General features: G+C 35.5%; 2 protein-coding genes and 1 non-coding gene across 9 annotated transcripts in view; 1 reads left to right on the top strand and 2 right to left on the bottom strand.

Annotated features, from left to right (window-relative positions):
- GRIA2 (glutamate ionotropic receptor AMPA type subunit 2) overlaps window positions 1–444 on the bottom strand; it is a 140,309-nt gene extending 139,865 nt beyond the window's left edge. For 2 of the 5 annotated variants that reach the window (XM_055276233.2, XM_055276236.2), the window contains exon 1: window positions 1–444. This exon is cut by the window's left edge and continues 60 nt beyond it. In XM_055276233.2, the coding sequence (XP_055132208.1) occupies window positions 1–28 (28 nt within the window). In that variant the 5' untranslated portion in view covers window positions 29–444. The other 3 variants (XM_055276231.2, XM_063638323.1, XM_063638322.1) reach the window with 3 other exon arrangements.
- An 18,884-nt stretch (window positions 445–19,328) lies between these two features.
- LOC129481516 (U6 spliceosomal RNA) lies at window positions 19,329–19,435 on the top strand. Its single transcript, XR_008657481.1, has one exon. It is a non-coding gene; the product is annotated as a U6 spliceosomal RNA (small nuclear RNA).
- A 23,634-nt stretch (window positions 19,436–43,069) lies between these two features.
- GLRB (glycine receptor beta) lies at window positions 43,070–135,588 on the bottom strand. Of its 3 annotated transcripts, none has more exons than XM_055276237.2 (10): window positions 135,440–135,588; window positions 133,594–133,744; window positions 93,002–93,108; window positions 91,286–91,353; window positions 73,656–73,885; window positions 73,468–73,550; window positions 71,404–71,544; window positions 66,448–66,600; window positions 56,772–57,064; window positions 43,070–44,728 (listed from the first exon to the last, which is right to left on the bottom strand). In XM_055276237.2, exons 2-10 carry the CDS (start codon window positions 133,713–133,715, stop codon window positions 44,432–44,434), a joined length of 1,494 nt encoding a protein of 497 aa, XP_055132212.1. In that variant the 5' UTR covers window positions 133,716–133,744; window positions 135,440–135,588; the 3' UTR covers window positions 43,070–44,431. The 3 variants fall into 3 exon arrangements, with proteins under 3 accessions (XP_055132212.1, XP_055132213.1, XP_055132215.1); XM_055276238.2 differs by lacking the exon at window positions 135,440–135,588 and adding an exon at window positions 135,179–135,335; XM_055276240.2 differs by lacking the exon at window positions 56,772–57,064.
- Between the last annotated feature and the right edge of the window lie 8,591 nt (window positions 135,589–144,179).

Here is a 144,179-nt window from a genome sequence, read left to right as displayed (position 1 = left end):
GGACAGAAATATGCATAATCTTTTGCATTTCCAAGAAAAGTAGAGCATCCACAATATACCCCTTTTTTTTTTTCCTTTTCCTCCTCTTCCTTCTTTGGCTGTTTTCCTCTGCAAATTAGATCCTCTGCATTTTGAGACAGCAATTTAGCACCAAGCTGCTAAAACCTGAAGTGGAGGCAGAAGAATCCCTATTTCCCAGGTCCTGCTGGTGGCTGCTGATGCCCTGCGCCCTGTCCCCGCTCCAGAAGTCCGGAGGACTGGCTGAATGCAGTTTTCAGCGGAGCTGCCGCTGTGGTCCCAGTGTCTCGGAATATTCAGCACCCTCCCATGCACTCACACACACTCACCCTCTCTCGCGCTCTCTTCTCCCTCTCTCCTCTCTCACGCGCGCGCGCACACACATACACACACATACACACACGCACACACACAGGCAAGTCACAGAGAGGGGCAGGCAGTCCCGGGCGCGCGTGCGCGACTCGCGGCAGGCGGCGGGCGCGCGCGCCGCCTCCCCCGCACGGCGCCAGGCACCCCGCACCGCCGTGGACGCGTCGCGTGCGCGGCGCTGAGAAAGCACAGCTTGGGGCCCGTAGCCGCTGTCCCTCCGCGAGACCTCCGGTCTCTGGGGCTGTCGCGCCCACCGCGCGCCTCGGCCTTTCAGCACCGAGGACAGCGTCTCGCTCCCCGCCCGGAGCTACCTTCGTGCAGCTGTTGCAGCTGCTGCAGAGATGCTCCAACCTGGACCAAATGCAGCAAAGCTGATTTCCGGCTGCTGTGTAGAAGCCGAATTGCTAATTGTTGGCGGCGAAGCGTCCTCTCACCAGGCCCTGCTGTCTTACGTTACAAATAATTTTGATTTTTGTCTTCCATCTCCTGTGAAAACCCATTTAGCAATACAGAAGCCCTGTCATCCACCTCACCTGACCCAGCGGAAAGCAAACAAGCAAGCAAAGCACCATGGAGGAAATATTCCAAAATTGTGCACTTGGGCTTCATGGAATGTAGCCAGGATCTGGGGAGAACCCTAAGTTCTATCTTTAAATACTTAAGCCGCACATGAGATCAAGATAGAATCTTTTAAATATTTTGCATGAAAATCCCATCTTTAGAGTATATTCCATTGGGCTGTGATGCTGACTCGCCTAGTTACAGAGCGCATGGGTCTTTCTCGCAGCTTTCATTGCAATCCCTCCCGTTGTAGAGTCATGTAGACTTGGTTTCCTAGAAGCCCTTGCTTTATGCAGATTGAAAGCAACAGACTCTGGTTTAAGGAAAGTGATTAGAAGATGAAGCTAGTGTAGAAACGCCAGAGGTGCAGATTCTTTACCAGAGACTTACTTAGAAATCTGTTTCCCCATCGCGTTTTGGCCCTGGGTTTCGAAAAATCACTGCCTAAAGAAACTAAGCCACCTCGCTCTACTGAACACGCGGGCCACTGGGAAAGAAAGATGAAGTTAAATATTAAAAGTTTGAAGGAAGAGAATTGATGGCGAGATGGATGACTGGAGTTCCCCGTGTGAAATTTTTGTTCTTCATGGTGCTTTTTCCAAGCCCATTCCTGGGAACCTGCTCTGATAATTCCCTCTCAGGACTCAGAAAAGCCTCACCAAGTTGCATGTCTTTAGTGGTTTAAACAAATAAAGAAAGATTGAGAACAAGGAACTGTTTCCAGGAAGAGCGAGATTGGAGCTTACAGTACTAAAAAGAGAACTGCTAGTATTCCAAAATGCCATGAGTCTATCAGGCTGCCTTCTTGTGCTTGCAGCTTCACTGCTGACTGGATTATCTTATGCTTGCGTCTTAATCACATTGGCCTCAATTTCCCCATTTTAAAAATGATGATGAGCAAAGTGGCTTCTATGGCTCTTGGATCCTATATCACTGTCATTTCAAATTATAACATTTCCCTCTTTTTGATGTAGTCCTAAACCATGAAGTGAGAATAGCTGTAATCTATTATTAAGCTTATAAACTATAGGCTAAAATATCTCTTAATTTTATCCCTTAGAATTTTATTAGTATGTTATAAGTACTCCACACTGTATATAAAGTAGGTCTTCTAAATAAAAATGCATTTAACCTTAAAAACTTGAATAATAAAAATAGTATATAAAATTAATTAAAATTACAATAAATCGATAAAAAATAAAAAATGAGATAAGTTACATATACATTCAAAATTGCAACATAAAGTATAAATAAATCATACATATTTAATCATTATTTGTGATGTAAGGCATAAAAAATGATTGGAAATTATTCCCTACTTAAAATTTTTAATGTAAAAGCACTAATAACAGAACAGAGCAAAATTTAAAATACCTCTGTAGTTCTTTTCTTTTTCTCGATTCACTTGTTTCCACAGGAAAACTTTAATTTCACAGAAGGTAACTTAGAATTAAAGAGAGCGAGGACAGAGAGAGAGGAAGCTTGAATATGAAAAAAATGTGATGTTTAAAATGTGAGTTCAGGTGAATTGAATTTTAAAAAATAAGAATGTTTTCAAACTATTTTCATCTTAACCTATTTCAAAGTCAAGGGCAGATATGAACTCAAAATTGACTGAGTTACATTGTATAAAAAACAAATGCTGTAAAAATAAGAATTTGCTGAATCATATAGTAACTAATATGTAAGAGCTCAAGAAAAATATTACTGTCTAGTGGCCAATTACAATTTATACATAAGATAGAAATAAAAATCTTAGCAAGCATTACTTGTAATTCAACTGCTATTCTACGTATCTATGTTCACAAGGTAGTTATGTATAGACCTTTCACATATTTGGAAACTTACTTCCTATATCAGCATAATTTTATTAATATTATCACTCATGAGACTTTTTCAAATTTCTTATAGTGTTTTAATAGCATGTACGTTTCAAGCACAGAATCCTGTCAATATAAGGGTAGTAAATTTAAATTGACTACAGTAAAAGGTTATTTATACAAACACATGGAAAAATACTGGAATTTATTTTTTGAATGCACACAGCTCTATTTTTTCATGTAGCAACTTCCTATTTCAAGAATATGTATTTCAAGTTGATCACTAATCAATTTTGAAAACTTCAAACTACTAGATCTACAGTTGACTAGAATAGTGTGCTACAAGAAAGAGTTTGCTATTTTCTGCCCTCTGCTGTTCAATTTTGGCAATTATGTAAAACTTTATTGCTTCCGCTGCAAGAATTGTAAGTCCCAGTAAAAAATTAAAGAAATAAAAAATGTGATCCACCATATCATTTGTTAGTCTAGTTAGGTGGTTGGTTAGCAGTTTTGAAATCACTGGCAGAGCAAACTTTTAGCTGACTTTATTATCAAAATTAAGCTATAAATGTCAGTGCTACAGTTCCTACTGAAGTAGTTTGACCAAAGTGGAGTTCACTCCTTGCCTTCTTACTGATTCTCTGGGACTGTTAAAATGTAGGACATCTGAAAGACTAATACGCAATGCAGCATTCGTAAAAAAATGAGTGTCCCCCTACTTTCAGCAGAAGATGGCAAAGGATAGCAGTTCTTGCAGAAGAAACCCATGTTTCAAACATAAGATTCTATTGGCTGATACAGAGCAAAAGAAACAAACAAAGAAGGAAACATGAGGACCGTAATTACTCAGGGCTATAAATAAAAAAGGGATATTCACTCTGGGGAGTTTTCGTTCTTTAAGATAAAGAATAATGATATGAAAATAATTATTCAGATTAATATAAATTTATTATACCTTTTTGTAACAAAATTTTAAATCATTGACTCAATAAGATAAAGTTTGTGACCCTACAATGTATAGCTAAAGCTAAGCTTTTGTAAGATTTTTAAAAATAAATTTAAAATCAAGTTCATAATGGAAAAATAATTATGGTTTTCATTTTTGATTGTTTAAGGGCTTTGATTATATTATTTTAAATTAATGTTATCCCTATAGACAGCCATTCTATACCAGAAATATTTATTGGAAAATATAGAGTTTCAGTTTATTCATTCATTCAAAAAATATATTAAGGGGCCACTATGTTTCAAATACTGTACTTGATAGGGTGGATAAAATGGTAAACGCAACAGATGCCTTTCTCATGAAGTTCCCAGAATTTAAGTAAGTAAATAATGAAGATCATGTGATGAGAGAAATAAGAAATGGGAAAGGTAGACAAATTATTAAGGCAATATTATGACAGCAATAAAAAATCTATAATGCTCATTATATCTTGGAGGTCAGGACAGAAAAGGGTCTTCAAAGACTGAGACCTAAACTGAGTCAAGTAAGGGTTAGCTAGGTGGAGGGTTAGAATTAACAGTGGAGAACACTTCATGGAAATACAATGACTTCAGCAAAAGCATGTGTGAGGACCATGAATTACAAGGAATTCGATGTTTCTAGAAAGGGAAGTGTCAAAAAAAGGAGCAGCAGAAACACACAAGACAATAACAAAAACTATGTATTTATCCCATAGGATAAGAGAACCATTTTGAGGCTTACATCTTAAGATCTGCATTTTTAATGGAACATTTTTGAGGCTATTTGAAAATGTATTTAAAGGGAAACATATTGAATGTAGGGAGACCAGTTAGAAGGCCGTATTCCTGGTGAGAGTAATGAGAGTAAGGATTTAAGGAGTAATAGTACAGGTAGGAAGAAAAGTTTGGTTTTAGGAAATATTTAGGATAAAAACTTAGTAAAACTTGTTAGTGGACTTGTATGTAATGAAGGTAAAGGAGATGGAAAAACAAAGCCAACTTCCAGGGTACTAGGCTGAGTGCCCAAGAGGTTGGTTTTACCAAGGCTTGAAGAAAACACTAGAAAGAAGACGTGCAGGCAAAGTGATGAGTTCAGCTTTAGACATGTTGAGTTTACAGGGTCAGTGGGCTGTATCCACTTATCCATTGTGCTAGCACTTAACTCTGATTCTAAAATTCAGGGAAGAAGCCTCATGTGGAAGTTAATTTTGAGACTCATCAGACTACAGTGTTTCTCATGATGGTTACCATTTCTTGAAAAAGTTAGTTAAAGAAAAAAAAATCCAAGCAAAACAATTAAAAAAAGAAGACACATGCCACCTTTAAAATCCAGCTTTGATTTAATATGGATAAATGTATAATCATTTTCCACTTTCTTAAAGTAGGACCAAGGCCATTACCTTGAGCATGGATCTACCAAATCATTTCCCCTTTTGGTTTCTTTAAAGTAAAGTGAGAACTTAAGAATAGTGTGAAGCGATCAGAATGCTAAATCCTGTTCAGTTTTGAGGATTTTTCTTAACTATTTTACAATGGTCTTCCTCACACATAATAGAGTATTTTTGTCTCTTTGTATTACTGATCCTTTCCAGAACATTTGACATACTTTTCAACCATTCTCTGTTCACAGGTTATCAATTTACATAGTATTTTAATTAAATTATGTAATTTAACTGCCATACATTTTTTGTTTTGTTTTTTAATAAATACATTTGACTCTCACTTAAGGAGTAAAAACAGAAATTACACAGGCTGCTCATCAAAGTATTCAGCAGGCTTCCATTTGTGTTTTTCGTAACATGCAAAAGCAAAGAATAAGAGGGGAAGTAAACAAATAAATAGCATAAAACGTGGCTGTCATATTTTCTATCTCTGTAGATGATTACAAGACTTAAATTGTTAATCACCAGGGAGCTACATCAGCAAGATGGTGGAATTAGACACACTGATTCAACAATAATTTACAGACCAATTTCTTTTTTGAAACATTCAAAAACTAGTAGACAGGCTCCTGCACTCGATGAGAGCATGAAATGAATGACACTGAAACCAACAGGAAAATTCCAGACACCCTCTCACTATACTCCTCACACCTAGCACAGCAACCTATGACCAAGACGAAACCCTCAGCTTTCAGTTTTTCCCAGGATGGGAAAGAGTTAGATTTCACATACAATGCTCCAACTTTTCTGAATGCAACCCAAGAGACTGGCTTCTGTCTTAAAGTCCTCACAGGATCTGGCATATGCTAGATTCCTGGAACAAGCACGGCAGTCTGAACTAGCAACACAGGCACTCAACACAATTCATCCTCCCAGCTCAGCATAGAGTAAGTGGGTGGAAAACCCCAGTTCCCAGATTCTACCTGAGGGGAAAAAGAGTTCCCTCCCTCCTGTACCGAAAATGAGAATTCAACATTCCAGCTTCTCCAGGTGCTATCCAAAGGAATGGTTTCTGTCTCACCTATCTCAGAGCACAGATGGGACCCAGGAGATTCTAGATGCCTTGGGGCTGCGCAAGAACAGTGACAGCAGTTTGGACTAACAAGAAGGATTTAAATGTCCACAGTATCTCTGGCCAGGCTGATTGGTGGAGATTTTCTCCCATTCAAGGCCAATCAGTGAAGACTGTAAGACATGGCAATTTTTTGTAATGCGTAAATACCAACATAAAGTGTCAAGGAAAATGAAGACACAGGCAAACGTGATACAAACAAAAGAACAAAGTAAAACTCTAGAAAATTAGCCCTAATGAAATGGAGATATATGAATTACTTTACAGAGCATTAAATACAGCTATTTTTAAAATGCTTAACAAGCTCCGGAGAACAATACATGATCAAAATGAGAATTTTAACAAAAAGATAGAACATTTAAAAGGAACTGAGTGTTATTTATGCCTGAGATGCAAGACATGTTCAATTATTGAAAATCAATTAATATGATACACCATATTAACAGAATGAAGGATAAAAATTACATGATCATTTCAACAGATGCAGAAAAGAATTTGACAAAATTTTATAAAAATGCTTTTGTGATTATAACTCTCAACAGACTAGGAATAGAGAGATATTACTTTAACATAATAAAATCCATATATAAAAAGTCCATGCCTAACATCGTACCCAATGGTTACAAAACTGGAAGCTTTTACACTAAAGTAAGATACAAGGCAAGGATGTCTACTCTCAAAACCTCTACTTAACATAGTACTGGAAGTCCTAATCATTGTAATTAGGCAAAAATAAAAGGCATCCACACAGGAAAGAAAAAAAAGTAAAATTATCTCCCTTTGCAGATGACATTGTCTTCTTCGTACAGAACCCAAAGGAGTCAACAACAACAACAAAAAACACCTGTAACAACTAATAAAAGAATTCATTAATGCTGCAAATTATCAAATCAACATACAACAATCAGTTGAGTTTTTATATACTAACAGTGAACAATCTGGAAAACAAATTAGAAAAACAATCCAATTTACAATAACTTCAAAAAATAAAATAGGAATAAACTAATGAGGTAAAAACTTATAGACTGACAACCATAAACATTGATGAAAGAAATTAAAGAAGACACAAACAAATGGAAAGATGTCTTTGTTGATGGATTAGAAAACTTAATATTGTTAAAGTGTCCATACCACCCAAAGGAATATACAAATCCAATGAAAACCTTATCAATATCCCAATGATATTTATAATACAAACAAAAAAAATCCTAAAGCTTTTACAGAAACACAAAGACATTAAGTAGCCAAAGCAATCATAAGAAAAAAGAACAAAGCTGGAAGGCTCACACTACCTGACTTCAGAACATATTACAAGCTACAATAATTAAAACAGCACAGTCCTAGCATAAAGGCAGACACATAAATCAATGGAACCGAATTGAGATCCCAGAAATAAATACACCAATATACAGTCAACTGATCAACAAGTGTACCAAAAATACACAGTGGGAAAAGAACAGTTTCTTTGACATCATTGGGAAAACTGGATATCCACATGCAAAAGAATTAAATTGGACCCTTATCTTACACTATACAGAAAAATCAACCCAAAATGCAATAAAAATTTAAATGTAAGACCCAAAATTGTAAAACTCCTAGAAGAAAACCTAGGGGGAAAACTCCATGACATTGGTCTTAGCAATGATTTCATGAATATGACACCAAAAGCACAGGCAACAAGAGCAAAAATAGACTAGTGGGAATACATCAAACTAAATACCTTCTTTACAGCAAAGGAAACACTCAGTAGAGTAAAAAAAGCAACTTATAGAATGACAGAAAATATTGCAAACTATATATTTGATAAAGGGCTAATTTCCAAAATATGAAAACAAAATCTACAACTCAGTATTCAAAAAAGGAATAACTCGATTAAAAAATAGGCTATGGACTTGAATAAACATTTCTCCAAAGAAGACATACAAATGGCTAACAGGTATACCAAAAGATCTTTAATGTCACTAATAATCAAGGAAATGCACATCAATATGGGAATATCAGCTCACAACTGTTAAAATGGCTATTATAGGCTATTATATATTTTTTAAAAGGATGAATATTAATGAGGATGTAGGCAAACAGGAACTTTTGCACACCATTGGTGGGAATGCTAAATGGTGCAGCCACAATGCAAAACAATATATTGCTTTCTCAAAAAATTAAAAATACAACTGTCATATAATCCAGAAATTTTACTTCTGGGTATATAACCAAAAAATAAAAATCAGAAATTCAAAGAGATAATTAGCACTCCCATGTTCATTGCAGCACTATTCACAATAGCCAAGATGTGAAAGCAACCATCGATATATGAATAGATAAAGAAAATGCAGTACATAAACATAATGGAATAGTATTCAGCCTTTAAAAAGAATGAAATCCTGCCATTTACAACAAAGTAGATGAATGTTGAGGATGTTAAGTCAAGAATCCAGTCACAGAAAGACAAACACTGAATGATTCACTTATATGAGGTGTCTAAAATAGTCAGACTTGTAGAAGCAGAGAGTAGAGTGATGGTTTGCAGAGGCCAGACGGTAGGAAGAATGAAGAGTTGTTGTAGAATAGGTATAAAGTTTCAGTTAGGCATGACAAATTATAGATCATCTGTACAGCATTGCACCTATAGTTAACAATAATAAGTTGTGTACTTGAAATATTAAGGAGGTATCTCTCATGTTGTGTTCTTATCACAATGAAATTTAAATAATAAAAAATGGTATCACAGCCACTTTCACTAAATACTCCTTCCATATCTTCATTAATTTTGTCAACACATCTTAGTTAGACAGAATTCTTTAGTTGATGTGTATAGTCCAAACCCTCATTCCTGCAGGATCCAAGTTCTTGATGTTTGTATTTTTATTGTGTTTCTAGAGATGTTTTGTTTTGTTTTGTTTTTTTAACTGATTACTGGGCAAAGGAATACTAAGAGGCATGCTACTGAATAGTGAACTTCTCAGGTTCCAAATGTAGTCTTCATCTCTTCTATTATATAGACCATCTTTCCCCTCATAGTATCATTTACCTAGGCAATAGAGAGAAACTTATTTCAGTTGTTCATTGAGCATCAAAAGGAGCCCGATATGGATAAGGGACAGATAGCTTTCAATTCATCTAGAACATAGCCATTTTTCTGGTGGAAACATCCTTCCTTTATCACCAAATCAACCATAACCAAGATTCTAGGGTCATGAGGCAAAAATTATTTAAGTACACTCTTGAATGTAACAGTGAGTGGGGTCACTTTCCCTAGTTCCAAAACTGTTTACATTCTCATTAGGAAAGGCTGCATCATTTACTGACACAATTATTGAAAGCATATCTTTAATACTTTATGATAGTGTCCCATCCTTTTAGAGTGTTCTCTCTAAGCTAGTATCAACACTGAGCCACCAGCAGGCTCTTCCACCACTCTATCAAGCCCATTACTTTAGAGTGATGGAGTATGTAGCTTGATGAGTGATTTTCTGGGGCATGAATCCATTACTATAGTCCCTTTGCCCTAAAATGTGTTTCTTGGTAGGAAGCAACATTGCAAGGGATTCCATGGTAATGAATTCTGAAAGTCCATTAATCCATTAGTAGTAGTACCAGTTGAAGTACTGAGTATAGGAAAGGCAAATCCACATCTAGAATATGTGTCTACTCTGTGACAACAAAACACTTCCCCTCTCTGATGATCCTCTCCAATGTGACCATGTCATTAATTATTTTCCATCAGAAAATTGTCAGTCATGACTGCTGGCAAATTGGCAAACCAGCAATGGCCCTAGGTAGTTTAGTCTTAACAAGAGAAGAATCTGCTGTTGACCTCAGACATAACTTCCATCCCTGCTGCCGCCAAAGCCGTTTTGCATGTGGACTTACAAAGAGAACAACTGTGGCTGGGCAATGAGTTTGCCTGACATCCACAGGATAGGCCATCTTATTCATGATTAAGATTCTCTTCCAAAATGATTGTCCCTCCGATGGATATCTGTGAAGGACATAAGTGTCTTCACTCTCTATGTGCATCCATATACTTCTGTCTCACATCTCCTTGCCACAAATGTTCAATTCTGTTCTTTCCAGCTCTTGGCAGCTGACCAACCCATTAGCCATTGTCCATATATTTCCTGATTTAGGCAATTTCTCACTTCATATAAAGTTGAAAAACATGATATGCCATCTAATATAGTTTACCAATGTCTTTCACGGCCACTCCAGGGTGAGGTTTTCTGTAGCAGCCATCCACTTCCAGCTGGTGCTCATACAACATACATAACCATTCCTAAACCAAGCCTGCCCTTCCCCCAACTTTGCCAACTAACAGATAATAATAGGGAACAACCCAAGGGGCCATAATGTACCTTAAAGGAGAGGTAGCAAGGCTGTAGGAAAAGGTACAATGGAAGTCTGAGCTACTGTCTTATACAATTTGTGTCTTCTAGATGTGCTAAAGCCAACATCTGTATATTCTATTTCTATTTTACAATGGTATATTGATGATCATGCCAAATGTAAGGGTAAAATGGACCAGATATGCCCATTTATTCAGGATGGGAAGATCAGGTTGCAGTTATGTGGTGTCCTCCGGACAGAAGCTCAAGTATATACCAGGACCCAGTGGCAAGCCAGATGCCAGCAGAGGGGAGGTCTGACTTCAAGCACTGGGCATCTGTATTGGGACTTTCTTCTTGCAGTGTGACATAGGCTCTCCATTAGCATCTCTGTGTGCCCCAGTTGCCTCCAATACAATTGTGTCTACTGAACCTCAAGACTCAAGTGTCAGCTTGCACCGTAGCCTGAACCTGCTGCTACATTTTATTTTTCTCAGTTCATCTATCTGCCCTACAGATTTTTCCTAATAAATGTATCAGAGTGAGAGGTGAAGCTGGCTGGGCTTCTGGGTCTGGTAGGGACTTGGAGAACTTTTCTGTCTAGCTAAAGGATTGTAAATGCACCAATCAGCACTCTGTGTCTAGCTAAAGGTTTGTAAATGCACCAATCAGCACTCTCAAAACGGACAAATCAGCACTCTGTAAAATGGACCAATCAGCACTCTATAAAATGGACCAATCAGCTCTCTGTAAAATGGACCAATCAGCAGGATGTTGGTGGGGCCAAAAAGGGAATCAAAGCAGGCCACCTGCGCCAACAGTGGCAACCCACACGGGTCCCCTTGCACGGTGTGGAAGCTTTGTTCTTTTGCACTTCACAATAAATCTTGCTGCTGCTCACTCTTTGGGTCCGTGCCACCTTTATGAGCTGTAACACTCACCATGAAGGTCTGCAGCTTCATTCTTGAAGCCAGCAAGACCACTAACCCACTGGGAGGAATGAACAACTCTGGACAAGAGGAACAAACAACCCCAGACGTGCGGCCTTTAAGAATTGTAACACTTAACCGCGAAGGTCAGCAGCTTCACTCCTGAAGCCAGCAAGACCACAAACCCACCAGGAGGAATGAACAACTCCAGACGCGTCAGCTTTAAGAGCTGTAACACTCACCGCGAGGGTCCGAGGCTTCATTCTTGAAGTCAGCAAGACCAAGAACCCACCAATTCTGGACACAAGAGCAGCATGCCCAAATGTGGTACACATTGCCTGCATAATCCAAAGAAGCCTACCAAGCATTGTGATGGGTGGTGTAAGGTACTAGCCTCAGATTACTGGGCACTTAAAAAATTTCACCTGTGAAGCAGACCTCTAACTTCTGAGGGATTTCTCTTCCACTGCAATCACACATATTTTTACTAATACATCTGAGAAACTTGTTATTTTTTGCTCACCAGGTACAATTAACATGGTTTCTTCAATATAATGTATTAATTGAATTGCTATAGAGACCATCACATCCAGAACAATCTTTGTACCTCTCTTGACAGAGTGGGATAGAGCTTTTATTATCAACCTAGAGACAATAAGAGATGTTGGGATGGGAAAGAATTCACTTTGTCTTGAGAAGCAACTGTCCCATATGTAATCAGGTTTTTTCTTCTTTCTCCCTCAGATAAGAGATTATTCTCTAAGAGAATTAAAAGATTTGTTTCTGCTTAGACAGAAATATGGGGGCATTTGGAGTTTTAAGACCCCCAGCTTCATCTATGTCTAAATAAATGTCTTTATGTGTCAGGATTTCAGTCCTTGCCACCAATACCACTATCTTAGAGATGTGTGGTAGAGCATTTAATTGGCACTGGAAACTCTGTTTACTTAAAAAGAAAATTTAGATTTCCCACAAGTTATAAATTTCCCTCTACTATAGAAGAGGAGGGACTCATTCAAAACTTCAAGGAATCTTTCTTCTTCTCCCATACATATCCCTAATTGCATGCTCACAGGTTTTAATTTCTCATATTCCCTGTGTTTGTTCTCTAGGACCAGAAAAAGCAGCTGAATAGATGCAATATCTAAAATCACTACTATATTCATAACAACTAAGTGAAACCTGATTTCCCTGAAGTCCATCTTCATCCTATGCTATCATCAGTAAAAATGAATGCTGGCAATCATGACACCTTCATCTGTCATAAATTTTCCATGTCTCACCCCCTCTTTTTGTAAGGAGCATGTCTTTTGCTTCTCAAATACATGAGCAACCTAATTCTTCTGAATTCCACTGTGAGGTTCTATTTTGTATGGTCTGTTGCAGTACCAATTGCTCTGTGTCTGGGTCCCCACAGAAAACAAAAACAGATGGCATATACAAACAGGCTGATCCAATATTACTTACAATGTACGTGTGAGTGAGGGAAATCATAAAAGTTGGTTGAATAGGCCGGGCACGGTGGCTCACGCTTGTAATCCCAGCACTTTGGGAGGCCGAGGCGGGCGGATCACGAGGTCAGGAGATCCAGACCACGGTGAAACCCCGTCTCTACTAAAAATACAAAAAAATTAGCCAGGCGTGGTGGCGGGTGCCTGTAGTCCCAGCTACTCGGAGAGGCTGAGGCAGGAGAATGGCCTGAACCCCAGAGGCGGAGCTTGCAGTGAGCCGAGATTGCGCCACTGCACTCCAGCCTGGGCGACAGAGCGAGACTCCGTCTCAAGCAAAAAAAAAAAAAAAAAAGTTGGTTGAATAATTCAAGGTTACTAGCAAGGGAGCTGTTGACATCCTTAGGCTGAGGAAGGAGTTCAGTCACTGAATACAGGAGAGAGTCATGTAGAGAAGGTCACCTGGAAAGATGCAGTGACCTTTGGCGAAAGCATTCATATCACCTGCGCTCACCTATCAGGAAGGGAGCCAGAGGGGGAAATATTCTGACCTCACTCTGCTTTCTCCTTTCTTCAGGCTCCTTGTTGGTGTAAGACAACTGAAAGGCAGAGTGAAGGAAGCCTAATGATATAGTTTATACAGGTCAGCCACCTGGGGCAAAAAGCAGGGTGGAGAAGGGCAGAGAATGAATTTGAAGAGGAAGTACAAATATGCCAGTACATATAGGCCATTCTTTCTTAAGCTTAATCAAGATTCAGATAAATGTTACAATAAGAGAGGCACTGCTAGGCAAAGACACTGAAAGTTGAGATGCATAACAGATATAGGAGGGGGAAGATGTTGCTTTCATTGTCAATTGGTTAGTGGGTACACTGCTTGGTAGATGGTTTGTTTTTAAGGGAAAAGAAGGACGGTATGCTATCTGGGCTCCACTGGGGTTCCAATCCACTGATTAACACTTTAGAAAGAAAGATAATGGAGGAGATGATTTTCTAGAATTTCTGTGAGAGAGAATGGCACAACTTGTGCCATATTAGATACTCGCCACCCCCTACTGCTCTGCCCCAAATTTGCTTGGATCATGATATGACTATATTATGGACACGTTATAAAGTACATAGATGTTCTCACATACGGCGTTTGTATCAGGAGGTGGGAAGGTTCTGCCATAGAATGGCTTCAGAAGTGTCAGACATCGATGAGGGGATGAGAACAGAAGAATAGTGGAGGAAACCTTTGGGAACATATGTGAGACAATTTCAGAGACACACAGAAGTGTGAAAATGAATTTTGGAAGGGCTAATGTATTTTGCAGAAGGTGTCAAGAGCTAGTAAAATTTTAAATATTATTTTTTAAATGACACATTTTGAAACCACAGACTATGAAGACCTGGGGGAATACAGTTTGTACTGGTGAGATCGATTTTTAGAGAATTGGTTACCTTTCCTACTTAACCCAGACTAGACGTTTCTCTGATTTTCTGAATTCATTTTCTATGATGTAACTTTGTTGATAGAAATGAAGTAGCCAGAAAGCCCAAGAATCTGCCATTGTTTCCAACATAGACCAATAAGAAGCATAAAAAATTTACTCTCTAGTGATATTTTTTCTGGAATATTGCAAAGAAAATTTATTTAAAAATTTTAGGCCAGGCATGGTGATTCACGACTGTAATCCCAGCACTTTGGGAGGCCAAGGTGGGTGGATCATGAGGCCAAGAGGTCCAGACTATCCTGACCAATATGGTGAAACCCCATCTCTACTAAAAATACAAAAATTATCTGTGCGTGGTGGTACATGCCTGTAGTCCCAGCTGCTCGGGAGGCTGAGGCAGGAGAATCACTTGAACCCGGGAGGCGGTGGTTGCAGTGAGCCGAAATCGTGCCACTGAGCTCCAGCCTGGCAACAGAGCAAGACTCTGTCTCAAAATAAATAAATAAATAAGTAAAAAATAAAAATAAAAAAATAATAGGGCAATTATCTTTAAGAGTTTATAAAATACCCAACCCAAACTAAACAATATTAAAGACAGAATAGCCTAAATTTAGAAAGAAATATTACATTAAAAACCATAATTGTTAACATAATTAAACAAGTAAATGTACAGTTATGCACCAGATAATGATGTTTCTGTTGACAATAGACCACATATAAAATTGTGATTCCATAAAATTATAATGGAACTGAAAAATCCCTATTACCTAGTAAGATTGTAGCCATAATATTGTAACATAATGCATTACCCACGTGTCTGTGGTAATGCTGATGTAAACAAACCTACTATGCTGCTGGTTTTATAAAAGTATAGCACATACAATTATGTATAGTACATCATACTGAATAATAATACACAACTATGTTACTGATTTATGTACTTACTATGCTATACTTTTTATTATTTTAGATTGTACTCCTTATTTTTTTTTTAAGTTAACTGTAAAATGCTTCAGGCAAGTCTTTCAAGAAATATTCCAGAAGAAGACGTTGTTACAGGAGATGACAGTTCCATGTGTGTTATTGTCCCTGAAGACCTTCCCTCGGGACAAGATGTAGAGACTGAAGAGAGTGATACTGATGATTCTGTTTCTGTTGTAGGCCTAGGCTAATGTGTGTATTTGTGTCTTTTTCTTAAACTTTTAACAACGACAACAACAAAAAAGTTTAAAAAGCAAAAAAGTAAAAACAATTTTAAAAATAGAAAAAAGCTTATAGAAGAATATTCAAAAAGAAAACATTTTTTAAAAGATGTACAATGTGTTTGTATTTTAAGCCAAGTGTTATTACAAGAGTCAAAAAGTTTTTCAAAGTTAAAAGTTTAAAAATAAAAAAGAAACAATACACTAAGAATAATTTATTATTGAAGAAAATAATATTTTAGAAATTTAGTAAGCAGTGTTTATAAAGTCTATAGTCATATGCAGTCATATCGTAGGCTTTTATATTCACTCACCCAGTGAATGTAAACTGGCTCACCCAGAGCAACCTCCAGTCCTGAAGCTCCATTCATGGGAAGTGCCCCTATACACCACTTTAATCTTTTATATTATATTTCTATGATATACCTTTTCTATGTTTAGGTATGTTTAGATACACAAATACCATTGCATTACAATTGCCTACAGTATTCAGTGCAGTAATATGCCGTACAGGTCCCTCACACACCGGCTGGCCAAGCAGCCACTTCCTGGTGCGACGGTCAGTAGCGGGAAGATGGCGGAGGTCGTCCGTGGGCAAAGAAAAGCGCCCGCCGGCAGCAGCGGCTCCTCTGGCTGCCCCTGTCCCGCATCCGGGTCATCATAAAGAGCTTCCCGCGGTGTCCAGCATCAACTAGGAGGCGCTGGTGCTCACGGCCAAGGCCGTGGAACTCTGTTCAATATCTAGCCCCCTTTTCATAAAGACATGGCAGTGGAAAGGAAAAGAAAACACTGACTTACAGCAATTTAGCAAATACTGCAGAGGAATCAGAAACTTTTCAGTTTCTTGAAGATATATCGCCAAAGAAGATTTTAGCTAGTAAATACCTGAAAATACTTAAAGAGGAAAGAGGGAAAAAGATGAGGAGAATGACAATGATAATGAAAGTGACCATGACCAAGTTGAATCCTAAACGAAAAAAATGCTTTAAAAACCAACCTGGCGAAGGAGGACTGCCCTGGACTCGCTCCACTGCCGCCAAGTAAACACAACACTGTGCCCCTTTAATGGCGCCCCTTCACCTCTTCACAGACTTCCAGTCGGTGATATTCTTTCCAGGACAAGATTGAGGTCCTCATGCACCTGCGCCACAAACAGCCAGAGGGAAAGTGACCCAAACAGCAGCCCCCCTCTTTGACAGGTCCGTCTACATCTCAGGCACCAAGAAAGCAGCGGATACCGGCAGCCATTGCCGGCTGATCTGCTGTAGCACCAAACTGCAAGGACAACTTCCTTTCTCTTTCTTTTTTTTTTTTTTTTTGAGACGGAGTCTCGCCCTGTCGCCCAGGTTGGAGTACAGTGGCACGATCTCGGCTCACTGCAACCTCCGCCTCCTGGGTTCAAGCAGTTCTCCTGCTTCAGCCTCCCGAGTAGCTGGGATTATGGGCGCGTGCCATCCTGCCTGTCTAATTTTTGTATTTTTAGTAAAGAAGGGGTGTCACCATGTTGGCCAGGCTAGTCTCGAACTCCTGACCTCGTGATCTGCCCATCTGCCCACCTCGGCTTTCCAAAGTGCTGGGATTACAGGGGTGAGCCACTGCGTCCGGCCACAAGGGCAATTTTAACTTTTAAATTTACAATAGATTTTGAAGAGTTTCTACAGATCAGTTATGTACATTCGTATATGTAAATTTTGGAATCAGTTCTCATAAACAGCTTGATTCAATTTTAGCTAAATAAATAGTTTATAAGTAGTATGTTACATTTGAATTTTTGTCTTTTAAGAAAAGTTGACTTTGTTCAAATATTATTTTTCTACTGTAAAGAAATACAGTTTTCTATTAAAAATCTGTACGTATATTTACAGTAAGATGCTTTATAGAACTAGTTTTAGAGCCCTCTATGGATCTAAGGCGTTGCTTACTGCCTGCAAATTTTGTGAAATTTAAAAATAAGCATTCTAACACTTTTATTCCCATAGAAAAATTGCAATTATCAAATCAAATACAAAAATAAGTCTTACCACTGTTATAAGCATATTGTTCTAAAAAAAAAAAAAAAAAAACACATTTTGAAACTTTTTTTATTGAAGATCTCTCTCTTACTGTTCTTTGCTTTAAATCCGTGGTACTTGTTTTTACTGTCTGTAAGAGAAAAATGGCCAGGCGCAGTGGCTCATGTCTATAATCCCAGCACCCTGGGAGTCCGAGGTGGGTGGATAACCTGAGGTCAGGAGTTCGAGACCAGCCTGACCAACAAGGTGAAACCCCATCTCTACTAAAAATACAAAAGATTAACCAGTCATGGTGGCGGGTGCCTGTAATCCCAGCTATTCAGGAGGCTGAGGCAGGAGAATTGTTTGAACCCGGGAGGCGGAGGTAGCAGTGAGCCACGATCACACCAATACACTCCACCCTGGGCAACAACAGCAAAAACTTCGTCTCAAAAAACAAAAAGATAAAACCTATTATAAGACTTTTTTTTTCCACATAGGGTAAATGTTTGGTTCCTCTCTCACTCTTTTTCTTTTTTAAGAAAAGGTTTATAATTTACATTCAGTAAAATCATCCTTTTTAGTGTCTAGTGTGTGAATTTTGACAAATGCATAGTTTTGTAACCAGTCGATAGGCAGGACAGATCCATCACCCCAAACATTCCCCTCTGCCCCCTTGTATTCAGTCTTTTCTGCTCCCTGGCAATCCCTGATGTTTTCTGTTCCTTTTATTTATTAACATTTATTTTAATATAAAATATTTTAAAATCAAAAATTATATATGCTGTACAGATTTCGTAGACTAACAGCCAGAAACTATACCACATGGCCTAGGTGTGTAGTAGGCTATAACATCTAGGTTTGTGTAAGCATACTCCAGGATGTTTGCACAATGAGGACATCACCATTAATGACACATTTCTCAGCATGTAGCTTCATTGTTAAGCGACACGTGACTATAATACTTGGATAAAATTATGCTAATGCCTGTGATATTTGGTCAAATGAGATTCCCTCATATACTGAATTTTTATTTGTATTGCTCTGTTACATTTTCATTCATTCCACAAATATTTATTGAATACCTATGTGCTGTGAAGAGAGAAACTAATGTTAATATGATAGTTTGCCTTCACAGAGTTCATGTTCTAGTGAGAGAGACAGACAATTGCATTGAAGGGCTGAAGTTGCGTATAAAGTTACTTCTGTTCTAAAGATAAGAGGCATGATTCAAATAACACAGAAAACGAATTCCCCTTTCCACTGAGTCTTATGGAAGAGCAAAATAAGGAAGATGTCAATCGCAGAGCCTTCACCAGGTTTGAGCTGCTGAAGGACAGCACTCACCTTGGCTAATCTGTTATTTAATAGAGCACTTCAGGGAGTCTTTAGAAGTACAAAGGTGGATCTTAGCTAAAAAGAGGCAGAAAGAGCTAAATTATACTTAACTGTTTTTTTAATAAAAGGAGGAGACTGGAATTTGGAGAAGACATCCAGTACAAGCGGCCTAGAAAACAGAGAAGCAAAGAAACACCTCATAGCAGGAGGCTAGATCTCACAGAGAAGGTGGTCAGAAATTCCCAGGAAGGAGGACATAAACTACCTATTTTAAAAATGGCGGTCTGATATTCGAAGTTGTATTGCTAGGACATAGCCCCGTTCCTTGTCTAAACCTTCAGTGTAACTTTGCTTTGTAGGTTGAGTTCCACTTCAACCTACAGCCTTGCTCCTGCAAGAAAAGCAGTTACTACCGTGCTCGCTTCAACAGCACATATACTAAAACTGGAACCATACAGAGAAGATTAGCATGGCCCCTGCTCAAGGCTGACATGCAGATTCCTGAAGCATTCTATATTTTTGTGGGAATTGAGCAACGAGATCACTTGGTCACAGGGCGGGGAACATCACACACCAGGGCCTGTTGCGGGGTTGGGGGCTGGGGGAGGCATAGCGTTAGGAGAAATACCTAATGTAAATGATGAGTTGATGGGTGCAGCAAACCAACATGGCACATGTATATCTATGTATCAAACCTGCACGTTGTGCACATGTACCCTAGAACTTAAAGTATAATTTAAAAAAAAAGAAAGAAAAAGAAAGAAAGCAATTACTACCTAGATTTTGGATATTTGGGGCAATGCCTACAACCTGTCACACATTTTAGTAAATCTGTTTTCAAAGGGAAAATAAATAACGGTATAACTATTGGAGAGTGAAGCCTGAGGAAAAAGTTAGTCATTTTTATTATGACAATACAGAAGTTTTTATACTTGGATAAGGCAGGAAGGAATAAATGTTTCCTTTTCTAAAGAGAATAATTTGGTTGCTAAGTCTGTGAAGTTTTATGCAAATAACAAGAGAAATTGCAGCTCCAATTGCCTTAACAGTAACATAAATGTATTGACTGATATAACTAGAATTCCAGAGTTATAGCAGAATTTGGCTGATCCAATTCACCCCAATCACTCTGATTTTTTAAAATAAGTGTTAGTGTAAGGTTAAGATTAATTCCTCTTACAGTTGTAGCAACTGGTGTTTACACCAATTGGAGAGAAAGCACTCCGGCTACAGTATCCCAACTACATGTCCTAAGGTATATCTAGCTGGTTTGCGTAGTTTACACGGCCAGTACTAACCCAATACTTACAACAGGGGAAAAGAAATGCAGTGATTATATCCGGGACCTACCACTACAGCTATGAGTTAGTGAAATGTGTCAATATTGTTTTAAAATGAGGAGGAAGAAGAGAGGGATACTAAACAGAAAAACAAGTATGTCCATTAGAGTAGATAAATATGGAGGGTGGAGATAAGGCTAAACCTAATGAAGAAGAAATTCTATGACTTCATACAGAGACACATTTTCTCTAGACTGAGAAGACTTTAAATGGATTTGATCACTTATGTATCATTTGCTATGAATATATATTTATTTATATTTATTTTTAAAAAATGTAGGTCTGATATTCAAGGTTGTATTACTAGAACATAGCCCTCTCCCTTGTTCAAACCTTCAGTGTAACTTTGCTATGTAGACTGAATATAGCATTCATAGCAAATTATATCGAGTGATCAAATTCATTGAAAGGCTTCTCAGTCTCATTTCAAAGGTGTTCCTTGCACATTGTATAAACTCTGTGAACTCACAACCCGGGAGAATTTCAAGGTCATAAAAGTAGTTTGAGGCCCAAATAAACCCTGAACTATACAGAATGTCTTCTTTTTTCCAGCAGTTTTATAACGTCATAAATATTTTTGTGTCTGATACTGCTAATGAATTCCATAAAAGAATTTTATCCCACAAACATCATTGTTTAGCATTCTCCTTTTGGCAACAGTAATTAGGTTTTTTTATGTGACTATGCTAAAATATATCATAATTAAATAGCTATTTTTTAAAAAATCAGAATGAGCAAAATTTTATCATATTATCACAAAATGACCACAAAGTTAGTTATTGTTGTCCTATTGGTTTTTGTTTGCCTACTTTTTTCAGAACTTAAATAGCAGTGTACTGACTGGTATGTTACCAATAAAACATTCTTGCACTTTATATCATGTATGAGGAATGTGTTAAAGTTGCAACCAGAAGATATTTTTCAGATGGTAACATTAAAGCTAAAATTCTAGTTAGAGTACCTTATACTGCATGCAAGGATCAAAGCTACTTACAGAAATAAAGAAAAGAAACCTGAAATAAGTCTCACCAACTACCCAAGGTTTTGAAAAATTAATTATAAATGTATACAATCTTACAACTCATCATTAATTTTAGAACAATACCCCTGTCTGACTATACACACAAGTCTAATTCAGGTGCACTATAAACACTGCTTTCCACTGGAATGCATTACAGAACATATTTTTAGTGACAAGAAGTCCTGGTACCATTAGTGGTTAGATAATTTATAGATACAAATAATATGTTTTGATCCTGCTCTTATAAAGAATTTTAAAGAACGAGAACTATTTTCCATCTCACATTGAACTCTTTTGAAATGTTTTGCTGGGCTTTGAGTCCTAGAGGCAGAAGGATTCCCTTTTTCTAGGGTCAGATATAAGAGGCTTTGAATTAAATTGTCATAAATGGAAGGGTGTGGTTCTGAAGTTAATAGAATATTAAGACTAAAAGAGCTTCAACTTCTGGGAAATTTCTTGGAGGTGAAGAATAGAGATGGGTGTTTTGTTTCCTTTGGTTTTGATTTTTTCTTTTTCCTTGAGAGTAGTGGGGGATGTGGTTCTTCATAACACATGGAGAAATATGGACTTGAGAGCCACTGGAACCTAAGACGGGGTGGCACGTGGATGCTTGGGGAGATGGAGAATGCCAACAACCATGGTACGGTTAGGCTTCTGCTCATTTTTCTCATGGAAGGATTGAGCTGTCACATCTGAATAATCACATGGTTCAGAAAATGAGCATCTTGTCAACAACTTGATGCATTGCAGAATGTAGTTCTTCTTCCCGTATTTCAGGCATTACAAAGTTCTCTAGTTTGTTGTGTGACCCTAAGAAGGAGAATGATCTCTCAAAATATAACCAAATTGAATTTCTGTCCACCCTGGGAAAGTGAGGCATAGAACTGGTCAGATTTAACTTCAATTAGCAAAATAAGGGTACTGTGACCTTCCTTACAATTGAGGGTGGAAATCATATTCTCTATTTATTATTATACTTTAGATCAGTATTACAATCCAGCTGACACCAATAATGAAAATTCCCCTTCAGTTGGCATATTTCAAAACGCTAAAATAATTTCCTTCTTTAAATTCCAAATAGTAAAGACAGAGAACAAAACATTACTTAGTCAAAATGCTTCTGTAAAAACACTAAAGACTTCTTTAATGTAGAAATAAATGAGAGGAAAAAATGTTATTAGGATGAAAACAATCCTGGACTCAAGCAAAGGCAACCTTTAGAACACCTGGCTTTTGTCCCGGTGCAATGGTTCACACCTATAATCCAAGCACTTTGAGAGGCCCAGCTGGGTGGATCACCTGAGGCCAGGAGTTCGAGGCCGGCCTGGCCAACATGGTGAAAACCCATTTCTACTAAAACTACAAAAATTAGCCAGGCTGGAACCTGGGAGCAGAGGTTGCAGTGAGCGGAGAGCGTGCCACTGCACTCCAGCTTGAGCGACAGAGCCAGACTCTGTCTCAAAAACAAAAAACAAAAAACAAACAAAACAAAACAAAACAAACAAACAAAAAGAAAACACCTGGCTTTTAAGCAATCTTTAGAGTTAATGAAAAAGCAAATAGATAGGGAGTTAATGAAAGGCCAAAGAGATAGGGATAGTACTAAAATGTCCAAACTTCTTAAACAGCATTTTCTGCAAATGCAGACATAGTTTAAAAAACAGTTATACTACCTATTTTCCAGTCATGATCCAGGCAAGGCACGAGGAGAAGGCCAAGATTAGCTGGAATAACATTTATGCAGCTCAGTTTCTCCATAGATAAGCAAAAGAATTTGGGTCTGAAGGAGCTACTCACATCACAGGGCATCCCACCTCTGGCATTCTTTAAATGGTATTTTCCATTTACTATCTATTTACGTTTGACCACTGAAATTTTAAAGCGGCTTTTCAAATTCAGTATGTTTTAAAATTATTGTACAGGGGAGGAGTCTAAGGAATATGAACAGCAAATCTTGATCATCAGTCTTGAAACTGTCTAGAAGAATGTTGGACAAGAAGATCTCCAATTTTTATGCCTCATAGTAGAGCCAAAATCGCATTATTCAGATAAGTTATGTGTTCACATAAGTGAGTATAATTGTGTTATATATGGGAGTAATAATAATTTCCTCTATTTATCCTTATAATATATAAAGGAAAACATATTGCATGCTGAAAGTTCTGGAATATTGTCTCTGATGAGTACCTACTCTATGCCACACACTAGGTGTTTTAAAAATTCACCTCATTTTATCTTCATGGCAACCCTCTTAGATGTAACATTGTTTTATAGAGTAACAAACTGAGTCCTGATATTTTAAGCAACTCTGAGCTAGTAGGTGATAGACGAGGATATAAAAGTAAATTGCATTTAACTCCTGAAACCATATGTGATCCACTGTTCTAGAATAAAAATGCATAATAAAATCATAGTAATGAGAAAGAAGATGTGATCTTCAATTTCTGACTCACATGTGCCATCTGCCTTGCAGATCATCCCTCATATAGGCCTCTTTCTATTCTTTGATTCGTTGTTCAATTGTTCATCACGTAGTTATTGAATTCCTCCTATTAGCAAGGCAAGGGACTGTTGGAGATACAGTGTTAAACAAGTCAGACTGTGATCCTTGTTCTTATGAAACTATTATTTAATATTTTTTACATTATAACTAGAGACATCAACAATAAGTTAATTTATAACCTAACAAAATAGTTACAGACTGTGATAAGAAACAAGAACAATTAAACAGAGACATGACGACAAAAAGGGAAGGAGAACTGTCCTTTAAAGAATCGTTGTCAGAGAAACCAATTTGAAGCTGTTATCTTTTCTGGGAACAGAAGGAAAAAAACCCACATCTTTTAATACACTTACTTTCAGACTCCAGCAAGAGACACACTTCAAGTAAACCCATGACTATTCCAAGAGAACTCCAATAAGATTCATACAACAAAATATTATGCTCTTAGTCTCTGACTACATAACTGGAGCATTCCTTTAAAACTAATTACTGGGGAATAAAATGTCGGTATATACTCACTTATAAGTAAGAATATAGCATAGATTTAATCTGATTTATACATGAAATTCTCTAGATCACTAACAGTGGGAGACTGAGTGATTAAAAGTGCTATCACTATTTGTTGTTATTGTTTTTATATTGAGGTTTAGAAGTTAAAACATTCAAGGATGATCTGTAACTTTTGGAGAACATTGTAGAGAACTCTGAAGCCATGTGTGAGCTCAGCAGGAACAGTGCCAGCATATGTGCAATGCACCTAACAAGGGGCAGCAGTGGGAGTGGGGGAAGCCTGATAGCGAAATGCCATCTATTTGCCATTTCTCTTCTAACACATAAAAGTTACTCAGAAAGATGACAGGAATTGGAGATTACTAACCAGGTATCTTAAGTCAGACTCTCCTAGAAGCAGAACCTGAGCCAAAGATTCAAATGCAAATGATTTATAAAATACCTCTGGGAGAAACCAGTTAAGGAGTGACAGAAGCCAGCTAGGGAAGGGGAGTGAGCCTAGGAAGGGTGTTACGTCAGGGGAAGTCCCTGATTCAACCTGATCCCTGTGGAGCATAAGGTGAAGCTTCCTTGCTCAAAACAGTTAGACTTACTGGGGACCAGGATGGTCCTCTGAAAGTCCCAAGGTTGAAAATGGGAGGATACGGAGACTCTCAGTGAAGGAAACCAAGGTATGGATGAAACTACAAACTGGAAATAGGGGCTGGACAGATTCTTCTGTGGCCTCGTCTTTAACTACGTGCATAACTGGAATAGATATTACGTGTGAATGAGAAACAGGTATGTTTTTCACAAGGGGTATAAACTAAACCTACCTTTGGCCCAATTTAAATTGGCCATAGTAAATGGGAACTTTGGAATTGCTTGAGCTCTCCCCAGTAGAAAACATTAAGCAATATAAAAATCCAGAAGGGCAATGAGATATCACTGTTCTGATTAAGGAAATGAGAGAAGTGATTCCCACTAAATCTTCTTTTATTAATCCTGTCTAGATAGTATACTAGGCAGACAGTTCCTGAAGGTTAACAGTAGACAATTTAGAATTACATATAGCGGGCCAGGCGCGGTGGCTCACGCCTGTAATCCCAGCACTTTGGGAGGCCGAGGTGGGCAGATCACGAGGTCAGGAGATCGAGACCATCCTGACTAACACGGTGAAACCCCGTCTCTACTAAAAATACAAAAAATTAGCCGGGCGAGATGGTGGGCGCCTGTAGTCCCAGCTACTCGGGAGGCTGAGGCAGGAGAATGGCGTGAACCCCGGGGGGCGGAGCCTGCAGTGAGCTGAGATCTCCCCACTGCACTCCAGCCTGGGCGACAGGGAGACTCTGTCTCAAAAAAAAAAAAAAAAAAAAAAAGGATTACATATAGTGAACTCTTTGATTCATTCAGTATACCTGATATGCCAAGGCTATGCAGGAAGTACAACAGAAAAAGGGAGGCTCATATGCTCCCATGTACCTGATCAAAACCTAATTTTCCAGTCTCAATTTTGAAGTCCAGCCAGAATAGTTTGCATTCTCCTGGAACAGAGTATACACTTTCAGTTTTGCTGTAGGAGTATTTTAATTTACCAGCACAATACAATAGTGTAATGAAGGATCTGAAAACCTTCACAAATAAGTTAAACTCCTAAACTAAACTCCTAAACTATAATTGTTTCCTCAAATGGGAAATCTCAGGAGAAACGAAGGGCTAAACCAATAGAGGCTAGCTGATGAATTCAGATTTAGCCTGGTCTGTGGAATTTCTGGGGATTTCTAAAACCACAAGAAATCAGTTATTATTTCTCACAGATCCTGCCAATAAACAAGAAGCTCAATGATTAGCAGGACTATCTGGGTTTTAGCAAAATCAACCTCATCTAATAATCCTGTTGGCTCCTAATCACAAAATCACCAGAAAGAAATCTAAATTGGAATTTCCCTCTGAGCAGAAACGATTAAAAGAGTTACAGAGAGTGGTGTGACAAGCGGCCCTACTGAGCCCTGAAGACCTAACTGCTCAAATTACATTAGAAATGTCTGTAACTAGAACATTCACAGACTGGACACTTTAGAAAATTTGAATACATCTATCCAACAAAGGTTTCTTAGGTTCTGGATCTGAGAGCAGCCAAAGACAGCTGTTAATTCTAGTCTACTTGAAAGATAATTGTTGCTTTGTTATTGGATGTTAATCAAAATGTCACCCACCACAAAAGGGGTCAGACAAATCTAAGTCCAGAAATATCAATTAGGACTTAGGTGATGTCACAGACGTATTCTAACAGAGAAAGAGCTGTACAGCAAAGATTACTCCTAAAATGGAAGTGGTATATTTAAGAACAGCAAGAAGACAAGGAGTGGGTGAGAGAGTTCAATGGGGTATATCACATGTACATGAATAGAGATTGTTTCACTGCACATAGACCTTGTGACCTCAGAGGAACTCCTTGCTTCCAATGCTATGTAGGTTGAACGTTATACTCTCCCAACTGAGGAAAAGTGGGCTTTCTGGTCACTTAGTAGGAGTTCCCAACCGTAGAGCCATATTGCTATTTGGAAAGCAGCCACAATATGTCCAGTGGGTGGTAAAACTTTGACGAAAGAAAGGAAGGGCAAGTTCACACAGGGAAAATTGCTGAGAGCGGTTAATTAAAGTGGAAGAGGAATTAGGCTCAGACCCTCTAAAGAGTGTTTGCATATTTATAGACTTGAGCCGTAGCCAAAGGGCTTGCTATATGATCAGGCAAATGGGCTGTAGATGACTGCATGATAAAAAAAAAATACTACATATAGAGCATTCGGACTTGGAGTTCTCCATAGGAATTCAGAGGAAGAATTAAACTGGTTCATATAGATGCCCACCAAAAAAATACGGTTGTCAGATAAGAAAGGGATTGGAAAATAAAGGTAGATGCCTAGTTAGCTCATGAGTTCATAAATAAGTGGGCGTGTGTGTGTTCAGGACATGTATTCACAGCCTGAGAGATGTCATGTACCTGTCTTCTAGGACCTGATGAAACGGCTAATGAGATAAAAACTGCCTACTGTCGATAGGAATGGAATCAATAACTGCAAAGTTGATTACACTGGACTTCAACCAATAGCCCCAAGAGCATAAACAGGTTTAACTGGGACTGGCACAGATTTAATTCTAGGCTTTTCTTATTCTACATTAAAAACAGCCTTAGAGAAAACAACTAAAATTTTGGAACAGCAAATTTTCTACCATTTCAGACCACCTGGATATATCTTTTGAAAAAAATGTATGTACTTTACTGCTACCGATAACCAAAAATGGGAAGGAAATATAATAGTATATGGACTTACAACATTTTAAAATTTTCATTGGAATAGGCAATTTGAATATTTATTATTCAATATAGGCAATGGGGACATCTTGAACAAATGGCTTGGATGTTTAAATGATTTGATCCTCACATTGACTGTGAAAAGAAGTAAGGCAAGGACTCTACTGGAGAGACTTCTCGGATCAAGAGGTGGGAGTGTGTGAGGTGGTGAAGAATTAGGGCTGGCTATGAATGTATTATCATTACCAAATGGCAGCAACAATGCTGTCATTCTTTATCTGTCATATTCTGCAAGATCTGCTTACAGATAGGGTAAATGGGGAAATTAGCAAGGCTGCTACTATGTCCAGCTCCATATGTGAATAGCACATTTGGGTCAGCAAGTCCACCAGGAAGCACAATAAATGAAAACAAGGGAAAATAATAGTAAGCGGAATAGGAACTCATAAGCGATTCACAATCCCAGAAAGGGATGCAACCGTAATATTTCCACAGGAGTAACTAAAAACAAGAGAATAATATCTTACCAAATGCTCTCATATCTGGCACTGACGAATGACTGATTTTTGTGGGCAGTGGGGAGACCCTGAACTTACCTTCTCTAGAGAAGTAGAACTGAATGCTTGTTGATACATGAGCTCTGCCTAACAACTCCACCAGTACAATACGGGAAAAAGAGCATCCTGAATGCTCAAAATACCTGTAGGCTACTCCAACTATTATTCCGTTTATTGTGTTTAGACTATAAGAGCATGAATAATTGTATAATTACTCTAATGAAACTCCATACCTCTCAACAACGATGACAAAGAACTGATACCATCACCCAGGAAAGACTTTTAATGATAATGGAATTTGATATATATAAATTTAGTTCTAGAAGAAGTGATTGAGGGCTAGGGTAAGTTATGCTGAGATGTTACAGGATTGTTGGCTCTTATTGTTCTCTAATGGTCCAGTTCTGTGAATAAAAAAGGACACTGTCGTTGCCATGATGCAGTTAGTTAGGACTGAAGAGATAAATAAACAATACGGTACACTATGACCCTTGAAATCAGGCTCTATGAAAATCTGTACTCTAATATATGGGAAATGGTTATGTCCACATACCAGATAGAATCCACAATTTACAGAAAAAAGGCCTCTAAATACCACCCCAGTTGCTCTGAGTGTATGCACTATATAAAACATGGTTTCTGTTAGGAATGAATGGAGACTGATACTGTCATTTTACTGATGGCTAGTGTGCCATATATCCCTTTTATTTATCTGCCACAGCGCTGCAGATAATACAGTATGTGTAGGTCTACAGGTAGAATTAAGTATTTAATGATGACCTCCAGGATGAGAGAAACATTTGAGAGGCAAATTCAAAAGCCCAAGTGATATAAAAATTTTATAACAGGTTTGCTAGAAAAATAATCATAAGTTTACCCTTAAAACATTTGAAATGCCTTCACCAACATGTGCTTTTTAAAAAGTTTAAATAACTCCTGATGCTGGAGTTAAGACTGAGTTAAAAAAAAAAAAAAAAACTCAAAGAATCTTGAAAGGATATGGTTACAGTTAGCATGCTTTATAGAGAAAATTCCTCCTACACACTAAATCGTTCAGCTTCTGGTTGTTAAGGGGCTTAGGAGCTTTATTATTTAATATAACATAGTCCATAAAATTAAAAAAGAAAAATTATAAAAAAGTTCCTGATAAGTATGCATCAAAGAGATGTCAAATGAGGTCAGAAGGTGGACTGGGAAGGAAAAGGTTAGTGGCAGGCCTACAGTAGATTACATCCCTTTATTGTGAATGTGCAGAAAAAAAAAAGAGATGAAATCTTCCGGTAAACATGCTAGTGGAAAACTTCCTGGCAAACACATTAGCAGCAAGTGTCCTTATCTTTAGAATGTTGTTAGGAGGGTATACCTAGTCTGTCTAGAATTAATTATCGTAAACAAACATGAAGTATATGAATTTCATGGCTCCCTGGAAAATACAATGTAAGCCATGCAACTGTTATAATACAAAAGGAAGAGGTTTCATGACCAAATAAGCTTCCTTCTGGTAAGTTATAAGATGATATACTTCATTTAGAGGTCTGATATATAAAAGTGAGTCCACTGTGCATCCTAATGCATCAAGAAAGAAATACCATTGGCAGTCCTGAACCTCTGCTTCTGTGTGTTTTGTAATGATTGGTATCATGGAAATTATTACCAAAGATTGATACTGGGTAATTTTTAAAGTGAAGAGATTAAGAAGATTGTAGGAGTTTCAGAAAGAGAGGATGGATAAAATGATGGTGAGGTTATAATTTTAAATGCAATAACTAAAAATTTCCCCCGATCTAAGAAAGACAAAATCCTTCAGATTAAAAAATCTACAGAGTGTTGACATGGACTGACTAAAATAAATATATCTAATCAAAGTTTAGCCTATCATGTAAAAAGATTTTCCTAAAAGCTACTGAGAGAAAAGGCAGATTGCCTACACAAAAATAAGACCTAGATTGGTATCATACATTTCATCTGAAACAAGAAGGAAAATAACTTTAAAATACTATGCTCGGTTAAACAGTCATTTAAGAGAGAAACAGAGACATTTCCAGATGTGCATGAACTCACAAAGTTTACCACAGTACCTAGTGCCCTGCTAAACAAAACAACTTCTAAGCTGGAGAAATAAGTCAAGAGAAAGAAGTAAAAGGCATCCAAATTGGAAAGGAAGAAGTTAAATTGTCCCTGTTTGTAGATGTCATCTCTAATATAGAAAACCCTAAAGACTACACCAAAAACTGTTAAAACTAACAAACAAATTTACTGAATTTGCAGGATACAAAATTGACATGCAAGTATCAATAGTATTTCTATACACTAACAAGCAGTGATCTAAAAAAGAAATCAAGAAAACATCTCATTAATTCTAACTATCAAAAATTAAAAATAAAATAAAATATTTAGAAATATATTCAGCCAAGGAGGTGAAAGACTTGTATAGTGAAAACTATAAAACATTGATGAAAGTAATTGAAGAAGATACAAATAAATGGAAAAAATATCCTGCATTCACAAATTAGATGAATTAATATTGTTAAAATGTCCATACAAGCCAAAACTATTTACAGGTTCAATACAATCCTTATCAAAATTCCAATGACATTTTTCACAGAAATAGAAAAGATAATTCTAAATGGAACTACAAAAGATCCTGAATAACCAAAGCAATCTTGAGCAAAAAGAACAAAGCTGGAGGCATCACGCTACCTGATTTCAAAATATACCACAAAGCTATCAATCAAAACTTCATGGTACTACATAAAACAGACACAGAGACCAATGAGAAACAACAGAGATCCCAGAAATAAACCCACACATTATGGTAAATTGACTTTTTACAACAATGCCAAGGTCACACATGATAGAGAAAGGACAGTCTCTTCAATAAGTGGTGTTGGGAAAACTGGGCATCCAAAATTGAACCGTTATTTCACATCATATTTAAAAAACTGAAAATTCATTCAAAACTTAAATGTAAGAACTGAAACTATAAAACTACTAGAAGAAAACATAGGAGAATAACTCTAGAACAGTGAATTGGCAAATAATTTTTTAGATATTACCTCCAAAACACAAGAAACAAAAGTGAAAATAGACAAATGGAAGTATATTAAATGAAAAACCTTTGCACAGCAAAAGAAACCATCAACAAGGTGAGGAAAAAGTTAGTAGCAAGCTTACAGTAGATTATTTCCCTTTATGGTGAATGTGCAGGAAAAAAAGGAGATCAAATAAGATCAAAGGAGACATCTGCAGAAATAGAAAGCATACTTACAATATATCTGATAAGTGATAAAGATCCAAAATATAAGAAACTCAATAGCAAGAAAAAAAAACCCAATTAAAAAATGGGCACAGGGTCCGAAAAGAAAATATTCAATTCAAAAGAAAATATACAAATGGCCAAAGGTATGCAACAAATGCTCAACATCACTAATCAGAGAAATACAAACTAAAACCTCAATCAGATATCATCTCATGTCTGCTAGAATGGCTATTATCACAGAGATGAAATATAACAAATGCTGGTGAAGATGTGGAAGAAAGAGAACCTTTGTTCACTATTGGTGGGAATATAAATTAGTACAGTCATTGTGTATAGCAGTCTCATTATAATGTGTCATGGCAAAGTCCTTTTTGTGTTGTATTTTCTTCAGGATCTCCTAGGCTCCTTTATCTGAATATCTATTTCTCTTGCTTGACTTGAAAAGGTTTCAGCCAAGCATGGTGGCTCATGCCTGCAATCCCAGCACTTAGAGAGGCTGAGGAGGGCAGATCACCTGAGGTCAGGAGTTTGAGACCAGCTGGCCAACATGGTGAAGCCCCATCTCTACTAAAAATACAAAAATTAGCCAGGTGTGGTGGTAAACACCTGTAGTCCCCGCTACTGGGGGGCTGAGGCAGGAGAATCACTTGAACCAGGGAGACGGAGGTTGCAGTGAGCCAACATTGCACCACTGCACTCCAGACTGGGTGACAGAGCAAGACTCTATCTCAAAAAAAAAAAAAAAAAAAAAAAAAAAAAAGAAATGGGGAGGGGCTTCATCTATTATTTCATTAAATACATTTTCTAAACCTTTTGTTCTCACTTCACCTTCTGGGACATCAGAAATTTGAACATTTGGTTGCATTTTGGCGTCCTCTATGTCACAGAGGCTTTGCTTATTCTCTTTTTATTATTTTTTCCTTATTTTTGTCTTTCTGGGTTACTTCAAAAGATCTGTCTTCGAGGTCTGATTTTCTTTCTTCTCCTTGATCTAGTCTATTATTCAAACATTCAAATATATTTTATATTTCATTCCATAAATTCTTTAGTTCCAGAATTTCCTGAATTGTTTTCCTCATTGGTTTTGTTTTTGTTTTCAAAATTCTCTTGTATCTCACTGAGCTTCTTTTTTTTTTTTTTTTTTTTTTTTTTTTTTGAGACAGAGTCTTGCTCTGTCGCCCGGGCTAGAGTGCAGTGGCGCAATCTCGGCTCACTGCAAGCTCCGCCTCCCGGGTTCACGCCATTCTCCTGCCTCAGCCTCCGAGTAGCTGGGACTACAGGCGCCCGCCACCACGCCCGGCTAATTTTTTGTATTTTTTAGTAGAGACGGGGTTTCACCGTGGTCTCGATCTCCTGACCTCGTGATCCGCACTGAGCTTCTTTAGTATCAAAATTTTGAATTTTTTTTAAGATTTCATGAATTTCTTTTTGATTGGAATCTGTTGCCAAGAAATTGTTGTGTTTCTTTGGGGGTGTCATATTGCTTTTCTTCTTTGTGTTTCTTGTGTCCTTACATTGATATCGACACATTTAGTATAAACATTGCTTCTTCCAATTTTTTGAATTTGCTTTTGTAAGGAGGAACTTTTTACTGAAGATGTTCCTATGGTGTTGGTTGAGCAGGGCACTTTGGATAGTATCATCTCTGTATGATTTCTTTGACTATAAACAGCATCAGTTTTGTCTGTGATTTTTTTTTTTTTTGGTGGCTTAGGGGGCAGTTGTTAGTGGAGACTGTGGTGAAGTTTTTTGGGGGACTGAGAGGCTGGGTGGGCCTGTCTTCAGTCCCCAGTGATGGCAGTGGTGGGCTGAAGGTGCCTGTTCTTGTGCCCTGGGGTGGTGTATGCTGGCACCAGTGTTAACATGTCCAAGCAGACTAATTCTTGGACCTTCCGGTGGCTTGCACAGGTACTGGGAATGGTAGCAGTGGCCACATCAAGGGAAACCACCAATAGAGTGAGGAGACAAATTACGAATGGGAAAAAATATTCACAAACACTGTATCTGATAAGTGATTAATATCCAAAATATATAAGAAACTTAATAACAAGAACACAACCCAATTTAAAATATGGGTGCAGGACCTGAACAGATATTTCTCAAAAGAAGGCATAGAAATAGCCAAATATATGCAAATACCACTGGCTATAGTATGCAGGGGCCAAGCTGCTGGTGGAAGGCTCAGGTGGAGGTGGCAGCAGCTGCAACGTGACAATGTTACTGGGAAGGCTGGGTTTGCTTTCTTTAGGATCAACCTTAGGTAGGCAGTGGGGGAGGGTGGGACATGGGCTTCACTTGCGCCTTAGCCCACAGCAGTCTGCAGCCCTGGCAGTTGCAGGCAGTGAAATTGGTCCTCAGGATGCATGAAAATACAAGATCACCTCTCTTCATGGAGGACTGGGTTTGCTGCCTGTGGCTCCCCCCCTCAGCCTTGGTTGCAGAGCTGGATGCAGTCCACTGTAGTCTGGGCTTTTAAAATAGTGCCATGCTACTGAGGATTTGGGGTTTGTGAGATCCAATGTGAGCTCTGGCTCTGGAGCAATGCCTTCAGGCAGTTTCTGGGAAGCTCTCTGTGTTAGACTCAAGGCCCCATGATTGTCCAAGGTCAAGGAGCTCTCCTGTGGCTAGGATTGTAGAAGTCCAAGGCAAGGTGAGAATGTAGACCTCTGGGAGTCTCTCACTCACCCTTTCCTCGCATTGGGGAGCCTCTCCTGGCTGCCAGTCCTGGCCTATGAGGCTGCCTGGCTTCCCTCTTCTTCCGTGCTTTGGGGTTTCCTGACATCTCTCTGTTGAATTCCAGTGTTCTTTCTTGGATGATCTAAGTATGATTGTCTACTCACTATTCTGGTTCTTCTTCGTGGAGGAGGCAGGTAGAAAATACCTCTATACGGCCATCTCGAAGCCCCTTCCAGGTCCTTTTTTCTTAATTTTTTTTTAAATTGCTGTTGTATGTGTCCTTTAATAGAGGGATTCTACTTGTAATTACTACACAAAATCACTCAGACATAAATACTGGGAAATAGACACAAAGCTGTTTATTGAAGCTTTGTTTAAAATAATGAAAAATGTTTGAACAAGGTAAAGATTCTTAATTAAACAAAATGATACATGCATATGAGAGAATAGAGTACATATTTATGTGACTAGTTGTAAGAACACTTTGTGAGTAATACATATAGTTTATCATTTATGTAAATTTAAAAACGCTAATATTTGTATATATTTTTCCTTTCAAATATTTTAGTTTTTTAAAAATACAAGCAAACTAATAATCATGGATGACTCTAGGTGTGATTGCAGAGGACCAAGATAAATGATTGCAAGTGATCACAACTTCAGATATACCTAAGACAATGTATATATTTTCAATTACTTATTGAAAAAAATAAAGTTTAAATTAAATATAACAAAAAGTTAAAGTGATTTGATTCTCAGTGTTGAAATACGGGTAATTCTTATCTTTACAATTTTTCTTATTCCACTCTCACCTCTTCCTAGCTCTCTTTTTTTCTCTTTCATACACACAGGCACTTACACAGAATGTTTAAAAGTTTAATAAAAAGGTAGATCAATCATCAAAAGAAAGGAGTTTGCATAAGTAGAGAAATAACCTGGGAACATTATTAGGTAGCAGGAAAAATGTGAGTTTAAGACCCATATCCCACATGTTGTGAGAGAAAATAAACAGGGACTGCTTGAAATAGACACAGTTTAATATCTATTTCATAGTTCGATATCTAACTTGAACAGTTCTCTGGGAATTCTGATTAAGCACAGGCCAGGCAAAGGAAGGAATGGAATACATAAAGCTTAGGAATGTGGAGCTTTATTCTGACATAGGCATTCCAGAGGAAAACATACAGATAGATGGGAACTAGAGGAGAACTGGGCCGCAAACGTGGAAAAAGAGTTGGGATTTGGGCTGTAATCAAAGGTGACAACTCATGAATATTTGCCAAGATAGGACAACCTAACAAGACAGGATATTCTGCATGTCCCCAAGCCTCCTGGAGAACAGGAGTAACATGGCCTATGTGGAAGGAATTAGACATTAGCCTGAATTTTGTATAAATCTAGAAGAACTAGACTAGGTGAGTAGGGAGACAACAGGGTATGCTTCCTTCCAGAACCATTTGGCACGTAGTAAACAGGATTTTTTCTTGATGTATGAAATGAACGAGGATGTGGGGGAGGGTGTAGGTCATTTTATGAGGTGGGGAAGAATGAGCCTGGGATACATACAAGAATGAGAGTGTTTTTAAATGCATAAACACACAAATAAATAAATGGAACAATCTGTGGAGACTAAGTTTTTTTTTCTCTGTGGGCCATCTGGTTCATATCAATTAGCACACTCTTATTTTATTTGATCTTTAACTAGGCATTCTCTCAAACAGCTCCTAATGTAACCTTAATGTGAAACTGTTCCATACATACATTAAATAGATACCCTGCAAGTCTTCAAAAAGGGCAAAAATATAGTATGTCTTAGTTGCAAATAGAATACTAATCAATGATGTTGTACTATGTGTGTATACACATATATATAATATACGAATATATACACACATGAACATATATGTTCACCTGCACCATTCTAATCTAACTTGTTATTTTGTAGGTAGAATACACACCAAAGCAGGCAAATAAATGTTTCTAAATATATGTTAAAAACATACTCACTGACTTATCCCTAAAATTTAAGAGGTTAACATACTTTAGGTCAAATTTCAATGACATTTTCTATAGAACAGGTAAAATGATCTCCTGGTTAATTTTTGATACTGTTTACCTAAAGTAATTAAATTACACCTAACGTGTGTGAGTCTGTGTGTGTGTGTGTGTGTGTGTGTGTGTGTTTCTGTGACAGGGTCTTGCTCTGCCTCCCAGCCTCAAATGATCCTCTTGCCTCAGCCTCCTGAGTAACTGGGACCACAGATGTGCACCACCACACACAGCTAATTTTCAAAATTATTTGTAGAGATGGGAGTCTCCCTATGTTGCCCAGGATGGTCTCAAACTCCTAGACTCAAGCCATCCTCCAGCCTCCCAAAGTGTAGCAAATATATTTTTAATGAAATCCTTCATTAGCAATTCTTCCATATCTTTTGGGATCTGTCTCAGTTTTGATTAATTGTCTTATACAGGACATCTCAAACCTTCCCTTTCCCTTTGGTTAAAAAATGAAGTTTCGCTTTCATTAAAAAAAAATCGGTGGCTTCAGGAGGCCTTGTAAAGACCCTAAATATTCTAGTAATGGGACAAAGTTTTGCAGTATTTTCAAACTACTCATTCTTTTTCTATTCTAGAAGTTATGATGCCCTCTTCCCATGTCTCCGCTATCAAAATGTATCTGTGGTTGAAACTTCCTAATTTAGTAGTTTAATTTTACTTTAGTGTCTATTCAGCATTATACTTGTAAAGTGTTTAACAACTCTTTCTTCAATAAATAGATAAATATTGTGGCTATAATATAAAATATATTGCCTTAAGGAGAATTAAACATGATTCTATCAGTTAGACTTTAACCTCATTCATTTTAAGTATGAGTTCAGAATGTAACACATTATCATTTACACTAAACGGTGTTAATTGGATAGTTTGATTAATTGGGAATACCATTAAGTTTAGTAGTTAATCAAACTTCAAAGAATTAGAATACAATAAAGTATATTAACACCTCAATTCTGTTTAATATAACAAAATATTCCCACTATGTTTTAGAAACAAAGTCACAATCATGGAGTTTTTAGGCTACTTATTATGAGCATCATTTTTTATTAGTATCGTATATGCATGAATTAATAAGAGATTAAGCTCCATTTTTATTGCATGTTTAACATATCTAGGACATTTTTCTTCTTTTTATTCTTTCTTTCAAAAGTTCAGAAGTATTCTCATTTTTATTTTTCTAACATGTAAAATATGTCCCTTGAATATGTGGATTCTGAATTTCTAGAATTATTATATTGCATTACCCACATTGCATTACTCACATTTAATTGTAGACTCTAAGTACATATTTCAATGGCTCCTTTACTCAACCAAGAATATCTTAATAGGTGTTTTCTAGTTCCTTCTACTGTACCCATCTTTAAGTTATTTTATATTCTAAATTGATATCAATGATTATGCATGCTAAAATGCCTTATGAGTAGAGGTAATATGCATCTGTTGTCAAAATGTCAGTGTGTTTTATAGCCTAACACTCATTATTTTAATAAAGAAATTTGGAAAAAAAAAGAAATGTCATTAGCAGCAGATTTGGTGCTAGAAATTATAGTAGCAGTAAGTGGTAAAACTAGATAATAACTATAATTTTTTGCACACTTACGTACTAGGAATTCTGTTGTACACTTTACATATGATAATATATTAAATTCTCACAATCATGTGATAAGGTAGTCATCATAAACGTGTATTTCATAAGTGAGGAAACTCACAGATCTTAAATAATTTGCCGAGGTTTATAAAATTAGTGAGACTCTAGCCTAGGCTGTTTCCAAGTCCTTGCTTGAATCACTATAAAAGACTCACACATTGTAATCAATTATTTTTATATTACATTAATAATGTATTATTATCAATAATTGTTTATATTATTCCCTCTTTAAAAACAGGGTAACTGAAGATGAGAAATATTCTTTGACAAAGTTTGCGAGGAGGTTTAAATGGCAAACCTCAAACTGTAGCTCGGGTACGATCACTTCCAATCCAAGGGTCTTTCTACTGCCTTCTCCTGCCTCCTTACATGTTTACTTAGCTTAGATCAGTAGTTTATTTTGCAATGGTGCATGTTTCACAAATATTTCTTAGAAAATTTCACATATTTGGATATTTAAATTAATTCATCTAAAAATTTGAAAGCTTCTAAGATGCCAGTGGACAGAGTGGAGCCTAGTTATTTTTGAAAGAAAGAGCTTTTGAGCATGCAAATGAATGAACCAGAAAACTGCAGCTGTGTTTAGAAAGAGGTTTTATAATAGTCCAAGGCAGAATTTATTAGGTATTCCCTCTTAATGAGTTCCATATAATATTCTCTCAGTTAATAAATTAAAGAGCATCTTTGTAGCTGACGAGCCTGCAGATTCTAACTTAGACTTATGAAAAATGCTGGAGATTCTTACTAAAGCAAGCAGATATGATGCTGCCACTGTATGCCAAATTCACGTTCCTTAGAACATGAATTTCCAGGAGCTGTACAATGTGAGGTTGTAGTCTTCAAATAGAAGCAGATAAGTATTTACTATTGTTAAATGCCATTTTCCTTCTGCCACATTTTCAACTCTAACACTTAAAACGACATCCCATGGGAACATCCAATAAACTGAGCTGAGCTTTTCAAGGGCTAAAATCTTTTGCTTCTTTATCTTGTTTACCATTTCACAAAAAGGGGTTTCTGTTATGTGTCATCAATGGGATAGGGTGAGGCAATGCTAATTGACTAATAAAATCTCTATTCAGTGAGGTAATTGCCAAAGGACCCGTAGTTTGATTGCAATTCTTGCTAAACCATAGGGGTTCTACCCTGCTTTTGGCCACATCTCTGTCAATGATATTAATTGAACTGCAATTGCTTCAGGCTGCAAATTGGGATTTACTGAAAATTGTTTCACGTTATAGGATTAAGATCAGATGTGGGTTTTAGTTAAGAAACAAACATTAGCTAAAGTGCATTACCTCATCAGCTAAGGAAAACTTGCTTTGCTGCTCATTATTTTCTCAACAATGTTAACTAGGAAATAAAATTCAAATAACACTTAAGATTTTTCATTTGCAATGTTTCTGCATTTTACAGTTTGTATTTTTATTTACATTTAGTAAATTTTTAGCTTCAAAATCCTATGATGGATTGTAAAATTGCCTTTGGCCATATTACAGTATTTTTATTCTTTTTTTAAAACAGGTTTTGTTCTTTTAGACAAATGACTTTGTTTCTTCTTTTGTTCTTAAAATAATATGTATTATATTCTGATTTGCATTATAGCAATTTGTATATTTAGTGTATCTTCCTTCTCACATGATTCACTCTATATCATTTAAAAGCAGAAGCCAGGTTTTATTCATCTTTTCAGTTTTTAGCTAACACACACCTTTAATATATGAAGTAGCCAATAAATATTAACTAGTTTACAGTTTTCTTGTTTAGTATTCACTTAGACGATTTAGAAAGAACTGCTTTGGGTATGATATGTGAGAGTTGAGACATTTGGAGTGATATGTTTGGAACACAGAAAATCCAAAGGGAACAGAATTCATAAACTTTCTCATTGTTCTTGTTAATTAAGGACACATTAAAATGATGTAAATGCATATATATCTGTATACATACATAGAAAGAATGCAAAGGTTATCAACGTATAAAATATCAAGTTTAGGCATATATGGTACATACAGATAGTATAACCCATTTTGATTATGGCATCCATATTTTCCATTAATATTAATCACAAGAAAGTCTCCAAGCATTACTCCAGTGATGTGGCTGATGCTTTGAAAGAACTTGACCCTAATCTCTTAAATGGCTAAGATTAGCTTTACCAAAAAATGGGAGTGAATGCTAAATTATTAATACATTGCACAAACATATGCAATTATTTAAAAATAATTTGAATAAATCTGCTATTGTAAAGCAAGGTAATAATATTCTATCGAGTAAGCATTGAGTAAAGGCTATAAAGTATTTGAAACTATTTCTCATTTTAGGCTTGATATTTTAAAATTTTATACCTATTTATATAAATGGAAATTTTCAGTAGTATAAATAATAACTAAGTTGCTTTTAAAGAAGCTTAATTTGAGCACTGCAGATGTAATGGAAAATATTTTCACTTCATTTTTCACTAGAGATGAAACCATAAGATTTTAAAAAATCACATATTTTCACTCGTATGTTGTAGCTAAAATAGTGGATGTCATGAAGATAGAGTAGATTGCTGGTTACCAGAAGCCAGGAAAGGTAGCAGGGAGGAGTGGATGCAGAGAGGTTAATTAATGGGAACACACATACAGTTAGAAGAAATAAGACCTGGTATTTAATAGATCAATAGGGTGTCTAGAGTTAACATTAATCTATTTTACATTTCAAAATAGCTGAAAGAGAACAATTCTAGTGTTCTTAGCATAAAGAAAAGATAAATATTTAAGGTGATGAATATCCTAATTACCCTGAACTGATTTTATGCAAAGGTATCAAATTATCACATGTGCCCTCAAAATATGTACATCTATTATGTGTCAATAAAAAAGTAAAAATATCTAATGTTGAATAAATACATATTAGTTAAAATAATTATTTGAAGACATTTAACAACCAAGCCTGGTCCACTTGAAAGAAATCGTGAAACATAAAATTAACCACTTACTTCAAAGAAAAGGAACTGGCTGAACTTAGTACTCCAATCACTACTAAATGTGATATAAAACAGTCAAAATCAGTTTGAGTAGAGTTTAGGATACGAGAAGAGTAGTAGTGTGAGAAATATCTGCAAAGATAAGCTAAACATTTAATAGGGATAATTTCATATGAGAGAGGATTTTTTACTTAGTTCATGTGACAGAAGACACTAAAGATGTTTGAGCAGAATGCCACAATCACAGCTCTATTTTACAGAAATTAACATCAGAAAATTAAACATGATCCTGGAATGAACCCTGAACAACAGCCAAAATAGTGGAACAATTGGGAACTTTGAATTAATTCTGTAGATTCTAGCAATTTATCAATGTTAATTTCCTGATATTGATATCTTGTTCTACTATGGTTATGAAAGAAAATGTTCTTGTATTTTAGGAAACACTAATGTGTAGAGGTAAAGAAACATCATATCTGCAATTTTAACATTTCAAAATAAAATATCTCATGCACACACGGTAGAGGGAGAAAAAAAAAAGCAAGTATGAGAAAGTATTTACATTTGGGGAATTTAGGTGAAGAGTAAACAGACATTCTTCATAAGGTTTTTTTCAATATTTTTGAAAGTCTGAGACAATGTCAAAAAAGATTATTCAAAAAAGAAAAGTAATGTATCCATAAGTTTAGACTAAGAGATTACTACTGTGGGAATTTGGGCATATCATGGTGAGAAGCTACTTAAGCAGCTTTTTAGAGAGAAAATGACAGTCTATCAGAATTTAACAGATACTTATCTTTCAATTTAGCAACTCTACTTTCGACATTAGCCTCATGGAAATATATGTATTTGTGCACAAAGATATTTATTGCAACTCTATTTTGTATTTGGAGGAAAAACAAACTAAGTTTTTACTTAAAAAGAAATTAAATTAAGACACATTCATCCTATATAATAATAGCAGAAGCCCAGTTTATGAACACCTAATATATCCCAGATGAGGACCTGGAAAAAACTCCAAATGTTAAATTTTAAAAATTGCAAAACCCTACATAAGGTAAAATCCCATTTAGGTAATATCTTATTATGTTACATTATCTTTTATATTTAAAAATTAGATAGATGTTGAAAATGCCTAGAATGAGTTCTGAATAGATACAAAACAATGATGACCTCTGGGGAAGAGACAGAATAGTTTGAAGGAAAAAGGTTATGGACAGCAACTTTAAATACTGACTCTAAATACATGTTTGTTTTATAATATTCAACATATTTAGTTATTACCTATGCAACTAAAAAATAAAAATTATGAAGTTAGTTCAAAAATAGAGTTATACTAGAGTGAGACTGTAGACTGCTGAAAGAGTCTGATTACATAGAATGAGAAAATGAATTAGGAGGGTGCCAGCCGGAATGGAGAGGAGGTGATAGGTATAAGAGGGAGAATTTACAGGACTTGATACTTAAAGGGACAGACTGTGTGAGAAAGGAAGATGAATTTAACATGGGCAACTGGATTAGCAATGGCTTTAACAGAAATCAAAAATGAGACAACCTGATTTTTGAGATGATAATTTTTACTTTAAAGACACTGAATTTGAGGTATCCGCAGATACTCCAGGTAGATATACTGCAAATCTCCTAGAAATATATAATACTGAAAGTACACAGATCAGAACTACTCTGGAGTTCTGTGACTAAATCTTTGAGAAGAATTATAAAACACTGTCAGCGACACTCATTGTACTTCTTTGTTATGGTCTTTTTCTGGTGTTCCATTTGTAGTTACACACACACACTTAATCCTGGGATAGCGATTCATATATACTTGGGTATTAAAATTGGTCTTAAGAGGCTACAATATTATATTACAGAAAAGTAATTCATTTATACTATTTTCCACAAATAAATTTCTATATAATGAGATACGTCTTCAATATGGTACATCTTCCACTTAAAACTCTATATCTAGATCAAATTCCCTAATATGAATGAAACTTGCCAAAATAAAGGAACCAGATTATAACCAAATATAATTATTACAAGTAAACATTTTAAGTGATTTAAATCCTATTCATTTTTTTTTTTCTTACCACAGTTCCATTAAAATGCTCTTGCCCTGGGTCCTAGAAGATATTAAGTCCATCAACAGGGTTACCTGTAGCACTGTAAAATTATTCGGATGTCACCTTTACAACTAGAGGGTGCTGAAGGTCTACAAAGGATTCGATTATATCCCATTAAAAATAATATAATCAGTGAGAATCTTTTAAAAATGCAAGGCTTCAATAAATTGAATAGCACTGAATTACATATGGCAATTTGCATAAACAATACTTTATTATCAAATTTGCCATACAAACTGGTAGCTGCAACAAAACTCTCCAAATAATGTAAACATACTTCTTTAGTCTTATGTTTATCTATGTGAATTACTGATAGTTTTATTTCAGAATGGCAGAAAGACAAAGGTGCACTGGATGTGATATTAAGAAACGGTGGTCTCATAAAATGAGACTTAGTGCTTACTTTTGGGTTGGAACAAGTTCAAAGTAAGTAAATCTCAGTTGTCTAGACTTTTAAAAAGAAAGAAAATACAAGCAGAAGTGAAGTCTAATACAAACAAAGCTATTATTTACTTAATCTCTAAATATTTTGTAACTAACCCCAAAATATTCAAATAAAAAAAAATTCAGAAAACACGTTTAATTTTACTTAAAATATGCAAGCATTTTAATAAAATAAAAAAGTTAAAATCTTTTAATAATTATGGATTTCTTTTTCAACTTATTACTTCCCCTTGGTTTCCTAAAAATGATGTAAAATCACGTATCTATTACTGCATTCCAATTTAAAATATGTATGACTCATTTTAAGGCACAATGTTTTGTGTAATATGTGCCAACAAATGAAATCCATGAAAACACATTTAGGTTTTAAGGTGGATTTAATAGAATTTTGTTTATCCTAAATATTTCATCAATAAGGTATCTTTAATTTTTTATTTTGTCAGAATTCAGTATACAGTTACATAAATATAGGTTTCCCTTTGTTTAAAAATGCTTACTGTGTATTACTATCTGATATCTTGACAACACAAGCACACTTTAAAATGAGCTGATTTTACAAATTAATATTTTTTGAACTTTATTTCTCCACAGAGCCTGTATAATTATAACTGATATATTTCTACTTACAAAGTTTAAACAATATGTAATACAACCTTTGTAAATCTGTGATAATACCATCTAAAATTTTACAAGAATAAGATGGCTTTCTTTGAAAGTTACAAGGAAGGAAATCGGAAATACTGCATACATTAGAATGGTGACCATAGCAGGATTCAGCGTGCATATCATTTTATTATCAGAATTATCTGTAGTATTTGCAGTTTACACTAACGGAAGAGAATTGTATGGATTATATTATGTAGTATGCTTGTCCTTCATTTGTTACTAAGCAATATGTTCACTATACATATATACATCGTTATTAGAGCACAGACATTACATGATCATGCTGCCATTCAAAATTAAGGTGCCACAGTTTTATTACAATCAAATGGCATCCAAAATGCAACGTTGCTATGAAAATTCAAAAGTTCTCACAGATTGGCATTTATGAATGGAGTAAGTCACAATGAAATAGAATTTTATTTTGTACAAATGGAAAACATTTATCATAAATATATAGACCAATATATAACATTGAAGAACAAGAAGCAGAAAGGAAACAATGCTCTTGCGTAAAGATCAATTCGCTTTGCTGCTGTTGGAATAACAGGTTTCGCAGGGGGAGGCTTCTTGTTGTTCTTAGCCTGAGATTTCCCAAGCCCATTGTTAACTTCAATGGGTTTTCCATAACAGTCATAATTGGATAATTCAAAATCTCTTGGTAAGCTTCCAACAATGCTGAAGTCATTAGATCTCAGATCAGACTTAGAAGTACAAACTTTTTTGCATCTGGTCTCACCAACCTAAGAATAAATATTGAAGATAATGTATTTAGAATTTTTCTACTTACAAAACACATCTCTTCAAAGGATATTTTTAAAATTGCTAGTTTCTACAAGAAATACTTGCTTATGTCACAAAGAACTAACAGAGAGAATGGTTATCTGATTAAACTATCAGATTGCCTGAGCATTTAGGGCTCTAAAATGTTGCCTACATAATAAGGCTTATGTCATGGAATGAACTTTTGATTGGTTATTTCATGCTAAGGATTCAAAGCTCAGATTGATTTTAGGTGCTACCAGGCTTGTGAAAGTTCTCAGTTGTAAGACTAATAAATAAACATCCATCCTTGCTCCCATATTTAACCACGACAGAGACAATATTCTACAATATATGGATTATAAAAATGTTCTGGTGTTACTAGCCTTTGACTTCCCTATAGATCCTATTTCCAAGTAGAGTGGTTTATAAATGCTAAGGAATTTATCCCTCCAATGAGACAGACTCTCTCTAAGCCACATTCACAAACAAGGACTAAAAAATGGTCACAATTACCATGAACCAAATATTTACTAGTGATAGGCATTCCCAACATGTTGGCTGAACTTAACCAAACACGCTCAGAAAATACAAAGGAATTATGTATTCTTCAGATAGACCATATGCTACAGAGATTATTATTCAGTCACTAATTTCTGAATTATTAAATTTGAATAAATTCCCAATGATATACAAAATAATTACAGTTACAACATGGGTTTGAACTGCAAAGGTCCACTTATACATGGGCTTTTTTTCAATAAATACAGTTGCCCCTTTGTATCTGTAGGTTCTGATTCTACATCCAAATGCAGATCAAAAATACAGTGTTTACAAAATCCATGGATATAGAGGGTCAACTTTTTGTACCCACAGGTTCCACAGGGCAGACTGCAGGGACTTGAGTATGCACAGATTTTGATATCTGCACGGGATACTGGAACCAATTCCCCGCAGATACAAAAGGACAATTATATTTTATGCTGAACTCTCTCTAGTAATCAAAATGCTCTTAGATTAGAGGAGTAGGCTAACACCAATGTTTGAGAATAGCACTTACATATTACAGAAGTCCACAAAAAGGTTAGCTTTTGGCTAGATTGCTTCATTTTCTCACTGTTCTTACCACTGAGTTTTGCTATTCACCTTCAGAATCTTCACTATTGACATTTACTCAATTTTTATTGAACATGGAAACCATTTAATTGTATATTATTAGTATATCACAGTTACTCTAGTAACTGCTTTATTAATATAATTAATACATTGACTAATTCTATAGATTCTATTTACATTTACTAAATTATAGCTAGGTTAAAAACACTATACCTCACACAATAAATAAAACAAATCTTTCCTCAACAGTACTTTAGGTACCAGGAGACTATCCTTTACCTGAATACACATATATTTATATATATATATTTCCTAGACAAGAGCCAGATGGCAGTGTTCAAAGGTGGATAGCAAAAATGCCCAAGAGAAACTGACTGACAAAGCAAGTTAAATGTAATTATACATCCTTCTGTGATTATACATTTAAATTATTTCCATTTATTTTCCAATTATAAGCATATATTGATGTTATATTTCTTAAGCTAGCATACAAATGTTGGCTTTGTTATTATATACTTTATGCCATATATATATATATTTATAAAATGCCAGTGGGTAAGAAACTTTTAAAAAGATATTTATGTAAATATGTTTGCAGAAAAATACACAAAAAATATTGATGAGGAATGGGGATTGAGGAACTAGAAGTTCACCTTTCTATACATTTGATAGTTGAAAAAAAAGATGTAAATCACAACATATTGACTTATTTAGAAATTGTTCATTATAAAATAGCCCAAATGGAAACAGTCCTATCCTGGTTCAACAGGACTTTAATTGAGGTAGTTTTTAATAGCATGATTTTTTACTCTAGACAGTTTCATTATCATACTACCTGATTTTTGTTACCAGTAATTTTCAGAAGTGACAGAAGTTGATGAAAGCAAATGAGACACATATTCATAAGGAACAATTGAGAAATTATTAATTGTAGGTTAATATAACCAAATTCGCTTTTAAGAATGTGTGTCAAGAAGTAGGTCAATGTGAAAAAAGAGGATTCTTGTCCCCACCCCCTCACTCCACTTCTTTAATATGCAGTTACAATTTACCAATTGTGAGAGCTCAACTGAGCGTGAAAGAGCAGTGCCTATATCTGCATGGCATCAAGAAGTACGGAGAGGCTTTAGTCCCTATCAGTTTATACTGTGTATCTAGCAAAATGACAAAAAAAAATAGGAACTGGTTGATATGGTTTGGATATTTGTCTCCTCCAAATTTCATGTTGAAATGTGACTCCCAGTGTTGGAGGTGGGGCCTAGTGGGAGGTGTTTGAGTCATAGGGCCAGATCCCTCATGACTGGCTTGGTGTCCTCCCTGTGGTAATGAATGAGTTGTCCCTCTGTTAGTTCAAGTGAAATCTGACTGTTAAAAAGAGCCTAGCACCTGTCCTCCCTCTCACTCCCGCTCTTGCCATCTGACATGCCGGCTTTCCTGCACCTTCCACCATAATTGTAACCTTCTGAGGCCCTCACTGGAAGCAGATTCTGATGCCATGCTTCTAGTACAGCTTGCAGAACCACAAGCCAAATAAACCCATTTTCTTATAAATTATACAGCCTCAGGTATTTCCTTTATAACAGCACAAAATGGACCATACACAAGTCGAAAGAGTGAGAAAGAGAAAAAGCAGCAACTACAATCTAAACTCTTTAAATATGACTTCAGGAAATGCACACACACACATAAACATATACAAATATATATCTATTTTTTGCCCCATTTATCTAAATTGAATTTTTAAAAGACTACTTTCATCAATTTGTCCACCACCTCACCTCCAACAGTACTTGTACAGGCATGCATGCATGCACACACACACAGACTTGCACACTCACATCTGCCCTATTATTGTTCCAGACAGAACATCAGACAGAAGACCACATTTAATCTTCAGTTTTCCAGTGCAGTTTGAGGAATGTGTGAGTCTCCGCATGTATCAGTGAACTTTTGCAAAGAGTAACTCACTATCTTGATTGGAATAGAAGTGGAGAACAGACTCTACATATCAAATCTACTCATTATGCTTTTGAAGCTACTTATCATAACAAAGGAGTACTCTAGATTCTGCCTATAGACTTAATGGCTTAAAACCAAGTATATTTAGAATATACTGTAGAAATGCATTTGCTATAAATCATATTTTTATATCATTTTAGGTGTGGTTTTAGTATCTGTAAATAACTAAACAAATGGCCAAATTTATATAATATTATAACCTAGGCCACAAATAAATATTTTCAATTTTCTAATCTATTTTATTTATATAACCATATAAATTCTGCCAGCAATTTAAATAATGTTAGGATTTGATCCAGTTTATTCAAACTATAGATATAGAATATTATGTTTATTCACAGAGATTACTTATATACTGCATAAAGTTACTTGCTTTATGTCAGTAAGTCAATAATTTTTTCAGTGTTGAAGCCATAACATTACAAAGCATTCCAAAAAAGCTGCAAATTGGTTATATTAAGTTTCTAGCCATTTAAGTCTTTAAAACGTCTCTTGGAGATATATTTGAAGATTCTTGTATTCAAGAATAAGTAGAGGTGCACATGTGGGGTGGACGGAACCTCTACTACAGAAGTAATTTTTAATGATAATAACATAACTGAATAAAGAACAAGATTAGGTTCCCTAATGAGAAGTACTCAGGGCTTCTTAAATAGGTCATGGTTCATTAAGTAGTTGGCTAGTCTCCTTGCCCCATTCATCACAGATTTTACACAAAGAAAATTTTCTTTTACACCTTATTATCATATCAAATATGTACATGAAAGTACAAAAGAGTTTACACTATAAATACTATTTTAAACAGTTATAACATCACATGAAAAGAGATGAAATAAACTGCTTATAAACAAGACATTAACCCTACTTAACACACATTCTTAAAAGCAAATTTGGCTATATTAACCTACAATTAATAATTTTTCAGTTGTTCCTTATTACAAATATATGTCTCATTTACTTTCATCATATAAACTTCTGTCACTTCTGAAAATTATTGGTAACAAAAATGAGGTAGTGTGATAATGAAACTGTCAAGGATAAAAAATGATGCTATTAAAAACTTTCTAATGCCTCCAACTTTAGCTTCTAAGATTTTCTTTGTGGTTCTTTTAAGTTTCATTCCACACAAATTTAAAAGCAAATAACTTTATGCAGTATTTCTTGACCAGAATAATTAGGCATGATTTCATGTCAATAATGGTATCCTCTACAGACAACAAAATATTTTCAGAGGGAATAATTTGTATATATTTTGCTAAATTTAAGTCCATTAAATCGTTAACATTAAAAGATCTCCTTTACATATAAACAGCAGCTTTTATTTTCCAATTTATATAAAATTGTATGCATAGGTACTATTTTCTTTGTCTTTTACTCATAAAACCATTGTGTATGGCACATACTAGTGTTAGAAGTAGGGTGACATTAACAGTAGGTTCTTAACTGCTTTGTTGAATAAAATTGACACTCTAACATCACAATTAAAAGAACTAGAGAAGCAAGAGCAGACACATTCAAAAGCTAGCAGAAGGCAAGACATAACTAAGATCAGAGCAGAACTGAAGGAGATAGAGGCACAAAAAACCCTTCAAAAATCAATGAAGCTAGGTGCTGGTTTTTTGAAAAGATCAACAAAATTGATAGACCACTAGCAAGATTAATAAAGAAGAAAAGAGAGAAGAATCAAACAGATGCAATAAAAAGTGATAAAGGGTATATTACCACCGATCCCACAGAAATACAAACTACCATCAGAGAATACTGTAAACACCTCTACACAAATAAACTAGAAAATCTAGAAGAAATGGATAAATTCCTGGACACATACACCCTCCCAAGACTAAACCAGGAAGAAGTTGAATCCCTGAATAGACCAACAGCAGATTCTGAAATTGAGGCAATAATTAATAGCCTACCAACCAAAAAAAGTCCAGGACCAGATGGATTCACAGTCAAATTCTACCAGAGGTACAAAGAAGAGTTGATACCATTCCTTTTGAAACTATTCCAATCAATAGAAAAAGAGGGAATCCTCCCTAATTCATTTAATGAGGCCAACATCATCCTGCTACCAAAGCCTGGCAGAGAGACAACAAAAAAAGAGAATTTTAGATGAATATCCCTGATGAACATCGATGCAAAAATCCTCAATAAAATACTGGCAAACTGAATCCAGCAGCACATCAAAAAGCTTATCCACCACGATCATGTTGGCCTAATCCCTGGGATGCAAGGCTGGTTCAACATATGCAAATCAATACATGTAATCCATCATATAAACAGAACCAGAGACAAAAACCAGATGATTATCTCAATAGATGCAGAAAAGGCCTTCGACAAAATTCAACAGCCCTTCATGCTAAAAACTCTCAATAAATTAGGTATTGATGGGACATATCTCAAAATAATAAGAGCTATTTATGACAAACCCACAGCCCAATATCATACTGAATGGGCAAAAACTGGAAGCATTCCCTCTGAAAACTGGCACAAGACAGGGATGCCCTCTCTCACCACTCCTATTCAACATAGTGTTGGAAGTTCTGGTCAGGCCAATCAAGCAGGAGAAAGAAATAAAGGGTATTCAATTAGGAAAAGAGGAAGTCAAGTTGTCCCTGTTTGCAGATGACATGATTGTATATTTAGAAAACTCCATTGTCTCAGCCCAAAATCTCCTTAAGCTGATAAACAACTTCAGCAAAGTCTCAGGATACAAAATCAATGTGCAAAAATCACAAGCATTCCTATACACCAATAACAGAAAAACAGAGAGCCAAATCATGAGTGAACTCCCATTCACAATTGCTTCAAAGAGAATAAAATACCTAGGAATCCAACTTACAAGGGATGTGAAGGACCTCTTCAAGGAGAACTATGAACCACTGCTCAACGAAATAAAAGAGGACACAAACAAATGGAAGAACATTCCATGCTCATGGATAGGAAGAATCAATATCATGAAAATGGCTATATTGCCCAAAGTAATTTATAGATTCAATGCCATCCCCATCAAGCTACCGATGACTTTCTTCACAGAATTGGAAAAAACTACTTTAAAGTTCATATGGAACCAAAAAAGAGCCTGCATTGCCAAGACAATCCTAAGCCAAAAGAACAAAGCTGGAGGCATCACACTACCTGACTTCAAACTCTACTACAAGGCTACAGTAACCAAAACAGCATGGTACTGGTACCAAAACAGAGATATAGACCAATGGAACAGAATAGAGCCCTCGGAAATAATACCACACATCTATAACCATCTGATTTTTGACAAACCTGACAAAAACAAGAAATAAGGAAAGGAATCTCTATTTAATAAATGGTGCTGGGAAAACTGGCTAGTCACATGTAGAAAGCTGAAACTGGATCCCTTCCTTACACCTTATACAAAAATTAATTCAAGATGGATTAAAGACTTAAATGTTAGATCTAAAATCATAAAAACTCTAGAAGAAAATCTAGGCAATACCATTCAGGACATAGGCATGGGCAAGGACTTCATGACTAAAACACCAAAAGCAATGTCAACAAAAGCCAAAATTGACAAATGGGATCTAATTAAACTAAAGAGCTTCTGCACAGGAAAAGAAACCACCATCAGAGTGAACAGGCAACCTACAGAATGGGAGAAAATTTTTACAATCTACCCATCGGACAAAGGGCTAATATCCAGGATCTACAAAGAACTTAAACAAATATACAAGAAAAAAAAAAACATCAAAAAGTGGGCAAAGGATATGAACAGATACTTCTCAAAAGGAGACATTTATGCAGCCAACAGACACATGAAAAAATGCTCATCATAACTGGTCATCAGAGAAATGCAAATGAAAACCACAATGAGATATCATTTCACCCAATTAGAATGGTGATCATTAAAGTCAGGAAACAACAGGTGCTGGAGAGGATGTGGAGAAATAGGAGTGCTTTTACACTGTTGGTGGGACTGTAACTACTTCAACCATTTTGGAAGACAGTGTGGTGATTCCTCAAGGATCTAGAACTAGAAATACCATTTGACCCAGCCATCTCATTACTGGGCATATATCTAAAGGATTATAAATCATGCTGCTATAAAGACACATGCACACATATGTTTATTTTGGCACTATTCACACTAGCAAAGACTTGGAACCAACCCATATGTCCATCAATGATAGACTGGATTAAGAAAATGTGGCACACATACACCATGGAATACTATGCAGCCATAAAAAAGGATTAGTTCATGTCCTATGTAGGGACACGGATGAAGCTAGAAACAATCATTCTGAGCAAACTATCGCAAGGACAGAACACCAAACACTGCATGTTCTCACTCATAGGTGGGAAATGAACTATGAGATCACTTGGACACAGGGTAGGGAACATCACACACCAGGGCCTGTCATGGGGTGGGGGGAACAGGGAGGGATAGCATTAGGAGATATACCTAATGTAAATGACGAGTTAATGGGTGCAGCACACCAACATGGCACATATATACATATGTAACAAACCTGCATGTTGTGCACATGTACCCTAGAATTTAAAGTGTAATAATTAAAAAAAAATAAGGCTGTGATGAGGCAGCCCGATCCACACTGAAGTATAGTGTCAAGTGGTGATTGAGGACTTCCATCACTGTAGATCAGTAACAAGGCCCTGATTCCCTGCCATAGTGTCTGTGGAAACTATGTAGGGAGTATGGACTTAAACCTACACCCAGCAGTAACAAGAGGCTCTCTTCCACGCTGAGGTGATGTCACAGGAGGCCATGGAGGGTCAGGACTTTCACCAACACCAATTGGTCACGAAGGCAACCCCTGCTGCTGTGTTGGTAGAGACAACACGGGGAACTGGTGACCCCCAATCCCACCCAGCAGTACCAAGAGCTCTACCCTGACGAAGTGGGAAACCTGGACTTGTACCTCTGCTTGGAAGTAATGAAGCAGCACTCATCCTTCCCCTGACAGAACAGAGCCAGAGAAAGCAAGTTAAAACAGAAGGCTTAAACACGATTCGGAGTCTCATAATATAATATCAAAATGTCCAAGTTTCAACACAAAATCACTCATCATACAAAAAACTGGGAAAGATCTCAAACTGTATAACAAAAGATCTCAAACTGTACAACAACAATCTGAGAATTCTGAGAAATCTGAGAAAGATATTACAACATTCATGATAAAAATTATTCAGTGGCCAATTATGAACATGATTGGAACAAATGAAAAAAATACACACATACCAAATGGAAAATGTAAAACTCATAGATTAGATCAACAGGAAAATGTAAAGGGCAGAGGAAAAATATCAGTGTACTGGGAGATTACAGAAGACATTGTCCAAGAAGTCCCAGCCAGGGCAACCAGGTAAGAGAAAGAAATAAAGGGCGTCCGAATTAGAAAAGAGGAAGTCAGATTATTGCTGTTCAACAATGATGTGACCGTGTACCTAGAAAGCCCTAGAGACTCCTCCAAAAGACTCCTAGATTTGATAAACGAATTCAGTAAAGTCTACAAAATCAATGTACAAAAGTTACAAAATCAATGTACACAAATCAGTAGTACTGCTATACACCAACAATGACCAAGCTGAGAATCAAATTAAGAACCCAATTTCTCTTACAAAGCAGCAAAAAAAATTAAAATAACCTTACACAAACAAATGGAAACACATCCCATACTCATGGATTGGAATAATCAATATTGTGAAAATGACCATACTGCCCAAAGCAATCTATAGATTCAATGTAATTCTTATCAAAATACCAACATATTTTTCACAGAATTAGAGAAAACAATCCTAAAACTCATACGGAACTAAAAAGGAGCCTGAATAGCCAAAGCAATCATAAGCAAAAATAATAAATGTCCAAGTTTCACATTTTATACAAGGGACTTGAGCATTAGCAGACCTTGGTATCTGATAAGAGTCCTAAAACCAGTCTCCTACAGTACCCAGGGACAATTGTATCACAAATCTAGCATTTGTGTTATCGGAGTCTTGAAAAGAGAAGAGAGAGGGCAAGGCAGGAAAAGTACACAAATAAATAATAGCTGAAAACTCCAAATTTGGCAAGAAACATACACCTACATTTTCAACAAACTGAGAGAAATCCCAAACAAGATCAACTCAAAGAAATCCACACAGAGACATGTCATAATTAAACTTCTGATCACTACTTGACCAAAAGACCAAACAATTTTTTTGAAAGCGTGCAGAGACAAGTGACACTTTACCTACAGGGGAAAAACAATTAGAACAACTAGTTTTCATCAGAAGCCATGGAGGCCAGAAGGAAGTGAACACAATACATTTTAGGTGCTAAAAGAAATACATATAGAATTGTAACCTCACAATCCTACATCTAGAGAAAATATCCTTCAACAATGAAGGAGAAATCAAGACATTCTCAGATAAAGGGAAAGTAAAAAAAATGTGTCACCTGCAGACCTATCCAAAAATGGGTAAAGGAAATTCCCCAAAAGGCGCGGTGGCTCATGCCTGTATTCCCAGTACTTTTGGGAAGCTGAAGCAGGTGGATCACTTGAGGCCAGGAATTTGAGACCAGTCTGGCCAACATGAGGAAACCCTGTCTCTACTAAAAATATAAAATTTAGCCAGGTGTGGTGTGGCACAAACATGTGGTCCCAACTATTTGGGAGGCTTAGGTGGGAGGATTGCTTGAATCCGGGAGGTGGAGGTTGCATGAGCTGAGATCACGCCACTGCACCCCAGCCTGGGCGACAGAGTGAGTCTCTGCCTCAAAAACAAAAAACAAGGAAATTCTCTAAACAGAAAATAATAAAAGAGATATAACCTTGGAATAGATGAAGATGAAAGAAAAACATAGCAAAAATATACAATAACATTTTCTTCTCCTTGAGTTTTCTAAATTATATTTGATGGTGATGGAAAAACTATAATGTGGCTCTAAATGTATGCAGAAGTATTTAAGACAATTGTAAACATCAGCTTAAGGGATGAAAGAGAGGTAACGTTCTTAAACATCACAAAAACTAGCAAAATAATGACACTAGTAGATCGTGATGCTTGTCCAGACCAACCATTAAAGAAGTTAAACAAAGAGATACACTTAAAAACAACACAGAAAGCGCAAAATGAAATTCTAAAAAAATGTTCAAGTAACCCACATTAAAAAAGGAAAAAGAGGGCCAGGTGCAGTGGCTCACGCCTGTAATCCCAGCACTTTGGGAGGCCAAGGTAGGCGGATCACCTGAGGTCAGGAGTTCAAGACCAACCTGACCAACATGGAGAAACCCCATCTCTACTGAAAATACAAAATTAGCCAGACATGGTGGCGGGGACCTGTAATCCCAGCTACTCAGGCAGGAGAATCGTTTGAACCTGATAGGCAGATGTTGCGGTGAGCCGAGATCACGCCATTGCACTCCAGTCTGGGCAACAAGAGTGCACTCCAGCCTGGGTAACAAGAGTGAAACTCCATCTCAAAAAAAAAAAGAAAAAAGGAAAAAGAAGATAGAGAAACAAAAACCAAAATAAACGAAACAAAGAAAAATAAAACATAGAGTAAAGCCTTACTATATCAATAATTACATTAAATGGAAGTGATCTAAATATACCAATTCAAACATAAGAGAATGGCAGAGCAGTTTAAATACCAAACACCAACTATATGTTGTCTACAAGAAACTCACTTCAAATATAATGATATAGAAATATTGGATGTAGAAGTATGAAAAAGATATATTAAGGACATCTTTAAGGCCAAGATAGTGCTGGATTAATGCAAATTTTATCCTTATTCTTCATGAAAGGCATAAAGGAGTTCTAAGGCTTCGAGAAGCCTCCCTGAAGGTTTCAGCTAAGTATTTGCAGAGGATCTTGGCTTTAGGTTCAGAAAATGAGTATAAATGACTTAAACAGTTTTTTAAAGGCCACAGGCAGCACCATATAAGCATGGTTCCTTTGCTTCTGCATCTAAGAACCACATGCGGTATACTAGTCTAGCATTCTAGGTAAGGGGACTAGTGGTGATTAACAAACGGAGAGAGTAATTGTGGGACCAGAGGAAAAGCATGGAAGGTAAGATTTTCAAGGTTGTAGGATGGAATGGATCTATTGGTCTTCTGTGGAATTACTGCTCTTAGCTCAATGGAAATGGTCTTCTGGTTGACTGGTCCACCCATCCAGAGGGCATCAATGAGGGGCACATTGGGGTAAATGGACAGCTAACCTCAATCCTTTACACAGCCCGGCATGTTGAGATTTACCATTACCCACTATTCTTAGACCCATAATCAATTGACAAGGCAGGGTTATGGGGTAAAATCTTAAATATTCCTTCTCCTGCTGCTCACTGCTGGGCGGGACAGATTCCTAACTGCGGGCATCATTTCCCTGAGCCAGACATCCAATATACAAGTAGCCTGCCTGACATGCTCCATGTGAAGCTCTCTAACGTAATGGGGAATGGTGGGTGATTTAATCATGAGCATGGGCTTCTCCAAGCCTTTTTATGTAAGGCCGATGATCAGTGATGCCCCACAGTCCTCGGGCCTTTCATTAAGATACATTGAATGAGAAACAATAGGAAGGTCTGTGCTCCATCCAGCAAGGTCTCCATATTCAATGGTGACCATCAAAGCACAGTTGAATCCTTAAACTCAGTGCAAAGTCCTCAAAAAATTTAATAAGGCATTACTTTTTTCCTTAGGTGTATTTGACCTAAACGTTCTGAATGTTTTCTAAAAAGCACGTTTCCCATAAACTGTGTTGTGCTCAGTTTATTTTCATCTGTGAGAGAAAAACAAGCAAATGCTAATTTCCTCAAAACTTGTCTCATACACAAAGGTGTCTCTCTCTTGACACTATGAAGAGGTTGGGGGAAATGATTTCATGGGGTAATTTTGTCCTTACCTGCAAAGTGCTAATATGAACAGGAGTCCCTGTTCCATTTACAGTATTCTTTTTAGCCGCATTTCCACCTTTTCGATCTGCTTGCTCAGCCTTAGTAATTCTGGCTTTTTCTGCTTCAACCCTTTTGGGGTTGTTCAGCATCACCTGGACAACTGCATACTCCACCAGGGAAGCAAACCCAAAGAGAAGGCAAGCAATGAGCCAAACATCAAGAGCCTTCACATAGGAAACTTTGGGAAGCTCAGCGGCAAGGGTTGTGCATTCAGAGGCCAAGCTGAGGACTGAGAAGATACCTACAGAAACAGAAAGAGGAATGAAAGTTGCTTTTTATCCCTATGAGATGTTTTGCGGTCGTTACTCTTTGACTAAATCCGTCTTCCAATGACCCATGAACAATTTGTCAGGTCCCCTTAAAGCTCAAAGACTAGAAGAAATAATAGGTACATGCCTTTTATGTAAGGATTATTGACTATGGCTGAGGATTTTGTAAATACTTAGGATTTTAAAAAATAAATAGAAATTTAAACCAGAGTATAAAAATATAATTTGGACCTGTTTTCAATATTAAAGATGGCTAAAACTATTGTATAGTATCTCTGAGGAAGCCACAGAGCTCTCTTATTAGACAGATTATGTATGTTATTTTTCAGCTTTGTTTGAGAAAGATTTCAGTTATACAGCTGAGTTTTGTCCCCATGAGCAACTAAATCAGAGCAAGAACAGAACATAAAAAGCAATGTTTTCATAAGGTTCATAATAAAAAAAAACTAATAGAAAAGACATAGTAGGAAATATTCCTGTTTAGAGAGAACATACGATTCCAGATTTCCAAAGAAAGGAATAAAGGTCTGCTCCATGTAATGGTAACCCTTCAATGAAAGCTAACACATTGTATACTAATTTAAGTCAAGCAATTGTCAGTCTCCAAAGAAGAATTGCAATAATTTATTGCTCTCTTTCTCTTCCCAATTGCCACTCTCCCTCCCATTCCTCTCTCTTTTTCCTTTCCTTCGTATTTTCAAGAGAGAAGATGATGAAATATATTTTATAGTTATAACCTATTGGCATGGGCTACCAGGAACATGCTGAGTCAGAAAAGGAACCTCATTCAATGTCAAGGGAGACTCACTTTACTTGAAGTAGAAAACAGATCTGACTTGGCTCTGTGAGTCCATCTCACATACTGGGTTGAGTATAATTTTTTCTTCTTAGATTTGGCCACTTATGAGAATTAATGTATATATCACCATAATAATTAAACGTCTACTTGGCTCTCTTTTCCCTTCCCATGAAATTATAAGCACTATATCAGTATTAATAATCAGTTAAACATTGAAAAATATATCAATTGCATCATTTCAGAAGCTTCTGAAAAGTGTCTTTTGCATTCAAGAACCTAAGATACTCTCTATTAGAAAGAAACGCGTTAAGCAAATATAACTTCTGCGGAGGAAAACAATATTCAATATATAACAACTTGATAAGCTCCTAGTTTACTTTTACTATAATTATCCTTGGCCCTAAGGAAAACTAAGAACTACTTAATAGAACTCTATTTTAAAAGTTAATGTAGGTCTTAATGTTTTCTAGCCTGGAAGTGGAAAGTAACATAAAAATCCAAGACCTTATCAATTACTGCCCTAAACTACAGTTGATTATAGCCATGGGAATTAACTTAGCAAACTGTCATTCTAACTTAATTTTTCTATTCTTTGTCAAATTTTGTGAGTCAAATTACCAATCAAAAACAAGCCTAACTTATTTCCTTGAGATAAACTATTTTGACACTATCCTGTTTCCATAGCATTTCATGCTGATTAATAATCTAGAAGATATTAAATTTTAGTAAGCTTAGCTGTGTACCTGAATATTTATCCTGCTAGATTAGAAACTTTATGATGAAATAGAGAATAATTTCAGATTATTGAATGCCTTCAGAGTTCTGTAGTGGCTTTTTATACCATATTTGGTAGAGAATATTCAGAAATTTGGAATTAAGGAAAGAGAAATTACACTATCTAAAGAATATTTAAGTAGCATTACTTTGGTGTGGATATACAAAACAGACTGAGAAAGAAAATTAGTAGTTGGGGAAACAAAGTGTAAGGAAATGAAGGCCTAGGTTATGATAGGACAGACGTGAAAAAAAGTTAAAAATTAGAGAAAACATTTGAAAAGAGTTACTGATTCAAGTAAGAAGGAAAAAATTGAGACAAAGTTATGAACAGGATGACTGGAAGAGTTTCCATAAAAAGATGGGGAGGGGGCCTACAGAAAAGAAGATGACTTTGTCAGGAAAACCTTGAAAGATTAGATAAAGGCCAAGAACAAAGAACTGATGATCATGACACAGCAAAGTGCACCTGGGAATTTGAAAGAACTTTTTGAAAAGATTAGCCAGTATCATTCAGATAGATGTCTGAAAAGAGAGAGGACTTTGTGAGGTAAAGATGCTTTGGTGTCAGAGAATGGGGACTGATTGAAGAAATAGATGAAAGGATTGTCTTTAAAAGGTGTGACAGAATATTTATAGATTTTGGAGGGAAAAGGGGAGTATTCATAATTCCACACATTCAGTTAGAAACAATGGTAGTGAATTGAAGACTTTTATCATACCAGATATAAGAAGGAAAGCTGAAGAAGTTAGGAAGAAGAATGTGAACACACACTATGTGCCTTATCTTTGGAAAATCGTATTATAATAGAAAACACCTATTAACATTTTCTATCCAAAAATAAGAAATCTGAGCAAATAGTGCTACTTTGTAAAAATATTTTAGCATTATCATAATATAGCCTTCAAATGGGATTACTTCATTGTTAAATGATACATAGTGAAATTATCTAAATTTTAATAAATTGCAAACAGAAAGAAATATAAAGCCATCACCCATAAAGTGTGGATTTTGGTCAGGCACGGTGGCTCATGCCTGTAATCCTAGCACTCTGGGAGGCCGAGATTGGTGGATCACCTTAGGTCAGGAGTTCGAGGCCAGCCTAAACAATATGGTGAAACCTCATCTCTACTAAATATACAAAAAACAAATTAGCTGGGTTTGGTGGCACATGCCTGTAATCTCAGCTACACTGGATGCTGAGGCAGGAGAATCGCTTGAACCCGGGAGGCAAAGTTTGCAGTGAGCTGAGATCGTGCCACGCACTCCAGCCTGGGCAATAGAGCGAGACGCCATCTCAAAAAAAAAAAAAAATGATTTTTATAGTGTTAATATTATGTTCTTAATAAATTACTCCGATGCTCCTCTTTAATAAAATCTCGGACTCTTTGGTAAAATATTTCTAAAACACGTTTAAATTATATAGACCTTATTTGTCAGACTATTTCCTCCAAAATCAAACCCGGATTTCGAATCAGGGAAAATGTCATGAAATTGTTACTAACTCTTACAAATAGATGTAGAGTCTTCATCTATGAAAAGTTAAAGCCAACAAAAGATATAAACTAAATTATTAATAAATAAGCTATATAAGGAGGTTGAATTGAGCAAAATCTTCCATAAACAAGTCAGGGTTGAAGTTATTTAGCTCATCAACATGGAGACAGAATTGTATAATGATAAAATCATCTCAGTTTTTCAAGATATATACAGTAACCTCTATGATTGTCTATGGAATGTCCACAGATTTCTTGTCCAGCCAATCACAGAGGAAGAATCTGCAAAATGATTCCCTAACAGCATATATACTAGGAATGTATTGGTGAAAAGAGAAAAATTGAAAACTAGAAAAAGGAAAGAGAAGAAAAAATAAGGAAAGAAAAGAGAGGAAGAAAGAAAGGAAAAGAAAAGAAATGGAAGGCAGAGACAGCATGGCATTTGCTATTAATAACCAATGCCATGAATCAACAGAGCAGGTCAAGGAGCAATTGCAAGTGCACATATGCCAACTCCTGTCTCAACTCCAAATAATTTATCTCATAGTGTGATAATCACCAAATTTGTACATTTGAAATTGTTGTTAATAAATGAAAATTCATTTAAAAGTACTACTATTAATAAATTATATTAGCATATTATCATTTCATAATTTTTAGTTAAAGAATACTAAAAGGAAAGGGAACTTTGACCCAAATTATTAATCTTTTTGTATTTATAACTGAAAGTTATTTGTTAAAAAAAATGTATTCCCTTTAGCAGAAACTAAAGTATTTTATGTAACAGAAAAAGATATAGTATAGTTTACTTAGTTAAGAGTATTACAAAACGTTACTTCAATAGTTCTGTGAATAGTTACTTCCATACTTGGAGAAATAGCTTAAGACAAAAGTCATTACCTAAAATTCTCCAGGGAATCTTTGATGTTTGTTAACAATGGGGAAAGTTAATCACAAAAAGCCTGGGTGAAAAACAAAAGTAGAATACAAAACTAATTTTTTAAAAAAGCAAAATGAATCTAGGGCAATTTAAAGTAATCACTTTATGCTCTATGCTGTCTGCTAACTTTTAGAAAATAAAAACTACAGGCCATAACAGAAGAGACTGGTAAACTTATTTATTTAATCCTTTGGGAGAATGTAGGGGAAAAAGAGTAGAGTAAGGAAATATATGCAGAATCAAAACAGCTATATTAACTGGATATCCTGAAATTTAGTCTGAGTCAGTATTATTTCCTTTTCTTTTTAGATAAAATTATAATTTAGGATCTAATAACAGGCCTTCCGAATACCTGCAGTGTAATTCCATAATTATAATTGGAGATCTTAACATCTCTCACCAATAACAATAACTACCCAAAAGAGATAAAAGATTTCAACAGAACTACTAACAGAACTACTAACCAACTTGACTGTAATGATACTTACAGGACACAACAACAAACAATGACTAATACACGCTGCACGTGCACATGGTGTTTACCAGGAGGCATGTGCTAGAATGGGCTGTTTAAAAAAAGTCTCAACACACATAAAAGAATTGAAATCCGTGAGTATATTCTCTGACAAAAATGGAATTAAGTTAGAAAGCAATCATATTCAGGTACCCAGAAAAACTCTAAATACATTTCTAAAGAATCCATGGGCCAAAGAAGAAATCATGAGATAAGTTATGAAATATTGCAACTGAAAGATGAAAATACAATATACCAAAATTTGTGCACTGAAGTTAAAGCAATGCTTACAGAGAAATTTACAACTGTAAATGTTCATGTTAGAAAAGAAGAAAGATCTAAAACCAATTGTCTGAGTCCTACTTTCAGCAATTACAAAGAGATCGAATTAAATGCCAAATAAATAGAAAGGAAATAATAAACATAGCTAAAAATCAATAAAAAGGAAAACAAACAAATAGAGAAAATTAATGAGATAAAAGCAGGTGCTTTGAAAATATCGATAAAATAAAAAGTCCTGTAGCTTGAGTGATCAAGAAAATAAACAGAAAATTCACTATTTAATAATATCAGGAATGAAAGATGGAACATTACTACTACAGCCTGACATTAAAAGGAAAAGGGAGTACTACGAACACTTTTTGTTCTAGTAATTCACAACTCATCTAACATCTAGAAATCAATTGGCATAATTCACCAAATAAGAGGAAGTAGCCCACACAACTGTTTAAATATCTACCCATCTACCTCCCTTTGTGTCCATATACTCTGCCTTCTCTTCTGATACTATGGACCAGGGATCAGTAAACTATGACCTGTAGGCCAATCTGACCCATCTATATTATAAATAAAGTTTTGTTAGAACACATCCATACTTGTTCAGTTATATATTGTCTATGGCTGCTTTACTATAGAACATATAAGAGCAGAGTTTAATGGAGTGACAGAAACTATATGGCCCACAAACCTCAAATGTCTACTCTCTGGCCTTTTATAGGAGTTTGCTTACCTTTGGGGCAAATGTATCTTGTTCCTAGCAAAGGGCAATATCTCCATTTCTTGGATCTCATCCCCTCTTCCTTTCTCAAGGTCACTGCTCCTGCACTTTTTCCATCTCTCAATTTTTCCTTCACTACTGGTTGTCCTTCATCAAAAACAAACTAAACATACTATGAATTCATCTACCTTTAAAAAATGAAAAACACTTTCTTGACTTTTATTCTTACCCTGGCTATTTTCTTATTCTTTTTCTTTTTATAGCTAACAACCTCCAATGAGTTATTTATATTAAATATCTCCAATTCCCCCTCATCTTCTTTCCTGAAGCCAGTCCAATCAGGCTTTCTTCTCCTCACTTCAAAGAAACTGTCCATGGACACCAATGACCTCCCCAGCTCCTTTAATCTAATGGTAACATTTAGCTCTAAAAGTCATTGATCCATGAACAGTTGGTTGATCACTTTCTTGACCTAGAAATACTTTGTCCACTTGACTTTTAGGAAACCGCATCATACTGGTTATTCCTCATTTTCTCAGTCCCTCTTAGATTTCTTTACTTACACTCATTCCTCAGTGATTCCAACCACAGATTGAAAACCAACTATATTTTGACAAAGTTTAAATTCCTACTCCAGTTCTGAAATTTCCAATTAAACCCAGACTTGCATATCCAACTGCCTATCTGATATCTCCACCTAACTGACACTGGAGCATTAACAAGTCTAAAGCAAAGCTCCTGGCCTGCCCATCTTCTCAAACCCACTGTATTTACTTGCACCTTTGCCCAGCTTGGCCAATGTCAATTTCATGTTTCTAGTTTTTCATCCAAAATAATCTTGAAGTCAACCCTGATTCTACTTTCTTTAATCTCACATTCAACATACCTACAAATACCTTTTATCTCAACCTTCAGTACCATCCATCATCTAATTTTTTTTGGGGGGGGAGGTGGGGGATGGAGTCTCACTGTTGCCCAGGCTGAAGTGCAGTGGTGCAATCTCAGCTCACTGCAACCTCTGAGTCCTCGGTTCAAGCAATTCTAGGTCCTCAGCCTCCTGAGTAGCTGGGTTTATAGGCGTCCGCCACTATGCCTGGCTAATTTTTTGTATTTTTAGTAGAGACGGGGTTTTACCATTTTGGCAAGGCTGGTCTCCAACTCCTGACCTCAGGTGATTCACCCACCTTTGCCTCCCAAAGTGCTGGGATTACAGGAGTGAGCCACTGCTCTCGGCCCCATCATCAAATATTTATCAGCACCTGCACTACTACACACTAGCCCAAACCATGGTTATTTACCTGAATTATTGCAATTGCCTCCTAACCACTTTCCTTGCTTCTGCTCTTGCCCCAGGTCATTCTGTTCTCAAAGTAAGCAAAGAGATCTGGTTAAAATTTAAGTCAGATCATGTGTAAAAGCCTTTAACGACTTTGTATTTCACGCTGAATAAAAACTAAAATTGGCCTGGTACAGTGGCTCACACCTGTAATCCCAGCACTTTGGGAGGTCAAGGCAGGCGGATCACGAGGTCAGGAGTTCGAGATCAGCCTGGCTGACATGGCGAAACCCCGTCTCTACTAAAAATACAAAAATTAGCTGGGCGTGGTGGTCAGTGCCTGTAATCCCAGCTACTTGGGAGGCTGAGGCAGGAGAATCACTTGAACCCGGGAGGTGGAGGCTGCAGTGAGCCAAGATCACACCATTGCACTCCAGCCTGGACAACAGAGTGAGACTGTCAAAAAAAGAAAAAAAAAAAAAGCTCAAAATCATCAGGATTTTTTAGCAGATGCTACATAGTCCACCCCTTATCGCTGTTATCTTTCTGACCTCCTTTCCCACTACTCTCCCTTTGACTTGTTCTGCTCCAGACACAATGGCCTCCTTGTTCCCCCAATGTCCAAGCATGCTCCTGCCTCAGGAATGCAGCCCAGATGATCACTGCCTGGGCCACTCTGTCCTAGAAATGACTCATTTCTTCACCTCCTTCATGTCTCTGTCTGGTATCACCCTCTCACTGAGGCCTTTCTAACAAGCAGTTTGCTACCTCCAAACTTGCTATCTTACATCACTATCTTACATATGATATATTATATTTATATGGTGTCTGTTTCTTCCCAATAACATATATATTCATTGAAGCTAAGAAGTGTTTTAATGCATTTTATTAACTATTTATTAGCTATTTATTTTGTTAACAACATCCCCATCTTTTTGAATAGTACCTAACACATAACACAAAACAAATATTTGCTGAAGGAATCAAAATATGTAGAACTGCTTTGCAAACTGTAAAGCAATATAAAATGTAGCTCATTATTAACTCCTGAATGTGTAATATAGGCTTTCACTCATTTTCTTAATACTCCCTGGAGCTTCTTGGGTATTTTTATCATTCCTATTGATATTTCAGCACAGTTATTTTTAAAGAAGTTAAATCTGTTGTTCAACTTGTCACAGCTAGTAAATCCAGAACTGGCTTTCAAACCCAGGTTAACTCTAGGGACTGACTTTCAGCCATTGAACACTTCTCCACATAACAGGTCTCCTGGATATTAAGTCACAGCTCAGGGACCTGGTATCAGAAGTCCTGCAATGAATGGAGATGAAACATTCTTAAAGGATATGTCAGAAATTGAGATGTCTCCAAAGTAGTCTTGGAAGCCTGACATTTATATCACTGCATGAACATAAGAAACTTCTAATAAATAACAACAAAAATTATTCGAGAGAAATATATATTTTTGACACATCTAAGAATTTAAATTCAGGTTTTTTTGTTATTTTCCCAGTAAATATAATACATATAATTATACATAGTTTTTATCCAGGATAAAATTTCCCATATTTTTGGTTATAGATTTGGTCTGTGTGATTTCTATTAGATGTAAAAAAAAACAAATTTCTTCTACAGATGACATTGCCATTTTCATGGCTTCTTTCCTAGTTTCCCACTCTTTAAAATCTGTATTTCATTTAATTTCTCCAGTAAGTCAGGAGAGAGATTTGCACAAGGCCTTTTTGATGGAAGAAAATTTAAATGTAGCAACTATGTACTCACTGAGGAGGTCAGACATATCACAGTCTTACCTGTGTGAGTTCCAGGTGATATTCAGAAAACACACAGACACACAGTAATAAAAAATTTTGAAACACTCCAACCAATCAAAATTTGTTGACACAATGTACATATTTTGAAGTTTATTCACTTTATCCATAGGAAGGGCTCTTGCTTATTTCCTTAAGCATAGGCTTTTTAGCCATTATACAGACACGATTTTCAAAAGACTGGCTGGTGGTATTTCTATGTCACAAAGCATTAAAAATAAACTGGAGAGCAATGGCCCTCAAGGGACAGCCAACCAGCCCTGATATAGCACACCATAACCAATGGTTGGGAAAATGATGGCTACATAATTTTTCATAATTTTTAAAAAGCAAATTATATTACTATTTCCTAAGAGTATGTGATAATACATACTATTTTTCAGAAAGACTTCCTTCGAAATAGTTATTCAATTTTAAGTTTGGCACTACTGAAGGTTTTAGACATAGTTATCTGTGAAAATCACTTATAAATAATTATTTCATGACAGAAAAATAGATTAACTGCTTATAATACTCCAAGGACATGAAAAGAGAAACTTAGCTTAATTATAGAGTGCATAAACATTGAGAAAATCTAGTTCAATATCAAGTTTTGAAGAAAGTCTTTAAACAGTGAAATTGGTTGCTAACAATTCTAAAACTCATTGTTTCAAAGTAGGTGATTATATGGTAAGTTAGATAAAGATATAATCTGTTCCTGATGTGACAAAAAAGCATGGAACACCTTACCCAGGGGCACTCTGGCAGCACTCGCGTCCGGGTTGATCCAGAAGGAAAGCCAGGAGAGAACCACAATGAGCAGGGTTGGGGCATAGACCCCCATCATGTAAAAGCCGACCTGCCTCCTCAGGGTGAAGATGACTTCCACGCATGTGTAGTAGCCTTTCAGAAGCAAACACATTCAAGGCATGAGGTTTTCACCCCCACAGAATCACAAACCTCAATGACAGACCTGGAAATGGTAAGTCACTTCTATTTGAGGCAATTTCACAGAGTAAACGCCTCAAAAAGAAGTTTTTCTTTGCAGATATATAATTTATGTGACCTGAAAGGGTGACATTATGGAACCAGTTTCGGCTGACCTTTCGCAACTTCATTACGACATTGAGAAATAGATCCCACATGCTGCTCCACTGTGTCAGTGTCTAGCCTTTTAGGTCATTGTTCAGAGAATTGGCAATAGAGTTGAACTTTTCCTTACCCGTGGGTCCTCTCAGGGCAATGATCTAAAGGAGTCATACAGGCAGTAGTAAATCAAAGTAGAACAAATCTTAAAAAGAAACACTCTGGGACTACACATTATCAGTATAATTTTTCAGCCATATGTACCACTTCTTATCTAGGATGGATGGCAGTCTACACTGACTCTCATATATAGATAAACCTTAAAAATTAAGAAAGTATTGAAAGTAAACATTAGCAAGTATAAGAAATCAGTGTTTTCAATCCATATACATAAAAGATGTACATGGTGCTAACATCAGATATTCCTCTCAATTCTTTGCCCATTTCTACTGCAGGCTCTCAAAGGTACTCCAGCTGAAGGAAAGAACTTTCATTTTCACATGCCAAGACAAATGCAGAAATTGTTTTACAATCTAATTCTAGAGTGGCCATGACATCAACTAGTCCCCCAAATTAATCACCAATTATAGGCAGCCTCACAATAGCCTTTGCTGCCTTGAGAAAGAAAATAATAACACGAATATGCTCACAGTACTGCATTCAAATAGAAAAGTTATTTCCAGATGTTTGAGATTATTTCTTAAATGTTTGGTCTTTTCAGTTAGCTATTTAAATATAATATCTAATGCCAAAAGTGCTTAATTTAGATAAGGATGTCATTTGCCATTTTACAAATGTAAGATTATGCATAAATAGCAAAATAAAATATCTATAATCATTTTCTGTTTAAACTCTCATTTTTTAAATGGTGAAACAAATTAATGAACAATAAATAAATGAAACAATTATGGGGGAAAGAATAATGTTACTTTTTCCTATTTTATAGTTTAAAAATAATATTTACCTGATCTTCCTAATTGGGAAGAATATACATATATCTAACACAAGAATAATCTACATATTTATTCATTAATAGCACCTACAGCAGTACTTGCACAGAATAGGACCTTAATGTGAAATAAAAGAATGGTTATTTATATCCTCAACAAATAGATTAGAAATCTTTTCTTTTCCCAATGTGATTTAGAATCATTGCCACCTCTGAGAGGTTACACAGACAGTAGAGCTAATATGTAACAAAAATAATTGCTTTTGACTGAAGCAAATTCTATTCATGCCAAATGCTTACATATTCTATTAAAGACGAGAAATGCAAGTGTTTCTTTTTTACAATTGAATTTCATTAAAATTAGACAATATATCAAGTCATTCACAGGTTTTAAAAGGATGTAAAAAAATAACAATGAAAAATCTCCCTTTCTTTTCTTTTCCCACCTTTTGCCTTAACTCCCTGCCTGGACAAAAAGAACATATGTTTCTAACTAACAATCACGTGCAATATTGCAAAAACAGAATCTTTCATAAGTACAATTGCTACAATTAAGAAGGCTCAAAATATTTCCTAAAACTGATTCTGAAGTACATGACTTTGTAGTAGTATCACTAAGTCAAATTAGTTTTCTATTCACCTAGTTCATATAAAATGTTTCTCAACAAATTATATATTTTTAGGTAGTCTCAGTTGTCACAAATATTATAACGATTTACTACAAAGTAGCACAGTTTAAAATAAAATTTTCCATTCCATCCCATTATGTTTAAATGATAGCCCATTAACATGGGTCCTGCGATTTGAAGCAAGTTTCCATCGTGTCCCTTTTATGAAGGTACCCACTAGGGGAGCTTCACAAGACTTGGATGCATTTAGCAGTAAAATACATGCTTGGATATTATAGTGATTTGCTCCATAAAATTTTATGAGAAACATTTCTTCATCTTTTTTTGATCTTTTCCTAGTATTGTTACATTTATGAGAGGCAGGTGGGCAGCTAATTGATATAAATGTTCATTGGGCAAATTCAATTTACTTTCTATTTCCTGTGAAGTTTTATTCCATTATTCACACAGGCTTCCAATTTGAGTATTTTTGTATACTTGCTTTCCCACATATTTCTCCACTTTTCTTATTTCTATAATCATAAAAAAGCATAATTTTAATAAAGTTGAAGCTGCATTATTATTTCTATACAAATTAAATATTGGCTATCATTTTTATGTATTGCTCATATATATATTTACACTTTCCCATTTTTCTATGCTGTTAACTATTGCATGTACTTTCAATGTCTTATTTTTCTAACTAGATTTCTAATTATCCAAACATTAAAATATATTTTACTTATATTCAGATGATAATTCATAAAAGTACTGATCAAGTCCCTGAAACATACTAAGTGCCAAAAAATATTGTTAGGCACAAGTTGTTTTGTTGTTGTTTTCTGTAGCTAATGAGATTTCAGTGAATTATTTATGACTCAAAAAATTCCACAAAAAAAGCTTATAACCCTTGAGTAATCCCCCAAATTCTGTCTACCATAGCACACCTTCTAATTTTATTCTAAGAACTAAAATGAATTATATTTTACTTTGTTCACTTGTTTACCACATTGAAATATGGCTCTCTAAAGGGCAGGGAACTTTCTTTTATTCACTACTGAGTCCACAGATATTTTTCTTTAAGTAGAGCTTAAAAGTGAAAAAATGAACACTCCTAGGACTTTCAAAGCTATTATATAATCATATGCTATTACATAAAATTACAAATAAAATTGCTAGCGTCATTTTCATCTCTAAGAAATTTAAAATTCCAATAGAGTCTCCTTCAAATTTCTCAAAACAATTTAGACACTGTTCTTTTTGAAATGTTAAGCATATAATCTGGATGTGGGTAACAATTTTCAAACTATAATAGGACTCCACAGGTATTAATCGTATAACAGTATCAGACTCCTCTCCCACAGCATCACTGTAACTGTCTGACCTTGGGCAAGTGTCTATGTCATTATCCTAATGTGTACAATGAGGATAATAAAAGTACTTAATTCATAGAATTGTTGGGATGATTAAGTTAAATAATTCCTGCAAAGAACTAAAAACAATGCCTAGTATAGCAAGAGATCAAAAACCTATCTACTAAGTACTCGTTCTTATACCACAGTCTCAAAAATCTCTAAAAACTATAATCTTCTTAATTTGACGTACAAATGGAAGATGGAATACTACTCTTGGTCCCATGGCTGACAGTAATTTGCCTGGCGACATTTAATCAGTAATAAGTCACCAGTAATAAGTAATTTAATAAGTAATGTATTCACTCTGCTCTTCAGTTATTTTATGTGTTAAATAAAAGAGCTGCCTCAGAATTATCAGTTAGATCACTTCCATATCTAACTATCTATGACTTCTTCATTGAATACTTTGATGGTCAAATTTTTAATAGCTTTGCATTTTTTACTTTTAAAAACCTCGATAATTATTTAGCAATATATTTGACTATTATCTCTGTTTTCCTAATGTACTATAAGCTTTAAGAAGAAGGAATGCTTACATATTAAAGTTGTATCATTTGCTAATGTATTTTGAAGTCAACAATAGATGTTTAACTGTATCCCCAAGCTGCCTAGTATTGTCTTTATCACAACACTGTAAATATGTAATGTTTTAAATTATATGTTGCCTTGATGATGTCATGAGGATAGCATTCTAGCTCATTCTGTCAGCATTCTACAAACATCTGATCTCTCTCAGTTTTGCACAATTATACTATATACATTTTATTATTTCAAGTCAACATGCATTTTGCAATAAAGCTTTAATTATATCTATTTCTGAATATTTTTGTTATGATTTACTTCCAAATGCAGAATTAGAATTGTGCAATAACTTACATGTTGAACTGATTATTATTACTAATAATCAAAATTGAATAATCTTTATATTGCTAAGTGAAATAACACTATATTCAATATCTAAAACCCTCACTAACCTAGAACTACTAGCAGAAAATAAAAGGTTGAACACTAATCATATTATGACAGTATTGAGTAGTGAGTACTGTACTTTCTGCAAAAGCTCCATGCAACTTAATGAATGAGGTTAATTTGTTTTCCTTTTCATAACTGGCTGTTCTGTGACCTAGGTCAAGAAGACTGTACAGGGAATATTTACTGATGTCCAGTTATTTCACATTCTTATTGCTTCCTGCATAGCATAAGGATCAATGTTTTTTAAAATTAAGAATATGGGCCAACCACCATCTAAAAACTACCCAAAAGACAATGGGTGAACATATATAGATTATTTTGTTTATATCTAAAATGTTCAGTCCCAAATGGAATCCTGCCAGAAGTAGAATTTCTTGACAACATCTGAAAACCACTACCTGAGAGAGTTTTCATTACTAACATAAACAATTAAAAACCTCTCACCATGAGAATTACATGAAGAAAAATCAAGCATGTCTATCTAATAATTAAAAGTTCAAAAAACTTTAGTGAATACAATTCTGTGAAAGACTTAAACATATGAATGTAAAGATAAATTATTTGCTAATTTAATTTTAAGTTTTAGCCAATTATTTTCTACTCTCCCCTTGGCTATGTATTAATTAAAATGTATCTTTGAAATACAACTTCGTTTTATTTAAAGACTATTACTTACCAGTGCCTTTATAGTATTTTGTACAGTTACCATATTCAATATCTTCCTTTTTGATATCAAATTGAGGCAAGGCAATTTTTTCTAATTGCACAGGATCTCCTGACTGCCAGATAAATCGTAAATCATCAGTTGTGTAACCAACTATAAACAAAAATAAATAAATGTTAGTTTAAAATATAATTTATAATGCTTTTTAAATATTTTCATAATCCAAATCTTAAACATAGCAAAGGAAAGAAAATAAGACCTTCTTATATGAAATTGTAATTTAAAATGTAAAGAGGTAAAACCCATGGTCACTAATGGAAGTACTAGTACAAGAGTTAAAGATATTCATCTTAAAGAAAGAACAAGTTTAAATAATAAGCATACTGCACAGATTTAAAATCCTAGGGCATCATATACAATAACTTATTTCTGTATGTCAGAATTATTTTTTAATGGTCATCAATAAAAAGGTAATAACTAAGTGATGCAAGCTTTCTGAATGTATACATTTACAATCATGTAATATGCTCCCTGGGATTGTTAAAAGAAATGTAATCATTGAAACATCTAAATTTTTTTTAAGAAATTGGCCTAGTGCGGTGGCTCACACCTGTAATCCCAGCACTTTGGGAGGTCAAGGCGGGTGGATCACGAGGTCAGGAGTTCGAGACCAGCCTGGCCAATATGGTGAAACCCCATCTCTACTAAAAATACAAAAATAAATTAGCCAAGCACGGTGGTGGACGCTTGTAATCTCAGCTACTCGGGAGGTTGAGGCAGGAGAAATCGCTTGAATCCGCAAGGTGGAGGTTGCAGTGAGCCAAGATCGCACCACTGTAGTCTAGCCTGGGTGACAGAGCAAGACTCTGTTTTAAAAAATAATAATAATAATCATTATGATCACTGCAAAATTCCCTAAAGGAGTTGCATCACCATAGAAGGCCAATAAAATAATCCCTCAAAGGGACATAATTACAGCATCATTTCAGCATCCTGAAGCACACACATTTTGGGCTTAGGTATGTGGCTACAATTTAAGGAATTTTACAGCATACACTAATCTACTATCGAACTCAAAAGTGTATATATTTTTGAAAGTAATACTTTAGTGCATCCAGTAATGGGATCAAAATGTAAATGCACTGTTGGAAGTTTTCTACAAGTACATCTTGACATGCAGGCACTCATATAAAATACATACAAAAACATAGACATGTGCAAACATATAAACACATACACGGGCAAAATCTCATTTTATAGTTAGAAAGAAATAAATACTGCTCAAATTTAGGATCCATTTCAGTACATTATTTAAAAAACAACCACAAAGTAACTTTAGACATATAACCTAGAATACATATGCAAGATATTTTGCCAGGTAATTATTCTTTACTCTCTGAAGAAATAGACGACCTTATTATAAGATGATCCATGTATTCAGGCTAAACATTCCTTGCATTTGTGTGTTTTTTTTTTTTTGAGGTTTATGTCCTACTTTTATTTTCAAAAGATAAGCATCATGGGAAATTAATTAGTACATTTTATAGATAAATAATAATTTCAATTAATACACCTAGGGTACCTTTTAATAACTGAAAAATATATGATCAAATAAACATTAAAAATACAATTTTGTAAAAAAATCGTTTACATTTCTTTACGTTCATAGAGAATGAATGCTTAGTTGGATTTACAGAACATTTTTCAATGTTTTCCAAATTTTCTGCTAAGAAAATCTGGTTTTAACATCAGAAATGCTATTGAAATTAGGACGTCATTTTCTCTTTTACCTTGCCTGTATTACTAACTCAAATAACAATGGCAATTGGAATGTTAGAAGTATACACCTACATCAATGAACTGAAATAAGGCTAGTACAAAAATGATTTATCTTAATACAAGTTAATATAGTATTAATAAAAGAGTAACTATAATTTCCCTAAATAAATTATTTTAATGACTATTTATAATCAAAGCACTAGTTTCACCACTGTTATCTAACATGTCAGTAGAATGTATTACCCAGACATTTTAAACACTTTATTTTCATAATCAATTATGTTCTCATTTACGTACAGCTCTCCAGTTGCATCTTGCAACGTTGTGTATCCATGGGAAACAACGTCAAGTCCAATGGGCATGAAAGAGTAATAGATAACCTGGAAGTAGAAATGGGTCTTAGAAATAATTTAATATACTTCTCTGTCATCCATTGATTTTAGAAGGAAAATATAAATGCACAAATATTAAATATAAAAGAGTACCTCATGCTGACAAGGACATCTCCATCACGAAAAATAAAGAGAAGGATGTTTTCCTGGGTTACATCATGAAAATTGGCACTTTTTTCATTTGCAAAAAATAAATCAGGTTTCCATAAACACTTGTACATCGTTGGATCCACTGTCAGTGCATCTGAACTCCTAAAATCACTGGGGAGCTTCAGCCTGGGGTCATTCCATTTTTGTCTCAGGAAGATGTTAACTCTATAGTCCTAAAGAAAAAGTACATGCGTGCACATGTGTATGTTTATTGCTTTTTTTTTTTTTTTTTGAGACAGAGTCTCGCTGTCGCCCAGGCTGGAGTGCAATGGCGCGATCTCGGCTCACTGCAGGCTCCGCCCCCCGGGGTTCACGCCATTCTCCTGCCTCAGCCTCCCGAGTAGCTGGGACTACAGGCGCCCGCCACCTCGCCCGGCTAATTTTCTGTATTTTTAGTAGAGACGGGGTTTCACTGTGTTAGCCAGGATGGTCTCGATCTCCTGACCTCGTGATCCGCCCGCCTCGGCCTCCCAAAGTGCTGGGATTACAGGCGTGAGCCACCGCGCCCGGCCGTTTATTGCTATTTTAAAGAACTTATTCGGCCCCAAAACAAAAAGGGTTACAATGATTAGTGGCACAAATATTTTTGTTCTTCCAACATCAACCAAGATCACAACAACTGTGTCACTAAAGGAGAGCTCCATTAGCTTTATAAAGACACTTGTCTCTACGTAATTACTCTCTGCAGACATTCTGTAGCACTTGCTAGCTCAAACATCAGAATATAACCTTGTTGATAATTCCTTTACCTTTATACAAACACCAATTATTACAGTTGATTAGATGGTAGCACCATAAAAGCCTGAGAATCACTAAGTATTACTATCATTCTTCCCCAAAACTTTTTGTCCAAGTATATACATATCTTAAAATTAAAATTCATAATGAAATTTAGATTATTACTTAATATCTGATGATTATTGTGACACCTACAAAAATTAATTCAAGAATGTCCAAGACTAAAACTTATCTATTTCATGGAGTGAAGGCTTTCAACAGACACAATGTGGCAAACGTTTTTATCCATTGCAGGAAGACACGCATGGCCCTCTACTTTAGAGGGAACGCACATTAGTTTCAAGCATTTTCTAATAAAATATGAATTATACTACCTTAGCCAAAGCATGTGGCTGATAGCCACTTAACATCATTTTGAACACTCAATGTAATTCATTTCAAATTATTTGCTGAAAATGTTCCTTGAAATACACAGACTGAAAATTATTCTATTACGTTCTGTATTAGTCTGTTCTCATGCTACCAATAAAGACATACCTAAGAATGGGTAATTTATAAAGGAAAGGGGTTTAGTTGACTCACAGTTCAAATGGCATGGGAGGCTTCACAGTCATGACAGAAGGTGAAGGAGGAGCAAAGGCATGATTTACACGGTGGCAGGCAAGACAGCACGTACAGGGGAACTCTCCTTTATAAAACCATGAGATCTCATGAGGCTTATTCACTATCATAAGAAAAATAGGGAAATAACTTCCCCTCATAATTCAATTATCTCCCACCAGGTCCCTCCCACAACATGTGAGAATTATGGGAGCTACAATTCAAGATGCCATTTGGGTGGGGACATGCCCAAACCATATCACCACCTTTAGGTGATGTATTTTATCAAGGTAAATCACCAAAACCCTAAAACTTTGAATTGCTATATTTAAAATATGCATTCATAATATTATGATAAAATATTATGTCCTTAATTTGATATTAAGTTTCAGTATAAGAAATAACCAGATGCAGCTGTGTATGTATATTTTACATACTTGTTGTTAAAGCTATGACCCTTTATTGTAATCAATGACCCTTATATCAAAATACACAGGATGAATTCCTTATTTAATTTTTAAGTTGTTAGAAATATATTACTATCATACCATTATATAGGTATTTACCATGTGCTAAGTAAAAATCACATTTAATCTCAGAGTTTACACTATCAAAATGCTCTCCTGATGCTTTTATATGCTTTATATGACTGGAAAAAAAGACTTAATTGTGTTTTTCTTTTAGTCTTGTAGCTGGGAAGCTAAACATTAACTCTACTACCAATTGCATTAACAATTTATCTCTCATATCCTGGTGCAATTATCATTGTATGTCTCTTACACATTCAGTTCTTTCTCAATTACTACATTGTAGTTTTCTTATCATATACCTCAACTCTTTCTGAAACAGGGATGGATAGAAAATAAAATAACAGTTGAGATATTGTCTTATTCTTGACAAGAGAATTTCAGTATTATTTGGGTGTAGCTGCCAAGAAACATTGCCAATGTGGCTTCCAGAGTTAGAATGCTTTATTTCAGCCTAATATTAGTTTATCTCCTTTTGATAGAATATTACATAAATGTATAGGGATATAAGTATTAAAACCTTATAGGTATTCTTTATTTACTTTAGATTTTTATTTTTATTTTTGAGACAGGGTCTTGCTCTGTTGCCTAGGTTGGAGTGCAGTGAAACTATCACAGCTCACTGCAGCCTCAATCTCCTGGGTAATTAAAAAAAAATTGTATACAGATGATATCACATTATGTTGGCCAGGCTGGTCTCGAAAGCCCGGGCTCAAGCAAACTTCCCTCCTTGGTCTCACAAAGTACTAGGATTATAGACATGAGCCACCATACTCAGCCACTTATTGGTATTCTTTATCCAGACCAAAACAAATATCTTTGGGAATGTATGCTGATTGGCTGCTCAGTAATTAATTTCTAAAGATTTTATATCACTATTTTATAATAATATTCATGGTATTATCTGACAGAAATTAAAGAAATGCTAGTATTTAAGTTCAACATGTTTTGCATAATTAAAAAAGAAGTCATTCTATATTTTTGGGGTGAAAGTTCATAAATTAAGCCTGTATCATACAATATTCCCCTTAAAATTTCCATACATGAACACATGTTTTGGAAGCATAATTCCATGTTCTACCTATTTTCAAAATGGTATGGTTAACTAATCTAAAATTATATACAAAAAATAGCTTTGTTTTTAAATTTCTTTTTTTTTTTTTTTTTTTTTTTTACTGCAGAACATTAATTATTTTAATATACATTTCTTACAACCATGAGCATCAGTCAGGAATCTAGTTTTTACTCTCCCCGAATTATAGAATCAAATCAAATGTTTCTTAAAATATGTAAAGAATCAATAAGGTTGAGCAATCATATGGTGAAGTCATAGTTGTCAGACGTGGGCTGTAAGGCTGTGAACCTAGATGATGGTGCATCCATGACAGTAGACACAGCCAGAGGAAGCTTAGGCAGGAAGGGACAGCGGCTATGGTAGAGAAGTCCTGTAGAAACTTTCTATGATTAATACAAGACAGGTTTTGCATTATAAGACAAGATATTCTGTGAAATTGTAGGGCTGACAGCTGTCTTCCACAAAGCTATGAAGAAAGTAAATGTAGAAGTACAGATGAAACACTGGAAATCTAAGCAGTTCTGGGCCACGGAGCCAGTGGCTTGACAGCAGGACTTGAGAACCTATTTTGAATGATGTATGGAATGATTTGAAATGTTGAAGGTTTAACAGATTTGTAACTGGTTTATCTAAGTTGTGTTTTTTTTTTTATTTTCTAATAATTTCTTTGTTTATAAAATTTCAATGAAAGAGTTTTAGTTAAATATAGTTGGAATTGAGAAATGTAATCTTAGGTAGAACCAATCATACATCTGTTTAGTATATTAAGTTCCAGTAGTATCAACAGACAGCAGGCACCCTGAGTGTTAATGTTACTCTAACTAGGGACCCTGTTTAAACTGGCACCTGCAAAGATGGTCTTATGACTCTACCTGTAAGCACAATTACTGGGTTTATTTGTTAAGGCAATATTCGGAAATGTTATCAACTAAGAACAAGCCTTCAAAGTAAAAAGTAAAGTAAATCATTTTCTTGAGCTGTCTTATTTTAAGCTTGATTGTAAATCAGTATAACTGCAAAAGATAAACTCATGTTTAAGTTTATAGTAAAAAAAATTTGGAATCCTACCAAACAGCATTTAAAAAATTCCTAATTGTTTTGAGTGTGAAGTCCACATTAAGTACGTTTTGCTATTTTTTTTTTTTTTTTTTTTATTATATTTTAGGGTTTTAGGGTACATGTGCACAATGTGCAGGTTTGTTACGTATGTATCCATGTGCCATGTTGATTTCCTGCACCCATTAACTCGTCATTTAGCATTAGGTGTATCTCCTAATGCTGTCCCTCCCCCCTCCCCCCACCCCACAACAGTCCCCGGAGCGTGATGTTCCCCTTCCTGTGTCCATGAGTTCTCATTGTTCAATTCCCACCTATGAGTGAGAACATGCGGTGTTTGGTTTTTTGTCCTTGCGATAGTTTACTGAGAATGATGTTTTCCAGTTTCATCCATGTCCCTACAAAGGACACGAACTCATCATTTTTTATGGCTGCATAGTATTCCATGGTGTATATGTGCCACATTTTCTTAATCCAGTCTATCGTTGTTGGACATTTGGGTTGGTTCCAACTCTTTGCTATTGTGAATAGTGCCGCAATAAACATACGTGTGCATGTGTCTTTATAGCAGCATGATTTATAGTCCTTTGGGTATATACCCAGTAATGGGATGGCTGGGTCAAATGGTATTTCTAGTTCTAGATCCCTGAGGAATCGCCACACTGACTTCCACAATGGTTGAACTAGTTTACAGTCCCACCAACAGTGTAAAAGTGTTCCTATTTCTCCACATCCTCTCCAGCACCTGTTGTTTCCTGATTTTTTAATGATGGCCATTCTAACTGGTGTGAGATGGTATCTCACTGTGGTTTTGATTTGCATTTCTCTGATGGCCAGTGATGAGGAGCATTTCTTCATGTGTTTTTTGGCTGCATAAATGTCTTCTTTTGAGAAGTGTCTGTTCATGTCCTCTGCCCACTTTTTGATGGGGTTGTTTGTTTTTTTCTTGTAAATTTGTTTGAGTTCATTGTAGATTCTGGATATTAGCCCTTTGTCAGATGAGTAGGTTGCAAAAATTTTCTCCCATTGTGTAGGTTGCCTGTTCACTCTGATGATAGTTTCTTTTGCTGTGCAGAAGCTCTTTAGTTTAATGAGATCCCATTTGTCGATTCTGGCTTTTGTTGCCATTGCTTTTGGTGTTTTAGACATGAAGTCCTTGCCCACACCTATGTCCTGAATGGTATTACCTAGGTTTTCTTGTAGGATTTTAATGGTTTTAGGTCTAACATATAAGTCTTTAATCCATCTTGAATTAATTTTTGTATAAGGTGTAAGGAAGGGATCCAGTTGCAGCTTTCTACATATGGCTAGCCAGTTTTCCCAGCACCATTTATTAAATAGGGAATCCTTTCCCCATTTCTTGTTTTTGTCAGGTTTGTCAAAGATCAGATAGTTGTAGCTATGCGGCATCATTTCTGAGGGCTCTGTTCTGTTCCATTGATCTATGTCTCTGTTGTGGTACCAGTACCATGCTGTTTTGGTTACTGTAGCCTTGTAGTATAGTTTAAAGTCTTTAAATTTCTATAGGAATTTTAATAGTGTTTCTCCATGGGAAGTTTGCTATCCTAAATCCTTCTTGAAATCTTATGAATGTTTCTACACAACCCAAGAATACATTTGTGTTTTTTATCAGTACATTAAGTCCAAGCATTTTAATCAGCAGAAAGCTGTGTAGGATAGAGAAGAGCCCTACATAGCCTTGACAAAATAACAACCAACTATGAAAAAATTAGAAATGATGTAAGAACACTTTATTTATAGTCAACCTCCATTTTTAGTCTTTATACCTTCATAAATAACTTTTTAAAAATTTATAATAACGTAATTTATAAAGGCTGGTATAATGGAAACAGCACGGGCTTGGAAAGGTAAAAGGGCTGATTAAGAGTTCACCTCTAAGTCTTAAAAGTTTGGCCCTGAGCAAGTTTCTTAGCCCTTCGAAACTCAGTTTCTTAATATAGTGTGTGTGTGTGTGTGTGTGTATATATGATATATAGGATATATATAGAGGATATATGTATAGGATATATACATAGGATTATATATGGAGGATATATATAGGATATATATAGAGGATACATATATAGGATAGATAGATATGTATAGGATATATATATATATAGAGAGAGGATATATATAGATATCCTAATGTGAGGATTAAATAAAATACTCAGTGTAAAGGATTAACATATAACCTGCTATATAAATAAACAGGTTTCCTTTATTTTCTTCCCATTTTGCATCCTTGGGAATCCAGCTACAGATTAGATCACAGACTTTCAGAGAACATTTATTTAAATTCCATCTAAATCCCTAGGTAAATGAAATCATTCATTCAAAAATTATTTATTAATGATATATTCATTTTCATGGTCTGGTTAGCAAGGATAAAGCTGTGAGCTCCCCTTGCTTTTAAAAAAATAACCATAAGGGACATTGAACATCAGTCAAACATAACTTGAAAAAGGCTATGTAAACATAAAACAAAAACCAGTTCACAATGCACATCTAATTTTGACTCCGAAGATCGGTTTCAGCTAACTAATGAATTGATACCTATGCTTAGACCTGTAGTTAGAGAAATCTGGGTCTAAATTCTGTGCTAAATAATTTGCTATATGGGTTTAAGTCAAGTTATTTAACTTCTCTGAGCCTCAAATTCCTTGTCAGTAAAATTAGTCCACAGTTACTCTAAGAGTTAAAGGAAATACTCTACCGAAAGCATGAAACCTGGCCCCAAGTGAGTACTCACAAAAGTTTATTACTTTTATTATATGTATTATTAACATTATTATCATTATGTCTATTATCACCATTTTGAATATGCAGACATTACTATTGACAGCATTCCTTTTCTATTATTGTAAAGATGTTACCTAGAAGTTTTAGTTGGCTGCTAAACATTATTAAAGCTAACATTTTACTAATTCTTCAAAAGCTTTTAGAAGGCATTTTTATATGTACTAAACATCAAGCACTACATTAGGTGCTAGCCATACAGAGATCAACACAAAATGGTACTAGAAAACAAATCTGAGATTTTCAGACTATTATTCGGATTTCACTGACTAGAGATATATGAAGTAACATGGCAAACTTGTTGTGTGGACTACTTGTTACTATGGTCCAGATTAAATTCAGTGATTAAAGAGGCTCATTTAAAAACTGGTTTTGCTGGACTATGTTAAACAATCATTCCTTCCTTTATTTGTTCATTAATTCAACAGTTATTCATTAATAAAGACTTCCCATGTTCAAAGGTCTGAGCTATCTGGGAGGGATAAGAACATGGGGTCCATATCCTCAGGAAGTGATGATTGAACAAGTCATGAAACAATTGGTAAAGACCTTAAGGGATGTAAGAACAAAGCAATACTTGTTGAGAGAATAAATGATCACGTCAGACACCAGGGATCAGGAAAGGCTGTAGAACTTAAATCTGGTGAGGTTCCCAAAGAGTAAAAACTTTGACAGGTGGTGGGTGACACATGGGAAAAGCAGAATAAAGACAGAGGCAAAAAGACACCACTTCTTAATCAGTTTCATCAACAATACAATATAATCAATCATAGTAAGAATGATTAAATATCAAGATAGAGAAAATGGCCCAAACAATTCAGGGGCCAAGCAAGAGACAGTGGAAAGGTAGGAGTTAAAATCAAGGCCGAGATATATACCAAGAACTCTTGAAACTCAACCACAGAAAACAAACAACTCAATTAAAAAATGTCCAAAAGACCTGAACGGATACTACCCCAAAGAATATATACAGATGGCAAATAAGTGTATGAAAAGATGTTCAACATCCTATGACATCAGGGAAATGCAAATTAAAACAACAATCAGATACCACTACACACCTGTTTGAATGGCCATAATCCAGAACACTGACAATAACGAACGCAAGGATGTGGAAAAACTGGAAAAAACTCATTCATTATTGATAAAAATTAAAAACTGTTCAGCCACTTTGGAGACAGTGGTTTCTTACAAAACAAAACATACTTTTACCATATGATCCAGCAATCACACTCCTAGGTATTCGCCCAAAGGAGCTGAAAACATGTCAGCACAAAACCCTTCACTTGGATGTTTATTGTAGCTTTATTCATAATTGATGAAAATGTCATTCGGTAGATGAATGGGTAAGTAAACTGTGTTACATTCAGACAATGGAATATTATTTAGTGTTAAAAAGAACTGAACAATCAAGCCATGAAAAGATATGGTGTAACATTAAGTGCATAACATTAAGTGAAAGAAGCCAATCTGAAAAGGCTGCATAATGTACGATTCCAATTATCTGACATTCTGGAAAAGGCAAAACTATGGAGACAATAAAAAGATCAGTGGTGCCAGAATTCAGAGAGGAGAAAGGGATGAACAGGCAAAGCACAGATGATTTTTAGGGCAGCTACAGATTTTAGGGCAGTGAAACTCTTCTGTATGATACTATAATGGTGAATATATATCATTATACATTTGACAAAACCCATAGAATGTTCTAAACTAGGAATGAAAGCTAATATAAAAGATAAACTTTGGAGGATAACATCTAATTATGTTTGGTAACAAATGTACCAATTTGGTGTGTTTATCCATCCATTTAGTAAATGACATTTTTGTCAATTATGAATAAAGCTACAATAATGTCTACATTGAGTCTACTCTTAAAAAGTGAATGCAAAAAACACCATAAACAAAATCAAAGTCAAGAAATACAAGATTAAGAAAAAAAATCCAGAATTTTAAGATAAGGCAAAAATATTGTTTGTTCTTTGAATATCACACTAAAACAATGTCTAATAAGCCCAACTTAATGCCTGTGATTCTCCAGGACAATGTAACTTTGAATTGCTACTTTCTATTGATTAGGGTTATGACTGTAAAATTAGATAACTTTTAAAAATTGATGTTACTAATGATTTCTGTCTTGTAGAAAAAAAAATTCTCCAAGACTATGCCTATATGTCTCTGTATAACATTAACAAGTTTTGTATTAAATTTAACAATCAATTTCAGCTTTATTTCTTTCACTGCAGTCTCTTGAATTCTTCCTTGAATCAGCTTCACTATGCTGTTGGTTCCCTTATTAGTGCATCAAATAAATCATTGATATGTCTTCACTATAAGTCTGTCTTAAACTTTTAAAAATTATATATTTTCCTCAAAGAGCTAAACACAGAATTTATATATGATTCAGCAATTCCAATCCTAGGTATATACCCCCAAAATTGAAAGCAGACACTCCAACAGATACACTTGTACACCCATGTTCATAGCAACATTATTTACAGTAGCCAAAAGGTGAAAATAACCCATGTCCGTTAAGAGATAAACAACCAAAATTTGGTATGTACATGCACACACAATGGAATATTATTTGGCCATAAAAAAGGAATGAAATTCTGATACATATTACAACATGCATGAACCTTCAAAACATTACCAAAAAAAATCAAGACTAAGAATAGCTTTGTTCAAAATTATCACTTAGAGCAGGAATACAGAACAAAAACAAAAACAAGAAACACAAAAATACCTGGGAGGGTAAGCATTTAAAGGACTGGCTAGAAGACTGAAAAAGAAAAAAATCCTAAGAATGTGATTTCACCAAACCAAAAGAACAAAAGCTTTGTGATGGTCAACTGCAGCAAGCGCCACAGAAGGTAAAATACAAAAACAAACAAACAAACAAAAACACTGACTACTTTCAGCAAATGAGGAAGCCACTGAAGATTGTAGCAAAAACATTTTGGGTACAGTGGTGTATCAAAAACAAAATTGCAGGGGATTAAGGAGTGAATGGAAGACAAAGTTCCCTTCTATATAAGATAGGGATAATAATCATACACTCACAACATAGAGTTTTAGGAAGAATTCTGTGCGATGTTATATGCAAAGTACATGAACTGCACCTGGAGATATTAGGTGCTAAAAAACTTTTTCATTTTATTAGGAAATATCCTTCATGTTGTTGTTATTCCTTTTTAATGCTTGTAGAGTGCTTAATATGCTTTTTTGCTTCAAAAAATTCTGCATATAGTGTAACATATTTGGGTTTCTCTGTACTGAGATGATCTACCTACGATTACTTTGAACAGTCATTCACCTCTAGATCTCAAATCTCAACACAGTGCTAACATATATTTTTTAGCATCTCCTAAACTCTTCTTGCTTTAAGCTGCATCATTGTAACCTCAATACACCATAAAAAAAGTTCAAATGGGTCTCTACCCCAATTATTTTTTTTAAATAGAATTCCATCATTGTCATATTCTAATGAGCATCACCAAAACTGGAAATTGCCTACTTCATTGGTTCATTCAATGTATCGTCCTGATTATTACTTCTTATTTCATTATGAAAGTTCTTCAAAGATTCTTTTCTATTAATGAGGCCATATAATATTATGATTCAACACAAGTTCCAGCAAGCTTATGTGTCTTTTAAGAATATTTCAAATTTTTACAATTTAAGTTAATAGTTTGTGTTGAACATTCATTAAAAGATAAAAGCTCACTAGTTACATGTTTTGGTTAGTGTTTTATGAGTATTTTCAAATAATTACTAGTTATTGGCATTTCAAATGCTTTATATTAAGATAACCATCTTTGAAACCTATTTATTTTCATTTTCAATTATTCAATCACAGTAATTATAGCTCTATAATTTATTTTGCAAGAAACAAATTCCCATCAGAAACAGACTTCTTTTATGAGTGGGAAATTACTTAATTGCTTTTAAAGTACTTGGTGACAAATACTATTCATTGTTCATTCCAAATAGCACACTATTAATCATTATCTGAAAAAATGGATGGTCTCCAAAAACTTTTAGAACCAATTAACACCCAAATTAAACTATTTCTTCAAGGCAATAAAACATTTCACAACAAGACAATATAATCAGTTAAGTTTCATAAATGATATTTTAATATTAAGAACTGTTTGTATTTTGTAATGTTGTTAGAATAGCTCATATATGTAATCTTAAATTCATCTGTTTTCTTTGCATTATGGCAAAAATTAGCATTCAAATAAATAAAAGAGATCAGCTCTTATAGCATCTAGCAGCAATATAATTAAAGTTCTGTCAATAGCGCTATTAAAAGCCTGGTTTGAAAAGGATTTAAAATTTAGCCTCTAGTCAGGTTAAAATTTCATATAAGAATTGCAAGTTACCCGAATGCCTGTAAAAGCTCTTAGGTTATATAGTAGTGATTTTTCTCAATATATAATTTTTCAAGGTTTTTAATTAAAGATTCTTCAATAAAACCGTATGGATAATTAATTTTTCCAGATCTATGCTCATAGTCCACTTCTATTAGGAGAGCCTGCTAGGTGGTGCTGTGGTGCCACACTAGGCTGGAAACCCCATAAAGAATAGAAACCTGCTGAGGCTGAGTATAAAAAGCGTCCAATACACTTCTATTAAATACAGGAATGAGGAAATGCCTTCTGTATCATGTTGACAGTTCAGTTCAGGAAGTTGTCTAGCATTATTCACACCATTAATTTTTTTCATATCCATTAATAACAATAACCAAATTACTGGAAAGAGAAAACAAAACTTGGACATTTTTCATCCTTCCTCAATGCCTAATACAGTACTCTTACTTGTGAAATTTAATCACCAATGCTTCCAAATAATGTAACTTGAAGAAAAAAGGTAATGAGGGAAGTATCCATAATAAATTGTTCAGTTTCATGTACATACACTGAAAAAAGGTAACTTTGACATAGAGAAAGGAATAAAGTATATTTTAACTACTAAAAACGTATATATATATATATTTAAAAGTTACATCCTTAATAGAATTAACCTTAATGAGTGAGAGGTTTAAGTAATTACTCAATAAAATACAACTGATTAGTCTGGCATTTTCATATATGGAAAAAGTTATGTTATAATCAGATAATCCTTCAGCTGGACTTGGGAGGAAGTTATATGCAATCAGATAAACCTCCAGCAGAATTCAGAAGGAAAAAAAATACTAACAAATGCTCATCAGCATATGTACTAGTTTCCAATTGCCACTGTAACAAAATAACCAAAAACAGTGGCCTAAAGCACCACAAATTTAGTATCTTACAGTTCTGTAGCTTAGAAGACCAAAATCATGTTCACTGAGCTGAAGTCAATTGTTATGTCTGAAGGGTTGGTTCCTTTGAAGCCTCTGAGGAAAGAACCTGTTTCCTTTGGCTTCTTCAGCTTCTAGAGGTCACCTGCATTCCTTGAGTCGTGGTCCCTTCCTTGCATGACTACCGCTTCATGCTTCCTGCATCACAGCTACTACCACTGACCCTGATATTGCTGTCTCTGTCTTAGAAGAACGCTAGCAATTATACTGGCTCACTTGAAGAAACTGGGATACTCGCCCCCGATCTCCAAATATTTAATTTAATCACATCTGAAATGTCCTTTTTATTATATAAAACAGCACATCCACAGGTTTGAAACGGATAAAAATTTAGCCTCTAGTGAGATTAGAAATTTCATATAAGAATTGTGATTACCAGTGATTACATGAACATCTTTAGGGAGCCATTATTCAGCCAACAACAGAGTGCAAACCCTGAAGATGAATAACATGAGAAAAATAAATATGAAATCAGTTTAATGTTTATGATTTTACATCTAAGATGTAAAATCTACTAAGATATGTGAAATAAAAATGGGACAAATATGTCTAATATTATTCTACAGTAAATTCTATTATTCTATAGTACATGCTTTAAAATTAACAACAAAAACAAAACATAAATAGTAAACTTAGGCAAGTTTTAAGGAAAGCATTTTAAATCTAAATATAAAAATATATAAAATAAAATTGTTTTAAAACAACAAAGATGAGCAATTACCAAGAACTAGAATCAAGCATTTTTAGTGGATCTCAAATATGATTTTTTTTCTTGACAGTCACAGCTGTGTTTCCCAAAAGGAGTTGCAATCTATTATTAAAATAAACAAAAAGTCATGGAACAAAAAGGCATAGAAAGTCTGACAGGATCATGAATTATAGTGCAATAATAATTCAATATAATTACAAAGCATGCCTAAACTAAAGAAAGAAAATGGATTGTATAAACAGGCTTTTATTTCCATGAAAGAGCTTTTATGTATTTCTGATAAGGCAAAGTGTCAGTGTATAGATTATGACAATACACCATAATACCTAGTTTTCCCCACATAAGTTCAATAGGTCACATTTTCAATTATGAAAATCTTGCTGATTAAAGCCAAAGTTAGGAACTGAATGGAAACTCAACAAATATTGTAAGCATAACTGTAGAACAGATGTCACCTAGCACCTAACAAATCATTCTTCTCACTGTTTTGAATACTCTTATTTCAGTTGTCACAAGCAGTAGCACATAAACTGGTAGAACTAGAACTGACTGTTCCAGCAACTTCACATTGGGATGATAACATTTATTTGACAGTTTTGGTGATGCTACTGTTAATGTTGGTAAATACCACTTATAATATTGATAATGATACCTTACAAAAATGTAAGGTAGCAAAATACAAATGAGCACACAGACATGAGAAATAGGAACTATAAAGCTTCACAATGAGGCCATAAAACAGGCTGAAGCAGCATACAACCATAGAGATACGGAAGAGCTTAAGGAATATTAATAAGGCTGTAATTTTTCCTCCACTACACAATTATGGCTTATTAATAATGTGAGGTGACTTCTAGTTTAGCCAGCAACATTTAGCATCTAAATTTAGAGAAAAAAAGCAAAAACAAATTTTTTCCAAATGGAATTGGTTAAGATTTCCTGACAATAACATTAATGCCAATAACTTTGCTTGCTTCTCGGTTGATAATCAACATTATCCACTGATGAAATGGTCTGCCCCTCTTCCTTTAAAAGTTGCCCTCCATCTTTCTGACACCTGACTCGTGGCTATTCATGTTATATCTACTCCAGGCTCTGTGTTCTGCATTGTGCTTTCTTTAATAAGCACTATCTGCTGAAGTAGAATGGTTTGAACTTCAGAGGAAAGCACAGGACAATACTGAAGCTTTTTAAATGTTAAGACTTCCTTTGGCACGATCTCAGCTCACTGCAGACTCCACCTCCTGGATTCAAGTGATTCTCCAGCCTCAGCCTCTCAAGTAGCTGGGATAACTGGTGTGCACCACCACGCCCGGCTAATTTATTTATCTATTTATTTATTTGTATTTTTAGTATAGATGGGGTTCACAATGTTGGCCAGGCTGGTCTTATACTCCTGACCTCAAGTGATCCACCTGCCTCAGCTTCCCAAGTTCCTGGGATTACAGACATGAGCCACTGTGCCTGGCCAGGACTTCCTTTATTTTTGTAGATCCTTGTAGGGGAGATTTCTAGGAGGCCAGTAATAGTCAAAGCCACACATATACAGTAGGACTGCTAATACAATTAGAAATAATTCAGTTTTTAGGATAATATACTATTGTGAAATTTTAAATTAATTTGCTAATGTATGACAACCAAAAAGTCATCATCACTGGCATAGTGGTTGCTATGCCAGTCAAAATACCATCGTTTTAATTTGCAACTTATTCACTCCCTTTAGTAACACAGCAAGGACACAACAGACTCAAACACAAGCCTGTTGGATGACACAACTCACACACAGCCCACCATTATAGTGCCATGAATGTACATCCTATATGTAGACAAATCTAATACTCTCTGCTTTCTCAAACTCTTGTTTTGGGGAACATTTTGTTTATTTTTATTATTTTTGTTTGTTTTGAAGAAGTATCCTCTCATAACATAACTCCTGTCCAGACATGTATACCCTTTTGGGTTACACTTCTGTGTTATCACTATTATTTTCTGACCATTGTTTATAACAAATTATGAAGAAATGAAGTGTTGTCTAGATGAATTTTTTCTTTTGAAAGATTTTAATGTCATTTATATATCTATAATGACTTATGCTTTCCTAACTATTAAGCAACAAGGTATTACAGCATTTGCCTTGAGAAGACTGAGCAAATATATGAAATACGACTGTAAAATGATATATGTGTACAATTCTACTGTATAAGGGTATATAAAATAAATATTGCTGGAAGCAAAAAAGAATAATTATGGTAAAATGGAATATTTACATCTATTTAATGAGTGTAGTTCTGATCTTAAACATTTAGGCATGTCGGTCAATATAAAGTGAACGGCAGATTGGTTTTCATCCAGGCTATATGATCAAAGAAATAATGAATATAAATAATTTGACTCCTTTAGATAAAGGTTTTCAACGTTTTCAAAATTACACTCTGTAGTAATGACATTATTCAGTCTGTTATTAAGCCATCTAAATGCTCAACATTAGTCTACTGTTTAAATTTGTTCCACCAACCATTTTACTTAACTAAACAAATAGCAATTTTACTTGTTCATTTATTCATTCACTATTGGCTAATATAAAAATATTTATTTATGTGTTCACCATTGAGTGCCTAATATCTTCTGTATTTTATGGAAAAATGAATAAGTAGAATACATTATTGCTAATTTTATGAGTTTATAGTCTATTACAGAATAAAAGGAATACACACAAAAATAATTTAATTACAGTATAGAAGCTATTAAAGTAACAGGCAAATAATAGAGATGAAAATCCTAGATTGAAAAGAGTGTGCAAAGGGAGTGAGAATAGCCATAAAAATTTCTGTTTAGAAGAGAAGGAGATCAAGAATAAAAAGCAAGGGTAAAGACTCCATGGTAAGAATTTATTGAATTTGGTGCCAAGGATAAGTTATTCTTGGCTAACTACTGGGATGGGTCTGTGCAGATGAGTGAGAGGATATAATATTAGAGATGATGAAATATTTTATCATAATCATCAAAACTCTGTAAGAAATTATTTAAATATTACATGCTCCCTGGTATTTTCAACTCAATACAATCAAGTAACTACTGATGAGACCTACCAGAATTCTTTCCTGATAGTTGGAAGGAATTCAGTATTTATTACAAAATAGATACATTAATGATACCTACTGAGCTATGATATATGCAAAGAAGGAAAAAAGATCCTTGCATTAGCTGACCTAAAACTCTCTCGGATCTGATCACAGGGGCATGCAAGATAAAGAGTGGGGATGTTTCCTACAGGATGCAATATCTTGATAGCTGTGTTTCCGTATTAGTGTAGTGGTGTCATGCTAGATAACCAGCGTACAGAACGGGGTGTGGAGATCAAATAGATTCCTGCAAAGTTTTACCTTGAGAAAATGATATCTCTTACTCTTGGAAAGTGAAGTATATAGATAGATTAACCACATTTTCAGTTAATGAGTGCTATACTGTCTCTTGAGTCATATATAGTAGTTTATATTTTATTTCAGAAAGGTGTCCTAGTGATTTATAATGCATGTCTACGTTATTTAAATGATGTAAAAAGTCACTGGAAGTGAATTTTGGACATAATCCCCAAATCTTTTAAGTAATTCTCTAAAATATCTACACGTTGTCCATTACCTAGCTTAAATATATACTTCTACAAATAAATAACACTCTCATCACAATTAACATATAAAAATAGGTGTCATTAATTAAATGCAATGTACAATTGCTTTTATAATGTACTATGCTGCTGCTACTAGGAATAATGGAGTAAATATTTTAAGTAATTATTTCACTAGTCTGAGATATTCTCAGGAAAATTACACTGTACTCTTGCCATTCTTAGTAGGCTTGCAATCAAAATCTTATATGATTATTTAATAAAATAAAAGTATCTCCCAAAAATACAGGAAAAAATACCTTAGGTCTTCTTTCTTCCACCTGAAGTATTATTTCACCATGTGGTTTGTCAAAAATAGCACAAATTTAATATTCTAAAACCTTAATAAGCAAATAGACTTTATCAAATGGCTTTCAAGAGGCTTAGGAAATCTACTAATATTACTTTATCGAAAACTTTGTCCCTAAAGTCCAACTTATCATGGACAACAGCCAAACCTCTCTCGAACCTCTTTCCTATTCCCTTCAAGACACGAGTCTGCTTGTCACTCCTTCCCAGTCTTCACCTGCCTTTCCCGGCCCTTTCATCTTGCTGCACCATCTTTTCAAGGCGTTCACATTGCCCTGTCTTATGAAAATCAATTTTCTTATTTGTTTCTTACAATTCCCTGCTCTACATATCACAAAATGGACATAACAGATAAAATAAAAATTCTTCTCAGGAAATTGGAAGAAAAAAGCTTGAATACTTAAAACATTTTGAATGTTCCAACATATAAGCATATTAGAAAACAAAAACTGCTGCCCAAGAGTCTTCATGGCATAAGTCCTTTCTCCAGGTTGTATCCAATCACAGTTTTTCAGGGGGAATACATCGATTCTTTTAAGTCTGTAAGTTTTACTGCAATATTAAAGCTAAATTTGAATTGCAAAATTATGTGGGTAACTGAAATCACTGATTTAACAAAATCTAGAAATTTGGACATTTTATACTAGGAAAGGGCTTGGATTTTTTGAGTTGCTCCTTATTGTTCAGTTTTAATGCTACTTTCACTATCTCCTCTATTGAAATATTTGACAAAATATTAATTACAATCTTACCATTGTTGTTTCTTGAATGGATCCAAAACTATTAATGAAAATGTTGACTACTACATCAACAGGAATGCCTATGAATAAAAATTAAGAATATATTTATTAGCTGTAAAAAACTTGGTCAGAATCATCATAGTTTTTTGGTTTACACATTTAATTATTATATTTTTTCCAATCCATAAGGAATGCAAAATCTATGGTCTCAGTATAACATGTTCATATTTGCTATTAACATATTTTTCTAAATAGGAATCATAATACAAATAAAAAATGAGTTCAATTATATTTTATAATGTTCTTTTTTTCAGGAAGAATTATGTCTTAAATTGTAGAGACTCTGTAAAATACATTTACTTTTAAATCTTTTTAAAAATTGCCCTAATACATTTACTTTAAGGAACTACAAATTATCCTTAAAGAATCATTTTGAAAACAGAGTATAATTTTTTTGCATTTTTCTAATCAGTTCAAATTCTTACTTTAATAGGTAAAACAGTATTCAATAAATTTTACTTATAATTATTACATTTTAATTTTTAATTCATGAAAATGCAAAGCTAATTGGACACATAGCAGAGTCATTATAAAGATTTTGCCTGACCTTTTGAAAAATAATTTGAAAGTTCACAGAGTGAGAACTAAGGTATAATGTTGCAAATTTCTTTCTATTTTTTTTCAACTCATTGTGGCTGCTGGTTGTGCTAACAAAGGGAAAATGTGAATTTAGCCTTTTAGCCACATAACCACTAACTGATGAAAAACAGGTGGTGAATCAATATATGGTAGACATGTGACAACCTAGGCCATGGCTGTTGTTGAAAGTAACTGAATAGGTCCTGGTAATGAACAAAAACCCATTTTTACAACATAGTTGTATAACTTCAGTTGACTAGAAGCAGCTGCAGACCATTTTTTTTCCTAAAGGCAAAAAAAAATCAAGCCTTATAATGTTAATCTGATCTACATTAATACCTGTCCTTAACCAGCAACAAGGATTATAGTTTTCCAGAGGAGATTTTTTTCATACAGCTTTTTTCTAATTCATCAAAAGTACAAAAAAGGTCTATACAACTGTACAATCTGCTCACGGCTTATTTTATTGTAAGCATAGTTTTGGTTCTTAAAAGGTGTGATAAATGGTAATATCTAATTGGAATAAAAATAATCTATGTTGTAGAATACAGTCACTTTTATTCACAAAGCTAACATGCTTTTAAAAATCATATGGCCATTGTTTTTCAGCAAAAGAATACAGAGAATTTTCTATTAAGGTGAAATACTAACAAAAAGTAAGAAAGACTAAATATACATCAGAACTGTTCTCTTTCCCTAAATGAGAAAATCATCATTCTGCAAATTATAACTCTGGTGTCTGTGAGTGAAAGCCAGGTCTATTTCCAGAGTCTAAATTTTAAACCACTAAGGTTAAGAATAGTACTTAGAAAACCCATTACAGACATTGGCTTATTAATTCACAGTATATCCTTTTTTGAATTTTTAAAAACAGGTAACCCATAAAACAATTAGAATTCATATTTTACTTATCTGAATATTTTAGGCATTGAATTGCTCTGAACTTAAGGACATTTTTGGTATATATCACTTTGAAATCTTACTGTTTTGAATATCACAAAGCATATACATATAAAATATCACAAAGCTTTATACATATAAAATTAATTTTTAAACAATAAAAATGAAAATTTATTGGGGGAGACAAACCTTTGAAGTTTGGTCTTATCCTGGGATCATAACTGACCAATAACCTGTTCAAGATATTGCTAGTGGAGTTGGCAGGTACTCGAGCAAGGTCCTCTGCTGACTGCTGACTATAAGAGAGAGAAAAATCCTGATAAGCAGTTATAAATAGCAAACAACAGAAATGAGTAATTCTCATTGGGAGGAAAGACTGCCTTTTTCAGACAAATCCACAACTATAGTATGGCTTTTTCAAATAGAAATAGAGACAAGTAAACATTGTTAAAAACCCAAAAGACATTGTTATTAAAAAATATATATTTTAACAATTAACTTTACTAAATATATGAAACATTGCTCTAAATACTCCATGTTACTTTCTGTAAAGTAAAATTAAGCAGACAGGTTACTTGTTCTGAAGCAACCTGCCATTGAAATCTAGGCAAGTACAAAGGGAGTGCACATAATGAGAAAAAAACAGCAGAAAACATTTTTTGAACAATGTGTAATATTAACCTGCCAACACAAAAACAATCTGACCAGAGAGATGGTCTTAAGAATTCTAAGACAATCATGCTGATGTTTATAAAATGATATTCCCCAAGAAATACAGTGAACATTTTCCTCACACAGTAAAATATGGCAGTCTGGGAGGCAGAAGGGAATTGGTAAAAGACTTTTCACCATTATCAAATAAATGAAACAAGTAAAATACTCTATACTATACAGAGCTGTAAGAGATAACTACCTATTGCTTTTCTGTATATATTTGTCATCAACTCTTTATTAAGAAGAGGAAAATCTGCATTGTTTTGCTATTTTAATTAACTTTGAATAATGATAAGTGACAAAATTGGTGGCTGCTTAAGAGCTCTTTTTCAGAAAGGCACTTTCTTGGAAGCTAAGGAAAATGTTTTGTTGTTTTTGTTTGGGTTTGGTTTATTTTACCCCTCATAAAGTTTTATGCATAATAATTTTTCCCATTACCTACACACACACACACAAAATCCATGACAATCACAAGGAAGAGTAAAACTCTACTTGGAGCACCTAGCTCAGCCGTTTTCTGTATTGATATGGTAAAAAGTCTCAATTTCATAAATTATATTAATTTAGATGAAGGAAACTTAGATGCAACAGGCTTGGCTTTGTATAGAAATCAAAACTCTTTATCTATTAGGCATTTCTGAGTTTATTTTCATACAATCTGCCAATAAGAGGCAACTATTGTAGGTGAGATATAACAGAAAAAAATGTATGACATAATCTAATAATACTATGAATTGATACAGACAACCCTTTCAAATAGAAATTCAGTCAGAGTGCAAAGCGTTTTAAAAAATGAAAATCAATCAGTTAAATCTCCCAAAAGTGCAGAGATAATGCGAGTTTTTAAAAATTGCTTCTCGTGGCTTTATTGGCTCCAATATCACAGCTTCATAAACTTGAGGGGTGGTAGTTAGATTTTCCATTCCATTGCAGGTAAAACTATAACTTCCTTACAGCCAGTTGTCATCCTTTAACAAAAGATGGAAAACTTTAAAGAGAATGAGGGTATGTGGGAAAATTGGATATTAGGATGCAAATTAGTGTTCAAACCTATCTACAAGTTTTCTCATTCAAAGGAAGAAAAAGGATTGATTACAAAATACACTTGTATTGGATCAATTCAGGACTGCTATTACTGTGTCTCTTCATATAAAATCTTTTACAAGTACATTCCTTCTAAACAATGAAAAGACAACATGAAGACAATTAATACTAAATTTTGTAGTTTAGAACTTCCCAGCTGATTTTTCTGCTTCTAGCTGTAGGCTGTGTCAGTCAAACTCATATTTAGCCCTTTATCTCACTACCAAATTTTGTCCTTCCACGGAATCAGTCTCTCTTCCTGGAATATTGTAACTTCCATTCTTTATTATACTAATCTAAACCAAACTTGCCCTTTTAAACCTCATCTTATTTGTAAAATCTTGCCTCAACCATGCAACCTTACTCTAATAAACATGAACTAATAAATATATTGTTTGGCAATCATTTGTAGCTTTTCTTTTCTTATCTATGGGTATATTACCCACTAGACAAAATGAAAACAGTATGATTATTGAGGGATTCATGGCTTCTATATATTTGTAGTTCCCTACTGTTTTTATAGTATTAAATACACATTGGTTCAAGTACTTCCAATCTGCCATCTCTTCTAGGTATATTTCAGCCTCATGTTGCCTGTGCTGTAAGGGGTAAGCAGTTCCACTGGTCATTTCCAGGAGAAGAAGAGCATTTTGTCCTGGGGCGCTCTCTTAGGAAAAATGACTTCCCCCACCCTCAGAATCTTCCCAGCATTGACCATTGCTGAACTAATTACTGGCAAAGAGGAACAAACATTCATGATTGGCTCAGATCAATATTCTGGTGCGGAATGAATATTGAAGAATCAACCATTATGTCCATTACATTCTTTCATTTGATAGTCATGTTCATGCGATTAAACAGAAGAGATATTAACCACACAGAAAGCTGTTATTTTGAGGGAGAGAATGGTAGAAAAAAGTTGGTAGAAGAATAAGAGGTAAGTAAATGGACCTATAGAGTACATGCTATATGAAGAAACTAAGACAGCAGGGTTAAGAGATTTTTCTAAGGTGGTAGAGCCAAGAATGAAACCTGCTCCATGGTAAGCCTGCAATAGTGTAAGTGAAATATTATCTATCTTCTTATTACCATCCATACACATATTGCTTTAGGGCATGTATATTTTACCTTGAGTTCTATTCATCTTACTAAGCATTGTTAAAAATCATTAGTACTGAAAATATAAATTGGCCCTTTCTATCAGTTCACTCTTCTACCATCTCCAAATGTTTTTCACCTCTCCACAGTTAAAAGGAAATTTTTGTTTGTTAGCAACAAAAACTCAACATTGTTTGACAAAAATCTTTTGAAAATCAAACAAGCAAACCAAAAAAAAAAAAAAAAAAAATCCAGGGAATATACCAAATATCGTATGGCCCCTTTTCGTCTATTCTTGTGTCAATATATATTTTCATGTCTCAGCTGCAGGTAACTTGGCATGAATGTTTAATCAACAATTCACATTTATTTGTATTAGAAATGCAGATATGTTTTAAAATTTAAATAAAATCCCGTGTAGTTTATATTCACATGCATGAACTCAGGGTTTTTCCCACCTAAAAAAAGTAAAAATCATGTTTTTTAGCTTATCAATACCAAAATAACATTAAAATTATCTCTACAGACTAAAATATATTTAAGAGATTAAATGGATATAGTCACTTTCTTTTAAAGAGTTAAAACAATTTGCATGTAACACATTTTCCTTTGTCTGTATGTTACTATATATATCCTTATAATGTAGAAAGTAAGTTAGTATTACTTAACACAAAATAAACAGGAAAAAGGAGAGTTAAATGATTTTAATTAGGTCACATACTTAATGCCTGCTTTGTTATTAAAGTCTTCATATTCTGAATCTCAGTCCAATGTTTTATGCATTTGACTATGCTATTTTGTTTCATTTTAAGAAATCTATCAACAATTCCAATATATTAAAAAGCAGGATTTATTTCTTGGAAATATGACATTAATTTAAGAAAATAACTTATTCTACTTGGGCAAAGTGATCAAATGACTAGAGAAAATAGAGGTTTATATCAAAAGCCTTTTACAACCAGTCGTCTTTTGTTCACTTGCCTAAACTTGAACCAATGTCATTACTAATATGTAAAGTTATGCAGAGAATGTGTCAGACTGTATAGCTGTATGATGTAATATTTTCCAGCACTAAAGGAAAAATCCAGAAATTTATTTCCAAAGGAGGAAGCTCAGTTTTCGATTAACTGTGGAACATTCTTTTCTTTTACATGACCCTTCAGTGACCACAGTGCACAGTTTCATTTCAAAACAGGTGTGGATGAGTATATTGTCTTAATCTTCTTGTTAAAACCAGAAATCTGAGTCTAAAGGAAATGTTTTATTTCTCCATAGAACTATAAATGCAATGACAATTGTCAGAGGCCTTCTCAGACCTGAATGTAGTAAGTGTGGGGCTGCACATCTTTCAGCTGGACATGAACTTAAACAAATACAAAGCCACAGACACAAGGGTAGAATAAGGATGTAATATGTGTTGGTTGTATCATTTCTCATGCTCTAAGGCAGTGATTCTTTTCCTCTTTGTTGGATAACAGATGTCTCTGAAAATCTGATAAAAACTCTATACTTCCCCTTTATACAAAGTTTGTGTTTCTGAGGGTTCCTGGACGAGTAGACCACAAGCTAAGAAATTCTTCATGGAAAGAGATCAATCATCCTCCCTTCTACAGCAAGCAATTCTGACTCTGTGGGATGTTTTGATTACTGTTAATTCTGCTTTTCAGACACAGAAAGATACAAGAAAACACAAGGTATTATTGTTGGAGGAGGTTTTAGATGGAAGATTCCCTTTCTGAATACTACACTAAAAGGACTCAGAAAGGAATTATATCAAAGAAAACAATATAACTATAAATAGTGGCAACTGTGATGTTATTAGTCATTATTTTAAAGCTGGTAACCTCATATAAAGTGCAATAAGAAGACAATTTTTTTAAAGAGCAGGTATCTTACAGTAACAGAAATTAAAGCAATGTTCAGAAAAAAAAAAAGAGCACCATAATGGAAATATGTCAAGGGAGGGACACTGGAACCAACTGACAGGGTTCCCAATGGCCAAAGCTGTAATGATTTGAGCAACAAAATAAAGTAGTATTGTATTATAGTACAAAATAAAAATTCCAGAGTCCATACTGATAAAAATAAGAATTGAATAAATGGGGAAATATAGACAAATCACTCACGAAGAATTCCAAATACTTGGTGTAGATCTTCTGCTTTCTAATTGGTGGAAAATAACTCCCCACTCCTTAGTGTGAGCTGTGCATAGTGACTCCCTTCCAAAGAGTTCAGTCTGCCAAGGGGGTGCGGAAAGAGTAACTTTATGGCAGAGAAACTCCACAGGCACTCTCCTCAGCAGGTGATCAAGTTAACCTCAACAGTGATAAGTCATGTTGATAATATGGACCCTTGATATGATGTGATGAGAATCACATTTTAACCCGTGGTCTTCCTCTCAAAACCACATAACCCAGTCTAGTCATGGGAAACACATCAGATAAATCCCATCTGAAGGACATCCACAAAATATTTGACAGATACTTTACAAAACTCTCACAGTCATCGAAAGTAAGTAACATCTGAGTGACTGTCACAGCCAAGAGGAGCACAAGAAGGCATGATGACTATGTAACATAGTATCCTGGAAGGGATCCTGTGACAGAAAAGGACTTAAGGTAAAGACCAAAGAGGTCTGAATAAAGAATGGACTTTACTTATTAATATTCTATTAATATTAGCTCTTTAATTGTAAAAAAAATAAATAAATAAAAGCACCATAGTAAAGAAAAATAAAAATAGAGAAAATTAGGTGCAGGGTTTTGGGAACTCTCTGTACTACCTTGGAAATTTTTCTATAACTCTACAGCTATTCTAAAATAAAATGTTTATTTGAAAAAAAAAAGACAGAGAGAGACCAGGAAAGACACTGAAAGAGTCAGGAGAGCCAATTGCGCTCTCTCCTTCCCAAATTCACAGCCTTAACTGGAAGCAAACTATGTATATAATAATCATATAGAAGTGAAACCTTGATCACGTGTTAAGGCTGGGACTTATGAAAAAAACACTGCTACTGGTCTGTAAATATAAATGTATTAAAAGTTCAGCATTATATTTCCATCTGTATGAAATAATTTTTAGATAATCAGATAAATAGACATACAAAGACAGACAAATACTTTACGTATTCAGCTAATAAGTTAAATTGGTGGTTATTCATGAATACACATAACTGTGTAATTATTGTGGAGTATTTCTTATTTTTGTATTTTCCTACTTATTCTATAATTTACTATCACCTGTCTTGACAGCTTCTGGATTTATTTTCCATTCTGTTTTCACAGATTAAACTGCGAACAGTTTTATGAATGCAGACAGTGAGTGATACCTTTTACATGATTAGTCTAAACTTATTTGAGAAGAATGTGTTTATGAGTAGATGTGTATGTGTGTGGCAAAGTCTGTCATGTTATTATGGGCCAAGAGTCATAATTAAGAAGAGTGTTCCGCAACATTCATGTTATTTATCCCCTCAACTGGGTTTCAGGAACTGTTGTAGCCTGTGGAAACATTTTCAAATCTTCTCTAGCTCCAATTATACAATTACATCGTCCATGGCTCAAAGAAAAAATATTTTGCATAAAGTGGAAGCACCTATTTGGAGAGATGCTGGATTTTTAACACCAGCAATTTGCAAATCTCATTGAAGGCTATCTGTTGGTCACTTTTAATTTCATATCTCATGTGAGATTACTCATTCTATGAAAACCATGATAGAACTGTATCATGGTTTTCATAGAACTGTAAAACATTATACATTCTCACTAATTCTAATGGGTTTGCTAATGATCTCCAAACCTCTTTGACATAAAGAGTTAAACCTCAATCCAAACACAATGTTTACTGTGCCATTACTTTCCATACTATACAGAATACAATTACATCCTGGCCCAGCAAGTACAAATCCATAATTACGACTTCTAACTCTGCAACCAACTGCAATGATACTTAGCTTTTCTCAATTTTCCATATACAGCAAAAACTTAAAATATTTCCCTCCTGGCCCAACAAAAATATCTATATGAAAAATTACACACACACACACTAAATGTGAGTAAAATGTGGGTATAATTGAAAAACACTTCTCTGAGAGTCAAGAGACTAGTGTTCTAACCCCCAGATGGACTGTAAGCTTCTCACATGATATTGGGCCAAGCACTTACCCTCTGTGAGCTTCAGTATACTCACCTTTAAACCAAAGGTTAAATTAGGTGAGGTCTCAGAGCTCATTCAGTTGACAATCTGATTCTACCTATGATGGATGCTGCAGTGCCCCACCATCAAGGTCACTCCTCCAGGAATGAGCTTGCTCCTGGGAATGTTGGCTGCCTACGGTTCAGAGCTGAGTGTCTTCTGGAATAGCCTTTGGCTGAAGTAAGATGTCTTGTCCTAGAGGCAGCCCATACCCAGTGACTTTGATAGGGGTATACGAAGGTGGCTGGGTCCCTTTCTACTAATTGAGACAACCCTGAAGGGCCATCCCATCTTCAGAGTTCCCAATGGTATGGACTGATCACTCAGTTGCAACCCCACTGTTCCTGTGTTTAAGCCTGCTTTACTCCCTCTTAAGACATGTTCCCAAAAGTAATCCCTTTTTTCATGCAAATTTTCATCTCAATGTCTCTGTCTCTAAGAGAATTCAACCTACAACATCAACTAAATACTAAATTTCCTTAAGGAGCTTTACAGTTACGCAACTACAGATACGCTAAATTTCTCTCTCACTTCAGTCATTCCTTAATACATTTAACAGTTTCAGAGAATTTCCTATGTGCCATGCACTTGCTATGTACTGGTTATGCACTTGAGAATCAAACATATATGATCCTTATTCTGATATAAAAAATATTATTTAAAGCTGTGAGTTTAGATAAATTTGTTTATGGATTCTCAAGGTTGGAAATAGATTGGATTCAGCTGAGGAGTTCTAGAAACTACTGATACCTCATCCCATCACCCATATCTAGATTTAATTAGTTTTGGATGTGGCCCAGGCATCAGGGTTTTTAAAAAGCTCTTCAGATGATTTTAATGATCAGAAGAATCACTTGTTTGAAAAGAGAGTTTATAGTTAAAAAAAAAAAAAGACATGGAATTGAAATGTGAGGAATTGCAACATTTAATAAGCAGAGAGGAAAAGATGAGCCAATAATTCAAAAAGTAAATAGCCCAGGAAGAAGGGGTAAATCCAGCAGTGTGTGGTACCAACAGAACTCAAGGAAAACAAAGAATATTTCATGGAAGAGTTGGCTAATCAAGAAAAATAAAGAAACAGGCAAACATGATACAAACAAAGGAATAAAATAAAACTCCAAAAACTAACCAAAATGGAAATATATGAATTACTTGACAGAAAATTTAAAATAAACAGCCATATCTTTATAAATAATAAAATGTTCAACATGCTCAGGAGGACAATACACAAAGTATGAATTTCCACAAAGAGAGAAAATTTTAAAGTGAAGCAGGCAGAAACGTTGAAGCTGAAGAATATAATAAACTAAAAAATTCAATAAAGAAATTCAGTGGCACATTAGAACAAGCAGAAGAAAGAATGAGCAAACATAAAGACAGGTCATTTAAAATTATTCAGAGCAAAAAAAGAAAAAACAAAAGAATGAAGAAAACTTATGGGTCTTATAAGACACTGTGATAATGTAATTTATAATAAGATATATATATATTTGATCTTCATTCTTGTTTCCTAGAACAGAGCTCCTAAAACCTGCAAACACTCTGGAGTCGTGAATGTCTTCTGTATGCTAACAAGATGACTGGCAGTTCATGGGCCCTAGAATAGCCTCAGGATGGGGGCTGGTCACCAGAAAGACCAAAACATGATTAGAGAGTTGGGACTTTCAGCCTTACTCCCACCCCCCAACCTTCAGGGAGGGGAGAAAGGTTGAAGGTTGAGTTGATCACCAATGGCCGAAGATTTCATCAGTCATGGCTGTATTATGATGCCTCCATAAAAAACCCAAAACACGGGGTTTAGAGAGCTCCCAGAAAGCTGGAGACATAGAGGATTGTAAAGGATGGTATACCCAGAGAGGGCATGGAAGCTTTATGCCCCTTCTCACATGCCTCGTTCTATGCATCTTCTCCATTTGCCTGATCATCTATATCCTTTGTATAATTCCTTCACAATAAATGGGTAAAAATAAGTGAAGTGAAGTGTTTTCCTGAGCTCTGTGAGCTGCTCTAGCGTATTAATCAAACCCAAGGACATGATCAGGGGAATCCAGATTTACAGTCAGTTAGTCAGAAGTATAGGACACAACCTGGGACTTGTTATTGGCATCTGAAGTGTGGGGCAGTCTTCTTGGACTGAACCTTCGAGCTGTGTGATCCAACACTATCTCCGGGAAAATAGAATTTAAAAATAAATTACAGGACAAACAATTGGTATCCACTGGAGAACTGACTGGTTGGCATCTGAAGCAAAATGCCACACACACATCTGTTGTCAGAAGTAGTCAAATGGAGAGTACAGTGTAAAAAACACACTTAGGCTTTTCCTACAGATTCCATCAAGCACACCAAGATAGGCATTATGGGAATTACAGAAGAAGTAAAAAGGGAGAAATAATGAGGAAACTAATTCTAAGAAATAATGGCTAAAATCTTCCCAAATCTGAGGAAGGAAATGAACATCCAGATTCAGAAATCCCAGAAAGCCCCCAAAAAGATAAAGCTAAAGTAATACATACAAATTGTATTAGTCCAGTTTCTCCAGAAAGACAGAATCAATAGGAAATACAGCCATACCTCAGACATATTTAGAGATCAGTTCCAAACCACTACAATAAAGTGAATATTGCCATAAAATTAGTCACACAAATGTTTTGGTTTCCCAGTGCATATAAGAAACTAACCTGTTGTCTGCTAAATGTATAATAGCATTATGTGTTAAATAATAAACATAACTTAATTTTAAAATATCACTGAAAAATGCTAACAATCATCTGAGCTTTAAACAAGGTTTCATCTTTTTTGCTGATAAAAGGGTCTTGCCTTGATGTTGATGACTGCTGACTGATCAAAGTGGTGCTTGCTGAAGGTTGGGGTGGCTGTGGCAATTTCTTAAAATAAGACAAAAGTGAAGTTTGCTGGATCAATGGACTCTTCCTTGTATGGTAGATGTGTCTTTAACATGCAGTGCTGTTTGATAGCCTTTTATCTACAGAACATCTTTCAAAATTGAAGTCAATCCTCTCAAACTCCTGCTGCTTTATAAACTAAGTCCATGTAATAATCAAAATCCTGTGTTGTCATTTTGACATTGTTCTCGGTATCTTCACCAGAAGATCTGAGTAGAGTCCATTTCAGGAAACCACTTTCTTTGTTCATCCATAGGAATCAATGCCTCTTCTGTTCAAGCTTTATCATGAAATTGCAACAATTCAGTCACATCTTCAGGTTCCAGTTTTAATTTAAGTTTTCTTGCTATTTCCACCATCTCTGCAGTTAATTCCTCCACTGAAGTTTTGAACTACTCAAAGTCATCCAAAAAAGTTATAATCAACTTCTTCCAAACTCCTGTTAATGTTGATATTTTGACTTCCTTTCATAACTCACAAATGTTCTTAATGGTATCTAGAAGAGTGTATCCTTTCTAGAAGGCTTTCCATGTATTTGGCCCAGATCCATCAGGGGAATTACTGTCTACGATAGCTATAGCCTTAGTAAATGGATTTCTTAGATAATAAAACGTGAAAGTCAAAATAGCTCCTTGATTCATGGTCTGAAGAATGGATGTTGTGTTAGCAGTCATGAAAACAACTCCTTGTATAATACATCCCTGTCAGAGCTCTTGGGTGACCAGGTGCATTGTCAATGAGCAATAATGTTTGAAAATGAGTCTTTTTTCCTGAGTAGTAGGTCTCGATAGTGGCTTTAAAGTCTTCAGTAAACCATGTTGTAAACAGATGTGCTGTTACCCAGTCTTTGTTGTTCCATTTTCAGAGCACAGGGTAGATTTTGCATAATTCTTAAGGGCCCTAGGATTTTTGAAATGGTAAATGGGGATTGACTTCAACTTCAAGTCACCAGTTGCATTAGCCCTTAACAAGAGTGTTAGCCTGTTCTTTGACTAGGCATTGACTTCTCTCTAGCTATGAATATTGGTGTCTTCTTCCAATATAAGGCCATTTAATCTACATTGAATGTCTGTTGTTTGATATACTCACCTTCATCAATGATCTTAGCTAGATCTTCTGGATAACTTGCTGTGGCTTAAACATCAATACTTGCTGTGCCACCTCACATGTTTGTGTTATGCAAATGGCTTCTTTCCTTCAACCTCATTAACCAACCTCTGCTAGCTTCCAAATTTTCTTCTGCAGCTTCCTTACTTCTCTTAGCCTTCATAGAATTAAAGAGTTAGGGCCTTGCTTAGGATTAGGCTTTGGCTTAAGAGAATGTCATAGGTCACTTGGTCTTCTACCTAGACCACTTAAACTTTCTCCAACTCAAAAATAAGACTGTTTCACTTCCTTATCATTCATGTGCTATGAGAATGGCACTTTTAATTTCCTTCTAGAACTTTTTCTTAGCATTCACAACCTGGCCGTTTGACGAAGAGGCCTAGCTTTCAGCCTGCTTTGGCTTTTGACATACCTTCCTCACTAAGTTTAATCATTTCTAACTTTTGGTTTAAAGTGAGAGACATGCAGCCCTTCTTTTCATCTGAAAACTTAGAGACAATTGTAGAGACATTCATTGGCCTAATTTCAATGTTGTTGTATCTCAGAGCATAAGAAGACTTGAGGAGAGGGAGGGAGATGAAAAGACAGACTCCCAGTTGTTCACACACCATATTTAGTAAGTTTGCACTCTTATGTGGGCATGATTTGTGGCACCCCAAAACAATTACAACAGTAACACCAAAGTTCATTGATCACAAATCACTCTAACAGATACAATAATAATCAAAAGATTGAAATATTGTGAGAATTACCAAAACGTGACACAGAGACACAATGGGAACACAAGCTGCTGGAAAAATGATGCCAATAGACTAGCTCAAAGCAGGGTTGCCACAAACCTTTAATTTGTGTTTTTTAAAAAGGCAGTATATAGAAGATCAGATTTAAAAGCGGTATTGGCTCACTCAATTAAAGAGGCTGAGAAGCTTAGGACAGGCTATCTGCAAGTTGGACACCCTGCAATGCCAGTAGCATGGTTCAGTCCAAGTCCAAAAGTCTCAGAACTAGGGAAGGTTATGGTGTAATTCTTAGTTTGATATTGAAAGCCTGAGAACCTAGAGGGCTGCTGGTATAAGTCCCAGGATCCAAAGACCAGGGAGCCTCAAGTTCTGACATTCAAGGGAAAGAGAAAAGGTTGTCCTAGCTCCAGGAAAAAAAAAGAGAGAGAGAGAAAGAATTAACCTATCTTCTGCTGTTTTATTATATTCAGGCCCCCATCCAATTGGGTAGTGTTCACCCACATAGAAGGCAGATCTTCCCTATTCAGTACACCAACTCACATGCCCATCTACTCTGAAAACACCATTACAAACACACCCAAAGGTAATGCTTTACCAGCTCTCAAGATATTCCTTGTTGTAGTCAAGTTGACATCTAATCAACATGCACATGACATTGTCAAGAACAAAAACAGAGAGAATTGGGAAAGCATCAGGCTAAAAGCCACTTGTCAAGTACATGTGAACCTCCATAAGACTATCAGTGAATTTTTCTGCAAAAAATCATACATCCCAAAAGGCAGTGGGATAATACATTCAAAGAGCTGAAAGAAAGAAAAAAGAAAAGAAACTCAACCAAGAGTACTCTACATGGCAAACTTGTCCATAAAAAATGAAGGAACAACTTTCCCAAAACAAACAATAGCTGAGGGAACTCATCACCGCTACATATGCCTTATAAGAAATGCTAAAGGGAGTTCTTCAACTTAAAATGAAAGGACGCTAAAATGTAAAACCTGTTGGTAAAGTTATATATAGTCTAATAAAGAATATCATATTACTACAATGGTGATGGTTAAATTATTTTAATTTTGATATTTTTTTTTAAAAAGAGATCTACTTTTGATTTAAGGATACACATAGGCTGAAAGCAAAGAGATGAAAAAAGATGTAAATGTTAACCAAATTAGAGCATGGGGTGGCTATACCTAGACAAAATAGACTTTAAGTCAATTATTATCATAGAAGACAAAGAAAAACATTACATAATGATAAAAGGGTAAATCCACCAGGAAGATGTAACAATAATAAGTGTGCATGCATCCAGCATAGGGCCACAGAAATTTATAAGGAAACATTGATAGAACTGATGAGAGTAACAGATTGCAATACAATAATAGCAGAATTCAATACCCTACTTTCAGTAATGGGCAGAACAATCAGACAGAAAGTCAACAAAGAAACAGTGAACTTTAACAATATTATAAACCAAATACAAAAAACAAATACAGAACATTCCATCCAACAGCAGAAGAATTACATTTTTCTCAAGAAGACATGGAACATTCTGCCAGATAGATTACATGTTAGGTCCCGAAACAAGGCTTAAATAGTTTAAGAAGATTGAAATTACATAAAGTATCTTTTTCAAACACAATGGAATGAAACTGGAAATCAACATCAAAAGGAAAGCTGAAAAATTCACACATGTTGAAATTAGCACATTTTGAACAACCAGTGGGCTAATGAAAAATATTAAAATTAGAAGCTACGTTGAGACAAAAAAACACAACATACTAAAACATGGGATGCAAAAAAAGAAGTACTAAGAGGGAAGCTTATAATATAAATGCCTATATTAGACAAGAAGATATAACTCAAATATACAGCCTAACTTTATATTAATACCTCAAATAACTAGAAAAAGAAAAAAAAGCCCAAAGTTAGCAGAAGATAGAATATAATAAAGACTAGAACAGGAAAAGAAATAATAGGTATTTTAAAAATTTTTTAAATAAAAAAAGTTGGCTTTTCGTAAATGTTAACAAAATTTACAGCTAGAATAACAAAGAAGAAAGAAGATGCAAATAAATAAAATCAAAAGAAGCAATCAAAATCAAAATCAAAATGAAAGAAGAGGCATTACAACTGATGCCACAGAAACACAAATGATTTTAAGAGACTACTCTGAACAATTATATACCAACAAACTGGATAACCTAGAAGAAATGAATAAAATCCTTGGCACATACAATCCACTAAGACTGAATCGTGAAGAAATAGAAAAGCTGAACAGACTTATAACTAGTAAAGGGATTGAATCAGTAATCGAAACCTCCCAACAAAGAAAAGCCCAGGACCAGATGGTTTCACTGGCAAATTCAACCAAACATTTAAAGAAAAAAAGCCAGTCCTTCTCAAAATCTTCCAAAAATTGAAAGAGAAAGGAACACTTCCAATGTCTTTGTGAGCCCAGTATTGCTCTGATACCAAAACCAGAGGGAAAAAAAAAACACATCAAAAGAAAACTACAGGCCAATATTCCTGATGAACAAAGATGCAAAGCTCCTAAACAAAATACTAACAAACTCAATTCAACAGCACATTAAAAGGATCATACACCATGACCAAGTGGGATATATAACCAGGATACAAGAATAGTTCAACATACAGAAATCAATTAATGCCATAAACCACGTAAATCAACAGAATGAAGGATAAAAATCACATAATCATATTAATTGATGTATAAAAGGCATTTAACATCATTTCATGATTAAAAAATGCTCAATCAACTAGGAATAGAAGGAAATTACTTCACATTATAAAAGTCCTATATGAAAAGCTCACAGCTAATATCATTCCCAACAGTGAAAACTGAAAGCTTTTATACTAAGATCAAGAATAAGACAAGGATGCTCATTCTTGCCACTTCTGTTCAACATGGTATCTAGTACACAGAGTAATTAGATAACAAAAAGAAAAGGAAGACATCCAAGTCAGAAATAAAGAAGCAAACTGTCTCCGTATGCCAATGGCATAATCTCTGTAAAGGAAACTCTGAAGACTACACACATACACACACACACACACACACACACACACACACACACAGTTAAAACTGATAAACAAATTCAGTAAAGTTGCAGGACACAACATAAAAACATCAATTGCTTGTCTATATACCAATAATGAATATCTGAAAAGGAAGTTAGGAAAATAATTCCATTTGTAATACCATTAAAAACAATAAAATATTTAGGAGTAACCTTAACTGAGGTAATCAAAGACTTGTCCACTGAAAACTATAAAACACCGATGAAAGAAATTAAAGACACAAACAAATGGAAAGAAAGCCCGTGTTCATGGGTTGGAAGGCTTAATATTGTTAAAATGCCCATACTACCCAAAAGGATCAGCAGATCAATTCAATCTCTATCAAAATCCCACTGGAAATTCATACAGAAAATTTTTACAAAACAATTCTAGAATTCATGTGAAACCACAGAGTATCCCAAACAGCCAAACAATCTTGAGAAAGAACAATGCAAGAGTTAAATAATGTAGAACTATGCTTGAAGTATAAACTATGTTCTAACTGCCATAAGATTTTAATTTTTCTTTAGCAGCTAAACAAGCACTGGCCTCAAGGTAAGCACTATTAAAGAACTGCAGCTCACCACCAGACACTGACTAACTGACCCCTGTTCCACAAGCCATAACTACAGCTGTGATTGGACGAGAGACTGATTTCAGCAACTTTCTCCTGATAAGAAGACCACTGGCCATGGACTGGTTCTGGGCAGTTTCACAGAGGCTGGGCATTTGAGTGCCTTTGTGTCCCTATTGTCCCTACTTCACTTTCTTTTCTTTTCTTTTTTTTTTTTTTGAGACGGAGTCTTTCTCTTTTGCTCAGGCTGGAGTGCAGTGGCGCGATCTCAGCTCACCACAACCTCGCTTCCCGGGTTCAAGGGATTCTCCTGTCTCAGCCTCCTGAGTAACTGGGACTACAGGCGCACATCCCCATGCCCAAGTAATTTTTGTATTTTTAGTAGAGACGGGGTTTCACTATATTGGCCAGGCTGGTCTCAAACGCCTGACCTTGTGATCCACCCACCTTGGCCTCCCAAAGTGCTGGGATTACAGGCGTGCGCTACCGCCCCCAGCCCCTACTTCACCTTTTGACATAGAGAACCTAACTGTAACACATTTAAATGCCAAGTCTCCACCCCAAGGCGAACATGGGATACATGTAACATGTTTGCTTGCATACAATCTCCTTTCATGAATATTCAGAGTTCCTCCCACAGCCTGCTGAATATATATACTTGGCCAACCTATTCAGCATAAATTCCTGTCTCGATTTTCCCTCCATCAAAAGTACTTGCTTTTGTTTTTTTTAGCTGGAGGCTGTGCTTCCTGCCTGCAGGTTGTAATCTCCTTCTTAAAATAAAGGTCTCCTTTCTAAATTTATAAATTGTGTAATTTTTAAGTTTATAATAGAAGAAAATATTATTTAGCCTTTAAAAAGAAGGAAATCTTACTGTATGCAACAAGACAGATAAACCTTGAGGGCATAATGTTAAGTGAAATAAGCCAATCACAGAACTACAAATACCATACGATTCTAATTACATGAGATACCTAAAAGTCAAACCCATAGAAGCAGAGAGCAGAATGGTGGTTTCCAGAGGCTGGAGGTAGGGAAAATGGGGAGTTGCCATTGAAGAGGTGTAATGTTTTAATTATACAAGATGAATAAATTCTAGATATGTGCCTATAGTTAACAATACCGTATTGTACACTTCAAAAATCTGTTAAGAAAGCAGATCTCATATTAAGTGTTCTTGCCATAATGAAACTCAAAATAAAACAACCTCTAGTGATAATCCTCCCAAAACAATCCACACTGTATGTATACAAACAATATGATGACTTTTTGAGCTATTGCTCAATTTAGCACAGAAAAAAATACATCAAAAATTAGTTGGCACCTTTTTACTGGAGCAATTGGGTTATTATTATTTGAACTGTTTGCATAGCTATTATTTGAAAACACAATTTAAATTCTTGGCTTTCTGCTAAGGAGAATCTGGCACATGACAAGATAAAAAGTGAATAGTACCAGGATGAAATGTCAATGAATGTAGTTCTAACTATTTCAATTTTAAAAATTAATAAAATAAATCTAGTTTTTTAACAATCGCCCCCCCAACCCTGAACCCCCATGCCCCCAAAAAAAAGTTTGACTCTATGGACTCTAGAAAAGGAGAAAGACAGAGTGAAAACTAGAGATGGGTGTAGAGTTAAGAAATGTGTTGGCATTTCTCTTTTTATTAGACTGTAATGGAAAATCTAAGTATATTACAGAAGATGCAGTTGAAGGAAAAACTTGAAAAAGTTAACCCCAATTTCAGATCCCCCACCACCACAAAACAGTAGGCAATGAGATCTAAATTTCATCTGAATTAGCCTTAGATGAAACAAAGAAGAACTTTCTCATTGTAAGGAGAGGAGAGGTGGAGTGAAATGGCAATATAGGGGAGATTGTGTGTCTGTTAGTGGAAGATTGAGTCATAGATTAAGTTTTCTCCTTAAAAGTTTCAACTTAAAAATTGAGAACAATGTTCTTACGTATCTGCCAGAAAATAAGAGGTCTTGCATGAACACCTAGAAGATAAAATATGGAATATACTACATTGTATTTTAGAACAATTCAGAACACTATAGGTCACCAAAAATATATTATTTATATTTTGTTATATATTAATGTGGCTGCTTTTAAATTTTTTTAAAATATATTATGATATAGTCTTCAGTACCGTTAATAAATGATTAACACCATGAATGATTAATATCATCTATCACCTGTAATTTTCTGCATTTTTCTAACACTGCTTTTGGGGGAAAATGTTCTTTGAATGCAAATTTTCAAGTGTTGAAATTATTTGTCCCTTGTAGAATTCACACTTAGAACTACACAGTCTGAAGACTGCTACATGTGGATACCTTCATTCATTCAATAAATGTTTAGTAAGTGTTTGCTACCACCAGGCATTTCTCTCAGCCCTGGAAAAATACTAGCAAACAAAACACACAAAAACAGTTGACCTCATGGAATTCAACCCCAAATTCATAACAGTAATTGGCCACAGGGTAGGCACCAAAAATTTCCTAGTTCTCATTTTTCAAAGTGTACTATTCAGTGTCATAGTTTGTATTTGCTAAGGTTCACATAACCAATATCCCAGATCTAGCCACATTTATGAAAAGGTGATTATTCCAAGCTTAAAGTAAATGTCTTCATTCCCAACTGGTTTCTGCTTGCTTTGCATTCATGTTTTTTTTTTAATTTAATATTTGAATACAAATTAGAAATAATTGAGTCCATACTATGTCAGTGAAAACCCCAGCATTTTATCTCTGTGTGTATTAAAATGGAAAAGCTAACTCTAAAATATACATCAAAATGCAAAGGACTTAAAATAGCCAAGATAATACTGGAGAAGAACAAGACTAGAACAGGATATACCCTACTAGGCATTCAGCCTTAGTAATAGGGGAGTGTGTTACTGGCACAACACTAAACTAATATACCAGTGAGACAGAAAAGAGAAGCAAATAATTGATTTACAATAAAGGCACAACTGCAATTTACTCGTATTGTACAAGGATTTTTCAATAAATGTGCTATATTAATTGGATATGCCTATTTTAAAAATGAGTCTTAACACTATCCCATATCATACAGAAAAGTAAGTTGAAATGGATTACACATCTAAATGTGAAATATAAATTAATAAAGCTTATTTTCAAAAATAATCAAAATAAACTGATGTTCATTACCTTGAAGTAGAGAAAGATTTCTTAAGAGACAAAAGAATTAAAAATGGGTAACAAATCAGATTTTGTTAAAAATAAGTTCTTCAACTCATCAAAACATACTGTTAAGAAAGTTAAAAGGCATAAAAAGAATGGAGATTTGTAGTACCTATATCTGACAAATGATTTGTTCTAGAACATATAAAGAATGCCTACATGTTAATAAGAAAATCAACATTTTTTACAGTAGGCAAACACTTGAAAAGTCATTTTGAAAAAAAGTTTACAGGTGAAAAGGTGCTCAATAACATCAGTCATCAAGGAAATGCAAATTAAAACTACATTGAGATATTATACTCACAGAAGATGGCTAAAATTAAAATGATTACCAATAATATCAAGTTTTTATGTGGAAGTGGAGCAACTGAGACTCGATGATGGGAGTATAATTTGAAAATTGTCCATATCTTCTAAAGTTCAATAAACAGATATCCTATGATACAAAAAATTTTTCTCTTGGATATGTGCCCAACAGACAAGAATGTTTATGTCCAACAAAATACATGCATAAAAATGTTCATAATAGGCTGGGCAAAGTGGCTCACATCTGTAATCCCAGCACTTCGGGAGGCCAAGGCGGGCAGATCACTTGAGGTCAGGAGTTCCAGACAGCCTGGCCAGCATGGTGAAACCCCGTCTCTACTGAAAATACAAAAATTAGCCAGGTGTGGTGGCACATGCCTGTGATCCCAGCTACTCGTGAGGCTGAGGCAGGAGAATCGCTTGAACCCAGGAGGCAGAAGTTGCAGTGAGCTGAGATTGTTTCACTGTACTCCAGCCTGGGTGACACAGTGAGACTCTGTCTCGTAAAAAAAAAAAAAAAAAGAAAAAGTTAATAACACCTTCAATCATAATGACCCGAGACTGAAAATATTATGAATATTCAGTGGTAACAGCTGAACTTCACCTGAACTCCCAGAATGCTGAATGGTTAAAAACTAACCCCAGTCTTCATTTTACAGGAAGCACCTTACTGCAAATAACTACCCTGCCCCATATGACCTAGACAAGACCCGTGGATGACCCCCTTGCTTGCCTATAAGACCAGACACAGACCTTCCAAACTTCCCTTGTCTCATAAACGAGTAGCTGAGCTGTTTGTCCTCACTGACCAATCTGAACTAAATGTTCACTAACTCAACTTGACCAAACTTTAGTTAGGTTTCTCCCTTCCCTACATGTCCCTCAATTTTCTCCTGCCCCTGAGGTTAAGCAGTCACTGGAAGGCATTCTCCTTTTATGAAAAAAGTGATTTTCAGCCGGGCGCGGTGGCCCATGCCTGTAATCCCAGCACTTTGGGAGGCCAAGGCGGGCAGATTGCCTAAGGTCAGGAGTTCGAGGCCAGTCTGGCCAACATGGTGAAACCCCGTCTCTATTAAAAATACAAAAAAAATTAGCCAGCACGGTGGTGCGTGCCTGTAATCCCAGCTGCTTGGGAGGCTGAGGCAGGGGAATTGCTTGAACCAGGGAGGTGGAGGTTGCAGTGAGCCGAGATCATGCCACTGCCCTCCAGCCTGGGTGACAGAGCAAGACTCCATCTCAAAAAAAAAAAAAAAAGAAAAAAGAAAAAAGAAAATAAAAGAAAAGTAAAAAGTGATTTTCTAGGATTATCACCCTTGTTTGCAAAGGGCTAATTCTCCTTAATGGCGCCTCCTAATAATCAGCTTATAGCAAAGAAAAACTGTCTCATCACGGCACCTGCTCATCCCACTCCCCAGCAGCTGGTTCCTTCCAACCTCATTTATTGCTATAAAAGAGAAGCCCTTTCTGACCTTGGAGAGGCTAACAGATCTTACAGTCAGAGCATTCTCCCTATTGCAAAAGTCCTTTCAAATAATGTCTCCTTACCTAAGTTTGGATTTGTCTTTTCATTTGACAGTAAAATAGATAAATATATTATAATATATCCATAACAATTAAATAGTACACAGCAATGAAAAGGGAGGAACTACTCCTATACCAACAAGCATGGATGAACTCTCACAGATATGATATTGAAGAAAGGAATCTAGATACAAAAGAGTATAAATTGTTATTACTCCATTCATATTATGGTCAAGAATACGCAAGACCAATCTAAGGCAATAAAAATGAGAACAGTAATTAACACTTGGAAGGAGGTATTGACTAGGAAAGGGCATATGGGAAATTTCTTTTTTTTTTTTTGAGACAAAGTCTCACTCTTGTCCCCCAGGCTGGAAAGCAGTGGCGTGATCTTGGCTCACTGCAACCTCTGCCTCCCAGGTTCAAGCTATTCTCCTGCCTCAGCCTCCCAAGGAGCTGGGATTACAGGCACCTGCCACCATGCCTGGCTAATTTTTGTATTTTTAGTAGAGATGGGGTTTCACCACGTTGGCCAGGCTAGTCTCAAACTCCTGACCTCAGGCAATTCACCCACCTTGGCCTCCCAAAGTGCTGGGATTACAGGCGTGAGCCAGTGCACCCGGCTGGGAAATTTCTTGACTACTAGAAATGCTCTATTTGTTTGTCTGGGTGGTGGATTCATTAGCTGTATGTAAAAAGTCATTAACCATACCATTAAGATTTATGTACTTTGCTGAATGTTGGAACTCGACTTTTTTAAAACATGGAAAAAATTAGGTGGACAAATTTGGGTGCCCTAATACATAGCCCATCAAAGTCTTCTATTAACTAAAGCAATAGAAACACATTTTGTAATTTATAAGCAAACATTTGTTGTATATTTGTATCTCTCATAGTTAAAATTGCAAGAATAATAGTTCAATTCTTAGGCTGGGGATTGAATACACAGGTGTTTATTATCATTCTAGAAAATCACTTCTTCCTAAAATATGTGCTTTCAAATTTAAATTAGGCGATAAAAGTGACGAACATAGAGTAGCATCTAACACTCTGTGTGATAAGCAATTCACATTAACCTATTTTATGTCACATGTAGAGAAAGAGAAATCAATGTTACAAAAGTATTAATAAGAAAACTAGTCAGAAAAAAATCTAATCGCGTCCAAACCAGTTGAAAATTATCAATATATGGTTTGGCTAAGCAAATACACACAATATCTCGAATTCTTATATATATATATATATATATATTCACACACTGTAAATTCATCTATCTTATTTTCCAAATCATTACTCTAATTTTAATGCTCTAGAAATTTGTGGCATCAAGTTAATGAAAGTAGGGGAGTTTCTTGCTATTACAAACTAAAACTTAAAACCAAGGAATTAAGCAAAGAAAAGTCAGGGTAGAAATTGAGAACTGAAACAAATAATTTAAGCATCATAGCTCTTTGAATAAATTACTTCAAAGGACACTACAATGCCTTGGGATAAAAGAGCTTTTGCTATTGTCAGGAAACCTAATAAACTGAGTGAAAAGCCTTCAAAGGCCACCCTTACTACGTAACCTGTTTCTGCTTTAACTACTTTTTGCAGCTTCTCTTTATATAATATCTTATGTGTAAAATGAGTTGTAATACAGAGACAAGAAGACTATCCCTGTTGAATTTGAATGATATCTTCACTGAAATATTCACAGGCCAACATATCTGAACAATGGTATGTGTCCTGGACACAAATCCCACTCAGGCTGTAGGGGGCAACAAACATGAACGCTATTCTGAGCGATAAACTACCTCCTTGCAATATAAATGTGGTGGCATCTGGATATTGAAAGATAAGCCCTTCTTGTCCCTCTTGACCATTGTTTGGAAACCAATGTAACTTTTTATTGAATAAGCTAGAATCTGCAGGCCTCAATTATAAAGAAATTCTATGTTTTCCCACAGCATTTATCCAAACTGGCTCTGTGAGGTAAGACTACCCAATATACCTGGATGAAATCTCCAGCAAATCTCATATAACATTTTCTGTCACTCTCAGATAATAAAAAGTACTCCCTGGCACTTTCAGTCTCACTAAAATTAACACTTACTTAACTAAGATGTCCAATAATCAAAATCTGAGCCTGATTTAAAAACGATATCCTATCCTTTCCTAGCCAGGCCTTCCCCAGACAGGGAAGCCTGCCGAGGGATGGGGGTGTGATTGGCTTTTGCACTGTTCCCCTGCCTGGCTAGCTTATAATATCCTTGTGGTTTTCTCAAAATCCCCTCTTTGAGCTCCTCTAATTTCAGTTCCCAGGAAAGGACTGTGGCTTTTCTCCAACTGGCCACTCCCAATTCCAGCCATCAGCCCCAGGCATTCTGCAGTCCACACTGTGGGCTTCCACTACCCACTTAGGCCCTTTTAGGCAAAGTTCCTATGTTGTGAGCTCCAAGCCAGTGCTTCCACTTGTCCTTGCCCTCATGCTGTCTGGTGGTCTCTTGTGTGACCACATCTAAGGCACAGTAAATATTCCAGCATGACTTTTCCTCCTCAGACAGAAACCACTCCCATTCCAAGGCAGCCCTCTCTGATCTGATCTATTTGCTCTACCCTACAGTCACAGCTGGCTTTGACTTCTCCAGTATGAGTTCATATCAGTCCACAGAGAGCACCCAATATGCAAGAGACCGACACGATCCTAGCTTTATGTCTTTAAAAATTTTTTTTTGTGGAGATAGGGTTTCACCATGTCCTCATTCTCCTTCACCTGTTCTTCCATTTCTTCAACCTCGTTCCCAGTCATTTCTCAGATATCTTTACTTTTCTAGCTAAGTCATTTTTTAAGTGACCTCATCTAGTTTCATAATTTACAACTCTTTAAATTATATACCTCCAGCCTAGACTATTCCCTGGAATTTCTGACTCTATATTCAACAGCTTATTGGGTGTTTTCTCTTGACGTCTAATGGATACCTCAAACTTAACACATCCAGAACTAAACTCTTGTTTTCCCCTCATTTCCTATCTACTCTTCCTGTAGTTTTTAACAGATATCTCAGTAAACAAAAACCTTTTTTTTTTTTTTTTTGGCTCAGGCACAAAACGTGGGAATCACTCTTATGATGACCTACCAAGCCACATATGATTCAGCCATTACAACCTTTCTGACCTCATATCTATCACTCTTTCCATAGTTCACCCTCTTCCTAGTCTACATGCTGTGGTTTGAACACATAAAGCCTGCCATAGAAATTTTGTATTTGATGCCTGTTTCCCTGAAATACTGCTCCTCTATAAATCTCCACGGCCTTCCTGTAGCCAACTCAATGTAGATCAGCACTACCAAAGTTCTAGTTCTCCAATCTATGTGGTGCTGAATATTATTTTAGTGTGAAAATTTTTGACTCTTTTGAATCAATAAAGCACTTCTAAGTGCTGACAAAATAAATAGTTTTTATAATTACAGATAGTGCTTCTGTAAACATTCTTGTACATATTTTTTGGTAAACATGTACACATTTCTGTTGAGTACTGTATACATTAGAAATAGAATGGCTGGTTCATAGAGTATACGGATTTTCAGTTTTAGTGGATGCTTACAAATGGTTTACCAAATGCTTATGCCATTTTGAACTTTCACCAACAGGATTTGAGCATTGTGGTTCTTCACATCCTCTTCTTCTTTCATTTAGCCATTCTGGTGGATGTGTATTGGTATACCATTATGATTTTAATCTGCACTCCCTTGATGACAAATAAAGTTGACCACCTTTACATATTTTTGTTGGCCTTTAGGCTACCCTCTTTTGGCCTTTAGGCTACTCTCTTTTCAATTAGGTTGTCTGCTTTTTTCTTAATAATGTCTAAAAGTTATTTGTATATTCTCAACAAGTTTTTATTGGTATATGTGTATAGGTGTATTTGGAAACAGCCCAAATGTTTATGAAGAGCAAAACAGAAAAATAAACTGTGGTGATTCATATAATGGAATACTAGGCAGCAAGACAATGAATGAACTGATGTTACATCTAACATTGTGAATGAACCTTAGAGAGTTAATGAGCAAAAGAAGCAGTTACAAAAGATATATGCTGGATCATTCTACTTACATACAGTTTGAAACTAGGCAAAATTAATTTACTGAATGGTAATCACTAGAGTTGGCAATGAGGTAATTTGGAAAGAAAGTGATGTCTAAGGTTTTGTCCATGTTCTATTTCTAGATCTGTGTGCTGGTTACCAATGTGAACTTTTATTAAAGCTTATGATTGGTGCACATTTCTATATGTATATTATACATACTTCAAAAAGGTTTAAAAATAAATGCCTGAAAACAACTTGTGTTTAATTAATTGTGTGTCACATATACAGAGAACAAACACATGCATACACAGATTGAGGCAGAAAGACAGAGAGAGATTGCATAAAGCAATTAAAATATGATATTATAATCTTCGATCAGCTAAAACTAAGTCTCTATGTAATATTCTATATGAGAAAGTAAATGCCTGTATCTAAATTTTTCATGGTGGTTTAAAAGATAACTCACTTTTCTCTCTCTGAAGAGAATTAATCTATTGCTTTTTATCCCTTGAAAGCAGAGCCAAGGGGAACCATGTATTTTTTTTTTTTTTTTTTTTTTGAGATGGAGTCTCGCTTTGTCACCCAGCCTGGAGTGCAGTGGCACGATTTCAGCTCACTGCAACCTCCGCCTCCCGGGTTCAAGAGATTCCCCTACCTCAGCCTCCCGAGTAGCTGGGACTAAGGCATGTGCCACCGTGCCCAGCTAATTTTTGTATTTTTAGTAGAGACAGGGTTTCACCATGTTGGCCAGGATGGTCTCAATCTCTTGACATCGTGATCAGCCCACCTCAGCCTCTCAAAGTGCTGGGATTACAGGCATGAATCACTGCACCTGGCCAGAACTATGTATTTTATACTTCGCTTCTTTCGCTTCTTTTTAGCTATGTTTTTGTAATCTTATTATTTGCATACACATGCATACATACAGCATGGAAAGGAAATAAATCATATATTGTTTCCTGACCACAGTAGCTTAGGAATGGTTTCTTATTTACAAAATGTCCATTGATAGCTGACATCCAAATTATATACTATTAATCAAACTAATGACTAGTTTTTAGGTGGTGGAACACACATCTATGAAAGGGAAGATTGTCAGATTGCATGCTCAGAAAGTAGCATTCTATTATTTAGAAAGAACTTCAACAAACTTTAAATGTATGTAAAAGTAATGTATGTATGAATAATGTATTCATTATTATTATTGTATTAATGTATTCATTATTATTATAAAGTAATGTATGTATGAATAATGTAAGAATGTATGCATAAATAAACCCAGTATGTTGCTTGAAAATGGCAAAGATTTTCAAAGGCTAAGTGACAATCAGGAAGAAAAATGTGTTCCCATTGGTGACAGTAATGACTAAACATAAATATAGTGGCAAGAACACTAATGAAAAAACTTGGAATGGGAAGCAGAAGACCGAAATTTAACTGCCAAATCTGCCACTAGCTAGCGGTAGGCCGTTAGGAAAGCCATTTTACTACCTTTTGTGACTACGGTTTTCGAGTCTTCCAAATAAACAAGGAGGACTCTGATAGGTACAGTACAACTAAAGAGTTAGCTTGAAACAACCACCTGACTACTATTGACTGACTTTATGACCTTAAGAAAGCTATACAAACACTCTCTGCATCCTACGTTCTCTATATATGAACGCTGAATGATGCTGCTTACAGTACAGATTCATTGCGAAAAGTCGATGGCCTCCCATGTAACAAGCATCTGGCACTAAGCTATGTGTAATAAGGTGACTCAGATATTTTCCCCATGATTAGGTTTTCTATATTTAACTATTAGCTTAAGTAATGGTAAAAAAAATAAAAATGAGACCAAGAGTAATAGTAAACATGCAAAACCACTTTGAACTTTTTAAAAGAGGATCTACTATCACAAACATAGGTAATCCACCTTGTAGAATATTACAGTTAGAAAATACTTTTACATATAATTCCAAATTATACTATCAGAGAAGCTCTGTGAATAGGTACAGATTCTTATTTCTGTTTTACAGATAAAGTCTTAGAGAAGCAAAGTGATCACTTATTCTAGGTCATAAATGTATTAAGTGATCTATTCTAAAGTAGAACCTATGTCTTTTTACTCAAAAATACCATTTCCATCTATTAAAACCCCAGAATAAACTTTTATCTCAATTACCCTAAGAAATCACATTGTTAATGGTTTTATCTTAAAGATCAGGACACTTATCCCAAAGAGGATCATCTGAGGATGCACAATTGGTCAGTAACAGAGTCAACTAGAACCCAAGTCTCCTGAATTTTCAATCCAATATTTTCTCCTCCATATTAATTCAACCAATTTCACCTTAAATTTATCATTATTGATTTTTTGTAGCATTTGATTTTGTATAATGTTAATGGCAGAGAGTTCACAGAGTAGTTGACTTAGCTGGGACTAGAAGGATAAGGAGGGATGTAACAGATTAAGGGGGAAAGCATAGGACAAACCCTAGGAAGAAGTTAAAGAATAGAAAACAGAACAGTGTCACGAAGAGATAGGGCTGCCCAGGAACACCAAGAAGTGCAGCATGGCAGGAGAAGATACTGGAAGTGCAGAGCAGAATTGAAAAGAGGAAAGGTGGGCCACAAGCAACGAAGTAAGTGATTGGATATACATTGAGCATCACTCACGTTGACACTATAGAGTAACAGTCCTCAGAGTGTGGTCCACAGCCACAGGCTCCTGAAGTTACCCAAAACACTTGCAGGGGGTCTGTGGACAACACTTTAAGGAGTGTTACCCAGTGTTACACATTCTGTTACTGTCCACAGAGTCAAAACTATTTTTATCATAGTAATAATAAAATGTTATTTACTTTTTTCCACTATGTTGACATTTGCACTGATGGTACCAAAGCAATGGTGAGAAAAACTGTCGGTGTTTTAGCACAAATTGAGAAAATAATAGTTAAATGTACCCATAGCCATTGCACTCTTCAACATCATATACTAGCAGAAAAAAATAAACAAGATTTTTAAAAGACAGTTTCCTAAGCAATGTTCCTTAAGAATTAATAAAAATATTAATTCTATTAAATGTTGAAACTTAACATCTTTTTAATGTTGTATGACAAAATGGAGAGTACCCATAAATCATTGTGCTGCATGCCAAACTATTGTAATCGTTTCAAAAACATTATTGAAAATTACAAGTGTAGTTATATGTAGAGATAGAGTGATTGTTTGACTTACTAGATAGACTGAACTTAATAGATTTAATAGATAGATTGAACTAGATAGACACTTTCCATGAAAAGCCATTTTCATGCAACACCATAGAAAAACTGTGGTAATTCAGATTTGAATATTTAGGAAAATATTTTTCAAAAGTGAATGAAGAGAACCTGTAACTTTGAGAAACACTACTCTATTTGTTGCCAGTGATAAAATGTGAACTTCCAAACAAAAATTGGAATCTTAAAATTAATATTAGCCACCATGAGTTTGACAGCTTTCCAACACTCGCAGACATTCCAGTGAGATCATAAGTGATATTAGATAGATTTTTTTGATGTTGTATAACAAAATATGTCAACATTTGGAAAATCTGCAAAACCAAGAGAATCAGTATTTTCCAAATGATGTTATAAAATCACAATTGGACAAAAGAACCACTCAAAGTGCAAGACAGACTAGTTGATTTTACTGCAACAGAGGACAAAATGTTCACTGATCTGATTTCAGATTTCACATTGCAACTCTCTTGTAAGAAACTAGCACTGGTTAAATTTTGGCATGACATTAAAGAAGAATATTCACAGTTACAAGGACATTAAAACACTCTTCCCTTTTTCAATTTTATGGCTGCGTGAAGTCATAATGTCTTCACATACTTCAACCAAAACAATATATCACAACAAACTGAATGCAGAAGCAGATAAGAGAATCCTGCTGTCTTCCATTAAACCAGCCATTAAACTGATTTGCTACAGTAAAAAAATGCCCCACTTTTCATTAATTTTTTTCTTTTTGAAAATGTAGTTTTCATCAAAATAAGTTATTAATGTTAATATCTATACAGTTATTTTAAGTGATTTAATCTTTTAAATTTCTGCTTCAATTTGCAATAAGGTAATTTGAATAGTATAAGCCACATAAACTAAATCTCTTTGTGTCCCTAAACATGCTCTAGGTTGCAGAGGGGACCTTAGACCAACAATTTGAGATCCACTGTTGTAGAGGATGAGTAAAGTAGAGAGGACAGGATCAGGTTCAGGAATCTAGGAACGTACTGCAGTAACAGATTCAACGTGACATGACTATGGCCTGACAGAGACCATAAAAGTAGAGATGAGGAGAAGTAGCTAGATGCAATAATCATTTCTAAACAGATTGAGCACTTGATGAGATGATGAAAGTGAAAGGGCATGAAGGATTTGAAGATGCTTTTGTCATTTCTCATGAAAGGCTGGGTGTAGAGCTGGGGAATACAGATGGGAAAGCCAGTTTAATATGTTGGGTATGTTAATTTTGAGGCCCAGTAGGAAGCTGAAAATAATTACTTGGAAATCAACAGTTAAGTTACATATAGAGATAAAGGTATAGAAGCAATCATAGATACCAATAGATACTACCCAGGGGAAAATTGATAAGCAAGAAGCTAAAAGAACTAAGGATGAATATCTGGAAAACCCAATATGTCAGGAAGGACAGAAAGAAATAGCCAGTGAAGGTGGTTAATCAGCTGTAGTCAGAGAGGTGGCTAAAAGGAGCCAGGAGTGAGTACAAATCAGGAAGCCAAATGTGGGATGGGTGAAATTGGAGGTTGTTTCTGTTTACAGAAGATAGCTAGCCCTTACTGAGTAATGACAAGGACCTAAATTAAGTCACTATATTTGTTTAAAAATAATAAAATTCATATCTTCATTTACTTATCTTTTTGAAACAGGATCTCGCTCTGTCACCCAGGCTGGAGTGCAGTAGCACAATCGCAATAATGGCTCACTGCAAGCTTGTCCTCCTGTACTCAGGTGATTCTCCCACCTCAGCCTCCCAAGCAGCTGGGATTACAGGTGTGCTCCCCTTCCCCCATGCTTGGCTAATTTTTTCTTTTATGTTTTGTAGAGATGAGGTCTCACTATGTTGCCCATGCCAGTCCCGAACTCCTGGGCTCAAGTGATCCTCCCACTTTGGCCTCCCAAAGTATTGAGATTACAAGTGTGAGCCATGGCACCCAGCCCAAATCTTTATTAAAGGTAGAATTGTGTCAGGAGTCAGTCTTAATAGAATGATTAAGTGTTATATATTGTTTTATTTTTTTGTAATAATGTTGCATGTCTTTTGAAATTTAAGGAAATTCAAGGTAAGTGAAGAAAAGAACTAGTGAATTAGAGCTCAAAAACTATAGGCCATTTTATCCTACTAGTTGAAGAAATATAGTAATTAACAAAGGGGGAAACCAAAGTTAATAAAATAGCAATAGAAAAACTATATATATTTTTTCCAGGTGGGTGACCCTTTAATATGTTTGTAAACACTTAGGGAAAAAGGAGCCAAAGAAACGAAGAAAATTTAAAACATAGGGGAGCAAAGTAAGCTAAGAGGTACATCTCAGAAGACAGTGGAGGAGATGAGATCCTTAAAAAATTCATTTTTTTTGCTAAATCAAGAGAAAAGGAGAAAAGGAAGGATGACGCCTCAGGTAACTTTAGAATGAAAATCAAGAAAGACTGAGGGGGTTCCCATCCAAGGACTTGTATTCTTTTCCTTTAAAATAAAAGTTAAAATTTTATGCTAACACTGAAAGGAACAAGATAAAAGACAGAAACAATGTGGAGAGAGAAATTTAGAGCCTCTGAGGGGTAACGAAAAGAATTTGGAAAGAAAATGAAGACTTAGCCAAGACTAGATCAAAATAAATCAACCAAGATTCTAGATCACTGAAAACATCTACATTTGTACCATTAAGTCGAAAATATTATAGAGATTCCAGACACATAAAAGTAGAATGTATAATATTAAAGAATGCTGCAATAAGACCTTTAGATTATTTTGTCAGCCATGCCCATGGTATCACTGAGAGTTAAACATGATACAAAGAACACCACACATCTACTCATTAATAGGTACGCCTTTTCTATTAGGTTATTCTCAGCAACCAGCCCAAGAGCGGTAAACTCCTACTATTGTTTTCTTATATGAGGACTAATAAATTCAGATGTCTCAAGGTAGCCAACATATTTTATTAGCAATTTAATAAGTGCTTCACTGTTATTCCAATCAGAGCTCTAGAAATATTATTTCATATTTACATCATTTCTCAGAGGAGCCATTTGTATGTACATAAATTTGAATAATTGGCTTCATGAATTCTAAGTGTAAATTTCCATAAAATACCCATGGTAAAGGAATTCATTTATAAAGGGACCTCAGCTCTCTTTAGCAGAGCAATGATATGTCTATTTCAGGTAGTAGCATAAGGAAAATATAGGAGACTTTTGCAAATATACTTTTTTTACTGTATTACAGAAATTATTTGCCTCCACAAGAAAAAAAAAAGGATACATTTCAGTAAGTCAAATTCCTTAATGTGTGAAAATTTGGTAGGCTAAGAATGCAGACAATTCACCTTCCTCATACCTTACTCTTCTACTTTGGAGTTCAGTTAACTCTGTCAAACTCTATGTTTTGATAAATCAACTCTGAAATTAGATATCCTTTAGAGTTAACTTCCCCAAGAAATAGAATTTTGTGTATTCTTTTTCCACTGGTCAGGCTTGACTGGTTAAAAATTGGGAAACAAAAAGCACCAACAAAACACTAAAATAGTTAACCCTGAATATAAAGTTACCAAAGCAATCATAAACAAAACCACATTGTATCATAAAAGATACGGCTGCCATAAATTAATGAATGAATAAAATTAGGAGACTATTGAGATCAAACTTTTCACTATACAAATGAGAAAACTGAGACTCAGTTAGATTAAAGTTATACAGCCAATCAGCAAAAGTGCTAAAGGAGATACAGTGGTGTTCTTTCTGCTATATTATTATACAATGTCTTTGCCATCATGATTTAGTAGACATACAAAGTAAATTTTAAACAACACATGTTTTATCTCTAAACATCTAAACACAGTCCCAGTGAACCACTAACCCATCAAAAGATTAATTTAGGATTTGTCTATATCATCAGCTACCCATTTAATTTCCTTTGAACTAGCAAGCATAAATGGAGCTCTTATGCAAACAATTTTGAAGTAGGGCAGGATGTAAAAGTATATATAACCATTTCATCTCAAGTACTTACAATTTAGTTAGTTACAATTTAGTTCAATCTAGTTGAACACAATAGAGTTCAACTAGAAAATAAAAGACATCATTGTATAAAGAACTAATTCTAATCAAGTGTCAAAACATCCAGTATGCACAAAAAGGATTCTGAGATATCAAGAACAGGGAGTTTAATCAGTTTTAATCATAGGCCCATGACATCTTGGGCATAAAAAGAACTTTTAAATACTCTTAACTTCCCATTGATGTTATTTGGGTCATGTCCCTAACCAAGCTATGTTTGGTCACTCCAGCAACAAAGCTCCTAAGGAAACCCATTTTCTCTTTGAACGGTTCTATATTTTCCTTTAATTGAACTTATCTTCCTCTGTTTCTCTCTTTGGTCTTAATTCTATAACTTGGTGTCATACAAAGAATGTCTAGTCATTTTATACGACAACATCTCAAATAGAAGGTAATTACTCTTCTATTCTTCAGAGAAAATAATGCACAATACAATTAATCAAACAACACAACAGACTTTCACATTCGTGCAAATACTGATCATGATTCTCCAAACAAACTCACACGTAATTCTAACTCTCATAAATTATGGCAACAAGAATTCAACATAATGCTTCAGGTAATATACTCACCATGAGATTAATACTTTTTTATTTCTAAACATTGTATTTCTATCAATATCCAAGACATCAAAGCATTAATAAGCCACAACACTATTAATTCAGATTAATCACATTCTCAACTAAAACTTATTTTAAATGTTTTATAAAGCAAAATAATATCTAAGATGAGCTCTAAGGGACTAGTAAAGCCTAGATATATTAAGCAAGAAGTTGTCATTCCAAATATAAACATGTCCAAGCATACATAATAGCAAGCGAAGATTAGGAACAAGGGCAGATAAGCCTTCCCAAAATAAGAGAGTAGGCTTGGGTATGGCTGACACTTGTAACCCCAAGACTTTGGGAGGCCAGGGCGGGAGGACCACTTGACGCCAGGAGTTTGAGGTTGCAATGAGCTATGATCACACCACTGAACTCCAGCCTGGGCAATAGAGTAAGATCCTGTCTCTAAAAACATACATTCATATATACATACCTACACACATAATATAAGAGAGTTGTTTCACATAAATTTAGAAATATAAGTTAGGGAGGCCCTTGAAAGTCAAGGTAAGAAGTATGTACTGGAGTTCAAGAACCATCCGGTAGTAAGATATTGTAAGTTTTTAAACATAAGAATAACGATGAAAATACAGGCCAGGCACCGTGGCTCACGCCTGTAATCCCAACACTTTGGGAGGCCGAGGTGGGTGGATCGCGAGGTCAGGAGATCGAGACCATCCTGGCTAACACAGTGAAACCCCATCTCTACTAAAAACACAAAAAATTAGCAGGGTGTGGTAGCACGCGCCTGTAGTCCCAGCTACTCGGGAGGCTGAAGCAGGAGAATCACTTGAGCCCGGGAGATGGAGGTTGCAGTGAGGTGAGATTATGCCATTGCACTCCAGCCTGGCTAACAGAGCGAGACTCCATCTCCAAAAAAAAAAAAAACAAAAAAAAAGATGAAAATACAGATGACATGTTAAGATGGATAATAATGATAGAAAAGCTAGGGTGAATAACTAGGAAGATATAGTAACACATATGTTAAAAATAATGGTGGCTGGGCATAGTGGCTCATGCCTGGAATCTCTGTACTTTAGGAGGCCAGGGCAGGAGGATTGCTGGAGGCCAAGAGTTGGAGGCGTCAGTTAGCTATGATCACAACACTGCACTCCATCCTGGACGACAGAATTAGATCCTGTCTCCAAAAAGGAAAATAAAATAATGGTAACAGCAGATGCAGTGAAAAAAAAAATTGAACGTGGCAGATATAGGAGATGATTTTAAGAGAATGTTAGGCTCCATTTAAGCTTCATGCCTGGGTAACTGGAATAATAAGGATGCTGATTTCCTTTTGGAAAAAGAAGACCAATTCAATTGATTGCAAAATAACAGCATGCCATTAAAATTGTTCAATAAGTAATAAGAAAATACATAACTAAACATCAGTGAAAAATTCAATCTAGATATGTAACAGTAATAACAGGTAATTTTCAATCTTATCCATTTTATAGATTATCCATATCTTTTCCAATCAGCCTTTCATCTTTTGGCCAATGTCTTTGTCTAGAATATTTCCACTAAGAAGTAAGAAACTGGAATTATACTAAAATCTATTTCATCTATTAATGAATAGAAGATAAAGGAGACAAAAGAGTCAGAACAGGAAGATGGCTAATATAATACCCAAGCAGCATATGGTGGCATTGAATAATCAATGAATAATCAACAGTAACCTACCCTTCTTGGTACATACAGACTGAAGTACGAAAATGCTATCATTCAACGGTACAATCTCTCTCTGAAGGAGACAAAAAAAAAATCATAACAGCATCAAACCATTTACATATGCACACACAATTTTTAGTTTATGAAAAAACTAGCAGAAAGAAATCACGTTTTCTCAACATACACACAGAACAAGAAGAAAAATTAAAAGTTATTTATGTAATTATTTTAAAGCTAGAGTTCCAACAGCTTCAAGGAAAGATAATTTAGAAGGTAGGATAATATATGCTAACACTACTATAAATAATAGCAGCCCTCAACACTTAAGGGCTTGTTATTAAGCTTCCCAGACCTAAGATACAAGTATGGGCCAAAATGGGAGAAAAGAGGTGAGATTTCCAATGCAACTTTCAAACATATTAGTTTCACTTATTGCAAGCTATTAAATGTTTGAAATTCAAACAGTCTTCAACAAAAGATAGAAGTTTCCCTAATGGTGGTGGCAAAAAAATGTAGTATGTGACAAGGAGTTGTATAGCTTGGCCAAATTCACTATTAAAAAGTGCTTATTATGTGTGCTATGAGCAAAAATAGAAATTGCAAACAATATTCAATTTTATTTTTAGTTGAGGGAGTTCTGGTTTTTCAATTACTGTTATTCAATAAAAAAATCTGAAAGTTTATTTTAGTATGTTCTAGTTTCATATATGATGTACCTACAAATATAAATCCATAAAACTATGCTTTATAAATTATGGCAAGCATTGATTAGATCATTATATTTGTTAACCTGTGATCATTATTTCTTGAAAATTATAGTAGCTTGACATATTTCTTCTTACTATTACAGCTAAGGTCAGAAAAGACAAAAATTTTTCTAGGTTTGAAAGAAATGTTTTAAAAAATATTATTCATGAAATTTCAAACCTTAATAATAAGATTTTAAAATCCTTATTATTAACACGCCACCAACATACATTTATCTTATGTACTAGAGCTTTCTAAGTAAATTCCCCTAAAATAAAGACATACTTAAATAAATAGATCAAGATAAAATTTTTAAACGTAATTCTCTGTGGGTTACTTTGCTATTAGATAATGATAAAGCTGTAATCAAATACAATGTATTAGAACCACTGAATCTTAAAAATTGCACAATTTGAAATCACGTTATATCAGTCTCTGGTCTAACCACCTGTCTAATGCTCAAGCTTTCTCTAAAATATGCCCACCAAGTAATTATCCCACGTGCCCGCGTACCTCCACTTATCGTGAACTTCACTACCTCGCTTCCTAATAAATTACATCTAGGCAGAACTCATCGAAAGTTCTTAACTTGGAGCCAAAAATATCCTTCCCCGTAGCTTCTATTCATTAGTATTGCTTTTAATTATTGGCGCCAAGCAACAAAATCTACTTTCTCATCACCATCAGTTTTTTAAAACTTTGTAGACAATTTTCAAGTATCTCAGTTCCTTCAGCTCTTCCTAATATGACATGATTTTAATTACTTCTACTATTCTTATTTCTCATTCCTGAAAATATTTCTGCACTAGCACAGAGCAGAAATCTCTATAAACCTTGCTTTAAATATTTCTAAAAAGTAATATACTTAACATAAAATTAGCAAAATAGTTTTACTATTAAAATAAATAGTTCTTATTTTACTAATTTTATGTTAAAAATATGTTAATTTTAAGAAAGTCTTTCTTAAAATACTAAATTGTATGTATGTGTGTGTATATATATATATATATATATATATAAAACACTATTCATTTGTCTGATAATTATTATGTAATATTTTTCCCAAATGTGGTCTGCCAAGCTATGTTTTTCCTCACCCTATACTTACCCAGGTGGCCTCTAGACCAAAGTGCAATTTATTCTTCAACAGTGTTAGACCTATCTCATTTAGCCCTTCAAGATCATATTGGATCCTAATTCTGTCTCACATATTCACTATATGTCTGAATATCACAGAGCCTCAGTTTGGATTTTTTCCCTGTATAGTTTTATTTCAGTCATTGACAAATAATTGACTATGATGAGGCCAAAACTGAACCAGGTAACATAATCCAGGATGAAGATGTTCCACTAATTACCTAGCTGCTAACTCACCTAGTTATCCTTATACTGAGACCATATTTCTAAATTTTCCACAGGGATCATATCAGTCAACTTCAGGTAACTTAACAAAATCCAGATATAATGGCTTAATAAGAGATAGTCAAAGATCTTTAGGTTTTTATTCACTTCATTAAATAAATTTTTATTATATGTATATTTTGTGCCAGGAGCTATGTTTCTTGCTGTTGATTAAGGTAATCAAGACACTGCTCTCATTGAGCTTACAATCTAGTGGGGAAAGCAGACAATTACAATAGATAATTATCATACTGTATTATATGTGAGTGGCAATTGGGGAACTGTGGGGGCACAGAATGTGATTATCTAAATCCTCAGGATTAGGAAAGGTTTCCCAAAGAAGACAATAGGGTTTGAGTCTGAGTTAAGTTCGAGGTCATTATGAAACACTAAGATTAAAATGTTGGATGTATGGGTGTGGTGCTCTTCAGAGAGGTACGGGCTGTATATACAGACATAGAAATCAACAGTAAGTGGTAGTTATAGCCATGAATTTGGACGATACCCACTGACACAGGTTAACTAAAAAGAATAAAAACACTGGCATTTCAGGGAAAGGGAAGAACACTTGCAGAGATGTGAAACAGCATGGGTATATGAGAGTTGATGCGTGTGAGGCTTAGGCAGGGGCAGGGGTCAGGATGGGGAAGATACTGCTGGAGGTATCAGAGGCCAGTTCATCAGGAATCTTGTGTGTGGAGCCAAGAAATTTCCACCTTATCCAGAATATTGTGGTGTCCTTTAAAGTGTTCTCAATATTGACATGACCTGACTGGACTCAAGACACTATTGGGAAAATACACAGTAAGGTCAATGTGGCATATGAATTAATGGAGGAAGATAAGAAGCAGGAAGGCTGAAAAGGAGTCAATGAAGAGGGTGGGAAGGAGTAGCTAAGGCAATGTCCCACATGGGAATGAAAATGTAAGACATATTCCAGTGATAGTAATTGATGAGTTCTGGTGACTACTGAATTTGAAAAGCTAAGGTAGAAAGAGATGGCCTAAGGTGATCCCCAGGATTGTAGTATGAATGAAAAGGTCGAAATGGTGTCATCTGGTGAGAAGAGGAGTTCACCACTCTTAATACAGTGATTATTCATTGTGTTATTCACATGATTCTGAGTTCAGGTTTTATCATTTCAAGTTAAATTTGAGTTTCATGATGGGACGGTCAAGTTGAAATGGTGGATGTATGGGTGTGGCACTCTTTAGAGAGATCTGAGCTGTATATAAAGACTTAGAAGTTAACAGTGAGTAGATAGTAACTACAACCATGGATATCTACAAAATCACTCAGGTAGAATGAAAAAATCAGAGGAAAGACCAAAAGATTAAAGGCAATGTCAAATGTAAGCTGTAAAATAAAAAGGTAACTGTCCAAGGACTTATCTAAAATATTTTTATTAATTTAAAGTTTATTTCTTATTTGTTAATACATATTAAATTTCTTAAGTTTTTGGAAGCAAATTTATCAGATACTTTGTCAATCTGGTACTAGTGCTTCATTTACATATCAAAAAAACAACAGGTTAGAAAAAAGAAACAGCAAAGAGGCCAAGAAAAGTTTATGATCTGACTCAAGTTCAGCATCAATATTAAATTGTAGAATATCAAGGAACTCCAGTCCTTTATTTCTCCTACATTTTAAAACATGTTTCCTCTATTTACAGTCCTGGGGGGAAATGTTGTTATAACAGTAAAACTGGAAGATTTCACTCTGGATTGCTGCACATGAACTGCTTATATCTATCTATGCACCCACATTGCTTCATCCACTCTACTCAAAAAAAAAAAAAAAAGTGTAAACAAATGAAAACATCACTGGGCAAGAATTTTTTACCATCCTGAGGAGTATTAGGGTAGTCTGTACTTGATTTCTGGGTTTTGTAATTTTAAATATTCCTCTCAGTCAAGATGTTTAATAAATAAGCAACTTACACAGGCTAAGCAAACTGGATCATAGTAAGATACATACAATTTGCATATTCTTTCACAGCCCATTATTATAGCTCAAATTCTTAATCAAGACACCTGAAAGAAATTTGATATGATAGATTCAATCACCGTCAGGGACAACCCTAGTCTTCTGAAGTTCTTAATTCAGTGATAATCAGAATTCTTAATAAAACACTCAAATGAAAAATATACAACTCTAACTCTCCAAGGTACATCCACTTTTTAACAAGCCAGACTTCTGGCAGCATCACATCACAACTGTTAATAAAGCTTGATCTAGTCTCATAATTATTTTTAAAAAACCTATAATGTAAAAATTCAAAGATAAAATTTCAATTAATTACTCAACATATCTAAAATATTGAGATGTGGGCTTAACAGGTGTATGTTGGGTCTTCCACTTGAAGATGTCATATTCATCAGAAGAGAACTCTTATTGTTATACTCTCTATCTACTAAATTTAACTTTGAAAATCTGTCTTAAATAACTATACACACCATAAGTATATACAGTCTACACATAAGGCTATTTAATAATGTAGTTGTGAAAAGAGAATGTCCTCTAAAATACTCTGATAATATATATGGTAGTTATAAGATTTGCTGTTGCCATCTTCAGAATAATTTGATTATGACATTTGATGTAGGACAGGGGGTGGGTGTACCGGGAGAACAAGAGCCTTATCAGCTTCCTCAGAGAAACCCAAGATGGCTTGATTCCATACATAGAATTAAGGTGACTATATGACATAGACAACAGTTTGTGTTAATGTCCCAATATTCATCAAAGAAAAGGTAATAGAAAGAATATCTAAAACACAAAGAAGTGTCCTTTCGCTTAGGAAGACTAAGGCCTGACAATGCCCAGTTCCCTAAAATGCTAATCTCCAGCTTGTGGCACAAAAACAGTAATAGTGAAGAGTTGAGATGGTTGTAGATTGTGGTTATTCCTGAACCTACCTCCATTGTTCCCAGCTGATACCCAGCTGGGCAGATGGCCAAGGAGGGACACACAAACATAATTCAGGGCCATTGTGTCATATACCCAGAAATTTGGCCCTGACATCAGACAATGCTGCAGCACTAGAATAAGCAGGACTATTAAGGGGGGAAATCAGGAAATATCCCTTCAAATGGAGCTGAATTTAATGCTAGACATTACGTGGATCATGATACTGTCTCCAGAATTTTACTCTCACAAATTCATACAGACACCTATTAAAAATACCAATTCTAGTGTCCTTTCTTTACAAAATATACTTCCCAAAATGTACCTCATCTCTTATGGAACATCTGTAAAAACATAATAATCTCTATTTAAATAATAATGATGCTGGAATAAAATGTTATCTATGATCAATATTACATTTGAGAAATATTAATTGAAGATGACCTGTAATAGAATATTAACTTTTATTCCAAACCACTGCATATATTGCATTATTACCTAAAAGCACGTTATATTTTGAGAAAGTTGTTTACTTATACACTGTACAATTGCTCTATTTTACTTTCATTGACCAGTAATGTTAATCTTTCCTATTAAAAAAAAGACTTGGCCAGGTGCGGTGAACCACGCCTGTAATCCCAGCACTTTGGGAGCCCAAGGCGAGCAGATCACCTGGGGTCAGGAGTTGGAGACCAGCCGGGTCAACATGGTGAAACCCTGTCTCTACTAAAAAATACAAAAATTAGTTGGGCATGCTGGTGGACACCTGTAATCCCAGCTACTTGGGAGGCTGAGGCAGGAGAATTGCTTGAACCCAGGAGGTGGAGGTTGCAGTGAGCAGATATTGTGCCAATGCACTCCAGCCTGGGTGACAGAACGAGACTTGATCTAAAGAAAATAAACAAGACTCCACACCACGAAACTTTGTCTTTTGTGGGGGATGTGTTGGATTTAGAATTTATGTTTTCAAGTAATTTCAAATTTAATGACCTGCTTTCTACAAAATATCCTAATCTCCTAACATAACTTATTTACAGTTACTAAAATAGAAAATTGATCTATCATATGAGTTTCCTTTTGCCATGCATACATATGAACTGACCTTAAGATCACAGTTACCTATCTGACTTTTAAATAAAATATTATTAAATATTTTAGGGTTAAAAAAAACCCTTTTTGAACTGGTGTTTGCTCAAAACACAGTATATCAGTATCCAATTAAAGTTGCACAGCACATTTAACATAAGAAAAAAATAGTGACTTTTTCTACTTTTGTAAACAATGTATAAAAATTATATAAACCCATGGCATGATTTAAAAAAAGAAAACTATAAAACCACCTTGAACATTGGGAATTAATTCTCACATTCTAAACCTCTCTTCACCCTATCATTTTCTGTCTCTGTAACAGATGGATATACATTCTGATATGAAAAGTTTTGTTGATGTGTGTCTTCATAAACCACCTTACTTTTATAAAACATGCAATAACATTTCTCCACATAAGAATATAAGACATGAAGAACATACGATGGGCATAGATACTGCTTCTTTTTCCCCTTCCCTTTCTTTGAAGACTTTTCCTTAGAATAGGCTTCTTCCACCCACAAGGAAATTAAAATTAAAAAGGCAGTTGTCAATAAAAACTTCATCTTGAAAACTTAAATTTCAGAAGATCGATCTACAAGAGAGAACAAGAAAATGTTTACATTTATGAAGCAAATGATAACAATATGACTGCCCCTTTAAAGAGTATAATCATTACTACCCAAAGGGCAAGTACATTTGTATATCAAATCCTCATTGCTCAGTCCTACGTGGTAATACTTCACAACATATTTAGTATTTTTATATAGTAGTTGTAAAGTCTTTTTTATATAGCAGTAAAAGTCAGTTTAAATAATGGCACATAGAAAACAAGACCGCCAATGAGATATAATAGGTTACTGTATAAAATTTCTGATTCTGTAGCTACGCAAAATTATAAATTGATATTGAATTGCACAGTATATCAAAAATATGTTTAGAAAGATATCTGGAAGCATGCTTTAAACACAGCGTTAAAATGATTATCTTCAGCTAGTGCATTGGAAGTATCTTTTTCTTTTTAAATTTGTATATTGTTTGAAGTTCTTATGTATATTTTTTCAAAAACAATGTATTTTAAAGAAAAAGAAAATTCTAAGTATTAAAAACCTGACAGATAAAAGAAAAAATTAATATCAAAGAGTTCCACATTCAAAATTCATTGCTTTTTAATTTAAAAACATTAAATTGGCAAGCTACCTTTTTGCCCCCAAAAGGTGCCTCTTAAGTTAGCTTTAAAGCTTTCTTACTTATTTGCTACTAACATTTATCATCAAAAAGATTACTTCAGAAATTCTACAACAAGAAATAAAACAACAAGTGTTGTTACATTTTTTTCGAATTATCGTCCTAGCCATATTTTAATGACATTTTTCATGCTCAAATCAGAATTATATTATTGCCAGAGAGTCTGATACATAAAAAATAATTAAGCCTCTAACTAGAGAAGTTCAACCTCTTCTGCATCCTTCATTTCCAAACCATAAATTGTTTCTCTTTCATTGTTTTCTGCAGAGTAAAAGACCTGTCATATTATTCAACGCTAACTTAATTCCCATCTCACCCTCATAAATTTGCTTCTCCTTATGTCATGTTTTTCATCTTTTTTTCCCCCAGGATTCTTCCCCCCATATTTATCTTTTACACACACTCGAGGCAAGCCAGAGGGGCTTCTCCCTGGGTACTTTAAATTGAAGACAACAGAGGGGGCTCATCAGACCAACAGCAACAACACAAGGTTCTCCTCTGGCAACTTCACAGCCCTGGACGCTCCCTTCCCCCATCCGACAGCGGCACCTGCTTCCAGACACCTTTGCCCACAGCAGCAGGTACTTCTCCCACTTTCACAATCTTGCCTCCCAAAAAGGAGGGCCGAGCCCTCCTAACGCTTCGAAGAACAGAGAAATTCAACACTCTGCTCTGTCCTCACCCCCAATCTTTCAAGGGGGACAGCTGCACTGACAGGAAGATCCTCATAAACAAAACCACGCAAGGAGACCTCCTGGTCAACCTTGCCTTCCTTAATTACCCCGGCCCTCTGCATCCCTCCACTCCGAGCGTCTCCGCGGGCGCCACCGCAGCGAGGACCCGGCTGCCGCTGCCAGGCGCCCCGCGCCCCTCTCCAGCGCAGGGCAGCGCGCGTCCTCCCCTGCACGCCGCAGTGCTCCTCGCGCTCCGCCGCCCCGGGCTTGACCCGCTCTTTCCGCAGAGGCGTCTATTCCCTTCCTCAGACCACCGTCGCCGCCCCACTCCGCGTCCCCTCCTCCTAAGTGGAGCTCCTGGCACTTACCCGGAGGCGCCCCTGCCCACAACCGCCGGGCGAGATCGTGGAGGCTCTGGGCCGAGGTGGCAGTGGCTGCTAGGGGTGCAGCGGGCGCCGAGCGGGGGCGGCTGCGTCTCAGCCGCCCGCGCCACCGCCGAGCTCCGCTGACGCGCCTGCTCGGGCCGCGGAGCCTGCGCCGTGGCGTGCCGCGGTCGGGGCCGCAGCGGGGACAGCGCGGGCCGCGGGGGAACCTGGCGACCGCGGGCGGGGGAGGGAAGAGGTGTCCCGACAGAGCAACGTCACGGCATCGTCCCCTTCAGGCACTGGAGGGGTTACCGAGCAGAAATGTGTCCCCCCCTCACTCCTTAGGGGACTAAAGGAGTTGCGGACGAAGGGCGGGAATGATAGTGTCGGTACAAAAAGAAAAAACCTTTCAAGGAGCTGGGATTGCTTGGGGTCAGCTTTTGACCACTAGCAACAAACAACAACAGAACAACAAATGACCTTCTTGGGTCAAAGCGAACAAAACACATTTTCTGTCATTTCTTCATTTGCCTGGAATCCAGACATCCAACTTAATCTCGGGGTCTTCCAATTTCTAAAAGCCTGAACTTTCTGGGCAAGCTTAAATTGGTCAAAATTACTGACAATATAGTCATACAGGTAATACTATTTTTAACATCTGTTACATAATTAACATGTGTACAGAACTTGACAGTTGCAAAACACCTTTCACTCGCCTTATCTCATGTGGCCCTCACCACATTCCTGGGCAAGTTTTGTCATCCTTCCCCTTCTGTAGATGAAGAATCTGAAACTCAGTTATATTAAGAGATTTACTTAGAGTTACAGATCTTGAAGGAAATTTACCAGAGATTCGAAGTTAGTGATTTTTACATATCTGAACCAGATATGGTCTCTGCCTTATAAGAGCAAAATGCTATTGTCCTCATCCTTGTGAAGAAGTAGCCCTTACTTGGATATGCAGCCCTTACATAACAGATAAGTTTATCCTATTACCTCTTGAATGTATGCCTGATTGATTTTTTTAATTTTTATTTTTTAAGCAACAGGAGCTCACTTTGTTGCCCAGGCTGGAGTGCAGTGGCACAATCATAGCTCACCGCAATCTTGAACTTCTGGGCAATCAAGAGATCCTCTTGTCTTGGTCTCCCTAGTAGAGTAGCTGGAACAACAGGCACAGGCCATTGCGCTCCACTAATTATTATTATTTTTTTTAAGAGACAGCATCTCTGGCTTTGTTGTCCAGGATGGTCTCCAACTCTGGCCCGAAGCCATCTGCCTGCCTCAGCCTCCCAAGCTGGGGGGATTACAGGCTTGAGCCACCCCACCCCACTGTACCAGGCCCTGATGGATTCTTTTTATTAAAAAAGCATTGTCTCAAGTGAGCATCACTTAGCATTGTATTGTGGACCTACAGATGTATCCACTAATAAATTTTTCCACCCACAGCATATGGAGGAAAGGAACATTTCCTGCATATAACCGTGTTCCATAAGCTTCATGAGATATTCTGCTGCCTAAGAGTAGTGATCATTAATAAGTGATCATTACCTTATTTACATTACAAAATGATCATTATTCAAAGAGCTGTACTGTTGGGAGACCCCCCCCCAAAGTGGATCAGGATATAACTTTGGATTTTAATGCTTTATTAGAAAGAACTATATTGTTAATATACGTTTCATAAGATATAACTTTTGGTGAATAGGTCATATGAAGAATGATAAAGGAATTAGTTTTCATGCAACCAGGGGAGTTTAGAAGTTGGCAAAAACCTTACGCTTAGTTTTCAAGTAATCAAGAAATTATTAAGAGTTTAGAATAATAGGATATTCAGAATCCTGTAATAAAACGAACATCTTTTATTTACAAACTCTAATGTCCGCATTTGGAAGAACTATGCTGAAAATGCCTACAATTGACTTGCTCACCTTCCCTAGTATTGTTTCTACGCCATCCATGGATGTTATATTGGAGAATTAGGTTATTCAGAAGAAAAGCAAGTCCAACAGGTTGGATGGGTTTGTGGGTTTTTTGCCCAAAGGTTAAGAAATATAGTTGATGCCCTAAAAGCACTTCTTCTAGCCTGTAAAATGGTCAAGTTCAGAATTTTGAAAATTTTTTCTATGAAGGTGATCTGCTTACCTATATTTCTATAACTTTTATATCATAGTGTGAAAAGTTATGCTTCTAAATAATTTCATGAAATAACCTATTTTCCCCAATTCTGTCAAGTGTTGATCTACTTTTCTCTATTTATTTCTATCAATATTCACTCCTCTAGTAATTTCATCTGGTCACATGGTTTTAAACACCATGTTGATAGCTCCCAAATGTACTTCTCCTGACTAGACATCTCTCCAGAACTCCAGATTCATCTATCTAACTGACTTTTCGACATCTCAACTTGCATATTTAATAAACATGTCAAACTCAGTGTGTCCCAAACTGAACTATTGTTCTCCCTAAAATCTGCCCCACATTCAGCCTTCTCCTCAGTTCATGGCAACCTCATCCTTAGGGGCGCTCAGGCCAAAAATCATGAAGTTGCTCTTGATTCCTCTCTTTTTCTCACACCTCACAACCACATCTCTGAGGAAATCCTGTTTACTCTCAAATGATAACAGGGATTCAGCTACTTCTTATGATTTTTACTGCAGCCAACCTAGACTGAGTGACTTTCATCTCTACATTAGATTACTGCAATAGCATTTTAGCTACTCACCCTGCCTCTCTCATTGTCCTCTCCCAACCCTGAGTAATCTCAAAACAGTAGCCAGAGTGATCCCTTTAAAACATGTCATATGTCATATTATGCCATTCCTCAGCTCAACACCCAGCAATTAGTCCCCATTTTACTGATTATAAACCAAAGTGTTTACAATGGTCTACAAACCTTCAATTGTTATGCATCTCCTCCCCCTAACTCTGACTTCTTCTCTCCTAATGGTTCGCTCTCTTTCAGCCCCACTGATCTTGCTGCTTCTCCAACATGCCAATGCCAGGTATGGTCCCATCTTAGGTTATTGGCTCCTCTGTCTAAAATGCTTTCCCCTCAGACAACCACAGGCCTAACTCCCTCATATCTTCAACATCAACCCAGATGTCACCGTCTCACAGAGATTTATCCAATGTTATTTAAAAGTGCAAACCCTCTCCCATCCAAAGATTTCCAATCCCCCTTTGCCTGCTTTTCTTTTTGTTTTCATAGTACTTATTACCTCCCAACTCATCATACAATATACTTACAGTTTGTGGCCTCTATTTCCTTGCTAAAATGTAAGCTTCGTGAAGGCAGAGATTTGTATCTATTTTTGTCCATTGATGTTGCCCACACACCTAGAATAGTGTTGAATGAATATGTAAATCTTGGCCTCATTTCTTAATTTCTTCAAATTTCATGTTTCCTTATTAGCAAAATGAAAATGACAATGCATAATTTGCAGGATTGTTCTAAGAAATAAACAGGTTAATTGACATTAAAAATCTGCTGCAGAGAAGAAAAGTCACAAATAATTACCCTCCCTTATTTTTGCTTGTTTTTATTTGCTTAATGGAATGATAGAATTTTACTGTGGCTGTTTTTTTTTTTAATTATTTTTAATTTTTGTGGGTACATAGATTTTTCCCTTACTGGGACCCTGTTATCCATTTCTTTCTTGTACATCTACACTGAAAACATTTTATAGCCCTACATCTAAACACCAAAAACCTTCTAACCTTCTTTTCTTTCTTTTTTCTTTTTTTTGAAACAGAGTCTGGCTCTGTTGCCCAGGCTGGAGTACAGTGGTATGATCTTGGCTCACTGCAACCTCCTCTTCTCATGCTCAAGCAAACCTCCTACCTCAGCCTGCTGAGTAGCCAAGGACCCTATTTTCTATGCATCCATCTTCACCTGGCCTATAATATATTTATTTTATTTGACTTAATAATAAAACCTAAATACAGCCCTAAATATCTTCTGTTATACCAAGAAATCAAACTTTGGATACAGAGAGAGTATTCTCGCCAAATCATTTTCTGCATGTGACGTAAGTACTCATCACTGTTGCCATTGCCTAAATAGCCTTACAACATGGTTTAAAGATATAAATTATTTTTTTCTGTATTCTCTCTACATGAGTCATACTTCCTCTTTAATGACGGCCTGCACTGTAATAGTCATTCATGAGTTTTTTCATCAAATTTTCAGTCCCTTTACCACTATAATGATCAGATATTTCCAATAAAAGTATGTCCAGCTGTTTTAGATATGGTTCTCCTCCAAATCATCATCTTTAAACATTTATCAAAATAGAGAGTAAATATAAATAAAGAGAAGATTACAGCAGAAGATGATGAGAATAGTGGGACAGTAATTCAGCATCTTGCAAACACTATTCATAAAACTTAAAAGACAGTAAAACTTACATCAGGAAATGTTGATGTGTAGCATCTTATTAGAATAATAAAAACATTATTTGATATTTGATAAAATCACTTCCATATGTTTTCTTCAAATAGCATATTATCCTTAAAATGTTCTCCAATCTCTTATTTTTAAACTAACTTTTAAACAATAATAGCCATCTTTCATTGATTACCTATTAATTGCAAACAAAGTTTTCTACATTATGGTTTTAAAACTTCAAAATTTACTTGCAAGTTATTTTCATATCCATATTTTTGATGAGAAACCAAAGGAGAGGCTCAGAAAGGGAATTTAACTTATCCAGAGTATTAGAGTTGAAAGAGAAAGGATAGGATTATTTCATCTTTCATGTCCTTTACAACATTACGACTGACTCCAGTTGCACATAGGCAAGTGAAAGAAGCTTAGTTTTTAGACGTAGATGTCTTTGTACAGAATACTGAATGCAAATTAAAAAATTGAAGTCAAATGGGTTATTCTCACCTCCAACTCCAGATTGGCCTTAAAGATGAACTAATATGTGAGTCATTTTTTACTTAATATTTTGGCCTTAAAGATGAACCAATATGTGAGTCATTTTTTACTTAATTTTTTTTCTGTTAATCATATTAATAATAGCAAAAATAATAATGACCATCATCATTGATTGACAGCAAAGTACTTTGAATTTATTATCTCCTCAATACCTTTATGAGGTTAATATTTTTCTTGTTGCAATTTACAGCTAAAGATCCCCAGGCATCATATAATTCTTCCAAAGTCAGTTTACTAGTAAGTGATTGAGAGGGATATGTATCTAAATATGTCTGATTCTGGAAGCTGGCCCTTAAAATATTTTTGTGTGACTCTAAATTGTATATTCAATAACATCTTATGATACACAGAATAACAATACTATTCAACCAAAATACCACACTAATTGTGATGATATGAGAAGAGAGAAGAAATGTGAGTAAGATATTTCTATTTACAAATTTGAGTGTCACACTGTCTTTCATCTAACTGAGGAAACAGTCCAGAACAATTAAATGGCCCACGTTAGTATCTACCAATCTGCCATCAGTGCTTACCCCCATGGGGAAGAACCGTGTGTGCCTTGATGTGTGTGGACTTAAAACAGATATCAAAAGTGTAATGCATTGTCAAAGTATTCACTGCTATGACACAGCTTTTTAGATAAATTAGACATATATCCTAAGTCCTTAGCAAAAAAAAAAAAAAAATCACCTTCCTTTATGAAAATGACATGTTATTATTAGTGTATTTCAAGAATATGTCTTAAAAACAAATAAATCTATTGATTATTCAGAGTTCTATTATTGAGGCAATGTCAGTATTCATAATACAGAATCATGAATTTTAGCCAAAATTCTTTACATCCAAGTAGGTATTACCAAGCAACTGTCAACCACAGATCAGTTTGTGCGAGTTATTTATTCTTCTTATTTTGTGGTCAACATGTGATAGGCAGCTCATTCGGGACTGCTCCAAGCCAAACATTGCTTCGAAGCAATGATGACAGTTATTGTGGCAGGAACAGATGACTGGTAACTCAGGACCACAAATTTCCCAAACAGAATCTCTTCCAAAAGCAGTTTTTACCAAGTCAGAGCAAAGTTATTGTTGTCTCTTTTGAATCTGCCCATCAGTATTTTTGCAGATCTGAGAAGAGGTCATGCTATTCTCCACAAGCCAGGATTTCAGGTCCTAAGTGTTCGTGACAACATGTCCTCTTCCCCTGGAATCTAAAATAGATATGTAATCTCAGTTTAATAAGCAATCCAAAAATCTGTCTTTTAGAAGCTTGTCAATAATGTCAATCTTGATTTTTTTTGTTTTCTCCTTCCTTTAAGACCTAGGTAAACAGTTAATATTGCAGAAGCATTACATGAGGATCATGTGAAGAATTTATTCTTCCAGATTTTCTCATACCAAGACAGTTCAACTGAAAGCTCCAAACATGCAGATTATGAATTCTAAATCTGGCCTCGTGGGAAATGTTTTACATTAACCATACCAGTAAAACCCATTTATAATTTTTATATATATAGTATGAGACAAGATGAACAAGAACCAGCACTCTACTTTAGTAACTTTATTAGAATAAGCAAGTGAATAGGAAACAGTCATACAAATAGTACAAATTAGCTATAGAAAGAAAACCATTGCATTTATCAAATTACTAAAGTTTTTAAATAAGACTTTAAAAATAGCTTCCCTGCGCCAGGCCCAGTGGCTCACGCCTATAACCCTAGCCAAGGTGAGTGGATAGCTTGAGTCCAGGAGTTCAAGACACGTCTGGGCAACATGGCGAAACCCCATCTCTACAAAACATACAAAATTTAGCCAGGCATGGTGGTGTGCACACGTGGTCCAAGCTACTCAGGAGGCTGATGTAGGAGGATCTCCTGAGCTTGGGAGGTTGAGGTTGCAGTGAGCTGAAATCATGCCACTGCACTCCAGCCAAGGCAACAGAGTGAGATCCTGCCTCAAAAGAAAAAAATAAAGAATGAAAGAAAAATTAGGCTCATCGAGCAAGCTCTCAACATTTCATCATCATTAATTACGTACTTACTTAAGTTTGCCAGGGGTTTTAGAGATTATATCTTCCTAGCTGAATTAAAAAAAAATTATCAATAGAATTTATATGTAGTACTGGTACAGAGGTAGAAGAACATTTGTTATGGGGTAATAGCCTCAGCAAAGAGGTAAAAATACAGTTCTGAGGCTGGCTTGGCTGGGAAATGTGCCAAAAGGAAAGTTTCTAACCCATTAGGTTGGGTTAGAAAAAAAAAGGGACCAGAATAAAATGTTTGGAGAAAATTCTGCAGGTTAGCATTTTTTAAAGCATGTTCTATTCAACATTAGCCCTCAGGATGCTTCATGGTGGGGGTAAAAAAAGAAACAAAGAGAGAAATCAACAAAAAATGTTGTCATTCTCTTAAGATTTATAAAGTATTTCTGAGATTTATAAGTATTTTAGCATATTAATTTTTGTTGTTGCTTTTTAAACATTAATTTTTTTATAGAGACAAGGTCTCACTATGTTGTCCAGGCTGGTCTCAAACTCCTGAGCTCAAGTGAACCTCTGGCCTCAGCCTCCCAAAGTGCTAGGTGCTTACTGCCGTGAGTGACCACACATGGCCTGTTATATTATAAATTTTTAAAAAATTGTCAATATTGTTTAACCGAGTTCAATGGAATGAATGTTTTTGTACCCTAAAAGCTCCTATGTTGTAGTCCTTTCTCCCAATGTGACGGTATTAGGAGGTGGAGCCTTTGTGTGGTAATTAGGTCATGAAAGTAGGCCCTTATGAATGGAGTTAGTGCCCTTATAAAAGGGACCCCAGAGAGCTCTCTAGCCCCCTTCTACCATGTGCAGACACAGCAAGACTGCTATCTGTGAACCAGAAAGTGAATTCCTACCAGACACTGAATTGGCAGACACCTTGATCTTTGAATTCCCAGGTCAAGTGGCAGGGAAGGGAATGTAAATTGTGGTTAGAAAATTTCAGGAAAAACTTTCTTACAGGTAGCCTGAACTACTTCATTGTCCTTCTGCTACATTCCCTTGACAAAATTCCAATAGTGGGTAAAGCCTACTACCTGCTTTCTCCAAACTGAGTCAACAGATTAATTATGCAGTAGAATACAGATGGTCTTTAATTTAAAGTGGTTGGACTCACCAATAGGTTTATCAGGATATAACCCCATCAGAACTCAAAAAGCTTCTTATGAATAACAAGGTTTCTACTGAATATGTATCACTTTTGCACCATCGTAAAGTCGAAAAATCATTAGTAGAAACACTGTAAGTCAGAGACCATCTGCTCTGTTCCCAGCATTAAATGCATTTTGACTTATATTACTTTTGGACTTAAGATGTGTTTATTGGGACATAACCTGACATAAATGCAGATGCATCTGTAGTTTAATTGTCATGTATAATAGAGAAACCCTTTATATGCTCAGGAATTTTATTATGGTAGCTCTTGTTTTCCATGGTTATTTCATACATTCTCCACTCTCCTCAAACCTCCAAGCATATTTTTCTCCTCAGTCTCAAGAGATGAGAAAATAGAAGCCATCAAAATGGAAATGCTTTCAAGTTCATTCAACAAATCTACTTATGCTATGAATTTTTCTTTTCTCCTTCTATTCCATTAAAACAAAACATTTCTGTGTTTCTTCTGTCCAAGATCAATTCCTCCACCTGTGCTTTGAATCTTATCCACCTCTCATGGATTCAGGAATTCTGATACATCAGTTTTCCTCTCCCTTCTCTTTACCTGCATCTTTACCCTTTCTACTGACTCCATCTTTCAACAGACC

This window comes from Symphalangus syndactylus, chromosome 4 (assembly GCF_028878055.3).
Source record: "Symphalangus syndactylus isolate Jambi chromosome 4, NHGRI_mSymSyn1-v2.1_pri, whole genome shotgun sequence".
NCBI classification, from domain to species: Eukaryota; Metazoa; Chordata; class Mammalia; order Primates; family Hylobatidae; genus Symphalangus; species Symphalangus syndactylus.
This window is presented reverse-complemented; position numbering and strand designations above follow the sequence as displayed.

Coding starts and splice junctions, on each gene's coding strand:
- GLRB (XM_055276237.2), bottom strand. CDS start 133,715: ATGAAGTTTTTATTGACAACTGCCTTTTTAATTTTAATTTCCTTGTGG. Junction 57,065..66,447: donor TGCTGCCAGAGTGCCCCTGG/GTAAGGTGTTCC, acceptor CTGTTTCTGTAG/GTATCTTCTCAGTCCTCAGC. Junction 44,729..56,771: donor TTCATATTAGCACTTTGCAG/GTAAGGACAAAA, acceptor ATTTATTCTTAG/GTTGGTGAGACCAGATGCAA.